The 144,179-nt window shown below is 37.6% G+C and overlaps 2 protein-coding genes and 1 long non-coding RNA gene across 7 annotated transcripts; 1 reads left to right on the forward strand and 2 right to left on the reverse strand.

The window, feature by feature from the left end:
- Positions 1-7,092: 7,092 nt before the first annotated feature.
- LOC131651899 (uncharacterized) lies at positions 7,093-11,556 on the reverse strand. 3 transcript variants are annotated; one of them, XR_009298510.1, is made up of 10 exons: positions 11,301-11,555; positions 10,925-11,077; positions 10,731-10,817; positions 10,454-10,527; positions 9,842-10,073; positions 9,450-9,686; positions 9,228-9,309; positions 9,087-9,115; positions 8,867-8,988; positions 7,093-7,592 (listed from the first exon to the last, which is right to left on the reverse strand). It is a non-coding gene; the product is annotated as an uncharacterized LOC131651899 (long non-coding RNA). The 3 variants fall into 3 exon arrangements; XR_009298511.1 differs by having other exon boundaries at positions 9,450-9,675; positions 10,731-11,077; positions 11,301-11,556; XR_009298509.1 differs by having other exon boundaries at positions 7,094-7,592; positions 10,731-11,077.
- A 36,270-nt stretch (positions 11,557-47,826) lies between these two features.
- LOC131651900 (uncharacterized) lies at positions 47,827-119,832 on the forward strand. Of its 3 annotated transcripts, none has more exons than XM_058921621.1 (3): positions 47,827-83,650; positions 83,757-88,011; positions 114,164-119,832. In XM_058921621.1, exon 3 carries the CDS (start codon positions 117,259-117,261, stop codon positions 119,176-119,178), a length of 1,920 nt encoding a protein of 639 aa, XP_058777604.1. In that variant the 5' UTR covers positions 47,827-83,650; positions 83,757-88,011; positions 114,164-117,258; the 3' UTR covers positions 119,179-119,832. The 3 variants fall into 3 exon arrangements, with proteins under 3 accessions (XP_058777604.1, XP_058777605.1, XP_058777606.1); XM_058921622.1 differs by having other exon boundaries at positions 47,827-48,456; positions 57,509-88,011; XM_058921623.1 differs by lacking the exons at positions 47,827-83,650; positions 83,757-88,011 and adding an exon at positions 111,664-114,047.
- LOC131649886 (uncharacterized) lies at positions 94,989-96,284 on the reverse strand. Its single transcript, XM_058919630.1, has 2 exons — positions 95,627-96,284; positions 94,989-95,509 (listed from the first exon to the last, which is right to left on the reverse strand). The coding sequence occupies exons 1-2, from the start codon at positions 96,282-96,284 to the stop codon at positions 94,989-94,991; spliced, it is 1,179 nt and encodes a 392-aa protein (XP_058775613.1).
- Positions 119,833-144,179: the final 24,347 nt, after the last annotated feature.

Genomic DNA, 144,179 nt, shown 5'->3' on the forward strand with positions numbered 1-144,179 from the left:
CAAACTTTTCATCACAATTAAAGCACAAACCTTGGGCCCTTCTCTCTTGTAGTTGGGCTTGAGAAAGACATCGAATGGGTAACTTGGGAGTAGGGTTTAGTTGGGGCTTGGAGGGTGTGGTCTGAGTTTGGAAAGGTGTGGGGGCAGGTCTCAAATTGTTAGGAGTTGAAACAGAATTGGCTGGCTTTTGGAATTGGAATGGGGGTTGTTTGAAATGTTTGGGTTTAGAATCCTTAAGCTTGGATTCAATGAGTTTGGCTAGGCCAATAGCTTGGTAAACTGATGTAGGTTTAAGGATAGCCATTTCGTTTCTAATTTCTGCATTAAGGCCAGAAATAAAACAATTTAATATTGCATCTGGTGGCAAACCAAAAACCTGATTTCCCAATTTTTCAAATTGAGTTTGATAGTCCACCACGGAGCCCTCTTGTTTCAATTTAAATAATTCTGCTTGGTGGTTTTCATAAGAGGAAGGACCAAAACGTAATTCAAGAGCCTTAGTAAAAGAAAACCAGTCACTTAACAAATTTGTTTGGTGCATCCACTTAAACCAAGACAAAGCATCTCCCTTCATATAAAATGAAATCAATGACAGCCTATGTTCCGGTGGCAGATTATAAAAACTAAAATATTGATTAGCTTGAAACAACCAATCTAAGGGGTTGGAACCATCAAACATGGGTAGTTCAAGTTTAGGGCTACGGATGGGTGGAAGAGGGGGAATGTTTGGGTAGAGTGGTGTAGAATTAAAGGGAGGTGGAAGATTCTGGTTTGTGGGTGAAAGGTGGGGTGGAAAAGGAAGAGGAGGGGTTCAACAGCAAAACGAGGGGGTGCAGTCACGGTGGGGTGGGTAGAAAAAGTAGCAGATTGGTTAAAAGGAGTGTGAGGTGGTGTGAGGATATGAGCAAAAGGGGCTGTAACAGTAGAGAATGAAGGAGAGTGGTGGGTAATACCTGAAGTAGCTGCTGCAGAAAATGCAGAAACAGTAGCAGGCTGTTCTATTTGAGAGGTAAGCTTAGTGAGAATGGACATGATGGACTCATGCCTAGAGTCAGAAATCTGTCTCTCTTTTTGAAATCTGTTCTCCAAATCAGCAGCAACCATTCCAAACCTTTCATCCAATTGTTGTTGAGTATCTTGCATTGCATTGTCCAAATGAAGATGAGCTAATTGCACTGCTTCTTCTACAATTTCTTTGGAAGAGGGGTTGTTAGGTTTAGGGGGAGCCATGAGTTTTGGGGAAAGAAAGCACCAATGATAGACTATGCTAAGCTAAATTCTAGATCTATGTTGCATAAGAGATAAAAATGATAAAAAAAAATTTCTTTCATAACTTCCAACAGCACATACAGCAGCTATATATAGCTAGGGTTTTAGAGATACTAAAAGGGCCATGGGCCTCGTACAAATAAAACAAAGAAAACACAAACATTTATTTTAAATTGTGCTAACAGCACCCCTACTCCATAATAAAATCCTTCAATAAAATAGACTTCCTTTTAATTCTGCTGGGCCTAATTGATTTCTTAACACTATGCATCAACAAAATTTTATTTGTCGGAAGACAACCATATTTGGTTAGCATGCATAGTCGACGAAGAAAGGGATATCAACATAAAAATGTTGCAAGAATTAGCTCATAATCAATCACCATCTTTGCATGATCTTATTTCATAGTTTCAACACCCTCTTAGCAATTAGCCCCAACATTTTTTGCAACATAAAAAGTAGGTAAGAGGTGGATTGAGGTTAGAAAAACAACTTCAATAACATTTATCAAGGAAAGCTCTCGATCAATCACCATAATCTTGGAAAATAACTTCTCGAATTTGAACAACTCCTTCAAGTTTTGTAGTGTCCATGTGAAATTAACTTCTCTTTCATGTTCAAGTAAGCAAACCCAACTGAGAATGTAAACTTAGTTGACGTAACACCAAAAATATCAAATAGTGGTAATATATATATATATATATATATATATATATATATATATATATATATATATATATATATATATATATATATATATATATATATATATATATATTACATGGAGTCAAATATCACAACCAAATGAAACATATTCATAAGCTTCATTGAATTGGGACGTGTTCGGAATATATCACCAACAACGTGTGATTCCACCCTATTTTTTTGTCCAACATAAATACCTCATATCATGAATTAAACTTATCAAGTGTTGCATTTCTGTGAATGAACCTCTCATAGTATTCAGGTAAGTTTCTCTTGTTTTGTACATTTGTTTGACGTCATATTTGTAAGAATCTAATATTTCAATGCACTCATTATAGATCATGGCGCCATGTGGTACTTTGTCATATCATCCAAAATTTATCTTACATCGGTTTTTAAACAGCCAAGTATGTTATGATTGGGTAAATCCTCAGCTTGATCCTGATTGAGATTACCACATCTAACCTTTAATTTCCACCCACAATTTCATGGTACAAATCTCAACCAAAAAGGTATGTGACCCTTTTGAAACAAGTAACAGTTATTTTTCCTTTGCTCATGTAATTTTCTTCCCTCTCACAACCAAGAATTAATTTGTCGCGTCTGCCTCTTACACTATTTATTGTATCATAGGAAATAGTAATTACAATAATATCGAATTGTAGGTCAATACTTTGTGTTCATGATAATACTTTAAGTCAGAACAAAAATATATATCAATTGTAATATAAAATAAATTAATGATAGACCTACACCAGTTTTTTAAATGTCAAATGAGCAGAGATAATACTATATTGTCGGTCAATAGATGTGTAGTAGTGAAAAACGATGTAAAATCATTAGAAACTGCACCCATCTCATGTTCATCCATTTAAAACAGTTGAAATGAAAAGAAAAAATAATTTACCAAATTTTCAAGGGTTGCGAAAAAATCTACTACAACGAATATTACATAAATTCGGTGTCAATGGAAATACAGACGGAAGTTTCAAAAAATCTGATATAAACATGTACCAAATATTACATTTACAACAAAAAATTGATGAAATCGCAATCATTTCGCCAAAAAAGATGTTCTAATTTCCCTCAAATTCATAATTTTTTTTACAGATTCATAAAGAGTAGTTTTTTTTTTTCAAATTTGTGAAAGATAAATTATAAAAGGATTACAATTTACATTTTCAAAATATGTGGGGAGGGGGTGTCATGTGCAACTTTGGAAATGTCAAGGTAAATTGTTCAAATTAGAGGCATATAACGTAAAAAAAGGGGGAATATCTCAATCCACCCCTTGATACTCTTAGACACCTAGCGAAATTTCATTTATGTCTCATGCGTCTGGAGATACACATTAGGAAGCACCTTTTTTGCCCAAAATTTAGTCTTTTCCGGAAGTGCATCTACGGAAGTATTTTAAACTGGTAAACGTTGGGAAAAACTTCAAATCAACTCAGTTTAAGGGTTTTTGTGTAGCCACATCTACGGGACGTCTAAGCGCCAGAATATTCCGTAGATAGTATGAAGAGGAGCGTGTCATACCCCAAAAATTTCCCAATCAAATCTACGCCTATTAATTCTCCAGAACTATCTAGTATACTTTGAACCAGCATGATCACTCCCCCATTGTTATTTTTCTTCTTCAACGAATTTGATTTAGCCGATGAATTCGAAAGATTGAACAACATCGAAAAGGAATCGAATGCGAAAAAGTCAAAGATGGAACCACCAATAGATTTAGCCGAAGACAATTCTTTTGATTTGTTTTGAATTTTGGAAGTGTAATATAGTCACCATTTAATATTAGAATGTAATCATATTTTTGTCATTTCAATATGCTAATGTTATTTATTATTCTATTCTGCTGAAAAAAGTAACAGGGAAACTTTCATAGATGTATCGACGAAAGTTTCTTAATTTGCAACATGTGGGTATTTTCCGTAGATATAGCTAAGGAAAATTTTGTGACAGAACATGAGTGGTCCATATTCACCTAGGTTTTCTATAAATTTGGAGTTTCTTATGTTGAATTTCACACAAACACAAAAATGTCTCAATATGATATCAAACATCTGTTGATATGTCGCAAGTGTCTCCTACTCCGACGGTACAAAGAACGGTCGAGCAAATCTTAGAAATGTGCAAGCGTCCACCGGGCTATTGAATTGTAATATTTAAATTTCTGTTGAAATTATTAATGTAATGCCGATTTTAATCTACGAATGTTGTTTTTATCGTTGCAATGTTGATTTTCTTATTTTCTGTTTATGGGTTTATTCCGTAAATATACATACAGACAAGTTCTGTAGATGGATCTACGGAACGTTTTTACGCTAAATAAAAAAAATGACGCGTTTGAGAATACACCTCCAAAAACAGAGGGATAAATTTGAAAGCACACATGATAGCTAAGAACCCCAAGTGGTGGTATAAGAGTTTCTGAAAAAATATGAATATGAACTATTTTGGGCTTTACATTTTGCAAAACGATGTCCATTAGCCTCACTAATCTTGGACGTGATATTGGTATCTTAAGTAAAATGTCCTTGTTATCTTCACTACACTATTTTATTATTCTCACCCCCTCTCCTGCTCTATTCCTCCTAATTAAAACCTCTAGTCACAATAGTTCACACACACCACACTGTTGCGACAACCACCATATTGTGCTCATACCCCCGTTTTCAATCTATCGTTACTAAGATAATGTTAGTGTTAACAATGTCATCCATCAGCTTATTAAAAAAAAATGTCATCCATCAATCTATCATTCATCCATTTACTAATTTATTTGTTAAACACTAAACTAATAAATCAATTGAGTATAATTCATTTTTATTTTAAAATATAAAATTTTCAATCCACTATTTATATGCTTAAAACTACTTTACTACGAAGTACACTAGTAAATGAATCTTTGCAACTATAAACCTTTGCATCTTAGCAAGTAAATTTAGAAACTTCTTTAAAAATATAAATGTATCCAATTTATTTTAACATCCAATAGATTATTTCAAATAATAATGCGAATCCATTTTAATAAAATTTAATTGTTTAATTTATAAAATTAACTTTTAATAAATAATAATTAGAAAAATAAAATCAATTTCATACATAAAAAATGGTAAACAAATATTTAAACTAAATCATCTACTGTATACAGATTTTGAAGATTTTTTTTAATTAAAAATGAAAGAAAATTTTTCAAATATTTTGTTGTTTATTCAATCAAAACCTACTTACATTTACTTAAATTGAGAGGTAAGTAGAGTCATGTTTCTTTATCGAAAGACAAGTATTTAGACAGGAAGCTCTACAACAATATCGTACTCGGAGAGGAAGATGAATATGTTCAATCATTCTCTTTTTAGTCCAATAAAGAAGGAACTATATTCGTTTTATTTAAAGTATTTTATTTTGGAAGGGAAATCTCTGGATAGGGAGCTCTACAATATTATCCAAAGTCTCGAGGAAGAAATAGGCATGTGCTCAATCTTTCCTTTTTCATTTCATTTTTATTGCGAAAAAAAGTTTTGAAAACAAGACATGGCGTTGGATCAAGTTGGATCAAGTGTTCGAAGTTTTTGATAATTTGCATGAAAGAGGTACTTGACTTGGATTAAGCACAAATCAATTAAATTTGATTTTGAAAACACTTGACATTGGATCAAGTTTATTTTTATTATTTTGCAAAAGGTTATTTTTATGTTGTTTTTTATTATTTTAAGTTAGAAAATGGATAATTGAAAGCGGTAAAGCGAAACTATTAAAATTAGGATTAAATATATGTTTGTCCCTATAAATATCTCAAATATTATTTTAGTCCCTATTAAAAAATAACATATTTTAGTCCTATAAAATTTTTAAGCATGCAGTTTTAGTCCCTGTTATTTTTTAAAATTTTGAAAACATTATTTTAAAATTTTTTATAATGATATAAACATTAAATATGAATTTTTTAAATTTCAAATGATAAAGATAAAAGTAATGCAAATCTCGACCTAGAAATCAAATTTTGAGTTTTTTTTTCGAGGAACTTTTTATAATGTTATAAACATGTCTGCAAAATAATCATTCAAAAATACACATCGATTTAATATTAGAGACTAAACTATGTGCATAATAATTTTATAGGGGCCAAAATATATAATTTTCTTAATAGGGACTAAAATAGAAATTTAAGATATTTTAAGGAAAAAAACATACTTACACTTGGATTTGATACATTTTACCCACATGGGGATGAGCCACGCATCATACACCATTAAACCATGCAAGCCATATAAGATATAATTATGCACATAAATAAACCATTCATCATACAAAATTTATGCATTAAAACATTCCAAACAAAATATGACAATTCATGAATTAAAATTCGAATCAAGATTTCAAGTAGAGATATGATCTAATTAAGCTAAGATGAATTAAGCCATGCATTTTGAAGAAAAAGGAATCGAAATCAAGATCACAAATAGAAGTGTGAAGAGAGTGAAGGGTTAGGAGCTGTTTACATGGAATCGGTTAGGAGCTGTTTTGAGTTTGTTAGAATTGAGAGCAGTGGGTGAGAAGAGGGTCACTAGTACAAAAAGGTCAATTTACACCCGTTTTTTATTAAATTTACACCCATTATTTTTAATAAAAAACGGGTGTATATCCACCGGGTGAGAAATGTCTAACTAATTTACACCCGTTTAAAACGGGTGTAAATACGTTCTAGTTTACACCCTCTTTTGATAAAAATCGGGTGTAAATACATTCTTAATTACACCCAATTTTAATAAAAATCGGATGTAAATACGTTTTTAATTACACCCTTTTTAATAAAAATCAGGTGTAAATACATTCTATGTTACGCCCTATTTTAATAAAAATCGAGTGTAAATATGTTCTTAATTACACCCTTTTTAATAAAAATCGGGTGTAAATACGTTCTTAATTACACCCTTTTTAATAAAAATCGGGTGTAAATACGTTCTACGTTACACCCTATTTTAATAAAAATCGGGTGTAAATATGTTCTTAATTACACCCTTTTTAATAAAAATCGGGTGTAAATACACCATTTATGAATAAACAAATTATATTATATTTAATTATATTTACACCCTATTTCATATGCTGCATTACACCATATATGCTGCATTACACCATATTTTATTAAAATTTCAATGCATAATACATAAATATTCAATCAACAACCCAGTTCCATTATGGTGGAACTTTATTCCTCAATCTGTATCTCACATACATATATATACCTATACACAATACTTGAATAATACCCTATTTTTTCTACTATATACAACAGCTACTGGTACTTCTATGTATCGTAAAGAATAATCACACAGCTCAATATGCATTCTTCCTTATTTACATATAGAATACACATTCCATCTATATATACACAGATAAGCTATTAAACTCTTGAAGTACTTATGTATATCCAGTGAAGGCTAAGCTATTAAGCTCTTGAGGTTGTATGATTGAACTCCAATAATGATCAAAGTTGCAGAAATTGTGCCCTTTACTTGAATCTTTTTCAGCACAAATGTCGGCACACTTTCGCAACAGACTCCTGAGTGCAGCGCAAATGTCTGCATATAGTTGAGTATCTACAGCTGCACATAGAGCAAAAAGCCACAAGCAATCAAGGTTATATCAAACACCATTACTAGTGGGAAAAGAGGCGGAGGTTATAAGTTAGCAGAATGCACTACTATTCTATAACCAAACCTAGATCATGCTGGCAGCTTCACTTTTTCCTGAACTAAAAAAACAAAACCCAAGTATAACAACTTGGGGTTTGAAGCCAAAATAAAAGTAGAGGGAAAGAGATAGCTTATATCATACTACAGCGTGACAAGGATCTTCAGGAACACCCTTTGTCTAATTTGATTCCTTTACATTTCATTTCATTGTCTAATTTGATTTTAAATTGGTATCTCAGTCAAATTGTAGCATTTTTTATATGAAATGGTTAGATCAAACACCATTACGAAACACCGTGATTATTATTTTTTTAATCATGTCATTTAACTAACATTACATACATTATTTACAAAAGGTTATTAAAGTTAATTTATAAAAAATTGTCAATATTAATTAAATTTGCAACAATCATAAAAGTTTTATGCACTAGTAATATTGTTATTTGTATAAATAAGCCACTAGCAATTAAGGTGTAGTTGGTGATGGTGACACAATGAGAAAGAGAGAGGTTTGTGTGAGTGAAGAAGAGGAAAAGATAGATAGATTAATAGTAACTGTTACAAAGACTTTGCCAAAGACAGCATTCACCCTATTATTTCTCCAGTTCACATAACTCCCCTCTTTGTTCATGAAAGTTGGGCAAATGATAAGGTTTAAAGCAAAATTTTATTGAATTCAACGGAGTACCGAAACACACAGCATATATGGTAGACTATGTTCCCTATTAACCTTAGAGCCAAGGCTCTCCTATGAGGAAACAATTCTTCGGCTGACACGAGAAATCCTCCATTTAATTTATATGGTTGAAAATAACAACAGTATATCAATTAAATAATTACCCAATAACCTTTCTATCATATGTCATCCCTATTGAACATCAAAAAAATACTACAAAACAGTCCAACCATTTGAGTTCTACATTACTAATCCAATCAATTCTATTTTGTTCTTTCTCCAAGAGTATACAAACCACATTTTAGGCTTGTTTTCTGCATGATATAGAACCAAACTTTGGGCTCTAACAGAACCATAAACAATAAAAAAAGAAAACATCAACTAAATGCAATCTTCGATCTAACAACAAAACCTTGAAAAAAATGACAAAGGAAGAAGTTGTGCATGTGTGTCAATGTATGCATACATATGTAAGTAAGAGAGAAAAGAGCATGAAGATAAACCATACACAATAGCAGAGACACCGCGACAGTAACGCTCCCACATTGTTCGAAACCTCCGTTGTCCACCAAGATCCCAAAGCTTTATCGTAACATTTCCCTTGGTCACTTTTCGCATGTTGAACCCAACCTAAAGTTGAATAGAATAATGCATGTTTCAATTACTGAAATTCGCACACAGTCCTTATATATTCCAAATTCAAATTTAAGAAGAAAAAAATTACTGACAGTTGAAATCATGTCCTCACTGTATCCTCCTGTGTGTCAAACAAAACCAACAAGACAAAAATCAAGACCCAAACTATGAAACCATAGCAACCAAAAAAACAATGAATTAAAGTTTTTTTTTCTGCAGTGGCATTAACTCACAGCAATTGAATTGACAAGAGAAGTCTTGCCAGCATTCTGAAGACCTACAAGAGAAAGCTCCATCTCTTGTTTAAAAAACAAACTGCAAAAACACACAACCATTCATTCAGTTAACCTATTCATACAAATCCCAAAATAACTGAAGATTTAACTCAATGATTTTTCAATATACAGTAAAGTAACTGGTAGGAGTATTGGCAAAGAGGGAGAAAGAATATTGACCTTTTTTGTTCACGGTTAGAGTTTGTTTAAGAATGACAGCATCGCATCCAGCAGGGCAGTGCATTCAGTAAAGTAACTCGGTAACCTTTAAAAGCTTGTCTTGCTCAATAACAGCTTCTCTCGCAGTCCAAGCAAACCAATAACAAGCACATAAAATGGTACCAACAGCCATAAGCCATAGAAACACTTCCGCAACATCAACCAATGGACGCAATGGAGAATATAACTGTATGGCCACTTAAATGCAAGAAGTGTACATGCAATAGCACAAAGACTATATATATCAGATATCGAAACGTAAAGTAGATATTTCAATAATTAAATTGTTCCACGTCAAAGAAAAACAGCAACTAACTATAACATAAGCGACACTTCCAAGAAAGTCGACATACCCATCGATTTATTTTGTATGTATCTTTCCAAGTTAAATCCAGCATCTTGTGGAAGCATAACAGCAGGAATTCCAATATCCACATCAGTTTCATTTACCTCACAAACCATCTTGAAAAGTTCTGTACGATTGTTTATAATGATAATGGCTGAAGCACCAGCTTCATCAGCTATATTTGCCTTAGTTGTGATGATGCTTTTTCCTCGATGCACCAAAATGATCTCACTGGTGAGCTAACATTAGTGAAAAAACAAACAAATAAATAACCGATCAATAAATACTTTCACACAATGGAGCTTTCAACGTTGACGATTACGCTTCACAATCAGGTAAAGTTGCATTCAGTAAGTTCTAAGGTTTTAAAGTGAACTCTATAATAAACTAGAACATAAACACCAACAAAAACTCTACTACTCCGGATAATCATTACTTGTGAAGCACTGACACCAAAAACATGACACCGACACTGACGCATCGACACTCGACACCAATAATAATTTAAAAATAATGAATAAAATCACCAATAATAAATTTACTTGTATTGAATTTTAAAAATATATAACATGAATACTTAAGTAAAAAATAGACTTCATATAAATTACTAATCACTAACCTTTCGCATATCCTGCCTGATATACAGCCAGATACCATTGAACTTCACGTACGGATTGGTATTTGTTCGGTGCCCTTAGAAGTGTATTATGTGTCACATGAGAATATAATTAACAAAACCAATGGAGATTAACTTGATGAAATATATTCTCATTTTTTTCTTCCAATCCAAGAAACTTGTGATTTCTATTTTCAGGTAACTATTTAATCACTAAGAAATCACGCTTCAATAGCATCAATGTGAATGAGAACTTGAAACAATATAAAATTATACATACCTCACAGCTAAAATTGGTTTACGATTAAGAACACGTCTTTTCAGAATGTCAGATGGCCAAACAAGTTCTGCAATTGATAACGGAAGCCTGAAGGAAGAAATTCAAGTATTTTCAAACGTAAGATTTGTGAGAGTGGTAATTTATAGTGTAAACTAGTACGAGGAATTAAGAAATTTATGCTGAGTAGCTCCCACAATAGTTAACTATGAGGCCATAGAATGTTGGGTCAAACTCGAAGTGCCGGGAAGCGAATCCTCCGATGATACAGAAGTCTTGTTAAATAACAAATCATGTATACAACAATGAATATCAAGACAACAATTCTCCATCAATTCTCCAACCACAACCTGTTACAACAAAGATTATCAACACAACAACAATTCCGCAGTAGAAATCAAACAAAAGAGAGAAAGAATTCAGTTCAGGCATTTCACCGAACACTTAATGTGCATGTTACGAAATGACGAATTCGTTAATAAACCATAATTGAACAACAATCACACAACAGCAAACGAACAAGAGAGATGAAGAAGATTGAAACTGAAATTCACTGGAAAAAAACGCATGTACCGAATTCCATCATGAATCTGCGTTGGCATCATCTTCGTGTATCTTTCGTTTCTCTTAACTTCATTCTCATTTGCTTGTTCCATTAATCACCATGCGCCACGGATTGGATTTGGTCGAGGAAGAGATTGAAAAGCACGTTAGATAAGCACTTTTAAGAGGGGCAAGAATGCTTTCCGTTTTCACGTTTGTTGAAGCTGCACGGTAACTTATAATTCTCTGTTTCCTTTCCATAATGTATGTTAAGTTACATATTAAATCATATGTATGATAAGTGATAACTATATTTCATATATATTATAACAATACATGTTATACAATAAGAGTGTGTTTGGATGAGGTAATTAGAAATTTTAAAGTAATTTAAAAATCAAAGCAATTCAAATGATTCAATTCAAATCCATTCATTTTTAAATTGTTTTGTTTGGATGGAGTATTAAGATAATTCATTGTTAGATTTTTGGTGTCATTTTGTATAAAATTTAAATTTTTTGGACCAAATTAAAAAATGAAAAAGTAGGGACTAATTTGTAATTTTTAAAAATTTGAAGGACCAAATTGTAAAATTTAAAAATTATTAAGGACTAATTTGCAATTTTTTAAAAAATTTTGGGGTCAATTTTATAATTTTGAAAAATATGAGGACCAATTTGTAAATTTTGAAGAAATAATAATAGCAAATACATTCTATGGAACATGAGAGGAATTTCAAATTCTTTGGTTTTTGGTGTCATTTCAAAATGATTAAATTTAACTTAGGATGAAATACTCCATAAATTTCCATCATTTTAACAATTCTTCATTTTTGTATCCAAACAATGGATTTTGGTCAAATCATTTTAAATTCCCTCAAAACATTACTTTCCCTCATTAAAATGCTCCATCCAAACACACTCTAAGGGTTTCAATGAAATAAATTAATATTTTGAGTTATAAAATAAAATAAATTTTTTAGTCCTATTTATATTTACACCCGTTTTAAATTTAACACGAGTAATTGAGATCGGATTAGAATAATATTTTTAATATACACCTATTTTTAAAAAATAGGTGTAAATTGTCACATGTTTATACTTAAAATAATATTATATTTACACCCGTTTTAAATTTAACGGGAGTAATTGAGATTTGACTACAATAATATTTTTAGTATACACCCGTTTTTAAAAAATAGGGTGTGAATTGTCATGTGCTAATACTTAAAATGATATTTTATTTACAAAATTGCCACCACATTTCTTATTTACACCCATTTTTAGTATATTGGGTGTAAATGTTAAAATTATATTGTTCTTTTTCCACTAGTGGGTGTTTGTGAGGTTTAGTTTGAAGCCATAAATGAAAGGAGATTGATAGGTTTAGGGTAGGTTATTAGTAATGCAGGTCAGCGCGTGTAGGCAGTTAAGTTTTGTTTGAAATTCTGGTAGTTATGAGTTTTTATTTATCCTAGGTTGTTAGGCAGTTATAAGTTAGTTTGAAGGCAATTGGCTTGGTTAGTGATACGACACAAGGAAATCACACTACAGCCCAAGAAATAGAAAAGCCCAATAAAGAGAGTGAAACTGACATGGAAGAGCCAATAGAGGAAAGCCCAATATTAGGAAAGAGGCAATCCAAGAAACCAGGGTATTTGAGGGATTATGTGTGCAAGTAGTTGAAACCTCCCTATTTTTATGTTTCTATTTGATATTCTGTTATTTTCTTTTCCTAAGTTTATGCAAGTAGTTTCCAAGTCTAGTTATAAATAGTGTAACAGTGAACCATTTGGTTATGTGAAATAAAATAAGGATTCTCTTTCTTTCTCAATTTCTCTTCACTTTTCTCTCTCGGAGTCGACACTCACTCGAAGAGTGCCCTTCTTTTCATTCTGATATAATCCAGAGTGTATCATTGGTGCTTTCATTATGGACCCTAATGATATTATGAACGCCCTTCAATCCAAACTCGACGCCCAAGTCACTGCTTTCCGATCCCTGCTTCAGTCGTCTCTCGAATCACACACAGATTCCATCCATTCCACCCTTCACAACCATCTACTCGAAGTCGAGTCAAAGATGGCGTCTCTTCGCACAGGAAATCCACCACCACCTCCTGGAGTTAATGGCCCAGCATCTCGATCTCTCAAGCTCAGTGTCCCTCACTTTGATGGGACAAACGTAACTGATTGGTTATTCAAAATTGAGGCTTTCTTCAACTTTCACGACACGCCGGAAGTCGCCCGTCTTCAAATTATTTCCTTCCACTTAGAGGGACGCGCCGCTGGCTGGTTTTAGTGGGCCATGCGTAATGACCTTCTACCGTCGTGGCCGGTTTTCAAGGAGGTCGTTCGTTTTCGTTTTGGCCCCTCAACCTATGAGGACGTCGAAGGTGATTTGTCCAAGCTCACCCAAACAAGCTCTGTCGCTGAATTTCAGGCACAATTTGAGAATTTGATGAACAAGGTCACTGGAATCTCGGAACCGTTATTAATTAGTTTTTTCATCACGGGACTTAAGAGAAATTTGCGACGGGAGTTACAGTTCCATCGTCCACCGACATTGATGGAAGCGTTTGCTATGGCTCAAGCGTATGAAGCTCGGTTAGATGATAACCCCAGCCATAATAAAAACTGGCCTCGTAGCTCCACTAATACTTCCCACAACACCACAAATGCTACTAACCCGCAAATCTCTCTAACCAATTCAACCAATCTTAAACCGAATACTCTTCCTCCACTCTTACCAACTCCATCGTCCCTACCTATCCGCAACGTTTCACCAGCCGAAATTCGGGATCGTAGGGCCAAAGGCCTGTGTTTCAAATGCGACGAGAAATGGGGACCATCTCACCGTTGCCGCGGTAAAGTACTTCTCCTTTTGGGAATGGACGACAACGAACTACCATCAGAACCAGAGGAACAGACCACAGATGACATCTCTGGTGATATTTCGAGCCTACACGCTCTTTCAAGTCAATTGCAAGGTCGTTCATTACGAGATTCCGGTATCTATAAAAACCACACATTTCAAATTCTTATTGACAGTGGGAGCACCCATAACTTTATCAAACCATCTTTGGTGGAACGCTTAGGTTTAGTGATAACACCCTGTCCTCGCTTTCGAGTTGCGACCGGGTGTGGTACATTCTTGATTTGTGAACATTGTTGCAAAGCTGCACCGTTACTCCTCCAAGGCATTTTATTTTCCGTTGATTTGTTTGTCTTGGCAATTGAAGGACCTGATGTTGTCTTGGGTTTTCCTTGGCTTCAATCCTTAGGAAAAGTGTCTCATGATTACTCAGCTCTCACCATGGAGTTTGTTTGGAATGGTGAACCCGTTACTCTTTGCGGAGACACGACCCTAAATTCCCAACCTGTGTCCCTTCACCAACTTCAAGCTTTGGTCCAACATGATGCCATAGCAAGTATTTTCACCCTCACCACAACCACCCCCGAGCATTCACCACTACCTACATCAAACCACCACCTTATTTTCCTTCACATTTACCCTCTTCTATCACTGATATCCTCCACAAATTTGAAACCATCTTTGCCACCCCAACTGGCCTCCCACCGCACCGAACAGTGGATCACCGCATTCATTTAGTTGAGGGCACTAAACCTATCAATGTCCGGCCATACCGATACCCTCAGTTTCAAAAAGCTGAAATGGAAAAGTTGATTCGTGAAATTCTTGATCAAGGGATAATCATTCCTAGTCATAGTCCTTTTTCTTCACCGGTATTGTTGGTTCGAAAGAAGGATGGTACATGGCGCTTTTGCGTTGATTATCGTGCCTTGAATGTAACGACAGTAAAAGATAAATTTCCAATACCCACCATCGATGAATTATTGGATGAACTAGGTGGGGAAACCGTGTTTACCAAACTAGACCTACGCGCGGGGTACCATCAAATTCAAACTACACTCAAGAGACACATACAAGACAGCATTTCGAACACATGAGGGTCATTTTGAGTTTTTGGTCATGCCATTCAGTTTAACGAATGCCCCATCTACATTCCAAGCAACAATGAACCAGTTATTCTCTCAATATCTTCGGCGGTTTGTGATCGTTTTCTTTGACGACATCCTCATATATAGCTCTTCTATTGACGATCATTTGGTGCATCTGGAACTGGTTTTACAATGCTTATTAACCAATTGTTTCTATGTAAAGCTTTCGAAATGTTCCTTTTGTCAGGAATCAATTGAATATTTGGGGCATATTGTCTCTTCACAAGGAGTCCATGCTGATCCTGCCAAGTTAGATGCTATGGTTCGATGGCCTATTCCAACTAATATTAAACAACTTCGAGGCTTTCTCGGACTCACAAGGTATTACCGTCGTTTTATTTCAAATTATGCGAGCATCGCTGCTCCATTAACTGATTTACTGCGCCATGATTCTTTCTGTTGGTCTCCAGCTGCCTTGTCAGCCTTTACTTCCTTGAAACAAGCTATGACTGCTGCACCGGTCTTGCGTTTACCCGATTTTTCTAAAGAATTTATTATCGAGACAGGTGCTTCTAAAATGGGCATTGGGGCTGTACTGATGCAAGAAGGTCGTCCACTTGCGTACTTCAGCAAGAAGCTAGGCCCTCAAATGCAATCCGCCTCAGTTTACATTAAGGAGTTACATGCTATTACGGAAGCGGTGCTTAAATGGAGACAATACCTTTTGGGTCATTTTTTTGTTATTCGAACTGACCACCAGAGCATTAAAGAGCTGTTACAACAGGTTATACAGACACCGGACCAGCAGAAGTACGTTCGTAAACTATTGGGATTTCAGTTTCGGATTGAATATAAACCCGATGCTTCGAACCGTGTAGCTGATGCATTATCTAGAGTTCCCGCAGAATGGTCTGAGATTGACTCTCCCCCTAATTCAAACTTTATGGCATTAGTCACTACCCCTACATTTGGGATTGTTCAGCAACTTCAAAAGGATAATGCATCGGACCCGCTTCTTATGGCACTTCATCAACAACATGCAGAAGGAACTCTTCCCTTTCCTTACTCTATTGTTAATGGGCTGGTTCTGCATAAAGGGCGATATGTGCTTAATCAGGCTTCCCAATTGTGTTCACTAATTATCAGTGAGTTTCATGACACTCCTTGTGGTGGACACGCAGGGATCAAGCAAACTCTCTCGCGGGTTGCTGCCAATTTCTTTTGGAAAGGGATGCGGAAATCCGTCGAAAAATTTGTCGCTTCTTGCCTCATATGTCAGCAAATCAAGTATTCCACTCAGGTTCCAGCCGGATTGTTGCAACCACTCCCTATTCCGGAGGCGGTATGGGAAGATATTACTATGGACTTCATCACAGGTTTACCTCCATCACATGGTTCCACGGTTATTTTTGTGGTTGTTGATCGGTTATCTAAATCCGCTCACTTTGGTGCTTTTCCTACTACCTTCACGGCCTCAAAAGTTGCTGAATTGTTTGTCTCAATCGTAGTGAAACATCATGGGTTTCCTCGGTCAATTGTGTCTGACCGTGATCCTGTATTTGTGAGCAGTTTTTGGCGAAAACTATTTGAACTAAGTGGCACTAAGTTGTCAATGAGCAGTGCTTACCACCCTCAGACCGATGGTCAATCAGAGGTGCTGAATCGATGCTTGGAACAATACTTACGCGCCTTCACGCAACATAAACCATCTTCTTGGGTGTTTTTTCTACCATGGGCAGAATTTCATTACAACACAAGCCACCATAGTGGTTTGCAAATGTCCCCTTTCCAAGCGTTATACGGCCGTCAACCACCAACTATCCCATATTATACTCGTGGCTCCACTTCGATTCAGACAATGGATACTGCCCTCACCGATCGCAACGAGCTTTTACGCGTCCTTAAGGACAATTTACTAGCTGCTCAGAACCGAATGACTCAAAAGGCTAATGTTCATCACCGTGATCTTAATTTTTCTATTGGGGATTTAGTTTTGGTCCGTCTTCGACCGTACCGTCAAACTTCAGTACGAAAGCATCATTATCACAAACTGTCTAAGCGTTATTATGGCCCCTTTACCATTATTGAACGTATTGGTCCAGTCGCTTATAAGTTACAGTTGCCACCGGAGAGCCGCATCCATCCGGTTTTTCACATTTCAACCCTCAAGCCATTTCGGGGTACTGAAGCTCCGCCTCCTTGTGACCTACCAGTTGATAGCTTCAACAATCAACCCCTTGAACAACCAGCTACAGTTCTAGATCGTCGTACTATATTGATTCAGAGCCTACCACAACAGCAGATTTTGGTTCAATGGAAGGGTGCACCAGCTGATGAAGCTTCATGGGAGGATCTGTCCACTTTCAAGAAATGTTTTCCCACCTTCCACCTTGAGGACAAGGTGGTTTTTGCAGCAGAGGGGAGTGATACGACACAAGGAAATCACACTACAGCCCAAGAAATAGAAAAGCCCAATAAAGAGAGTGAAACTGACATGGAAGAGCCAATAGAGGAAAGCCCAATATTAGGAAAGAGGCAATCCAAGAAACCAGGGTATTTGAGGGATTATGTGTGCAAGTAGTTGAAACCTCCCTATTTTTATGTTTCTATTTGATATTCTGTTATTTTCTTTTCCTAAGTTTATGCAAGTAGTTTCCAAGTCTAGTTATAAATAGTGTAATAGTGAACCATTTGGTTATGTGAAATAAAATAAGGATTCTCTTTCTTTCTCAATTTCTCTTCACTTTTCTCTCTCGGAGTCGACACTCACTCGAAGAGTGCCCTTCTTTTCATTCTGATATAATCCAGAGTGTATCAGTTAGTTAGAAGATGAGATATGTGAGGTTTAATTAGTTATGAGAGTTGTTGTGAAAAATGATTTCATGGTTAAATCTGTCATCATATTTGAAGGCACATAAGTTAGTTTGAAGGCAATTGGCTTGGTTAGTTAGAAGATGAGATATGTGAGGTTTAATTAGTTATGAGAGTTGTTGTGAAAAACGATTTCATGGTTAAACCTGTCATCATATTTGAAGGCACTAAACCTAATTTAACATGCTAACAACTCTAGCATCTTCGACACAAGCATGTGAACAACCTTCGACTTCATGGTTAAACCTGTCGAACCAAGAAGCTACCTTTCGACCATACTAGAGTTCGATCTAATATCTCACAATATTTTTAAATGTTAGTTAAAAGTGGTTTAGAGGTTGTTATATTTGTTAGGTTGGTGGTTTAAAGGTGAAAATAGTTAGTAAGATGGATTGGTTAAATGTGACCAATAGGAAGTGGATTAGGGTTGTAAGATTCTGTTTTGAAATGTAGTTAATTTTGTGTGTTTGAATTATTTTAGTTACTATAGTTAGTTTAGAGTGCATGGTATGGCTTGATGGTTTGAATATTGTTTGAATTGTGAATGTTCATCGGCTAGTATTGTTGCATCATGGTCTGAATTGGATTTTATTGTATGTGGGGTTATGTGTTTGGGTTGGTGTAGGATATGGAAGGGTTTATGTTTGGAATAGCTTGCTAGCTTTCTTCTTCTATTTTAGTTTGCATTTAGATGTATGTTGGATGTTGAGTTTTTTGGAATGATGAATATTTGATAGGTATGTGTTGCACTGTATGATAACATGTCAGTCGTGTTTGCATTTGTTATGAATTTTGAAGCATGGAATCTTTCATGCATAGTTTTCCATGGACTACAAGTGTTTGGCTAGGCTTAAATTTCAAGTTTCCTTTACTGCTTGTGAATTACTTTGAAATCATGCACATATCCTTGCCTTGGACCATGAATTTTGATGAGCTTTTGATCAATGTACTTGTCTTAAAGCATGAATGGATAGTTGTTTATGAACTGATCAGCTGGACCTATGTGATGTATGCAAATGCAATAGCTTCTAAATTGATGTAGTGTTGGGAAATAAGTTAACTGAAGAAAAAAATAAATAAACAGAACACAACCAATAACACAAGAATATAACATGGAAACTCCAAAACCGGAGAAAAACCACGACCGTTGTCTAAATAGACAACCAGAGAATTATTACTATGTGAAAATTTTACAACACATAGACTTCTCTACTCTCACCTCAATCCCCTAGTACACCCACACTCTTACAAAGTAAATATATAAACTAAATCTCACAACACTCTAATACAAGAGCATAAGAGAATAAAGAAAACTAAATATAAGCTTAAAGTGCTTTTTGACTAGTGTATCTAAAACAAAGAACTTAAGTCCAATATATAGCCTTAGTCTCCCCCTTTCTTCACTACACTAAGCAATGTGGGACTTCTCAAATAGCTACTTTTTAACTTCCTTCTTTATTTAAGAATTTAGGCAACATTAGACATACAATCAACCCCAATAATCTCCACCTTGATTGTAATGGTCTTCAATCTTCATTGTCTACACCGACAATCATAATTCTCATTGTCTATATCGACAAATCAAATTATCATACTCCACCATAAAGAGTACATTACACTTGAAACTATCATCCCAAGAATTTTTTCTTCACGTCGAAACCTTGCTGAAAGATTATGGTGCAACTCCCATGTTGGCTTTTAAGAAGTTCTTCAGCCATCGACACATCTCACCACACACCTTGCATCAATGCCAACCAATGCCCATGTGTTGTTCTGAATCCGCTAGCAATGATTTGTCCTTTTGCATGGTATAGCGGAAATACCATAAGGACACACCTTATCTTCTAAAAAGGATCAACACCATCTCACAAAACAAGGGAGACGTTGCTAGCACTTGCCTCAGAGTCTTTTTCAGATACTGCTCCACCTGGACAATTTCTCTGTAAATGCCCAGACTTTCTACACTTCCGGCACACCATATTATTTGCATGGATCTTCTTCCCATTAGCCCCCCTTCTAGTTACCAACGCCGAGTTTGATGAAGTACTTTCATCACTTTTCATCCTCCTTTCTTCAGAAATAATTTTAGTTGCAACTTCTACAAAACTCAACTTTTCTTTCCCATACATCAAAACAGGTTTGAGATGAATATAAGAAGCTGGAAGGGACAAAATAAGCCTTAATGCTTTATCTTCATCATCAATCTCAACTTTAATAGATTCAAGCTCAGAAACAATATTATTCAAAGTACTAAGATGACCAGAGATTTTGTACCCTCATCCATGCGTAAAGTGTGGAATTGCTCCTTTAGCAACAAACGATTTGAGATGTCCTTTGTCTGATATAACCCTTCGAGCCTTTCTCAGAGTTCCTTGGCTGATGACAAATTTTGCACATTTGCGAGAACATTCTTTTCCAAACACAAACGAATTGCACTCGCAGCTCTCAAATCTAGTTCCTCCCACTTGTCAGCCTCCATGTTGGAAGTGTTTCCTTTTAGCGCCTTGTGTAATCCTGATTGTATCATCACATCCTTGACTTGTACTTTCCACAGGCCAAAGTTGATTCTTCCATCAAACTTCTCTATGTCAAACTTCATAGCACTTAAATAAGACATAGTAGTTGTGCGCAGACTGCAAACCGTGCACCAGGTAGGTTCCCAGGAAAGAGAGGTGGGTCACAACAGACACACTTAAATACCAAGTCTTTCCTTAGCCAGAACCTCCCTAAACAACACTTTCACAGTACCACCCCTTCTTCAGCACCTTCACAACATCACAATTCTTTTCTTATGAGGAAGATCAGACTGTGCTGCAACCACAGAGAATACTAAGAATTGTGATATCTCATCGAGCCGAAGCTCTGATACCACTGTTGGAAAATAAGTCAACTGAAGAAAAAAATAAATAAACAGAACACAAGAATATAACGTGGAAACTCCAAAACCGGAGAAAAACCACGACCGTTGTCTAAATAGACAACCAGAGAATTATTACTATGTGAAAATTTTACAACACATAGACTTCTCTACTCTCAACCCAATCCCCTAGTACACCCACACTCTTACAAAGCAAATATTTAAACTAAATCTCACAACACTCTAGTACAAGAGCATAAGAGAATAAAGAAAACCAAATATAAGCTTAAAGTGTTTTTTGACCAGTGTATCTAAAACAAAGAACTTAAGTCCAATATATAGCCTTAGTCTCCCCCTTGCTTCACTACACTAAGCAATGTGGGACTTCTCAAATAGCTACTTTTTAACTTCCTTCTTTATTTAAGAATTTAGGCAACATTAGACATACAATCAACCCCAACATGTAGATGGTCTTGAATTGTGTGGTGCATATTGATGTGGACATGTTCATCACCTAATCTTTTTTTGAATGCCCTGTTTGCTTTCATATGGAAGTATTTTTTTTAGATTTTGATGGAGTGTGCATGAATTGATATGGTTCTTTTTCCTACAAGTTGGGCATAGTTTGATGTGGTTTGTACATGGCATTTGAAGTCAACATACATGGTGCACATGATGAATGACAAGGAATTCGGTGATGGCAAGAGGAGATGGCATGAATATTTGAGGAAAATAGGTTTAGGAATGATATAGGGTCATTGTCTAGTCTTGGTCAACTGTTTGACCAAAAGTCAACAGTTGACCAAAAAATCAATTGTAACAAAAATGCTTATGTTTTTATGTAATTTGCAATTTCCTTATATTGTACACTTGAATTTTGAAATTAATCTTGACTTTAACCTTGTATGTTGACCTTTGTAACTTGCTTTGAAACTTTCCTTTCCATTTTGTTAATTTGAAATTGAATCTTCATGTTTTGCCAAGTCAATCAAATGATTCACTTGAAAATGTTGATCCAATATCTAATGTAGCAATAATTGTCAGAGGTGCAAGTCAAAAGTGACTTGGTCAAAAAGTCAACCTTTCATGGTTGATTTTAACCAAAAGTTAATATTTAACCCAACTATTATAGCTTTGAACAAATAAAAGTAGCCATGGAATGTAGTTGGAATTGATGAAATTGTCATGACTTTGTCAAAAAGTCAACCTTCATAGTTGACTTTGAGTAAAAGTCAAATGAAGGATGTTCTTTCTTCTTTTCCAAGTAATAGTTCAAAATGGCTTGTTCTACAATAAAAACCCTAATCCATGAGGATTATCATATAGTGAGATCTTGATCCAGTAACATTCAATTGAGAGGACATCTACCATATGTAGTAACAAAAGGACCAACCCAGAAGAATCATTTGATCAAACCATTAATAGCCTAAGTGTTGAGACAAGTTACACAGATAAATTCCAAACATCATGAATCCTTTGAACCAATAATGTTACACGTAGATGCAAATGAATTAATGTTCTTGAATAAAATGAATGAGAGGTAGGAATGCATGCAGATGAATCCAAAGCAATAAGCAATTACGTATAAATATTTAATATATTTTATTACCTAGCTAGACAAACAATTACGTATAAATAATTATAACGAATTTAAATTAATTAAAATCTATATATGTTTTTAATTATAATTAAAATTTAATTCTTTTATAATTAAAAAAATTTAAAATATGTTTAACAAGCTTCCGCCAAAGTACTGGGCGGAGCCTCTTAAATTTAACACTCTTTCACTAATTGAAAGGGCGGAACCTCTTAAATTTGTCTTCTTCCTCCAATTGAAAGGACGGAGCCTCTTAAATTTGCCTTCATCCTCTGCCAATTGTAAGGGCAGTTTCTTAATGTCAATAATAATTTTTTTCAAAAGTATGGTACATATATAACTTTTAAAAGAAGGTAGTTTGGTACTTTTTACATAAAAAAAAAGTAGTAGGGCAGTAACAAAATTTTTAACTATACTTTTCCTTATTTTCATGTATATCCAAAAATACTAGTAATATTTTTTAATATGCGTGTTCCTACTATATTCACTTTTAATACATCTATGATTAGGAACTTTTCCTCAGCTTTCTGTCACATTTGTCATTTGTTCAACTTTTTTTTAACCAAAAGAGAATAGATTAAAATAAAAAGAGAAGATTACAAAATAAGAGGGGGACAGAAGCCAAAAAAACTCTTAAAGAAGAATTCTAGTTCTAGGGAAGCCTTGCTTATCTAACAAGAAATCATGCCTAATTTTGTTATGAACATGGTGGAACCAAGTAATAGTATTGCAATTTAAACCGATGCTAGCGAGAATATCCGCACAAAAATTGGCCTCTCGATAGATGTGGGTGATTCTAAAATCGATATTCATCATGTGAGCCCAACACTTAAGCCAACGAGATCGGAGATTCCACGGGACTAAAGCCTGATTGTAGAAAGCATGAGCAACAAGGGTGCAGTCAGTTTCCAACCAAAAATTTTGCAGCTTCATATCAACAGCTTTTTCCATAGCCACCATAGCTGCAATTAACTCAGCACTAGCAGGCGGTTCACATCCGAGAAAAATGGAGAAACTAGTAACATGATTGGCGTAACAATCTCTGAAAATTCCCCCGCCGGCAGCAACCCAAGGAGAACCACTGTCCTCACCATCCACATTGCATTTAATCCAGGAAGACAATGGAGGAGACCAAAGAACATCAACAGAACCAAAGGCCTTGGAAGGATTCAGGTTGACATCGAATCTTTTGAGCAAAGCAAAGTTTGAAATGCTGTTATTGGATTTTCTATTAGTCAAATTGTCGGCCAACTTAACATGAGCCACGACAGAAGCAACACAAGAGTGCCAAGAAGTTTTGGAATTCTCTTGTCTTATCTTGTTGCGAGCCCTCCAAACATGGTAGAATATGCTAATAACACTGGTTTTAATGACAGTTCTAGCCTGGGCAAACCAATCCTTATCTATAAGTTTCAGGCAGTCTTCAAAGTTCCTGACTTTAAAATGCATATCACAAGTATCAGTAAGCCACTTCCAGATTTTAGAGGCAAAGGGGCAATCAAAGAATAGATGATCCATGGTTTCAGACTTAGATAAACACAGAGAGCACATGGAAGGAAGGCTGAATCCTCTAGTGACATAGTTTTCATCAGTAGGCAACTTGTGATGCATAAATCTCCAAACTACCATGGAGTAGGAAGGAGGATGTCGCTACCGCGAAAATTAACAGAGTCGCCACTAACATATTTATCCTGAAAAGAAAGAGAATGTCAGCAAACCACAAAACAAAACAACGGTCTCACGACCAGAGAAAAGGGTAAGGGAGTCGGTTACACGAGGGGAAGGTATTAGCACCCCTCGCGCCCATCGTACTCGATGGTATCCACGCTAGTGTCTAAATCTATGGGTGTGTAACAAATCTACACTAATCTGGACTAAAATGAATGTAGAATGTAGGGAAAAGAAAAGATTGTGCTCGCACGGGCCCTACCCCGCTGCCTACGTATCTGTTTTGCAGAATCAGAGCTATCGTAGCTCGGCTAACTAGTTTCTGTTTGTTTTGTGATTTTTAGGTGAACATGTTACATTCACACTCCGCTGCTCGACCTTTGGAGAACCTCAGCTAAGGGGGAAAGCTTGCTACCTAATGTTATCATACAAAGGGTACAAGTCTAAACTAAACTAACAACCTACGAGGGAAAAGGGAAGCAAACAATAATATCACACAAACGAGCTCCGCTCGTAAAGCAAACAAAACCAACGGTACTGACCAAATGGTAGAAAAGCGGTCCCGCCATAGCCAAGGGGAGCAACTCGACCCAAGTCAACCAAGCATTAGACCTCGCGAAAATGATCAGGCCATAGACAAGAGGAGCGGATCCCTCTCAACAACCAAACCGTCACGGATTGTAACGGAAAACGGTGCGTGCGTACACCGAGCATCAACGTCGAACAACGCGAGCTATAGGAAAGGCGGGGGTCCGACTGCATGAACCCTTTTCCTGACATACTAGATAACAAGATCTTGTGCAGGTTCAAAAGTGAGCCATGCGTAGCATGCGCATACTGAACGGACTCGATGAGACTAGGAGGGGGTTTATTGCTAACCCTTTCCGCATGCCTTCCAAAAGGACTTAACGGAGTGCCATATAGGACTTATTACACCGTGACTCTCTGCCGCAAAGCACAAATATAAACACACCAACAAAAACAGAGCCTCTTTTGAGGGCTTGGCCAGATGCATGTCTAGGTCCTACTTCTCATGTTAAAGGATGATGCGAGAAAGCAATAAAAGGGACAAGGAGACAATACCGAACGGATAGCAAATCCGTAATGAGCTAGCAAGCGTAAGCAGAGAAGTCCGAAATACTTCGCGTAAGCCATCATCAAGCAAAGCGAGTCAGAAAGCGTCGTCGTGAAAATAAATCACGAGTCGCATGTGGTACACGTCGAGCATAACAACACAAGCAACCTGCAAGAGAACACAAGCCAGACAATGCAGGAATATACATCTCAATGAATGAGAGATCAGATAAATCGTTTCGGAAATAAGTTCGTGTCTCACAAATAAAGTGGAACACGACTCAAATCAAGTCGCACCGGGAGCGAATTTGTGTCCCACAAATAAAGTGAAACACGAGACAAGTCGAATTGTAATCGAAGGCTCTCTCAAAATACCTCGCACATCTCAGCAAATAAATCAGTAGTAACAAGGAAGCACGCTATAGAAAATACTAGCAATCAAGTTCTAATTAAATTCTAAACAAAAATCTAACAAGATTAAAATTGTTTTTATGGCATTTTTATCTAAAAAAGCAACGGAACAAAACTATGTAACAAAACAACTAAATTTTAATCAGAAAAAGATTACATGTTTTTATTCATTTTTATCAACGCGAGAAATCTAATCAAACATAATATTTTTTCATGATATTTTATCAAAGAATTAAAACTAAACAATATAACAAAACAATTAAATTCTAACAAGAGAATATGTTACATGTTTTTTTATTATTCTTTTTTATCATGCAAAAAATCTATCAAATGTAATCGTTTTCATGTCATTTTATTACCTAAAAAAAATATGAAAAGAAACTAAATCTAACTAGGAAAACAATGAACACAGGGGGTTTAATCTTGAAAATATGGTGCAGCAAGCAAGCAAAGGCGCTGATGCCCAAGGGACTGGCCCAACCAGAGTGTTTTTTGTCAGTTTCTGCGTACCAAAAAAAACGCATGGGCTCACATGGGAGTGAGGATAGCAATTCGTGGTCCATGGAGCTATGGATTGATCCAAATGACTAATCACATTTTTGTTTCAGATTTCTTGTGGCTAAAAAACGTGACACGGGCCTAACATAGGGTGAGGCACTAGAGTTTGTGACAGGCCCAAGGACTATGTGTCCAACAATCTTCAGACTTTGAATCAATCCCAACAGATTTCAATTTTCAATTGTTTTCAGATTTTTTGATTCAATTATGGTCCATTGATTTGGATTATGCTCAATTAATCACTAAATTTCTACACTCAAAATTTCAATTCACTCTAAGTAATTACAATAACATAAAAAGGAAGTAGGTTTACGCTGAAATGTGTGAAATGTGGCTATTGGAGTCTTCTTCTCCCTCCTCACGAACAGCGGCGGCGTCGGGAGTCCTCTCTGATTCTCCTCTCCGGAGCGACGCCTCGAACAAGAACGGAATGAAGAATCTCCTATTCCCGGCCAAGCTCTCATCTCCACTCTCTCACTGATCTCCTCGCGAACAGCGGCAGCGTCGTTCTCAGCTCTTTCGATCAAAATCCTCCATAGCTCCGCCGTGAAAATACGGCCTTCTAGATTCAAATCCAGGTAAATGCTTTGCCTCTCCTCTGCAATTGATTCTTGTTTACTGTGATCGCGCACTTGGATTCTCTTCGTTTTTGATGATGACAGAGCGTCGTTGTTGTTGAAACGGTGTGCACATTGTTGACGAAGGTGCGTTGCGAAGTGTGTCGCGCGAATGATGGGGCTTCCTGAAGCGTGTTGTGATAGAGGTTGTTGATGATTGAAGATGGAGATAGTGTGAAGATTGAATCGATGATGATGGTTGAATTTTCTGAGTTGTGATTCTTGATCTTTCTTCTGTAGATTGAAAGTTCGTTGAGATGTGAAGAGTATTTTTCTGGTTTTTGTGATCGAAGGTTATGAATGGTTCGATGATCGAGATCGGTAGAGGTTGAAGATTGTTCTGTTATGGTGATTGAGAGTGAAGAGGAACGATGGAGTTTTTTTGAAGATGACGAAGAACAGAGATGATGATGAAGATGATGAAGATCAGAATTGGTGGAGAAGTTTGTTATGCTTTTCTGTTACTAATTTTCTCGTGAATTTTCTGTTTGCCTTTTGCATAATCCATGGAGAAAGAGAGAGAAAGAGTTCGAGATTGTCGAAAGATGCGTAGAGAAAGTTCTGAATATTATCCAGTTTTTGAGATGATGAATGAAGCATCCATGGAGGAGAGGAAGGTTGGAGAGTGAAGAAAAGTCTGTTACGTTTCTGTTGTGAGTTTTTTTTTCTTCCTTTCCTGTTTTTGTTATGGATTTGGTTCTAATGCTCAATTCCATTAAGGTTCGAACCGGTTTTTCCTTGTTAATGTTCTTCAGTTAATTTTTGGCCTTTTTTGTGTATGCAGCGGCCTCACTTATTGCAGCTTGTAATACGATGAACTGACTTTTATATCGAAATGTCGCGGTTAAGCATGAGTCGCCACCGACTTTTATTTTATCCAAATATCAAAAAGGCTAAAAGAACAGGAAAACCTTTTAAATAAAATAGGGTTCGGGGGGTAATTATGCAAAGGGAAGGTGTAAGGCACCCTTTGCATCCATGGTTTTCCATGGGCTCTTAATTGCTTTGCTCTTTGTTTTTTAGAAATGTAGAAGAAAAAGAATAGGGACTTTAGCTCGTAAATGAGCGTAGCCCTTTTGAAGGTTTATGAGAAAGAATATGAAAAATATTTTTAGAGCAAGGCAAAGCAATTAAGGGCAATTACCTTATAGTTTGAAAAAGGAGTTCTTTTAGCCTTTCAGGGTGAAAGGGTATATCCTTGCCATAAGTGGGCAGGAAGCCTTTCATTTGGAGGTTGAAGGGTCATCGAGAGTTCGTTCGCCATAAGACTACCCCATGCCATAGGGAGGCAGGTAGTCTAAGGGAAGAACCAGAATAGCCTTTTCGTAGGCAGCCAGAGGATACCTCAGCCTTTTCGTAGGCAACTTCCGAGGGTCGAGATCATGTGTATCGAAGGCAGCATCATTAGGGACCATGATCTTAAATCGAGGCAACATGACTGAGGTATCCTCGTATTCGAGGGACTGGCTATTCTGCAAAAACACAAGGCAACAGGCAACAAGGCAATAGGCAACAAGGCAACAGAGAGGTTACCCAAAAGTGTGTGTGTGTGCACCAATCACGTGATCAGTTTCGGATATTTATCTTATAGTTAAGTGATTCTAGATTCGATTCAAAGTTATCACTCCCTAAAATTACTAACCACAGCAATTAATAATTAAAGCAATAACGGGAGAGGGAAATTGAAACCAGCGGAGGGAGAGGGAAATTGAAACCAGCGGAATAATAAACAATTAAGTCTAACATAAGTAATAATTAGGGTTTAGGGTTACCGACTATGCGAAGCTTTGGCACTTGGCAAACCCTGCAAGGCGGGAAAAAATGGCAAAAAACAGGGTGAGTGCATTATCGGTTCGGAGGCGAACATTGCTAACCCTAATAAAAAAATAAAAAGATAAAGATATTAAGAATAAAAAAGGCACATAGCTTTGCATTTGATCTGATATGGTTGGCGGTCGGAGGAAGCCTCGGGGTTAACCCTGAAAAATGGCAACGCAAAGGCAGAAGAAGGAGTGAGTGTATGCACAGTTCAAAGAGGGTTAAAGGGTAAACCCTAAAAATAAAAGGAAACAAAATAGACTTAAAATTAAGTTGAATACTTAGCTTCGTATCCGGACGTGGCGCATAGTCGGAGTGTATTTGAAGAGTCAACCCTGAAAAGGCACAGAAAAAGAAATATTCAGTGTATGGAATGATCTTCGTAAACCCTGATTAGGGTACGAATTCAATAAGAAAATACGAACGATTTAATTAATTATTGGTCTCGCAACCTAATTAATTAAATCGGGATAAGAAAATAAAATCGAGTGTAAAAATAATTTTTATGAATTTTTTGGAGTTAAAATAACATAAATATGAATTTTTGAATATATATATATATATATAAGTAATTAAATATGAATTAAATAAAAGAAAATAAATAAATATATAATTAAAATGTTTTAAATGAAATAAATATAATATATAAATAAATAGATATAATGTAATAATAAATATTAATTATAAAAAAAGAAAGATAATAAGTATATATGAATTTAATAAATAAAATAAATAAATTATTAATTATATAAAAAGATTTTAGAAAATAATATATATAATAGTTTATCATAATTAGGAAAAAAAATAATTAAAACAAATATATATGTTAAAGAATAATATAAAGCTATGTAATTAAAAAGAAAAAAAAAATGGGAAACTTAGCTTATGATCCAGTGTGGCTGGCGTGTGAGGTCCACCATGCACCTGCGTGATCTGGCGCATTGGATCAGAGGAGTATGAGATCTGATGGTTGATGAAAGGAGGAGCACCACGCTGGTGTACGTCTTAAAGCATGGGATCCATCTATTTCAAACCAAAAGCGCGCGCCTGAACCAACCAATAGGAGACCGCCACGCAATCGTCTCCTACCTCCGGCCGTCGTTTTAGGCCCTGCAAATACTTGTACCAACGGTTTTTTCCGTAGCCAAAGACTATTCTCTAAGAATACAAGAAAACGTGCACATAAATTTTTCGCGAGATCATGGATGATCTCGTCTAAGTCTCACGAATTCAACCATGACCTTAATTTGGCATGAACGTCCCTGTACAAAGAAACCCTAAAACAAAACCCTAACATTTGATAATGGCATAACTCGATACAAGCAGGTAAATAATGAATTATTCATCCAGAAACGTTCAGTGCACTATAACAAACAATATGATGCCATCGAAACATGTTTATATGCCATGAATTGGAGGAATCGAGTTTGAAAATTTCATGACATACCTTTGCTTACAGGAGGTAACTCTGGGGGTGTTGATTGCGTGTGAGGGTTCCAACTACTTCAGAGACCTTCAGAGAATGTGTTGGAAGCCTTGGATGGGATTGAATCTTTCTCTAACTCAAAATCCGAATGTCACTTTTTCTTGAAACTTTGAGAGCTCAATTAGGTTTCTTGGAGGCAGAAATTCGTCCCCTGGTGATTTGGTTAGGTTATGCTCTTATAGGAGATGGATTTTAGGTCAGAGTTTGGATCAAATATCTTCTAAATCATGAGATTGGATTCTTGAGAAATTTGATTGAAAAAGTGCATTGAATCTTTCTATTTTTGGCCAACTTCAATCTTTTTCTTCACCAATTTGGTTTACACGAATTTGTAATGAATATTATGTTTAAATGGTGATTGAATTGATTAAAAATAGAATCAAATCAAATTTCTTGCAATTATATGATTTATTTTGATTTTTAATTACTTTTAATATTAATAAAAATTCATAATAAATCACATAATTCAAAGAAATTCGTGGAAATTGATTTATGGGCTCTTGGATACTTGAGGACCAATATTGGATTGAAAGAACTTGGGCCCATTTGCAAAAATGTTCAAATTCTTTCACATTTTTCCCTCCAAAATAGTCCAACTTTGACAAGGTCTATCTCTCTCAATTTTTGAGATATGGAAGTGTTCTAGGACTTTTTAGAAACCTTAGAGAGTCCTCTAACCAGTGTCTCTGGTCTCATATCAAAATCATTTTCCATGCTCCTTACATATCCTTTTGAAAAAAATGACTTTTTGTTGACTTTTGAAAAGGACCTATAATGTTTTAGTCCATATCTCTCAAATGAAGCAATTCTAGACTTGGCATGTGAGAGACAAATTTGTAGAGAATTCAATTTCCTTCAAAATGAGCTTTGGATGGAAAATTTTGGATGTTCCATGTGAGAGTTATGGTTGGTCAAAGTTCAGTTGACTTTTCCTATACAAACCCTAATTTTAGAAACCTTTTGATTTGTTGACTTTTGATCTTTCTTTGATGAACCATGATCAATTCTTGATCAAATGGTGAATGAAACTTCAATATGAGGATCTTGACAAAAAATCAGGAGTTTTGACTTTACATTGACCACAGTTGACTTCTAGGTTAACTTAGTCGACTGTTGACTTTCTGAACAATTGAGTGACCAATCTTTTGAGATAAGACTTGATATTTATCATGGAGATGATGTGAGGTATATTGAACCATATGAGATGCCTTGGAGCCATTGATTTACTGATTTTCCTTTGAATAAGCCAAACCCTAGTTTCAGAGCCTTGTATAGGAGAGTGTGTCTTGGAGCTTTATGCATTGACTTGGATTTGTGTAGAAGAAAATGTATGGGCAAATTTTGGGGTATGACACAGCTGCATCGGTTTTCTTACTGGGTTTATTTTGAACTGATTTTCCTGCACTGATTCAATGGTGGCGTTGGATAATAGGATGCAAGGATCTTAGAAGAAGCATATGGCTCTCAAAACGTGAGGTAGAATTAGGAACAAATGAGCCTAAATTATTTTTGTGTAATTTTTTGTAATGGGCTTTTGTAATGGATATGGGATAGAAATTTGAAAAGGGCTTTGTCAAATGAATTTTTATCTTTTATTGAACATACTTGAAACTCGGGTCTTGAAACTTGTGTATCGAAAACATATGAATAAATCTTCCACTTTAGCAAGCTCAAATTAATTCTTGGTAAATCATATGCTTGAAAATTAAGATCTAATCAATTAATCTCGAACACACTCTGAATTCATGGAATCACTTGACTCAACTTCAAATCCGAATTAATTTGCATTCTTAATGAACCTTTAAATTCAATCAATAGTCCAAGTCTACTCGAATTATAAGCCACATGTAATTGAGAGAATAAACATGCCTTGAACAAAATGAAGCCACAAGTTCATCACTCACACCATGACACGCATTGTACCTCAAACTGCCGTAAGAATAATGTCTTGAGGAATTCTTGAGGAAAATAAGCATTGAAGCACACAATAACATCTCGACACTGAAATCCAATGAATCTCGGGTGAATTAACGATTGCAGCCACCATGCATAAGAAACCCTTTATTATTTTTTCTTCAATTTTTGGGAGGCGAAATAAACGTCTACCGTAACTTATAGCATATAAAAGAGGGCAAATTTTGGGGTGCAACAGCTGCCCCTATTCAAACTTCTTGAACCTGACGAGTGAGAAACAAAAGTTTCGAACCGTTGAGGTGGAAGGAGATTGAATACCAGAATGAACTCGAAAATTTGTGCTCTTGATCGATTGAAGATTCCATCTTGTAATAAGAAGGAATGTACCACCCCGCAGGCAGGGAGAAAAAACTTCAATTGACCTGGATAATTAAATAAGTTCCAACTTGCGATAAGAAGGAACGGGCATCCACAGGAAGGGGAAACACTTCAATTGATCTGGGCATCAAGAGAAGGAACATCTCGACTGATCTGAGCATCAGACGTAGCAGATGTCTTCGAACTTGCATCGGGACAGATGTCTTAGGTCGATTTTGGAATCGAAGGAGATACATCGGTTGATCTGGGCATTAACAGGTAAAAAGTATCTCTGATCTGGGAATCATGATCTGGGAATCTGGGCAGACATCTCTTCTGATGCAATTAAATCATCAGGCAGATATTCCAACTAATCTGGGAATTAGCGGCTAGCTCCTTCGTAAGACCACGGGGATTCGGAGGTGGTTCCTTCAAAACTGAACAAGTAATCAGGATAGGAACAATATCTCTTCCGAACTGTGTACGCCGGGGGAAAGAATGCCTTTAAACTGATCTGGACATGATGCCAGAAAATAAGTAGGACAATCTTCATCTGAAAGACAAAGTCGATCAGGCAGACATCTCCATCTGATCTAATGATATCAGTGGCTTGCTCCTTCGGAAGATCGACAGAGATCCGGAGGCGGTTCCTTCAACTAATCTGAATATGAATATTAGGATAGGAACAGATATCTCTTCCGAACTGTGTACGCCGGGTAAAGAAAGCGTCTTCAACTGATGGTTAGGCATCAGGACTGGGCAGGCGAATTTCTTCTTCTGAACGAACTAAATCGTCAGGGAGTAAATATTTCCAACTGAACTGATGTATCGGAGGGCTTGCTCCTTCGAAAGATCTATAGAGATCCGGAGGCGGTTCCTTCAATTGAGCTGGATCTCAGGATAGGAACAAATATCTTCTACCGATATGGGGGCATCGGGAATAGGAATGTCTTTGAACTGATCTAAGCTGCGTCAGAATATAAGTAGAACAATCCTCTTCTGATTCAAAAAATCAGGATAAGCGCCTGTATTGACTAGGCGAATATTGCTCTCTGGGGAGCATTTGAATCTGGATAACTTTCCTGCAGAAACAGACAGATATGATATGATTAATGTATGATGCATGTATGAATGTATATGGAATAACGCTCCCGATAAGGAAGACGGTATACGCTTAGAGAATGTAATGCGAATAATGCATGATTCGAACGTTGCTTAGGGAGACAACGGATGAGCACTGAATTGCTGAAGAAGTCCTGGAGAGAGTATGGAACTCTGCGGGGAGGACAAGATGAGTGACCACAAGTCACAACTACGAGCTGGCAAAGATGGATCAGAAATATGCTGGAGACGATCAAATCTAGACGCGAGCTCTGGTTGGGGGAATAAATCCTGCTTGGGGATAAGAACATCCCACTTAACTGCTTGGGGAATACCCTGGCAAATTCATTTGGAGAAGAAAATTCTCGATACACTGGGGATGTGAAGATAAGGGCAAGTCATGAAGACAACTCTGATGAGGAGTAACCAAATTGCTTGCGTAGAACACATTCCGCTGAGGAAATCCTTGAAGGACACAAATTTCCCTGAGGATGCATGTGAACCTCTGCTGACGAGAGACTCAGTGGAGAAGATGGATACTTCTGTATAACGATCCACTGAGGAGATAAGAAATCCGCTGGGAATAAGGAACTTGACATAAGAACCTCTTGTTAAGACAACTCCACTGGGGAATAAGATGACTCTCCTGGGGATAACAGGTCAATCTGTTGGGGAGAGAAAAGCTCTACTGGGGAAAATGAGGAACTCGGGCATGGAACCTCATTTAGAGCTTGCTGGGGAATCAGATACCATTCAATCATGATTCAACTAGGGAGAAAGCATTCTAGTAGGGAACAAGGCTTCTGAAGCACGGAGATTGCATTGAGATGTGCTTTGCTGAGGAGATGAGAATCTTGGAACAAAAGAAAACCTCATCTAGATAACCTCAGCCGGGGAATGAAGATCCACTTGGCTAGATCCGCCAATGCACCGACATGATGCACTCAAAAGGATGTACCTGCGAGATAAACAGATGATAATGCCCCAGGATATAGCATGACATATTTGGGATTTCCTCACACCGCAGAGGATAGTGATGCTCACCCACAATAAGAAAATGCAAGAGCAAACAGATTTTCAGACATCTTGGCTTTGAAACTTTCCGTACAAGCAATGGATTCAATGAGCTGATATGCAAGCAGTGAATAGAATACCAAACAAGTATCGGCCAAAGCATCAAACAGTCATTGGTTCTCCAAGAGAATGCCACCAGGAAGTGGGCTTAAGGGTCAAGCAAGTGTTGACTTCATAGATACTAGACAGAAGTTGGCTTTCAAAGGGTTCTGCGGATTCTCATTGATTGTAAGGATGCCAACAAGTATTGGACTTTCGGCTTCTCACTGCTGAGGATGACGACCCTGACGGTTCTCAAGTTCATAATTTGCTTAGCTCACACCTGAACTTTAAACTGGACACCTCCTGATGAGGAAAGAATGCCACTGTATATTGATTTGCCCCAGCCTGTAAGGACTTTGAAGAAATTCGTCTCGTAAGGACTTCTTGAGATTTGTGCTATCATAGCCAATTTTCCCCAGTATCATGAACTTTGAAACCGTACCCCTGCCTGACCTGTATTGGAGGTAGCTTCAACTATGCTTGGGTGAATGCCCCTGATTGCTTAGCACTTTGAGAGATTCTTCGAATCTTGACCTGATTGCCTCAGATTGATTGAAAACTTACTCGACAAAGTATTCAACTACGTTTATGCCCCTGAGGGTGATTAGACTTTGAAATATTGCTGCTTCAACTCAAAGGAGTTCTGAAGACAACCTGCCCTTCGAGAGGAATAAACTTTTCATCTGAAGTTCATGATGGAAACTTTCTTGATGTTAAGCACTTGTTCATATGCAAAGAATGTTTATTATGAGAAATATAATTCTAATGCAAAGAGTATGTTTGTCTCGAAGTTTAAAGAAACTTTATGAAAGGATGTCATAACATCGATTTTTTTTGAAACAAAGATGGTGTGATACCAACTCAAGCGCTTAGCGGATCTCCTAGGAGTCAGTTTACCGTATTCTCGTTACAATATGCCTTTGAATTGATCCATGCTTTAGTTAGGACTTTTAAGGGTTGTAACGTGGCCAGGTTCACAGTTTTTAGAAAAAAGGATTTTTAGGCTCAAATTATTTGGTGCCCACCCCTTTGTGATGTTCTCCAGTCCTAAGTTCAGTTAACTTGATGCAAGCATATATCCTTCAAGAAGAGTTTGAGATGATTGAGGAATCAATGAGGCGTTCGAACATGGCAGTCACTTTACCTTTTGTTTCTGGTGTCTGATCACACGACTTCGTTCTTTTGATGAGGATTCTTTATTTCGTAATCCTTGTTTTTTTTGCTTTTGCTTTTTTTTTGTTTCCCTAACTTTTGCCTGGACAAATTCTTTTGAATTTTGATTTGGATGTCCGGCGGGATGCCCTAACTTTTGCCTAAGTCACATGTTTTTCAAGTTGTTGACTAGCGGGCTCTTTTATTTTTTTTCATTCTTTTCTTTTTGAATAAGAAATGTGATCCTGGATCTCTGAATTGTTGGAAATGATTGTGACTGCCTGATTCCTTGATTGATGAAGAATTACCATTGTGGTATTGTCATCTTTTGACCTCCTGATGTGAGGGATAAATCACATCGGCTTTGATGTTGGTCTCGACCTCCTGAGGTGAGAAATAACCATTGTGGATTTGACTTTCCTCAATATATTGAAGGATAGCCATTGTTGTATCCTTAGATGTGTGCTCCTGATGAATTTTGAATGCTTGATCAGGCTAACTGAACACTACCCACCCCTGGGTTAAGAATAAGGGTTTTTTCTGAATAGAAACGAAACTCCTACTTCGAAGGCTCAGAGGGGTTAACGAGGGTTTCACTCCCTTATATCTCCAGTGTTTGGGAATTTGAAACAATGCCTGTACATCATCAACAGTGTTCTACTCGAAAGCATACCATTTGTGGTTCTTGGTATTATGTTCATCATTCTCCCTTTGGAGTTGTCATGCATTGTTAACAAGAGTTAAGTATCACAAAAAGTACAGAAAAACATATAAGAGCAAAAGCGAATGGATTTTTTCAAGACAAACATATCCAATGCATTATTATTATTATAGGTTAAAAACAAACAAGTTTTGCATACAAACAGTATTGAACAAAACAAGAAAGCTTAAACATGAACATGCATGATGAATTAGGAATTGCCAATGTTGAGGAGATTCTCTCTGTATGGACTTATTGCTTCAAAAGATCCATTGAGTCAAAGGAGAACTTCAATTATGGCCTTCAAGTGCGAATGTGATAGTCTCGGTGTCAATCAGGTCTGAAACCTTGTCTTTGAATGGCTGACATCCTTCAATCAAATAACCAAGTGCCCCTAGAGTGGAAAACACACTCAGCACTACGTCAGAACACTTTAGATCACTTCCTGGAAGAAGATTTTGGCGAGGCCATAGAGAAGTTGCAAATGTCCAGCTTATAGGGATTTGAGCCATGCAAGTGGTGCACAAACTCAAGATACAAGGCGTCTTGCTTATCCCTCGGTCGGGAGCCCTAAACACAGCGACTGGAGTTTGTGAATGCTTTAGGGGTTTGAGCTGCCAATGATGCGAACTCAAGAACACGGAGTCTTGCTTATCCCTCGGTCGGGAGCCCTAAACATAGCTGCTGAAACAGAAAACACCATCATGAATGGAGAAACATTGTATTTCTATTGGCGACAACAATAACCTCTAACACTTAGCCATCAAAGTCCTGACTTGGAACACAGAATGGTTGTTGGAAAGGAAGCCTCTGGAAGTACAAGTTGCAAATGATTCTCATGAGTTACTCCTCGAGGAAGAACAAACATTCTACTTGCAGCAGATGAAATGGGATTGACCAGTAGAAACCATCATGAATAAACCAAAACATCTCTGTATCGAGCAAGTCCTATAATCTTTGTACCAAAATACCCTGTAAGGCTTGACATTATGATCAGGTTCCCCAGCGTGGAACACACCTAGTATTGTCATCAAAATCAGGAGAGCTATCTGTAGTGAGAAACACTCAAAGCACGAATCTTAACCAACTGAAATTTCAACAAGCAAGGAAGCAATTGGACCCAAAGCATTAGGATTACATCGGCTTGCTTCTTATATTCTTTCTGTCTCTGTTGACAAGCGACGTCTAGTGAACATGAAACTCCAGGAAGAGGTAATTCGGGATGTGAAGCAGATCCTTGAGAATGAGAGGTGTGCCCTGCAGAACACTTGATTATTGTCTGGCAGAAGATTCTGGCGAAGTCACATAGAATTTGTAAGTGCTTTAGGGATTCGAGCAATGCAAATGGTGCAATGCTCAAGATAGACAATGTCTTGCTTATCCCTCGTGCGGGAGCCCCAAGCAACTTCAAAGACTTGCAAATCTCAATATCACGACCAGGTGCTCCAAGATAGAATTCACACCTAGTGTCATAATCATCTAGCAGAGAATTTGTAGACATCCACATAATACGGAGCTTAACCAGTTGCAAATAAAGCAAGCATGGAAGCAAATGAGCATAAGACATGAAAATCAGATAGACTTGTCTTCCAAACCTCTTTTGTCGTTGCTAAGAACATGCCCCTTGACTTCGTGAGAGAAAAGGAGATTATCTGCTGACGAGGAACTTCAGAAACCGCAAAATTGTGGAAGAAATCCATGAAGTGCTCCCTGAGTCTTTCTTATTAAGAATCCTTGAGCACGGGTCACAACTTGCATGTCTTCATAAACAACCCCAACTGAGCTTTCATCTTGGTCAAATCCCCACAAAGTTGTTCCATAACTGATCTTTGAACACTCAATAAGAACAAGTCAAGTCTCTGTGTCTGGTGAGAGTACCAAGTCTGAATGAGATCCTCGATCCTGGACACCTGTTATACATGAAATGTATGAGATGCATGGTATGAATGCAATGCCATGTTCATTCAATTTCCAAGGAATCCTCGTGTTTTGATTTATTTTTAGCAAGCAAGAGATATAAAAGCTCGACGCGAGGCTTAAAGATATGATTCCTTTGAAATGGAAGGAACACGTATGCTAGTATGCTAGTTATTTTTTGTACATCTTTTTTTGGAAAGTAAATATGAAATGATGCAAAGTGGTGAGAACCACAATACTGGATATATCTGGGATGCCGAGAGATCACACGACACAAGTTCAAAGGTTCGGCGCAGCTTCAGACCACCATACAAACCACAAGTCACCAATGGAACAAGTTACCATCGGAACGAGAACATGTAGTCACCAACACACTAGAATAGAACATAGATTACCACTCGGACAAGAACCATAGTACCCCACAAACAGGAACCAATAGTACACTCGAACAAGATCAACGGTAACCCACGAACAAGGCCCATGGTAACAACCCTCGAACGAGAACAACGGTAACCCGCGAACGAGGATAGCGGTAACCCACGAACGAGAACAGCGGTAACCCACGAACGAGAATAGCGGTCACCAACAATGTACCTGTTATATAATCATTGATTCCCGCCCCACTCACGGGTAAATCTAGGCCAGGGTAGGTCAAAAAGCCAACAGAGGATCGAATGTAGGCGTTATCATACGATATTGCCTCATTCCACTAAGCTCTGCCCGTGGATACGTGATCAGATCAATCAGGCATACGCCTTCTGTCCGTCACGGCCACTCTAGTCCTAGTTCCTATGGTATCACTCATAGCCTGGGTATTGGGCCTTTTACCTCTTGAAACACCCACCCAACAGACAGAAATCCAGACAGTCCAGAATATGATGCAGAAAAGTAAAAGCGCACATAGAATGCAATGCAAACAGGTAAATATGTAAAACAGTAAAACACCCAAAGATAAACACACAAGCGATAGGATCGACTCGCTAAGTCCGGACCCGCAATAGGTCGAGACGTCCCCAGCAGAGTCGCCAGCTGTCGCTACCCCGCGAAAATTAACAGAGTCGCCACTAACATATTTATCCTGAAAAGGAAGGGAATGCCAGTAAACCACAAAACAAAACAACGGTCTCACAACCAGAGAAAAGGGTAAGGGAGTCGGTTACGCGAGGGGAAGGTATTAGCACCCCTCGCGCCCATCGTACTCGATGGTATCCACGCTAGTGTCTAAATCTATGGGTGTGTAACAAATCTACACTAATCTGGACTAAAATGAATGCAGAATGTAGGGAAAAGAAAAGATTATGCTCGCACGGGCCCTACCCCGCTGCCTACGTATCTGTTTTGCAGAATCAGAGCTACCGTAGCTCGGCTAACTAGTTTCTGTCTGTTTTGTGTTTTTTAGGTGAACAAGTTACATTCACACTTCGCTGCTCGACCTTTGGAGACTTATGCTCGGGAATGGAGCGGAAATAACAAGCTCTTAAGAAAAGAAAATCAAAGAGTGTGGTTTGTGTTTTAAAGAATTCATGAGGAGAACCTAAGCTAAGGGAGAAAGCTTGCTACCTAATGTTATCATACAAAGGGTACAAGTCTAAACTAAACTAACAACCTACGAGGGAAAAGGGAAGCAAACAATAAAATCACACAAACGAGCTTCGCTCGTAAAGCAAACAAAACCAACGGTACTGACCGAATGGTAGAAAAGTGGTCCCGCCATAGCCAAGGGGAGCAACTCGACCCAAGTCAAACAAGCATTAGACCTCGCGAAAATGATCGGGCCATAGACAAGAGGAGCGGATCCCTCTAAGCAACCAAGCCGTCACGGATTGTAAAGGAAAACGGTGCGTGCGTACACCGAGCATAAACGTCGAACAACGCGAGCTATAGGAAAGACGGGGGTCCGGCTACATGAACCCTTTTCCTGACATACTCGATAACAAGATCTTTGCAGGTTCAAAAGCGAGCCACGCGTAGCGTGCGCATACTGAACGGACTCGATGAGACTAGGCGGGGGTTGATTGCTAACCCTTTCCGCATGCCTTCCAAAAGGACTTAACGGAGTGCCATATAGGACTTATTACACCGTGACTCCCTGCCGCAAAGCACAAATATAAACAATCCAACAAAAATAGAGCCTCTTTCGAGGGCTTGGCCAGATGCATGTCTAGGTCCTACTTCTCATGTTAAAGGATGATGCGAGAAAGCGATAAAAGGGACAAGAAGACAATACCGAACGGATAGCAAATCCGCAATGAGCTAGCAAGCGTAAGCAGAGAAGTCCGAAATACTTCACGTAAGCCATCATCAAGCAAAGCGAGTCAGAAAGCGTCGTCGTGAAAATAAATCACGAGTCACATGTGGTACACGTCGAGCATAACCACACAAGCAACCTGCAAGAGAACACAAGCCAGACAATGCAGGAATATACATCTCAATGAATGAGAGATCAGATAAATCGTATCGGAAATAAGTTCGTGTCTCACAAATAAAGTGGAACACGACTCAAATCAAGTCGCACCGGGAGCGAATTTGTGTCCCACAAATAAAGTGGAACACGAGACAAGTCAAATTGTAATCGAAGGCTCTCTCGAAATACCTCGCACATCTCAGCAAAGAAATCAGTAGTAACAAGGAAGCACGCTATAGAAAATACTAGCAATCAAGTTCTAATTAAATTCTAAACAAAAATCTAACAAGATTAAAATTGTTTTTATGGCATTTTTATCTAAAAAAGCAACGGAACAAAACTATGTAACAAAATAACTAAATTTTAATAAGAAAAAGATTACATGTTTTTATTCATTTTTATCAACGCGAGAAATCTAATCAAACATAATATTTTTTTCATGATATTTTATCAAAGAATTAAAACTAAACAATATAACAAAACAATTAAATTCTAACAAGAAAATATGTTACATGTTTTTTTATTATTCTTTTTTATCATGCAAAAAATCTAACAAATGTAATCGTTTTCATGTCATTTTATTACCTAAAAAAAATATGAAAAGAAACTAAATCTAACTAGGAAAACAATGAACACAGGGGGTTTAATCTTGAAAATATGGTGCAGCAAGCAAGCAAAGGCGCTGAGGCCCAAGGGACTGGCCCAACCAGAGTGTTTTTTGTCAGTTTCTGCGTACCAAAAAAAACGTATGGGCTCACATGGGAGTGAGGATAGCAATTCGTGGCCCATGGAGCTATGGATTGATCCAAATGACTAATCACATTTTTGTTTCAAATTTCTTCTGGCCAAAAAACGTGACACGGGCCTAACGTAGGGTGAGGCGCAAGAGTTTGTGACAGGCCCAGGACTATGTGTCCAACAATCTTCAGACTTTGAATCAATCCCAACAGATTTCAATTTTCAATTGTTTTCAGATTTTTTGATTCAATTATGGTCCATTGATTTGGATTATCCTCAATTAATCACTAAATTTCTACACTCAAAATTTCAATTAACTCTAAGTAATTACAATAACATAAAAAGGAATTAGGTTTACGCTGAAATGTGTGAAATGTGGCTATTGGAGTCTTCTTCTCCCTCCTCACGAACAGCGGTGGCGTCGGGAGTCCTCTCCGATTCTCCTCTCCGGCACGACGCCACGAACGAGAACGGAATGAAGAATCTCCTATTCCCGGCCAAGCTCTCATCTCCACTCTCTCACTGATCTCCTCGCGAACAGCGGCGGCGTCGTTCTCAGCTCTTTCGATCAAAATCCTTCATAGCTCCGCCGTAAAAATACGGCCTTCTAGATTCAAATCCATGTAAATGCTTTTCCTCTCCTCTGCTATTGATTCTTGTTTATTGTGATCGCGCACTTGGATTCTCTTCGTTTTTTATGATGACGGAGCGTCGTCGTTGTTGAAACGGTGTGCAGATTGTTGACGAAGGTGCGTTGCGAAGTGTGTTGCGCGGATGATGGGGCTTCCTGAAGCGTGTTGTGATAGAGGTTGTTGATGATTGAAGATGGAGATAGTGTGAAGATTGAATCTATGATGATGGTTGAATTTTCTGAGTTGTGATTCTTGATCTTTCTTCTGCAGATTGAAAGTTGGTTGAGATGTGAAGAGTATTTTTCTGGTTTTTGTGATCGAAGGTTATGAATGGTTCAATGATCGAGATCGGGAGAGGTTGAAGATTGTTCTGTTATGGTGATTGAGAGTGAAGAGGAACGATGGAGTTTTCTTGAAGATGACGAAGAACAGAGATGATGAAGATGATGAAGATCAGAATTGGTGGAGAAGTTTGTTATGCTTTTCTGTTACTAATTTTCTCGTGAATTTTCTGTTTGCCTTTTGCATAATTTATGGAGAAAGAGAGAGAAAGAGTTCGAGATTGTCGGAAGATGCGTAGAGAAGGTTCTGAATATTATCCAGTTTTTGAGATGATGAATGAAGCATCCATGGAGGAGAGGAAGGTTGGAGAGTGAAGAAAAGTCTGTTACGCTTCTGTTGTGAGTTTTTTCTCTTCCTTTCCCGTTTTTGTTATGGATTTGGTTCTAATGCTCAATTCCATTACGGTTCGAACCGGTTTTTCCTTGTTAATGTTCTTCAGTTAATTTTTGGCCTTTTTTGTGTATGAAGCGGCCTCACTTATTGCAGCTGCATCGGTTTTCTTATTGGGTTTATTTTGAACTGATTTTCCTGCACTGATTCAATGGTGGCGTTGGATAATAGGATGCAAGGATCTTAGAAGAAGCATATGGCTCTCAGAACGTGAGGTAGAATTAGGAATAAATGGGCCTAAATTATTTTTGTGTAATTTTTTGTAATGGGCTTTTGTAATGGATATGGGATAGAAATTTGAAAAGGGCTTTGTCTAATGAATTTTTATCTTTTATTGAACATACTTGAAACTCGAGTCTTGAAACTTGTGTATCGAAAACATATGAATAAATCTTCCACTTTAGCAAGCTCAAATTAATTCTAGGTAAATCATATGCTTGAAAATTAAGATCTAATCAATTAATCTTGAACACACTCTGAATTCATGGAATCACTTGACTCAACTTCAAATCCGAATTAATTTGCATTCTTAATGAACCTTTAAATTCAAAAGTCAACTCGAATTATAAGCCACATGCAATTGAGAGAATAAACATGCCTTGAACAAAATGAAGCCACAAGTTCATCACTCACACCATGACACGCATTGTACCTCAAACTGCCGTAACAATAATGTCTTGAGGAATTCTTGAGGAAAATAAGCATTGAAGCACACAAGAACATCTCGACACTGAAATCCAATGAATCTCGGGTGAATTAACGATTGCAGCCACCATGCATAAGAAACCCTTTATTATTTTTCCTTCGATTTTTGGGAGACGAAATAAACGTCTATCGTAACTTATAGCATATAAAATATGACAAATTTTGGGGTGCAACAGAGGAGAATCTTAATTATTTTTCCATCTGAACAAATTTTTTGCAAAGTTAGTAAATAATACATAATCGCACTAACTACTATAAAACTTTGCAAAGTTGGTAAACAAAACTTTACACAATTTTTTTACAAAGTTGGTAATAAATGAATCTTATATATAAAAAAGTTGTTAAGTTGTTTAGCGCCAAATATAAAGACAACATTGTAATTTTTTATATTTATTTATTTAATTATTTAATATTATTTATTCCACTAACTATTATATTTATTTATTTACTACTATTTATCTCACTATTTATCTTTCATACATACAAACTTTTCTTCGTACATGTTAAATGAATTGACTAAAATTGAACTAGATATCATATCATATTGGAGGGAGCAACTACCTATCATGCAAACATAAATTTTGTCCAAATATAAGAATCAAACTCACACTATACAATTTTTTCCTTCATACATAATGTTACATAAAGTGACTCAAAACAACTAGATATCATATCATATGGGAGGGAGCAACTACCTATCATCTATCATGCAAACAAAAATTATGTCCAAATATAAGAATCAAACTCACTATCCATGATCATCATAGTTTTTACAAAGAAGAAATCAAATTCATGACTAAAATTTTGTAGAGGTATAAATATGTCATAGAATTCAATTATGTATAATTCATTTTCCTTTGCATATCAAATTAAAATATTCTTCAAATTTTTTATTTTAGCAATTTATTATATTACTTTTTTTCTTATTTTATTTTGTTTTATTTTTTATTTCTATTTTATTTTATTAGTTAGTGAAAAGTTTTACATCACAAAATTCAATCTCACATTATTTACAAGCACACTACATTTTACACTTAATAATTTTGTTGATTTTTTCTTATAACCTCTACTACAAATATTTTATGAATTTATTGTCTATACCAATATATACAAGCACACTCCTTTTTACATTTTATAAATTTTAGTTACATTTTTTCCCCTCATTATGTTGAAAATTGTCGTTAATTTTTTATTAAAAGATACACTCGATAAAAAACACATTCAAACAAATATATTTTATATTAAAAAATCAATACTTGTAAATAACAATTTAATATAATTTCTCGTGCATCGCACATGCATGCCAAATAGGCTAGCTCATTCACTTTCTTATTCTCCTATAAAATCAAATTAAGGATGCTTGTTTTAGCTTTAAAAAGTGGATTTTTCTTTGTATTTTTAAAAATGAATTTTATAAAACCAGTTTTCAAAATATTTTAAGTTTTTTATTTTTGTTTTTCTAAGTTAAAAGACTAATTTTGACATTCTATAACATAAATAAATAAATAAATATATATATATATATATATAAAAATATATATATATATATATATATATATATATATATATATATATATATATATATATATATATATATATATATATAAATTATTGAAGATCACAATTTTTTAAAAAAGTTGTATTTCAGAAATAATTTTTATGAAAAACTATTTGAAATAGCTTTAAAATTAAGTGAATTTAAGAACAAATATTAAAACTAAATTTTTATTTGAACTTTTATAAAAAAAAATTATTTATAATTTTTTCACACAATTATATTACACAATAAAAATCCTTTTCTTAAACCAAAATAAATAGACCCTAAAAATCTAAGAAAAATGAAAATCGTGTTGCATAAAATATCAATTAAACATTTAACCTTGGAAGAAAAATCTCCAGCCTTGCTTCTTCACTCCCATATTCAAAATCAATCTTCAAAATCAAAAAATTAACATTGAGAAAAAAGACTTAAATATAAAAGTAAATACTACCTTAAAAATAAGACAGATGGAAGCATGGCGAAACGAGACTACCAAACTCTGGGTATAGATACAAAATTAACATTTCACCATTATGAAGTTCTTGGAATCGTAGACAAAATTGTGGAATAGCACAATTTCTTCAAATTAAATCAAAGAAAAATTTGATAAAAATATGAAAATATAACCATAATTAAAAATTTTAAACACCCACCTGCTTAACCACCAACTCATATAATATTATATTTCTAAAATTCTTTTTATGGCTTTTCGTAAATTAAGTATCAAGACCTTTATATTCAGGTTTCACAATACTACGAAAATCAACGCCAAAACAATAGGTAAACGGAAAACACCAAAAAAATTAATAATTAAAGTTCTTAATCAAGTGTGTCAATAAAAATCGTGTTAGTGTAAGCCTTAGAGGTCAATATGTTTAGAGCCCAATATTTTTGATAATTATATATTAATACTATGAGAAAATTGTTTATTATACAAACTACCATTTAATTTCTTATTTTTAATTTAATGATTAATTTGGCCATTTAACCCTAAAATTAAATAAGTAAGTTAAAATTAAAACAAAATATTCATTTGAGTTCCTTAACTATTCTCTTGGGTTCAATTGATCCCTTAATAATATTTTTTGTCATTTTAATCCTTAATTTTTAAAATATTTCATTTTAGAACTTTTGTATCACTAGCATTGAACAAACTTTAAAATTGGTCGCTAAATTCGTCACTAATTAGACAAAAAGACTAAAATAAAACATTTTAGAAGTTAAAGAATCAAAATGACAAAAAAATGAAGAGACCAATATATGAATATAAAAATATAATCAGAGCCGACCTTGAACCAGGACCTCAAAATCTGGAGAATAGATAAACAAAATTTATAAATGAAAAAATGAAAACTTATACGTCTAGCCCATCGGTAGCATGAAAGGTACTGGAATGTCATATATATATATATATATATATATATATATATATATATATATATATATATATATATATATATATATATATATATATATATATATATATATATGAGGAGGGATATATTTACTCCAGGAGTAAGTGTTGAAGACTTACTCCAAATCTTAACCATTGATTATCATTAATCTAACGGTTTTAATTAATTTTTTAATCTAATTATTTTAGGAAATATTTTTCTAAATAAAAAATTAATTAAAACCGTTAGATTAATGATAATCAATGGTTAAGATTTGGAGTAAGTCTTCAACACTTACTCCTGGAGTAAATATATCCCTCCTCTATATATATATATATATATATATATATATATATATATATATATATATATATATATATATATATATATATATATATATATATATATATATATATATATATATATATATATATATATAAAAGAATGAATCTGAATCAATAGATTTTAAAATAAATTGTGGAGATTATGTGTCAAATTTTTTTCTCTCTCCTCTATCATTTATTTTAATAATGGAGGAGAGAAAAAAAAAGATTGACATATAATTTCCACCATTTATTTTAAAATCTAGTTTATTTTATAAAAAATTTAAGAAATTCAGTATTGTCCTGGGCCTCCAAAATGTGAGGATCAACCCTGAATTTTCTTTTTAAAAGCAAGATACTATTAAAAAAGAGAACCCAAGTTCTCGGAGCATAATACACAACAGAACGAGCAAAAAACTCGAAACGAAAAAAATTACACGCCAATTATGACTTAAGATAGGTAAAGTAGAGGATTTCTACTAAACTCATAGAAATTACAATTGGGTTGTGCAATTTTTTCTATAAACGCCCACCTCCAAGCAAGCGCCTTCACTTTCCAAACGATATCGGAGATGTTCCAAGAGTCGCCTCTGAAGACAATCCCGTTCCTAACCAACCCTGTATTTAATCCCTATTAATCAAAATAAAAACTAAAATGAAACCAGACCATTCTAAAATCTAATCAAGAATTTGTTCTACAAATTCATAATAAATAAAAAATTAATTAAATAAAAATATCATAATAAATAATTTTAAAAAAAATAATCAACCATACTTAAGTTTTTATTAACTTCTCAACAATCAAACCTCAGAATTTTATATGCATTGTTTTTATTTATTAATTAGTTAACTTTATATTTATTAATTAATACATTATAAAATTTACTCATAGAAAAACCACCTCACCCATGTACCCACCTTCCAAATAACTCGAGAATTTTGTGATATCAATAATCGATCATGGAAACGAAATCATGAGCGGCGAAAAAACATAGCTTTTTCCCTAGTTTTGATTTTTAGATCCACCATGGATTACCTTGATTTATTTCCAGAATATATTGAAGAACCCAAGTTTGACCATGTTCCTCAACTCAATCAACCTTCTTCATGTTCGGTGATGCTGAAACAAACACTGAAATCCTTCGCTCAAGCACCCAAAGGAGTTTGCGACATCCCTATTTCACAGCTTCATCAACCTATAATCAAAGGATATCATCCCTTCATCACCATTATAGAAGAGGAATACAAATATGGACTCGTCGAATGCAAGAACAATCTCCACGATAGAATTTTATGGCCAAAAGGATCCACATCATGCACAGTTGTTGCTCTAAAGGAGAAGCTTACTCTGTTTTGTCCGGATGTGAAGAACTGGGGAGTTTTATCGTTGGGGAAAGGCTACTACGAATTCATTTTTTCTTCTACGAAGGAGATGAGAAGAGTTTGTGCTTTGGGCTCCGTCCGTTTGAACCCAGTATATTTGAAGTTGTTCACTTGGACGAAGGAATTCAACCCTTCTTTGCAAAACAACACCTCATTTCAGGTATGGATTTGTTTTTCGGGATTTCTTAGGAGTATGTGAGACCGCAAATTCTTTTTGCAATATCTATTTATGTCGGCACCCTAATCTTTATTGATGTTGCCTCCTCCAAATCAAGGGTCAATAGGATTTTTGGTTAATTCTTTAGGGTCCATATTGATGTGGATTTATTTCAACCTCTAAATCACAATGTCTTGGTCGAAAGAGAAGGATTTGCCTTCTTTGTGGATACTGAATACAAAAATCTCTTAGAGTTTTGTAACCATTGTTGAAAAACAAATCACGTGTTGCAAGATTGCAAGGTTTTTAGGAAACATGTTTCCCTCTAAACGCTAAATCCAAAGCTTTAATTTTTAAGAAAGTCCCAACGAATCATGTTGAAGCAGTGGTCGAGAATTCTAATGATAGTGAAAATAACGAACAAGAGTTGGATGTTCCTATTGGTCCATGTTTTTGTGCCTCAAACACCTCATGACAATTCAACCCTCTTAATAGTCCAATTTTAGTCCCTACTACAATACCTCAAGTGACACAAGCAAACCCTATTTTGGTTCTTAATCCGCTTAATTTTATAACACAACCACTTGAGGGTTCTGGTTCTCAATTGTCTCTTTTTATGGATGCAACTCAAGACATTGGAAACCATGGTAAAAAGGTGGTTAATTCTTGGGCAAATCTTGAGAACTTGAAGAGGGGCGGGCCTATTAATGATGAATGAGCTTTCTCTAATGCAACGTCTATCCTCAAAAAGAAAAAAAAATCTTGGATTAAACAAAAATACTCCACTAAGTTTCAAGCATTACCCGCTAAATCTTCCTCATGAAGTGCCTATTTTAGAACATTAGAGGTGTGACTAATGCTCCTTCTAGATTATCCTTGAAGAGAATGCTCAAACTTCACAAACCGGACTTACTTTATATTGTTGAACAGGAAATGGTATTTTCTAAATTCCCCTATAATTGGTTTTCCAAATTAGGTCTCAAACCTTTCTCCTTCAATAATTTGGAGCAACCATCTCTTTGATGCTTCTGCAGTACAGATCTTTCTCCTTACATTATCTCCATTTTTTACCAGTTCATTGCTTTCTCCTTACTCGTGCGTAATGTTTTGGTTGTTGTATATGCTATTTATGCTTCTACTAAGCTTATTAAAATAAGGGAGATTTGGAAGGATCTTAATGATCTTAAATCTAATTATCCTCCTTCTTGGTTGTTTTTAGAGATTTTAATGCGATCATAGGAGCTCATGAACACAGAGGCTGAAACAGTCCTACAAAGAGGCCTATCGCGAATTTCCTCAATTGAACGGATTGCAATAATATCATTCATTTCCCCACTACTGAAGCTAAGTTAACTTGGTCCAACAAGAGAGACCCTACTCTTTTCTTAGAAAGAAGGCTAGACCGTTGCATTGGTAATCAACTTTGGTTTGATTCTTGCAACCACATCTCAGTTTCTACGCTTACCAAAGTCTGTTCTGATCATTATCCTCTCATGTTGGAATTTCATATCAACACCATTTGAGTTATATCTCAATTCAAATTCCTCAATTCATGGACGCTTCATGAAAATTGTACATCTTTGATTGAGGTTGTTTGGTCCCAAAATATTGTTGGTAGTCTCATGTTCGTTCTTAGCAAAATAACTCCAAATTCTAAAGAGAAATCTAAAATTGTGGAACAAGAATGTTTTTGGGAATGTTACCTATAATGTTAGAAGCGCTAAAGTCAATCTCATAATTATTCAAGATCAAAGTCAGCATGTTGGCATAAATGACAATCTTAAGAAATGTAAGTTGGAAGCCTATAATATGCTTTCGAAAGCTCTTGCCATGGAGGAGAGTTTTTGGAGAGATAAATCCATAGTGAAATGACACCTTGATGGAGATCGAAACCCAGCTTTTTTCCTTGTATCACCAAGATCAAACAAAAATTTAGGCTTATTACTATGCTTATGAATGGTGATAAATTACTTGTAACACTCTTCTAAACCCCCACGGAATATTAAATAACTTTAGAGTAAAAACATGTACAAGGGTATTACAACTCCAAAAGAATTAAAACATTCAATCATGTCATGCCTTTTCGAGGAACATTAAGAATATTATTCAGTAAACATGTTTAACACAGCAGAATAGTTCATAATCTGAATAACATAAAACATCGGTATTCAACACCAAGAAATCACCGACTCATAATCCAACCAAAATTTATTCAAACAATTGAAATAAGAGTTCATTAAATAACTCTAAAATAATTAAACATTCCCCAGTATTACAAGACCAGGGCATGACACCGACACTACGTACCTAAACGAACTACTCTACAAGCATTCCTCACCAAGACAAATACTGCTACTCCTCAATCTGAAAATTGTCAACAGTAAGGGCGATACATATCACAATTAAACTATATTATAAGTTCATAATGATAAAATATCATAAGCAGATCATTCACCCAATTGCAATATATTTAGATTTCAGAAATCATTCACCAAGAGTCACCAACAAGAAATCAACATAATTACAACAATACGCTATAACATTGGAAGCCTTCCAATCATGTTATAACAACACATATGCAAATGCAACGACTCTTATGCATGTGGTACCAATCATGGGATTAACCCATCTCACCGATCCAAACACCACCAGGATACGGCTACCGTTGATCCAAAAACCACCAAGATACAGCCACAAATGATTATGAATGCATGCACCACCTACAGCATGCTAATCATCAACACCGATTAAAATGATCATTATCATAATCCAATCCACCGAAACAACATCGAATAATGCATTCATATTTCAACAACAATCAGAAATCATATCATGCATAAATAGAACCAAACACAACATCAACAGAGCAAATACATTGCCACATCTCCACCATATTATTACATTTATCACTTATACATACAATGTGCAACTCACCATCATAAATTTTAAAAAAATTGGGTTTTTAAAAATAAAATCAAGCTACTGCCCGACACACCATTTAATTATATAAAATATTTAATTATCTACACAACGCTCAAAACAACGCTTAAAACGGATATACGGTTTAAAAGATATGAATTTTTTTAAAATAATTTTTCAAAATGCATCAGGTGTAACCAGTTACAGCATGGAGGGTACCCGGTTACACCTTTATGTAACTCTATTCGCTATTTTCCACAACGCGCCTGTCATCGGTTACACCATGGAAGGTAACCAGTTACAGTACCTAAAAATGCCTATATTCCTTATTCTTCAACACGGTAACTGGTTACATCCCCGCTGTTACCCTGTTACAGCGTACCTAGTAGCAGAATTTCATATTTTTGACAGCACTCTTCCATTCCAATTCCAAACCAATTCGTCCCAACATTAGTATAACACCAAAGTAGCACTAATTCACACATTTTAACATACTTCTAACACACTTAGGGATTCATTATCATCAAGCATAATCCCAATTCACTCAATTTCACCAAAATCCATCAATTTTTCTAAATCTCCCAAAACCCCAAGCCTAACATACATTCAATTGAACTAAACAACCAACAAAATCAATTCTATCACTATTAAACCGATAATATAGAGTAAATGGATTTAGTCACCCCTTACCTTAGCAAAAGCTCTTGAAATTCCTCTTCTCCTCTTCTTCAGCTTTTTCACATTCTTCTCTTCTCCTCTTTTTGCTTCTAACTTCTTTTCTTTCTCAATTCCTTCTATTTTATGAAAATAAAATCCAACTTTAGTAAGGCCTAACACTTAGAACCTCCCTTTTACTAAACACAATTCTGACCCAATAACATTATTTCTCAATTTCTCCAATTAATCCAATTAAAATAGCAAATAATTAATTTAAATTCTAATTAAATTAAATAACGGAAAATATGGGGTGTTACAACTCTCCCCCACTAAAAGAGTTTTTGTCCTCGAAAACATACCTCAAGTAAAAAGCTCAGGATAAGAGTCCTTCATCTGAGTCTCCAGCTCCCAAGTAACATTATCATTTGTCGGTCTTTCCCAAGCTACTCTAACTAATGTTATCTCCTTACCACGCAGTTGTTTCAACTTCCGGTCTTCAATCCTCACAAGCAACACCTCAATTGTCAGATTGTCTTTCACCTGTACATCATCCGCTTGGATCGCATGAGATGGATCCACAATGTATTTCCTTAACTGAGACACATGAAATACATCGTGCAAAATTCGTAAGAATTGGCGGTAGAGCAATACGATAAGCTACTTCTCCCACTTTTTTCGTAATCTGAAACGGACCAATAAACCACGGCGTCAACTTCTTTGACTTCAATGCTCGACCAAAACCAATCATAGGAGTAACTCTTAGAAACACATGATCTCCCTCTTGGAACTCAAGTGTTCTCCGCCTCTCATCATGGTAGCTCTTCTAATGATTTTGAGAATTTCATCTTCTCCTGAATCATCTTGATCTTTTCCGTAGTCTATTGAACAATTTTCGATCCAATCACCGCACTCTCACCAGATTCATACCAGCACAAAGGCGTCTTACACCTCCTACCATATAAAGCTTCAAACGGACCATACCAATGCTCGAATGATAAATATTATTGTAGGTAAACTCAATCAAAGGTAGATAATTATCCCAAGTACCACATTTTTCTAACACACAAGCACGCAACAAATCTTTCAACGATTGAGTCGTCCTCTGTGTCTGACCATCAGTCTGCGGATGATAAGCATAACTCAGTCTCAGTGTAGTGCCCAAAGCCTTCTGCAAATCTTCCCAAAATCTTGATGTAAATCTAGGATCTCTATCAGACACAATACTAGAAGGAATACCATGTAAACTCACTATCTTCTCAATATACAACTGGGTTAACGTCTCCATAGGATAATCCATTCTCATCGGTATAAAGTGAGTCGACTTCGTCAACCTGTCCACAATCACCCAAATAGCTTCACAATTCTTAACCGTCCTCGGAAAACCATAAACAAAATCCATAGATATTCTATTTCACTTCCGTTCCGGAATAAACAACGGTTGCATAACTCCATACTGCTTCTGATGCTCAACCTTCGACTTCTGGCAAGTCAAACAAGAATAAACGAATTCAGCAATTTCTTTCTTCATTCCAGGCCACCAAAACAACTTTTTCAAATCATGATACATCTTGGTAGAACAGGATGAATACTCAATCCACTATGACGTCCTTCTTCAGGAATACTCTTCCTAAGATAAGCAACATCAGGAACACAGACTCGATCACCAAACCTCGTTATATCATTCTCGTCAATTCGGAAATCACCTCCTTTTCCTTGGTTAATCAAAGTCAATCTATCGACCAAATCAACATCTTCTTTCTGACCCGCTCTAATCTCATCAAGAATACCACTTGTTAGCTTCAACATACCCAATTTAACACTATTAGGAGTACCTTCACATACCAAACTCAATTCTCTGAATAGTTCAATTAAATCCAATTCTCGCACCATTAACATAGACATATGTAAGGACCTCCTACTCAATGCATCAGCGACGATGTTTGCCTTGCCCTGATGGTAATTCAGCCCAAAATCATAATCTTTAAGGAATTCAAACCATCTTCTTTGTCTCATATTAAGCTCTTTTTGATCAAAGAGATACTTCGAACTCTTTTGATCACTGAATACCTCAAATCTTGAACCATACAGATAATGTCTTCATAATTTCAACACAAATACCACAACCGCCAACTCTAAATCATGAGTCGGATAATTCTTTTCATGAATTTTGAGTTGTCTCGACCATAAGCCACTACCTATTGATTCTGCATCAATACACCACCTAATCCCATTAATGAAACATCACAATATACTACAAAATATCCTGTCGGATGTGGCAAAATCAGAATAGGATCACTAGTTAACCTTCTCTTTAACTCTTGGAATCCTTCTTCACATTTCGAATCCCAAATGAACATTTGACGCTTTCTAGTCAACTTAGTTAACAGCAAAGCTAACTTCAAAAATCCTTCTTTAAACTTTTTGTAGTAACCTGCGAGACCAAGAAAACTACGAATCTCAGAAACAGACTTCGGCGCTTCCCACTGAGATATCGCCTCTACCTTCGTAGGATCTATCGCAATACCATTCTTGGAAATCACATGACAAAGAAAGCTTACCTCACTTAACCAGAATTCACACTTCGACAACTTTGCATAAAGTTTCTTCTCTTTCAGCAATTCCAATACAACTCTGAGATGTTCCGCATGCTCTTCTTCGCTCTTGGAGTATATCAGAATATCGCCGATAACGACCACTACAAACTTATCAAGATACGGATGAAAGATCCTATTCATATACTCCATTAAAACTCCAGGTGCATTAGTTACCCCAAACGACATCACTGTATACTCGTAATGACCATACCTTGTTATAAAGGAAGTCTTCTGAATATCATCCGCTTTTACACGAATTTGATGATACCCAGACTTCAGACTAATTTTACTAAACACACTTGCTCCAACCAGTTGATCCATTAAATCATCAATCCTCGGCAACAAGTACCGATTCTTGATAGTAACTTTATTCAGTTGTCTATAATCCACACACAATATCATAGAACCCTCTTTCTTCTTTACTAACAACACCGGCGCACCCTACGGCGAAACACTAGGAAGAATAAATTCCTTCTCAAGCAACTCTTCTAATTGGCTCTTCAATTCAGCTAACTCATATGCCGACATACAATAAGGCGCCATCGACACAGGACTAGTTCCAGGAATCAAATCATAACAAATTTCACTTTCTCTCTCAGGTGGTAACTCTCTAACATCTTCTAGAAAAACTTTCGAAAAGTCACGTACCACCGGTAATTCACTACTCACCGCCTTTCCTTTCACTTCCATTGATGTAAACAACATAAACATATCATCTTCGTCTTTAATTGCCTCGTCCACCTGTCTAGCTGTCATCGTCAAGTCTTCAACACTAAGAGCTCCAGGAAAGATAATCGTCTTCATAAAACAGTTGATATGAACTCGATTGAATTCCAACCTATTCATTCCCAAGATGATATCAAGTTGTTCTAGCAGAAGACACACTAAGTCCATTCTGTATTCCCTACCAAAAATATCAATCAGATAGTTGAAGCAAGCAAACAAAGTAGTCATTGAACCCGACGCAGGAGTGTCATTGTGTCAATAACCATACTTCCATTTATGTTAGATATTTCCAAATTCAATATTTTAGCACAATCCAAATAAATAAACGAATGAGTCGCTCTAGTATCTATAATTGCAATTAAAGGTGTGCCATGTGTAATACAATGGGAGAACTGACTTTTTTATTTTGCAAACAAATGTTGCGGTGAGCAAGAGTCGCCACCGACTTTTATTTTATCCAATTAGGAAAGGCAAAAAGAACAAGAAATATCTTTGAAATAGATTTAGTTCAGGGGGTGGGTTATACAAAGGGAAGGTGTAAGCACCCATTGTATCCATGGTTATCCATGGGCTCTTAATTGCTTAGCTCACTTTGTTTGTTTGAAAATGTGTCACGTGTGTTTAGAAAAAAGGTTTGAAGAACTTGACTTTGTAATGATTCATCATTCAAATATATACAAAGTACTTGTCTTGAAAAACGTGGTGTGAAAAGCATTTGTTTGAATTTGTTGTGAGCAAGCAGTTAAGATCTACCTACCCTAAGTTTGTAAGGTCTATCTTGTTCTTAAAGAGTTTCGTCGAGGGAAAGAGACTATCCATACCATTAGTTAGTGGGAAGTCCTTTCATTGGATGTGATCGGGACATCGAGGGTCATCGTGTAGTCATAGGGCTATCCATACCATAAAAGGGTAAGAAGTCATATGCATTGGATGTGAATAGTCATAAAGGTAACAAGTATGGACACCTTAGAAATCCGAAGGGACTATCATCATTAATCGTAGGCAACTCGAGGGACGAGATCATTTTATCGTAGGGAACTCGAAGGGACTATGATCTTTATTCCGAAGGGACTATGATGATTTTGAATCGTAGGAAGTATATGCTAAGGCATCCTCACGTTCGAGGGTCTTGACTATTATTCAAAAGGCAACACAAGAGAAGGTTACCCTAAAGGTGGGTGTGTGCGAAGTGGGTTAGATTCGGGTATTTAATCTTGAGTTAAGGTTAGCTAGCGATTGATTTTAAATATCTTGCCATAAAATCCTAAGCATACATCTAAACAGATATATGAGTGCGGAAAGTAAAGGCAGAAAATAAATCCTACACTATTACAGGGCTTAGGGGATTAGGGATACATAACCAAAATGGGGGAGTGCGGAAATTAAAATGCGGAGAAATAAACCTACGCTAATACAATTTTTTTTGCAACATATACATCGATTTCTAGAATTTAAATGACAATTAAATAAAATGATTAAATAATTAAATAACAGAATTTGAAACAAGCGCGCAACAATTATGAAATATGAGATGAGAAGAGAAATCAGGAGAAACTACGAGAAATCAAGTTTTTGGAAGTTTATGTGAAAAAACTAAGTTAAATAAACCTATTTTCTAAACCTAATTTTAATTAATTAGTTAATGACAATTAGACCTAAACTAATTCTAATTATTAATCCTAATATTTAAATCCTAATTAAGTTGGTAAGAAAAAACTATATCAAATTTTGTTTAATTAAAACCTAAAAAGGAAAAAAATTTAATAAATTAAAATCCTAATTAAAATAGAATTAGTTAATTAGAACTAAATTTAAAAAAATTATTTAAAAACCTAATTCAATTCATGATTAAGCCATTTAATTAAAGTAATAAACTAAAACTCAAAAGAAGAAGAAAAAGTAAAACAAATAAGAAAAAGAAGTGAAAAAAAACAAGAAAAAGGGTTGAGGGGCGCTGGGATGGAACCCAGGTCCTCAAAGTTATTGGTCTCCATCATCTGCCACTTGTCAAAATAAATGAGAAACCCATATGTCTATCGTGAAGTAATGTATGCAATGTATGAATATGTATGTGATGTATGACTGATGCTGTTTGGAGTGTTTTGAGAAGATAAATCTCTGTATTGTTTGTGATTTTGATGCCTGATCTTGTTTTGAAGATATAGGTTGGGGGTTTATGATCCCTTCTTGGGGATAGCCATTTGAATGATTAATCCAGACGTACCCTGACCGGGGTTTAGAGATATGAATAAATTTTGTTGGAGAGAACAGTAGTATCGCTGAACCGGCAGTGTCGGAGATGTAAAACCTTGTTGGGGAACTGAATCTCTGTTGGGAAGGGAGCTTTTTTAATGATTACTCTGTGGGGATCCCTCCAGACTATTGACTCTAAGGGGGAACTTCTGGACTACTTAGACATTGTCTAATTGCCTTTCCTGTATTTTACATACAAATATTTTGCGAAGGAAAAGATAAATGTCAATCATGTTCATATGCATATGTTCATCCAATATTATCATTGGACGTTTGCACATTCGAAAGAAAGAAATACTCAGGAAAATGGAAAGGAAGGTAACTTGTTATTAAGATAGAGCCATGAATAGGCAAAATAATAGGAAAACATTTGTGTGTTTTTGGAAAGATACAAAAGTAAAACAAAAGAAAAATAGCTATGTGGTAACAATCCTATTGAGTTTCAACTCTGCTATTGCCATTATATCTTCGAGCATCTCATCCCTTGCTTGTTGGAGAAAGATGATTGAACTGGTCTGTGCCCTTTGATCTTGATGTTGCCAATAAAACTGAGTGATCTGACCGAGACATAGTCGTACGCTTTAATCCTTAACTTTTGCCTAGGCCGCCTTTTCAGGTTTTCAGCCTACCAGGATACCCTTTTTTGCCCAAGTCGCCCTTTCAGGTTTTCAATTTGCCGGGTGTACATTTTTATATATATATATATCCCTAATTTTTGCCCGAACCCTTTTGGTTCGCCGGGATGCCCTTACTTTTGTCTAGGTACGTCGACCTAGCGGGTCTTATTTATGCATCGTATTTTTTGACTATGTCTGCATTCACAGGGTGTGGAAAGTCTTCACCATCCATAATAGTGAGTATCATTGCTCCTCCGGAGAATATCTTCTTGATTACGAATGGTCCTTCATATGTGGGAGTCCACTTGCCCCTAGGATCACCTTGCGGTAGAATAATTCTCTTTATAACCAAGTCACCAGTCTGATATGCTTGTTGCTTGACTCTTTTATTGAATGCCTTGATCATACGCTTCTGATATAACTGCCCATGACAAACAGCCGCAAGCCTCTTCTCATCAATTAGGTTTATCTGGTCTAGTCGAGTCTGGATCCATTCATCTTCATCTAACTCTGCATCCTTCATGATTCTTAGAGATGGAATCTGAACTTCAATTGGTAATACTGCTTCCATGCCATAGACTAGTGAGAATGGGGTTGCCCCAATTGAAGTACGTGCTGAGGTGCGGTAACCATGAAGAGAAAGCGGTAACATCTCATGCCAATCCTTGTAAGTAACAGTCATTTTCTGTACAATCTTCTTTATGTTCTTGTTGGCGGCTTCCACTGCGCCATTCATCTTTGGTCTATAAGGAGAAGAATTGTGATGCTTTATCTTGAACTGCGTGTAGAGTTCAGTAATCATCTTATTGTTCAGGTTGGTACCATTATCTGTGATAATCCTTTCGGGGATGCCATACCGACATATGAGGTTATGCTTAATGAATCGGGCTACCACATTCTTGGTAACGGAAGCAAATGAAGCAGCTTCTACCCATTTGGTGAAGTAATCAATGGCTACAAGGATGAAACGATGTCCATTAGAAGCAGTAGGTTTGATTTCCCCGATCATATCAATGCCCCACATTGCAAAAGGCCAAGGAGCAGTCAGAACATTCAGTGGAACTGGAGGTACGTGTACTTTGTCAGCATAGATCTGGCACCTGTGACAAGTTCTGGAATGTTGATGGCAGTCAGTTTCCATAGTGGACCAGTAGTAACCCGCTCTCAAGATCTTTTTAGCTATAATATGTCCACTAGAGTGAGTTCCAAAGATACCGTCATGCATATCTTCCATAATCTCTTCTGCTTCCTTCTTGTTCACACAACGAAGCAGGGTTGAATCATGATTGCGCTTATATAGGGTACCATTACTCAAGAAAAATTTGGAAGCAAATCTTCTCAAGAACTTCTTGTCGTTGATAGATGCCCCTTCAGGGTATTCCTGAGCTTCGAGATATCTTTTTACTTCATGAAACCATGGCTTTTCTTCAACCTCGTCAGTAGCTATCTCGTAACAGTATGCCGGTTCGTCATGTATTTCAATAATAACTGTAGGAGCCTCGTTGTCCCATCTGACCTTGAACATGGATGATATAGTGGCTAATGCGTCTGCCAATTGATTCTCCTCTCGGGGAATGTGTTCAAACGTAATCTCTTCGAAGTGAGGAATCAAAGATAACACCAAATCCTTGTAAGGCATGAGATTAGGATGCTTCGTGTCCCATTCTCCCTTGATCTGACAGATTACTAGGGCTGAATCCCCATATACTTCCAAGAACTTGATTCTTAAGTCAATAGCAGCTCTGAGTCCTAATATACATGCTTCATACTCATCTAAATTGTTAGTACAGTCGAAACATAATCTTGATGTAAACGGGGTGTGTCCACCTGTCGGAGAGTTAATCACAGCGCCAATACCATTACCAAGTGCATTCGAAGCTCTGTCAAAAACCATGGTCCATCGGGATCCTGGTTCAGGTCCTTCATCCAGACCAGGTTGTTCATAATCTGTAACAAGTGTAGCGGGGAAAATCTGATATCGAAACCATGAGATTGACTCGAATCAATATTTTGTTTGAAATCGCCACCGCGCTTTATTGTTTCCAAAGGAAAAGGGAAAAGAACGTAAAACCCAAAGTTTTGTTTTTAAAACAAGAAAGAGATCTCAGGTACGGGTGTTGATTATATGAGGGGAAGGTTTTAAGCACCCCTCATATCTGTGGTATTCCACAGGAACCTTTTTGAAAATCTGTGTTGTGTGTGCTAAAAAAACGGTTTGTTTTATTTTTAAAATAAGCTCGGCAAAGCGTTTAAGCTTTGGGCCTACATACCTCCTCGGTGCAATGGAGAAGTCAGAGCTAATGTAGTTCCGCTTAAAGGGAAAACATTTTAAAAAAAAACGAATAAACACTTTATCGTCGTCGGAGAGAAATACTCAGCCATTGATCTTGAGCATGAGAACAAACGAGTTCTTTGCATCGCAAATGAAAGAAGGACTCCAACTCGGATAAAATCAACGAGTATGCCACTAGCTCTCTCACGCGGAAAAGATCTCATTTTATCAATCAATTTCAAAATCGTGGGGTATAACCACTCGTTTCGACAATTAACAGTGTCTAAACTTTTGAAGAAAAGCCACTAAGAGCAAAAGATATTTTTAAAGAAAGAAGGTTTTGAAAAGGTTTTACAAACATAAGAATATTTTGGAAAAAGGGAGAAGATTTTGAAAATCTAAGAAGTGGGAGGAGATGAAGAGGCTAACCTATTGCGTAAAATAAAAGCTAAGGAAAGAAACGGTCTAACCGAAATAAGAAGCCAATACTTGACATTAAGAGTCAAGGTAGATTTCCCATCCTTTGGACTTATCAATACCAACATATTAACACTTGGGGATCCAGATGAATTTATTATCTTAGCACCACTTCGCATTAAGCGCATTAAGATTCTGACGAAAATCGGGCAGAGTAACGGCTGTTTTCGGGTAAAATCCTTATATCAATGCCTTGGAATTAACCATCAAGGGCTTTCAAGGAAATACCTGCACACATAAACAGACAACAATCCAATGCCAGACAGCCAGAATAACAACAGAGTAATAACGGAATAAGAGTCCAGAGGTACTAAGTCCATTAGTCCGAATCTCCAAAATGCTAGGGATATTAACCAATAGTCCAAAAGAGAGCCTTAAGTGTTTTTTTAGATTTTTGTTGTTTATTAGTGTTTTAGCATAAAAGTAAAGTATGGTCCAAGTGGACAAAGAGAAAATGGCGGAAACATAAACATCTGTCCAAATGGACAAAGAGAAAATAGCGGAATGTAAATATGATGAAATGATAAAATAAAGCGATAAAGCGAGAAATATAAAGAGCAATATAATAAAGTGCGGAAATTAAAGTCAATTGTTAGATGTTAAAGATAACCATCTTGAAACTTGTCAAGTATGTTATCAAAGTTAGTAATGAAGATCGATGGTGAGTGAAGGATGTTCTCGGATTTAAATCAACCGCATACAATTCTCTTCCATATTTGATCTTTTTATTCGGGACACGAAATATTGCGCTATGTTAAGCAGATCGCCAAGTGATTTATGTAGAAATCACCCTACAACGAGGCCGGTCAAAACTTTATGTGCTAATGCATGTGAGAGAAATGATATGTAGATCATTCTCCGAAAGCAATACCGCACGAAAAGAAAATAGGTAACGATCTAGTCTTTACTAAGAATCCATAAGAATTCTCAAAGTATTAAGACTTTCATCGATCAAAAGAAAAAAAAGGAGAAGAAGAACATAAAATGCATAAAGATAATCAACTCACACTATCATTAATATCATTCATCTAATATTATGGATTTGGTTCTTTCAAACCTATCAACATCCTAGATCCAATGATATTAATGAAGTGGAGGAAGTAGGAAACCAAAACAAGCATAAAAAAGGCAAAAAAAACACATTCTGCCAGTAGGAAATCGATTTCATGCAGGGGGAAATCGATTTCCATAGTGCAGTTTTCAAAAAAAACAAGTTACGTTCAGCAGGAAATTGATTTCAGCCTTAAGGAAATCGATTTCATCAGTGTAAATTTCAGCAAAAACAGCATTTAAAGGCATGAAACTTGATTTGAACAAATATACAAACACCTTATGATCACACATCAACTTGAGCACGAAATTTCCATCATAAAACCAGCAAATATCATCAATATAGCATCAAAGATGCATTGAACACAAGCAATAAAGATCTACATCATGGATCTAGCAAATTACCACTTCATGAACAAAAGTCTTGGAGTAGCTTCAAGAGCAAGCACAAAGTGTATAGATCTTTCAAATTTGGAGATGAAAAACCAAGGAAAAGAGAGAAATGTAGGAGGTTTAGTTCAAAATTAGCAAGATTCAATGTGAATCTCACTAATCTTATGAAAATGAACTTTGGGTGAGGGTTTTGGAAAGGGTGAGAAATGAATTTGCAAGCAATTATTTGGCTCTCCAAGCTTGAGAAATGAGAGAGTAGAGGTCTCTATTTATAGAATTGGAGCAAGAGTAGTGGTAGTTTGGTCTTTTTGCATTTGGTGATTAGCTTATGTTTAATTGGTGTTTAAATGGTATTTAAATGGTAAAATGAGGTTTAAGTGGGTTTAATGAAAGGGTTAATTTTGATGAGGTGGAAAATTGGTAACATGATCAAATAAAAAGGTGCCAAAATGATGTCAAGCTTCCCTCCTTATATTTTTTGAATTTCGCCTTAAGGAAATCGATTTCCCCAAGAGTGAAATCGATTTCACTCTGTTCCAGAAGAGGATTTGGCGCAAAATACACTAGGGAAATCGATTTACCCAAGAGGGAAATCGATTTCATGCTGTCCAGAATGTGATTTTGTTGACAATTGCTGCAGGGAAATCGATTTACCCAGTACGGAAATCGATTTCATCAGTCCAAAATATGAAAAATGCCTTGTTTATTGCATGTCTTGGCTTGGTACCTACAAAACAAAAGCCTACAAAGAAACAAAGCAATGTTTTTGGTATTTGGGTTAGTATAATATGCATACAAGATAAACAATCATTGGTGCTTGATGGTCCCTCTTATTGATGAGGTGAGTGCAACACCAAAAACAAAACTTCCAAATGAAACTCTTGATTAATGATTGGGATATGAATGATATAGGATCTTAGGGTCAAAAATTGGGGTATGACAGATGCCCCTATTTAAGTTTCTTCGATTTGGAGATACGATGATTGGAAATCTTCGTTTTGACGAAATCGAAGAGACTTAAATATATAAAACACAATTTTTGAACCTAAGATGCTATGCAATGTTAATGAATGCATATGGTGAGGATAAAACATGGCCACACTGGGGAGAAAAAGGAACTCCACTAGGGAAAGCAAATGTCTTGCTGGCATAACTCCGCTGGGGAAGGCAAGACTTTGTTGGAGAGACGAAACTTTGGTGGGGAAAGAAACTTCTCTGGTGAAAACACTTCACGCCACAGAGGTTATAGCATCCTCTTTCACTGGGGATGAGAAAAGGGGACATCCTCTTTCACTGGGGATGAGAAAGTATGCATCCTGAATCAGAATGCCAATCTTCCGTTAACAGAAACCACACCATCGTACCACTGATGATATGAAGAGATATACCACCGTGCCATTGACGATAACACATACCAACGTTCCACTGAGGGTATGAAGAGATATACCACCGTATCACTGATGATATAAAGAGATAATTCATCGACGTACCACTGACGATGAAAGAGATGTACCGCCGTACCATTGACGATAACACATACCAACGTTCCACTGAAGGTATGAAGAGATATACCACCGTACCACTAATGATATAAAAAGAGATAATTCATCGACGTGCCACTGACGATGAAAGAGAAGTACCGCCGTACCACTGACGATAATACATACCAACGTTCCACTGAAGGCATGAAGAGATATACCACCGTACCACTGATGATATAAAAAGAGATAATTCATCGACGTCCCACTGATGATGAAAGAGATGTACCGCCGTACCACTGACGATAACACATACCAACGTTCCACTGAAGGCATGAAGAGATATACCACCGTACCATTGATGATATAAAAAGAGATAATTCATCGACGTACCACTGACGATGAAAGAGATGTACCACCGTACCACTGACGATAAAAGAGATGTACCGCCGTACCACTGACGATAACACATACCAACGTTCCACTGAAGGCATGAAGAGATATACCATCGTACCACTGATGATATAAGAAGAGATAATTCATCGACGTACCACTGACGATGAAAGAGATGTACTGCCGTACCACTGACGATAACACATACCAACGTTCCACTGAAGGTATGAAAGAGATATACCACCGTACCACTGATGATATAAGAAGAGATAATTCACCGACGTACCACTGACGATGAAAAAGATGTACCACCGTACCACTGACGATAACACATACCAACGTTCCACTGAAGGCATGAAGAAATATACCACCGTACCACTGATGATATAAAAAGAGATAATTCATCGACGTACCACTGACGATGAAAGAGATGTACCGCCGTACCACTGACAATAAAAGAGATGTACCGCCGTACCACTGACGATAACACATACCAACGTTCCATTGAAGGCATGAAGAGATATACCACCGTACCACTGATGATATAAGAAGAGATAATTCATCGACGTACCACTGATGATGAAAGAGATGTACCGCCGTACCACTGACGATAACACATACCAGGGTTCCACTGAAGGTATGAAAGAGATATACCACCGTACCACTGATGATATAAGAAGAGATAATTCATCGACGTACCACTGACGATGAAAGAGATGTACCGCCGTACCACTGACGATAAAAGAGATGTACCGCCGTACCACTGACGATAACACATACCAACGTTCCACTGAAGGCATGAAGAGATATACCATCGTACCACTGATGATATAAGAAGAGATAATTCATCGACGTACCATTGACGATGAAAGTGACGTACCGCCGTACCACTGACGATAACACATACCAACGTTCCACTGAAGGTATGAAAGAGATATACCACCGTACCACTGATGATATAAGAAGAGATGATTCATCGACGTACCACTGACGATGAAAGAGATGTACCGCCGTACCACTGACGATAACACATACCAACGTTCCACTGAAGGCATGAAGAGATATACCACCGTACCACTGATGATATAAAAAGAGATAATTCATCGACGTACCACTGACGATGAAAGAGATGTACCGCCGTACCACTGACAATAAAAGAGATGTACCGCCGTACCACTGACGATAACACATACCAACGTTCCACTGAAGGCATGAAGAGATATACCATCGTATCACTAATGATATAAGAAGAGATAATTCATCGACGTACCACTGACGATGAAAGAGATGTACCGCCGTACCACTGACGATAACACATACCAAGGTTCCACTGAAGGTATGAAAGAGATATACCACCGTACCACTGATGATATAAGAAGAGATAATTCATCGACGTACCACTGACGATGAAAGAGATGTACCGCCGTACCATTGACGATAACACATACCAACGTTCCACTGAAGGTATGAAAGAGATATACCACCGTACCACTGATGATATAAGAAGAGATAATTCATCGACGTGCCACTGACTATGAAAGAGATGTACCGCCGTATCTCTGACAAAACACATACCGGCGTTCCACTAAAGGCACGAAGAGATATACCATCGTATCACTGATGATATAAAAAGAGATAATTTATCGACGTACCACTGACGATGAAAGAGATGTACCGTCGTACCACTGACGATAACACATACCAACGTTCCACTGAAGGCATGAAGAGATATACCACCGTACCACTGATGATATAAAAAGAGGTAATTCATCGACGTACCACTGACGATGAAAGAGATGTACCGCCGTACCACTGACGATAACACATACCAACGTTCCACTGGAGGTATGAAGAGATGCCCCTTTGTACAAATGACGGTGAAGAGCAATCAATAATACTTTTTCAAAGATTTGAGGATGCAAACATAAATGCATAATCTCAATATTCATCGTCCAGCAACGAAAATTCAATCCATGACCAAATGGAAAGAAGCTGCCAAAAAGACTGGACTAAGTGAAGGAGAAACTCACTAGTCTTCTGTTCGTAGACATCTGAACAGAATAACTGGAACATATTATCCACCTAGAAACAAATTCAGTGGGGATTTTCAAGGAAAGTGAGCTTTTTCTGCTTAAGACACTCTAAATGAAAGAGCAATATGTTTGACAGTAAACTTCATGATAGCAAATGTGAATGTATGACTGTTTTTGATGCATGTTAATGATGCATATGCTGCCAAAACTTAGTACAAGAATTAACTCAAGAGATGGAGTGCGAAAATAGAATAATCAAGCATGTCTCAAGCTGAACACCAGAGCAGAAACTGCTATAACAATCTTTTGATGGCTTCAGAATAAATGCTGCCCAACACTAGGGAACATTGGAGCTGAGAGAACAAAATAACCGAGTTCTACATCATCTTCGAACCAGGCCAAAGGTGCATTGAGTGGAACACATTCTTCTTTTTTTGCATATGAATACATCAACATATCCATTCCTTGTAATGCACTCATGAATCAAAACAAAACTTCTTTTATATTTTTCAAAAGGATTTTGTTGAAATCAGTTTTCTCTTTGTTTCAAAAAATTACTATCAACAATAAATGACATTTTGAGAGATACGAAAGAAAAAGATTGCCAATAAAGGGTAAAGGCTCAAACTTTTTTAATAGAATGGTAGCCTGCAAAAGGCAAGACCCCATGGATTATTACAAAGTTTGGAAAGTGGTAATTTTGTGGAAAAAGGTACATTGAAATGTAATGACCCTATCCTCTCTCTCAACTTGGAATTCCTGAGCAAAGGCTTCCGTTGAAATGTGTTGAACTTCTTCATGATAAACAAATGACTACTGATGATCAAGTCTTGTCTGATGTAGTTACTTGTCATGAATCCCTAACTTTTGCCTGGACCGCCCTTTCGGGTTTTCAGTCCACCGGGTATTTTATTCTGTTTATGTCTCTAATTTTTGCCTGGACCGCCCTTTCGGGTTTTCAATCCACCGAGACGCTCTTTTTTTCCTAAGCCGCCCTTTCGGGTTTTCAACTTAGCGAGCTGTTCTTTTATTATTTTTAGGCGAAGTATTTCTTGACTACATCAGCATTCACGGGACGTGGGAGCTCTTCTCCATCCATAGTTGCAAGAATTAATGCACCGCCAGAGAAGGCTTTCTTAACAACATATGGTCCTTCAAAATTAGGAGTCCACTTGCCCCTTGAATCGGAGGTGAAAGACAAGATCCTTTTGAGCACGAGGTCGCCTTCTCTGAATACACGAGGTCGAACCTTATTATCAAAAGCTTTCTTCATTCTTTTCTGGTACAACTGACCATGGCATAAAGCCGTCATTCTTTTTTCCTCTATCAAATTCAATTTATCAAACCTGCTCTGACACCACTCAGCCTCAGATAACTTGGTTTCCATTAAAACTCTCAATGATGGAATCTCAACCTCAATAGGGAGCACTGCTTCCATACCATAAACCAAAGAAAAGGGGGTTGCCCCGGTTGAAGTACGAACAGATGTACGGTACCCATGCAAAGCAAATGGGAGCATCTCATGCCAGTCCTTGTACGTAACAACCATCTTTTGCACAATCTTCTTAATATTCTTATTTGTTGCTTCAACAGCTCCGTTCATCTTTGGCCTATAAGGCGAAGAGTTGTGATGTTCAATTTTGAAACTTTCACACAGTTCTCTCATCATATTGTTATTCAGATTCGAGCCATTATCAGTGATGATCTTGCTCGGTACACCATATCTGCAGATGATGTTGTTCTTGATAAATCTGACCACAACTTGCTTTGTTACATTAGCATATGAAGCAGCTTCTACCCACTTGGTAAAATAATCGATTGCTACCAGGATGAATCGATGTCCATTCGAAGCCTTGGGTTCAATCATACCAATCATATCGATACCCCACATAGAGAAAGGCCATGGGGAAGAAATAACATTGAGAAGTGTCGGGGGCACATGAATTTTGTCAGCATATACCTGACACTTGTGACACTTCTTTACAAACTTGTAGCAATCAGATTCCATTGTCAGCCAATAGTAACCTGCTCTAAGCATCTTTTTAGCCATCGAATGTCCATTGGCATGAGTACCAAAAGAACCTTCATGGATTTCATGCATCAACATGTCTGCTTCGTGTCTATCCACGCATCTGAGCAAAACCATGTCATAATTCCTTTTATACAAAACATCAGCATTGATGAAGAAACTGCCAGCCAATCTCCTCAAAGTTTTCTTATCCTTATTTGATGCCCCGAGTGGGTACTCTTGAGTCTGAAGGAAGTGCTTAATATCGAAATACCAAGGCTTTTCATCTGTTACTTCCTCAACTGCAAATACATGAGCAGGTCTATCAAGACGCCTGATTGTAATCTGAGGCTCCTCATTATGGAAATTCACTTTGTACATGGAAGACAATGTGGCTAAAGCATCAGCCATCTGATTCTCATCTCGAGGGATGTGGTGGAATTCAACTTTGTTGAAGAATGTCAATAACCTCCTGGCGTAATCTTTGTAAGGGATTAAACCAGGATGACGAGTTTCCCATTCTCCTTTAATCTGATTAATCACAAGCGCAGAATCTCCATAAACATCAAGAATCTTAATTCTTAGATTAATGGCCTCTTCAAGTCCCATGATGCAAGCTTCATATTCAGCAATATTGTTTGTACAATCAAAACATATCCTTGCAGTAAAAGGAACATGTGAACCCTGCGGAGTGACAATAATGGCACCAATCCCATGGCCATGAACGTTAGAAGCTCCATCAAAAATTAAACCCCACTTGGATTCAGGATCCGGCCCTTCTTCTGGCAACGGTTCATCCCAATCTTGAGCTCTCAAATACATTATATCTTCATCTGGGAAGTCCATTCTGATAGATTGACGATCATCAATTGGTTAGTGAGCGAGGTACTCTGCCAACACACTTCCTTTCACAGCTTTCTGAGCTCGATATTCAATATCATATTCTGATAACAACATTTGCCAGCGAGCAATCCTTCCGGTTAATGCAGGTTTCTCAAATACATACTTAATTGGATCCATTTTGGAAATCAATAGGGTGGTATGGTTCAACATATACTGTCTCAGTCGGCGAGCAGCCCACACCATAGCACAACAAGTTTTCTCAAGCAGCGAGTATCTTGTTTCGCACTAGGTAAACTTTTTGCTAAGGTAGTATATTACATACTCTTTTCGACCAGACTCGTCATGCTGACCCAAAACACATCCCATTGAATTTTCAAGCACTGTGAGGTACATAATCAGAGGTCTTCCCTCAGCTGGAGGGAGCAAAATTGGAGGTTCAAGCAGATATTCTTTGATGTTGTCAAAAGCTTTTTGACAATCTTCATTCCACACACATCCCTGATTTTTCTTTAACAACTTGAAGATTGGCTCACAGGTAGCAGTCATATTGGAGATGAACCTGGAGATATAATTCAAACGTCCGAGGAAACCTCTCACTTGTTTCTCAGTCTTTGGTGCTGGCATTTCCTGAATTGCTTTAACTTTATCAGGATCCACTTCAATTCCTCTCCGACTGACGACAAAACCCAATAATTTTCCGGAACGGACACCAAAAGTGCATTTGTTTGGATTTAAGCGGAGACGATACTTTCTCAAACGCTGAAACAACTTTAAAAGATCTTCCATGTGCCCTTCCTCTGACTGGGACTTGGCAATCATATCATCCACATAAACCTCAATTTCTTTGTGCATCATATCATGGAAAAGAGTGGTCATGGCCCTCTGATATGTCGCGCCAGCATTCTTCAACCCAAAAGGCATCACTTTGTAGCAGAATGTCCCCCATGGCGTGATAAAGGTTGTCTTTTCCATGTCTTCAGGTGCCATCTTAATCTGGTTGTATCCTGAAAAACCATCCATAAAGGAGAAAACCTCAAACTTTGTCGTGTTATCTACCAACATATAAATGTGAGGTAGAGGAAAATCATCTTTCGGAATGGCTTTGTTCAAATCTCTATAATCAACACACATGCGAACTTTTCCGTCTTTCTTCGGAACAGGCACAATATTGGCAATCCATTGAGGATATACAGAAGTGACAAGGAAACCTGCGCCTATCTGCTTCAAGACCTCATTCTTAATCTTCTCCGCCATATCAGGATGACTTCTTCTTAGCTTTTGCTTGACAGGAGGGCATTCAGGTTTCAACGGAAAACGATGCTCCACAATATCTGTGTCCAACCCAGGCATGTCTTGGTAGGACCATGCAAAAATGTCAACATACTCTTTAAGAAGCTCTACCATCCCTTTCTTAACATCTTGACCAAGCAGTGCCCCAATCTTGACTTCCTTTTTATCCTCTTCAGAACCCAAGTTGATGACTTCTAACGGCTCTTTATATGGCTGAATGGTGTCTTCCTCGTGCTCAAGCAGTCGGGAAATCTCATCAGGAATACATTCATCACTCTCTTCTTCCGCCTCATACACAGGACACTCGAAGTTAGGAGAGGGTGCAGGGTCATTACTTTCAACGGTTTTATTGATTAATCTGCACAAATGATTATTATTTCAGGAAAAGGAAAGATATATGCAAACATGTAATAGTGCAGATTATGGCAAATGAAAACATTTTTAAGGTTTTTTGTGTTACCACTTTCCAGAAAAAGAAAAAAGATAAAAAGCATTTATATGCAGAAACAAAATGACTTTTATTGATGATTTTAATGTTTAAAACATACAGAAAACAGCCCCAACAACTTCACTTTCATCTTGGGCAGAATGAAAGGATTTTGAAAAACATAAAAGCAAATTACTTTGAAGCATGAGTACACTCAGGAATGTCAATGGTGATCTAGTTCTTAATCATCTTTCCATGGGTCACAAAGTTTGGCACCTCTGGCTCTGATTCGTCTTCAATAATAGCGTTCACTTCTGGAGGAGTCGGATGTAGAAACCCAGCACTATGGAACATCTCTTGATAAGGACGAAAAGCAAATTCAGGCTTCATCACAGACTTGTCTGAGGCAGAAAATCCCAGACCAGCTCTATTCTTGTTCTCTTGAAGACTCACCACTTGTCCCCAGACTCTTGAATGTCCATTCTGAACTACCAGTTGAGCATCTTTGAAGGAGGCAATGGAAGCTTCATCTTTTTTGAACTCATCATTAACAGACAGGGCTTGGAATGCAGTTCCAATGGCCACTTCATCGACTTCTATGGTACGGAACGAAGAGAGATGACTAATCAGCAAAGCTTGTTCTCCATTCACAACAACCATCTTTCCATCTTTCACGAATTTCAATTTTTGGTGGAGAGTCGAAGTGACTGCCCCAACCTCATGGATCCATGGGCGTCCCAATAAGCAACTGTATGCAGGGAAAATGTCCATTACTTGAAAAGTAATCTTGAAGACAAACGGTCCGATACCAATAGGCAAATCAACCTCTCCAACCACTGATTTCTTCGATCCATCAAAAGCCTTGACAATCACATTACTAAATTTCATTGGTGTGCCACCATAAGACAGCTTAGCAAGAGTGGATTTTGGCATGACATTCAGAGATGATCCAGTATCGATCAACACATTAGACATTGAGTCCTCTTTGCAACTGACAGAGATGTGCAAAGCCAAATTATGATTTCTTCCTTCCTCAGGCAAATCTTCATCACTGAAACTCAGATTGTTACATGCAGTGATATTACTCACAACCCCATTAAACTGATCCAGCGTCACATCATGATCCACAAAGTCTTGATCAAGTATCTTCATCAAAGAATCTCTATGAGCAGGAGAGCTCGTCAGCAGCTCCATTATAGAGATCTTGTACGGAGTGCGATGCAACTGATCCTCAATCTTATAATCACTCATCTTGATAAGCTTCAAAATCTCATCCATCTCCTTTCCTGAAGACGACCCTTCATTAACTTTTGTCGCATCATTCACAGGCACTTGAGTAGGATTCCTCTGGACATCCACAACTGTTTGGGGCTGAGTAAAAACTCGTCCACTTCTAGTCACTCTACTAACATCTGCTATATTCTCAACAGAAGACAGAGGCTTAATCTCGATTTCTTTCCCAGCTTCCAGCATGGTGGCATTGTATTTGTAAGGTATAGCTTTATCAGAACTATAAGGTACAGATCCAGGCAAACATATCACAAGAGGTTCTACAGCAGCTTTGCCATAATAACCAATCTCTACACATTCCGGGATTTCAAAGCATGGTTCAATCACATTGACATCATCTTCATCTCTGTCCCTCAGAATCTCAATGAGCCTTTGATCTATCATCTCTTGTAAGTCTCTCCTCACAATATAACATCCTCGAGGATTAACTGAACAAATCCTACAAGCAGCATGATTATGCTCATAATGACTGTATTCACACAGAGTGGCATGCATCTCTACCAATGATCCTCTGATGTGTTCCACACGATAAATCTTATACTTCCCAGGGCATTCATACACCATATTCACAGCAGACACTTCATGAGTCGACAATGGATTGTTCTGCACATTTGGGCCAATATCACGGAAGGAAAGCATACCAGAATGAACCAATCTCTGAACTTCATTCTTCAGGGACCAACAGTTTTCCAAATCATGCCCAGGAGCATTCTGATGAAAAGCACAAGTGGCATCAGCTTTGTACCACCAAGGGAGTTTCTCCAGAACAGGGGGTGGTGACCTTGGTTGAACCAACTTCTTATGAATTAATGCGGGATACAGTTCAGTGTACGTCATGGGGATAGGATCAATATTAACCCGAGGATACGGATTCCGCATTGCTGGTTGTTGATTAACAGGATCTACATGCACTGAATTCACAACAGGAGTTACTGACGCCACTTGTTGAGATTGATTTCTAAACCAACTATTCCTCCCATGAGAAATAGCATTAGCATCTGATTCCTTCTTCTTCTGGAATGAAGAACCAAACTTCTTCGCACCACCAGACGAATTGTCATTCCGAACCAGACGGCCTTCTCGCACAGCTTCCTCTAACCTGACACCCATACCCACCATTTCGGTGAAGTCTACAGAAGCACTTGCAATCATTTTCTCATAGTAAAACGGACCAAGAGTCTTCAGAAAAATCTTAGTCATCTCTTTCTCTTCCATCGGAGGAATCACTTGGGCGGCAACTTCACGCCATCTCTGAGCATATTCCTTGAAGGATTCCTTCTCTTTCTGCATCATAGCTCGCAATTGATCTCTATCAGGAGCCATGTCCACATTATACTTGTATTGCTTCACAAACGCTTCAGCCAAGTCATTAAAAGTGCGAATATGGGTGCTATCAAGGCCCATATACCACTTAGAAGCGGCTCCAATCAAACTGTCTTGGAAATAATGGATCAACAGACGTTGATCATCAGTGTGAGTGGACATCTTCCTTACATACATCACCAGATGTGCCTGAGGACAGGAATTTCCTTTATACTTCTCAAATTCAGGTAGCTTGAACTTAGCAGGTACCTTCACATTGGGAACAAGGCAAAGATCATGCACATTCTTTCCAAACAGTTCTTTCCCACGCAGGGCTTTCATTTCTTTCTGCAGTTCTTCAAACTGATCTTGGAAACCATCCATTCTGTCATGAATTTCACTTGGAGCAGCATCATAAATGGGCTCTGGGACAAAAGGACCAGTATGAACAATAGGAGATGTGTTGACCATAACAGGAGTCAACGGACGAGTCATCTCAGGAACAGACAAATAACCTTCAGGCATGCCCCAGGGATATCTGTTGCACCCCAAAATTTGCCCTCTTTATTTGAGCTATAAGTTAATAATGACGTTTATTTCATCATTCAAAAATTGAAGAAAAATAATAAAGAGTTTTCATGGGTTTAAGAAGAAAGGCGTGAAAAATGGTTTAAACAGTGGAAATACGAGAAGATTCGCAAGTCATATTTGGAAGGTGATATGAGCTAAGTTCCCGCATTGTCCTGACTGTTTCGACGATATCTACAACTTTCGTGTTCGTCTCAGAAGTCAATTCTTTGAGGAATGTTGCCAAATTCGCAAATTACTTGAGATTTCGCAGTGAAAAACAGTGCTGAATGTAGGGTTTCGTCCCTCGGAAAATTCATATCTCCTAATCCGCTTGTCGGATTCGCTTGAAAATTTAACTGGAGCTCCGTGTCATCATTACCAAGATTTCATATGTTCGGACCGAAGAACAATTATGCATTGAAAACTCCCAGCATTTTGAAGAACATTGTAATCTTTCGGTAAAAAGTGTATTTCCGGGTATGTCGCGCCGAGTTTGAAAATTCATAACTTCTTCGATTTTTATCGTATGAAGTCCATTCCGGCGGCATTTTCTCAGAAATTTCGTTAGCTTCGATTCTTCGTCACACATGCTTGTTCAGATTTTGAGCCGAAGATGGAGTTTTATCGAGTTCTTTGAGCGGTACTCACAAAATTCTGCACAGTCGCACCAGATGAATCGGCGTTTCTCGTCGTTCAAACGGGCGTATTTTCTTCATCGCTTATCGGATTGAGGTGATTCTCGCGGCGATGAGTCACGAATTTGGTCATCTTCACAGTGGCATTGGTTTCGTTTCGGAATTCAGAGCCGAACCGAGTTTCCTTAAAAACGAGCCAAAATAAGACGCACCGAGGGCAATTTGGACATTTCGCGTTGACAATATATAAACATTTTGCTCTTCACAAATCAAAGGGGGACTCTCATAATTTGAATTCACCAATTCTCTTCACAAACACTTTCTCTCAATTCTCTCTCAATTTTCATAGATCAAAACCACAAATTACATAAAACTTCCATCAAGATTCATCAATCTTCATCAAGATCAAGAACATGGATTGAAGAGTCAAGATCGAAGTTCGAATTTCTCTTCCTCTTCTCCTTGCATCTCGCGCGCCCTCACTCTCTCTCCTTCCGGATTTCGTTCGAGTTCGTGTCGCGTTCGTGTCGTGTTCGCGTTTGCATCGTGTTCGGGTTCGTGCTTCAGTTAGATCTTCATTCGGTAAGCTTTCGGATCTCAAATTAAGTGCTTAATTGTTGATTATTATGTGAATTCGGATCTAGATCTACCTCTTGTTCTTGATTAATTGATAATTGATGATGATTGATCGGTGAATTTGTTTATACTTTGTTCGAATTTGTCGTGTTCATGTGAATTGTGTTTGGATTTTATGTTGATTGCATATAATTGTTGCTCGTTGATGATGGATTGTGATATTCGTGTTCGAATCCGTGATTATTGGATGATTTTGTGTGCTTAATTGTTGATGTTCATGTATGTTACTTGTGTCGCACTCAAAGTGTTTGCACAGATGCATGTGTAGTGCTTTTGCTTAATATTTGCCTTGCTTGACGCGTCGCACTTAGCATGTTTATTGATATGTGACTCACTTGATTCGCGAATTTACGTATAGCATGAATTTTCAATGTTTGTTTGCTCTAATTTCAAGTTGGAACGGTTTCCCCCTGTGTTTTTGTACTAGGAACCGGGTTGTCCCTAGGTGGGAACCGGTTCCCAGTTTTCTGTCTCTGGTTTTTAGTACCAGGAACCGGGTTGTCCCTAGGTGGGAACCGGTTCCCAGTTTTCTGCCTCTGGTTTTTAGTACTAGGAACCGGGTTGTCCTATGCAGGAACCGGTTCCTGTGTGCAAATTTTGTGTTTTCTTTTATAACTTCAATCTTGCATAACTTTTTACTCGTAACTCCGATTTGCACGTTCTTTATATCGTCGGAAAGCTTATGAGATGTACTATCTTACTAGATGCTTTGTTTTCATTAATTTGTAGATCATCCATGTTTGATTTCTCTTTGATTTTTCATTGTCCATTTCATGTTTACCTTACTTGTCGATTTCCTTTCGTTTTATGGTAATAACGCAATTCCGATTGCGATGTTTGTTATCTCTAACTTGTGTGCTAGTGTGCAAGGCTCTTGGATAGACACCGATCGGCACTTGTTACTTGTGTGTTCCATTTCATTTGCGGGACACAATCCTATTCACTCGTAACGTGTTCTCATCCGGGAGACACGATCCCTTTTGCTTTATATCTGCTTGTTTGGTTTGCTTGTTCCTCTTGCAGGTGTATTGCGATCATGCTTGATGCATACGTCGACCTTTGTGTGCTTTCATGGCTAATCGGTGTGCTGACCATTTGCTTTTGCTTTGCTAGCTCGCTTGCGGGATTCTACTTTCTTCGCTTTGCTTCGCTTTAGTTTACGGATCATCATCCGTTTGGTATTGATCCCGTTTCATTTTACTTTTCTCGCACTTTATCGCTTTACCGCATCATCCAATAACATGAGAAGTAGGACCTAGACATGCATCTGGCCAAGTCCTCGAAAGAGGCTCTGTTTTTGTTGGTGTGTTTATATTTGTGCTTTGCGGCAGGGAGTCACGGTGTAATAAGTCCTATATGGCACTCCGTTAAGTCCTCATTGAAGGCACGCGGGAAGGGTTAGCAATCAACCCCCGCCTAGTCTCATCGAGTCTGTTCAGTATGCGCACGCTTCGCGTTGCTCGCTTCCGAACCTGCACAAGATCTTGTTATCGAGTATGTCAGGAAAAGGGTTCATGTAGCCGGACCCCCGCCTTTCCTATAGCTTGCGTCGCTCGACGTTGATGCTCGGTGTACGCACGCACCGTTTTCCTTTATGATCCGTGACGGCTTGGTTGCTGAGAGGGGTCCGCCCTCTTGTCTATGGCCCGATCATTTTCGCGAGGTATAATGCTTGGTTGACTTGGGTTGAGCTGCTCCCCTTGGCTATGGCGGGACCGCTTTTCTACCACTCGGTCAGTACCGTTGGTTTTGTTTGCTTTACGAGCGGATTCTCGTTTGTGTGCTATACTTGTGTGCTTTCCCTTTTCCCTCGTAGGTTGTTAGTTTAGTTTAGACTTGTACCCTTTGTATGATAACATTAGGTAGCGAGCTTCCCCCCCTTAACTTAGGTCTTCCTCATGCATTCTTTAAAACACAAACCACACTCTTTGATTTTCTTTTCTTAAGAGCTTGTTATTTCCGCTCCATTCCCAAGCATAAGTCTCCAAAGGTCGAGCAGCGGAGTGTGAATGTAACTTGTTCACCTAAAAAACACAAAACAAACAAAAATTAGTTAGCCGAGCTACGGTAGCTCTGATTCTGCAAAACAGATACGTAGGCAGCGGGGTAGGGCCCGTGCGAGCATAATCCTTTCTTTTCCCTACATTCTGCATTCATTTTAGTCCAGATTAGCGTAGATTTGTTACACACCCATAGTTTTAGACACAGACGTGGATACCATCGAGAACGATGGGCGCGAGGGGTGCTAATACCTTCTCCTCGCGTAACCGACTCCCTTACCCTTTTTCTCTGGTCGTGAGACCGTTGTTTTGTTTTGTGGTTTGCTGGCATTCCCTTCCTTTTCAGGATAAATATGTTAGTGGCGACTCTGTTAATTTTCGCGGTAGCGACAATATCCATTAGGCATACGTTGCTTAGTAGCACCAGCAGGAACAGCAGGAATGGTTGTAGCAGCAATTTCAGAAATCACAGTGGTCTGACCCTGAGCTTGGGCATTGGGAGTAGGAACTTGATTCTGATTCTGAGCAGCCATCAATGTCTCAACCAGAGCAGTGAGACGATCCACACCAGATCTCAAAGTAACAACCTCTTCACGTAGCTCACGATTTTCTTGTTCAAGACCTTCCATCTTCTTCTTGCAGTTAGCTCGAGTGTTATACTGGTGAGACAGCTTGATTCTGTATGAAGAACACTGAATAAGACCTCGGGAATACTCTCGGAAGCAAGACCAAAATGCAGAATGATGCATGAAATGCAATGCGAATGATTTTTATTTTGGTTTTCAAGGAACTTTAAGACATTAATTGTAAACATTAGCAAAAACAACATAATAAAATTCTTCATTAATAATAGAAAAGCTTACAAAAGGATTCAAAGATCCAAAATTACAAAACAAAGGAAAAGCTAAAAACTAGAAGGGAACACTTCTGACGAAGATCCAATTCCTCTCTGCAGCTTCCTACGGAGCTTCTCCAACTCATCTTCATAAAAGGCCTTCAAATGAGCATTCTCGACCATCAACTTATCAGCAACTTCCTTCCATGCAACTGAATCTTCTTGTGGTCTCTTTCGCTTTTCTCCATGTTGTTGAAGCAACTCTTCTTGATGACGAATCTGATCATCCTTTTCCATCAACCAACCATCTTGGATATCAAGCATTTCATCTTTTTCTTTCAAGTGTATCTTCAACTCTTTGTTCTCCAGTTCCGAAGCATGAAACTTCTTCTCCCAAGCATCTCTTTCCAACCTCATCTTAGCCACGAGCTCTAGATGCTCCTCACCACTTTCAACAGGAATAGTGGAAGACAAAGGTGGAGTAATGAGTAGAGAAGGCTCCTCGAGTAAATAAGGCATCTGAAAAGTATGAGCTCTAGCCTGAACCCAATCAATATAGTCTTTGAGAGCAACACATTGTTTCGTCCCCAAATGTCTCTTCCTATCAACATGGTGCCAAGCACGCACAAACCGATTTCTCATATCCGAATTTCCATCTTGATTAAGATAGAAGATTCCTGACACAAGAATACTAGCGGGTCGCTCCTTCATGGGGTAACAAAATTGACGCCTTGCAAGAATGGGGTTGTAGGTAATTCCTCCTTGTATACCAAGAAGAGGTACATTAGGGAATTCTCCACAACTATCAATAATCTCACCAATGTCATAAGCGGGATTATACCAATGGATATTCCCATTAGTAAGAGGCATGGTCTTCTGAGACCATGAGAGACCATCAGGATTGTTCAAGAAACTCTTAGCTTGAGGTAAGTGCGAAATAAACCACTTATAGAGCAAAGGAGTGCAGCAGTTGATAAGTCCACCTTTCTTATCATTCCTATGGTGAATGGAATGATAAGTATCCCCAAGCAAAGTAGGAACGGGATTCCCAATCATGAAAATCCGAATAGCATTAACATCGACAAAGTTGTCAATGTTGGGAAAGAGTATCAAACCATAGATGAGCAAGGCCATAAATGTCTCAAAAGCAATCATACTTCCTTTACTAGCCAAGATAGAAGCCTTTCCAATCAAGAACTTAGAAGTCAACCCCCAAATTCCTCCTTTTTTGGTCATGTTTGCTTTCACATCTGATATCTTTAAATGAAGAAGCTCTGCTATTTCATCAACCTGAGGCTCTTTCTCTAGACCACTAAACGGTATGTCATTCGTAACCGGCAAACCAATCCAATAAGAATACTCCTCCAAAGTGGGCATAAGCTGGTAATCAGGAAAGGTGAAACAATGATAAACCGGGTCATAAAACTGCACAAGAGTCTCAAGAATCCCCTTTTCCACTTTGGTCTTCAAGATAGAGATCAATTTCCCATAACGGTTTTTGAAGTTGTCAAGATTAGGAACCAAAGTTGCTAGTTCTTTCAATTCTTTTGCACTTGAATTCCTGAAAGTGTACTTTTTGATGCTTCTCTTTTGATCCATGGTGCCTGTGATATTTACAAAGAAAGTCTCTAAGTTCCTTGAAAACCATTTGTAAAGGACATTTTTATGAATGCATGAATGCATGGTTTATGCATCAACCACAATCAAGAGCACACAAGATCACATCAAATCACACAAAATCACACAATCCAGGCTCTTAGGTTCGACGTCACGAGCATGGAGCCATGGGTCTACCCATCCCACAAGGTGTGATCTAGGGAGTTTTGTACCTGCCAATCGGGTTCTACAAAGGTTCCCAGAGTTTTCAATCTTTTTATCGGATATTACCGGCACGCACAATTGCTAATGGGCGCCAATAATATGCCTAAAAAGACCTTGTCTGAGCGTAGTATCGCATGACAACAAGCTCAAATTGGTACTTGATCTTGTTTCTGCACTACATCCTAAAAAGGCTTAGATTGGTTAAAAGGGTTCTAGGTCATTCAGCTTCTACGGGCACTCACTATTGAAAGTAATAGCGTTATCATGATGGTTCGTAACAACCTCTACTACCTTCCATGAGGCCTCCACTGATTGGGGTTCCACCATATGACGCTCATGGTAAGGATTGCTCCTGACATGCGACTATTGGTCTTACCACCTCCTATCTCAAGTTACTCACCAAAGTTCGGGTTAGAACTTTGTCTCATCACAGAGGAACCATCGAGCACCAAAAAGAAAAAAAAACAAACAAAGCACACAACAATATATACAGATAAAACACACAGATAAACAAAAATAGGCTTAACACACTTAAAAAACTGGATCCCCATGAAGTCGCCATTTTTCTGTAGCGGGGAAAATCTGATATCGAAACCATGAGATTGACTCGAATCAATATTTCGTTTGAAATCGCCACCGCGCTTTATTGTTTCCAAAGGAAAGGGGAAAAGAACGTAAAACCCAAAGTTTTGTTTTTAAAACAAGAAAGAGATCTCAGGTACGGGTGTTGATTATATGAGGGGAAGGTTTTAAGCACCCCTCATATCTGTGGTATTCCACAAGAACCTTTTTGAAAATCTGTGTTGTGTGTGCTAAAAAAACGGTTTGTTTTATTTTTAAAATAAGCTCGGCAAAGCGTTTAAGCTTTGGGCCTACATACCTCCTCGGTGCAATGGAGAAGTCAGAGCTAATGTAGTTCCGCTTAAAGGGAAAACATTTAAAAAAAACGAATAAACACTTTGTCGTCGTCGGAGAGAAATACTCAGCCATTGATCTTGAGCATGAGAACAAACGAGTTCTTTGCATCGCAAATGAAAGAAAGGCTCCAACTCGGATAAAATCAACGAGTATGCCACTAGCTCTCTCACGCGGAAAAGATCTCATTTTATCAATCAATTTCAAAATCATGGGGTATAACCACTCGTTTCGACAATTAACAGTGTCTAAACTTTTGAAGAAAAGCCACTAAGGGCAAAAGATATTTTTAAAGAAAGAAGGTTTTGAAAAGGTTTTACAAACATAAGAATATTTTGGAAAAAGGGAGAAGATTTTGAAAATCTAAGAAGTGGGAGGAGATGAAGAGGCTAACCTATTGCGTAAAATAAAAGCTAAGGAAAGAAACGGTCTAACCGAAATAAGAAGCCAACACTTGACATTAAGAGTCAAGGTAGATTTCCCATCCTTTGGACTTATCAATACCAACATATTAACACTTGGGGATCCAGGTGAATTTATTATCTTAGCACCACTTCGCATTAAGCACATTAAGATTGTGACGAAAATCGGGCAGAGTAACGGCTGTTTTCGGGTAAAATCCTTATATCAATGCCTTGGAATTAACCATCAAGGGCTTTCAAGGAAATACCTGCACACATAAACAGACAACAATCCAATGCCAGACAAACAGAATAACAACAGAATAATAACGGAATGAGAGTCCAGAGGTACTAAGTCCATAAGTCCGAATCTCCAAAATGCTAGGGATAGTAACCAATAGTCCAAAAGAGAGCCTTAAGTGTTTTTTTAGATTTTTGTTGTTTATTAGTGTTTTAGCATAAAAGTAAAGTATGGTCCAAGTGGACAAAGAGAAAATGGCGGAAACATAAACATCTGTCCAAATGGACAAAGAGAAAATAGCGGAATGTAAATATGATGAAATGATAAAATAAAGCGATAAAGCGAGAAATATAAAGAGCAATATAATAAAGTGCGGAAATTAAAGTCAATTGTTAGATGTTAAAGATAACCATCTTGAAACTTGTCAAGTATGTTATCAAAGTTAGTAATGAAGATCGATGGTGAGTGAAGGATGTTCTCGGATTTAAAGTCAATGGAAACTTATCAGAAGCTTGATAAAATCATAGCGACTACACGATAAATTTCCATAAGTCTTAAATCAACCGCATACAATTCTCTTCCATATTTGATCTTTTTATTTGGGACACGAAATATTGCGCTATGTTAAGCAGATCGCCAAGTGATTTATGTAGAAATCACCCTACAACGAGGCCGGTCAAAACTTTATGTGCTAATGCATGCGAGAGAAATGATATGTAGATCATTCTCCGAAAGCAATACCGCACGAAAAGAAAATAGGTAATGATCTAGTCTTTACTAAGAATCCATAAGAATTCTCAAAGTATTAAGACTTTCATCGATCAAAAGAAAAAAAGGAGAAGAAGAAGATAAAATGCATAAAGATAATCAACTCACACTATCATTAATATCATTCATCTAATATTATGGATTTGGTTCTTTCAAACCTATCAACATCCTAGATCCAATGATATTAATGAAGTGGAGGAAGTAGGAAACCAAAACAAGCATAAAAAAGAAAAAAAAACACATTCTGCCAGTAGGAAATCGATTTCATGCAGGGGGAAATCGATTTCCATAGTGCAGTTTTCAAAAAAAACAAGTTACGTTCAGCAGGAAATCGATTTCAGCCTTAAGGAAATCGATTTCATCACTGTAAATTTCAGCAAAAACAGCATTTAAAGGCATGAAACTTGATTTGAACAAATATACAAACACCTTATGATCACAGATCAACTTGAGCACGAAATTTCCATCACAAAACCAGCAAATATCATCAATATAGCATCAAAGATGCATTGAACACAAGCAATAAAGATCTACATCATGGATCTAGCAAATTACCACTTCTTGAACAAAAGTCTTGGAGTAGCTTCAAGAGCAAGCACAAAGTGTATAGATCCTTCAAATTTGGATATGAACAACCAAAGAAAAGAGAGAAATGTAGGAGGTTTAGTTAAAAATTAGCAAGATTCATTGTGAATCTCACTAATCTTATGAAATAATGGAGATATAAGGATGTTAATCCCTCGTCAACCCCTTTGAGCCTAAAGAAGCAGGAGTTTTCCTTCATATAAAATAAAACCCTTAATACATAACCTGGGGTAGGGTAGCTGCTCAGTTAACTTAATTACTCCAAAACTGTTCCTTTGAACATAATCACCGAGGGTTCCTCGTCATCATTAAGTCCGGCAGTCAATAGCCGCCAAGAAAAAGAAAGCAATGCAAAGGCCTGCTAAGTCAAAACCTATTAAGGATACTTAGGCAAAATTGGGGCATCCCGCTGACTGTAGTTTTAAAACGAACAGTTCAGGCAAAAGTTAGGGATAACAAAGTCGAAAAAGAGGTTACTATATACCCTCAACAAAAGGAAAATATTACAAGAAAGGAAGACGGCTGCCTTTGCAAATAAATCTTTGGTTTTTAAACCATCATGAATATCAGTATTCCCAAAGTCTTTTGGAACTTAAACGCGCAGTTAACTGAGCGTATGACTGGAGAACATCATGAAGATGGGGATGGGTACAAATAAACTTTGAGCCACTATCCTTTGTTTCTTAAAACCGTGAACCAGGCCACGTTACAACCTTTAAAAGCCCTAACTGAAACATGGTTATTTTGAAAGCATACCGTTACCAAAAGGTATCCCGACTCCTTAAGGTCTACTACAACTCTTGAGTTGATATCACTTTCTTACAAAAAAAAAACAACTTCGTTTTACTAAAAAAAAATGTTTTTAAACTTTCAGGACAGACATATGCATTCGCATCTTATGAATTTCAATATAAAGTACACTTGTCTATGTGGATTCAAATGTTTAAACATCAGGGAGAAGTTGCACGGGGCATGGCTAATGGCTGAAAATCCTACTGACTGACGAAGTAGCTTTAAAAGCTTGTCAAAAGAAGAAACATCTCTTACGCATGACTGGGATGGCTAATGTGTACACATGGCATAACTCGTCATTATACCATTTACATGGGGCAAATCTAATCAAGATCCATAGAACCTCTCAAAGGCTCTGAATAGCCCATGGGGCAAGCCCCATTACCTGGGGGCACGTTGCAAAGGTCACTTAGTATCAGATGGTGTCAATTTCACTCTCACACCCTTTCCGCAAGCCTCTCTAGGTAGTCGTTCGTTAAATACGTCTCTTAAACTCTTGAAATAGTCTTCTTCAAGACAGGTTCAAAAATCTCTTATCCTTTCTAGGAGCTGTGTTCAGAAAGTCTAAGACGCATCTTCTCGTCCTTTCTATTTTTCGAATCTTTTCAAATAGTCTTCTCTAAGACATATCCCTTTCTAAGAACCTTTTCTAGGTAGTCTTCTGTAAGACATCTCTTAACTTTTTCAGTTAGTCTCTCTTAAAAACACGTTCGAATTTCTCTTATGCTTCCAAGAACCTTGTCAAACTTTGTTCAAAGTACAGAGTCTTCTCTAAGACGGCCTCCTATCCTTTCTAGGTTAATCTTTTTCAAGATGTCTTCTCCTAAGTTTCGTTTAAAACGCCACATCCCATAAAACAGTCTTTATCCTTTATAGGAATCTTTTGACCCTCTTCACAAATATGTCGCCTTGAGTTTTGTTTAAAACACAGTCTTATTTGAGACAATTTCCCATTCTTTCCAAGGACCTCTATAGGTAATCTTATAGAAAACATCATCTCATTCTGAGTACTCAGCAAACCACTGTCCGTCGGATGCGACCGAAACGCATGACTCGCTCTGAAAAGCATCTACTTCACATTCAAATCAATACTTAGCATCAAGGGTACCTCGAGATTGATCTAACCAAAGGCGATCATTTCAGATAAAGACTCTTGAATGGGGAATCCATGTTCAGAGGGTTTTCCTAAAAACAGGGGCATACAATCAAGGCTCCTATTGACTAGGGGCATATCTTTCAAGAATTCAAACACTGGGGCAATGCATATCAGGCAAGACATGGTGAAACTCGAGTTCTCTCTAAAGGTCCTTCCTTCAGATTAAGGGGCACGTCTCTCAAAATTTCTGATATTGGGGAAATCACACTAGAAGCATTGTTGCATAATTGGTCTTCCCACGCCTGTATTATCTACGACCTGCAATGTGGGATCGTCATACATACATAATTCTCATTTATTTTGAGAATCTCATTACATGACACATGTGTCATGACATTGCATAAAACTAACGCTGCCTTTTCAGGTCACTTCATAATCAAAAGGATGTTATCATCCAATTACAGTGCGAATACGATCGTATCGACGATTCAATCTTAACAGACACAATTCTAATACCTCATTCCAAGTCTTTCTTCAAAGACAATCCAGAAGCAATCAAATAATTTCTTACCTTTCCAGGTAGCCTTGTCCAAAACGATTATCAACCTTTCCAAGCAGTCTTGTTTAAGACGTATCCTATCCTTTCTAGGTAGTTTTGTTTAAAACGTATCGTGCCCTTTATAGGAACCTTTCTAGGTAGTTTTGTTTAAAACGTATCGCGCCCTTTATAGGAACCTTTCTAGGTAGTTTTGTTTAAAACGTATCGTTCCCTCTATAGGAACCTTTCTAGCTAGTTTTGTTTAAAACGTATCGTGCCCTTTATAGGAACCTTTCTAGGTAGTTTTGTTTAAAACGTATCGTGCCCTTTATAGGAACCTTTCTAGGTAGTTTTGTTTAAAACGTATCGTGTCCTTTATAGGAACCTTTCTAGGTAGTTTTGTTTAAAACGTATCGTGCTCTTTATAGGAACCTTTCTAGGTAGTTTTGTTTAAAACGTATCGTGCCCTTTATAGGAACCTTTCTAGGTAGTTTTGTTTAAAAAAGTATTATATCCTGTCTAGGAGCATTTCTAGGTAAGTCTTGTTTAAGGTATCCCGTATCCTGTCTAAGAGCCTTTCCAGGTGAGTCTTGTGTAAGACGTATCACATCCTTTCCAAAAACTTTTCTAGGTTAGTTTTGTTTAGGACATATCTTACCTTTCTAGGTAATCTTCTTCAAACATATAGGCGTATCGTATCGTTCCTGGGAACCTTTCTAGGTTAGTCTTGTGTAAGACGTATTTTAATCTCTCTAGACACTCTTGTTAAGACGGTTCATATCCTTTATAGGAACCTGTGTAGGTAGTCCTGTTCAAGACGTTTCATATCTTTTTAGGAGCCTTTCTAGGTGAGTCTTATTTAAGACATATCATGCCTTTCTAGGTAGCCTTCTTAAAATGTTCATCCAATCTTCTATAAGACATACCTAGTTCTTTTAAAGAATTCCTTAGTTAGTCTTCTCCAAGACATTCTTCCTAAGCATTGTTCAAAGCATAAGCTTTTTCGCATCAACCTTTGGTATACCCTATTCAGGAACCTCTTCAGGTAGTCTTATGTAAAAGATTACTTCACATCTCTTCAGATGCAATCAAATGATCCATGTCTGAAAAGCATATGCTTTAGACAAAGTATCTTGTCAAGCAAATGGATGGCATCTTTAAGCCCATCTCAAAAAACAGTTTCCTACACCGGCAGTCGCAAATTTCTGTGTATTCTAGTGTTCAATCCTCTTCCACCACCAGATCACAATAGGCGAACAAGCCAATCTACCTCTTCAGGTTTAAGAAGATTGAACAGGGGCAGCTGTCATACCCCAAAATTTTCCTTCCATATTCTATTCACAATGAATCAAAGTTTAAGAGATTCATCCAGTCATTCTCCTGAGCAAGAGTCTTCTAAATCTAGGGTTTGGTATTCTCCTGAGGGAACTAGCAAAACAAGGTCTCTAATGAAGTTCTCCATGGCCCATCATGATCTAAGATACCTCTATGATAAAAGTCAAGGCCCAATTCCAAAGGTCACTTGTTCAAACCGCTCAAAAGATTCACAGTCAACTGGTTTGACCTAAAAGTCAAACATAATCAAAGCACAGTCAAAATATCCCAAGTTTGGCCAACATCAAGTGTGTGAGAGTATATCCATCATTTGATCAAAGGTTGATCATGATCCATCAATAGAAACTCATAGATGAACAAATACAAAAAGGTTCAAATTAGGGTTTCTTTAGGAGAAAGTCAACCCAACTTTGACTGGGAATAACTTTCACATGGAACATCAAAAATGCCCCACTCAAAGCCTATTTTGAAGGAAATTGTATTTTCTACAACTTTGTCTATCACAAGCCAAGGCCAGAAATGGTTCATTTGAGAGGTATGATGCAAAAGATTACAGGTCATTTTCAGGCATCCTTCAAAAGCAGTTTTTTGTCAGAGAAGATATGATCAAGATAAAAGCTCCAAATGAAAAATATGTTCCAAAGTGGCTTATAGAGGACATCTTGAGGTTTCTAAAAAGTCCTAGAACTCTCTCATAGCTTAAAAATTGAGTGAGATATGCTTGGTCAAAGTTGGGCAAAATTTGGAGGCAAAATGTGAATGAAAGGGGGTTCAAAGTGGAATTTTTTGCAAATGGGCCTATGGTATTATGATTAAACCTTGGTCCACAAGTTATCCAAGATGCTAAAATGACTTTCCACGAATTTTTATAGTTTTATTTGATTTTATATGATTTTTATTCATTTAAATGGTGATTAAAAGTCAAATAAGTCAAGAGGAAATCCAAGATATGATTTAATGGCTTATTCCAATCAAATCTAATTAGCAATTACACCATATTTCCTATACAAATTCGTTCATAATTAAATTGGAAAGAATTGGAGCAAATTTGATCAAAAATAGAAAGATATAAATCAATTTTTCACAAAATTGCAAGGAGGGATTCAAGGATCTTTTTGGGCCTTTCACTTGACCTAATTCATTCTCCTATTAGTAGTAAATACAAGGTAAGGGACTAGGGGAGGAAATTCTGGGCAAAGAGGCATATTCAAGAACACCAAAATTCATCAAGAAACTTGGATTCGGTTTCATAGGATCAAGAGGTTTTAAAGGATTCTGAGCATAACCACACGTTCCTTGGAGTATTCTGAGTCTATCTGGATCATCACACGGCTTCAGCACCCCCAGATTATTCTCCATTGAGCCAAGGTATGTTGTTTTAAAATTTTGATCGGTTAGAGTAATTCAGGCATATCCATTGCAAATTGATTGTATATTCTGATTGTTCTCAATGATGTGATTGTTTCTGGGCAAGAAATTTATTGTTTATGTGGTTTTATCGTGAATCACCATTGGATACCGATTTAGGGTTTATAGGTTTGAATTTGGGGTTTTACGTTTTAGGTGAAATTAGGGATAATTAAAGGCACTGTTAGAATCGGGGGGTCTGGACGAAGAGATCCCCATGGTCGCGAAAGATTTATATTGCTTGCAGGTGATTCGTGTCTCGCAGGGTCAAATTGCTACAAAGCGAATTGGTAGAAATTTCGTAGCAAATGTTATCAGGAAAATTGCAGGTCTCGCAACGAAGATGATGGTGTGTCATCATCTTGTTGGCCGATTTGAAAATTGGCGCCTGTTTACATTGAGTTTTATGATTTTCATATATTATGCATCAAACGCGTGTGTCAAACGACTAAAGCGTTTGGTTGAGTTGGTAAGAGTGAGTACTGGCGAGGGAGAGAGTGTGGGTTCGAACCCCACCTCCCACATTCTTTTTATTGAAAAGCCTGATTCCTTGTTCCTATGCGCCTGCGACCAGATAGACCACTATACATCCTCAGATCTGAACCCTAGGATCACCACTAGCTCCAATCAAACGCCTCAGATTTATTCCTCATATCATACACCCTCAAAGCAACCACGTTAAATCAAAACCTATAATTACTATATAATTTTAATTATTCTAATATTTATTTAATTACATTTTTAATATTTATTTATATAATAATAATTCCAAATTATTTTTGATATGTGATTATAAATATTCAATTTCCAATTTATTGTTCGTTCCGACTAAATCAATTAATCGCGATGGGCAATAATCGATTTTATTTAAAATACTTGTTTAATTAAAATAATAAGTTTTATTTGGCTAAAGGGTTTCAACCATTTTCATTGGTTGCGATGATTAGCCTATTTCCCTTATTCTAATTCATTATCATTTTTAATCGAATCAATCGATTACGAAGGGTAATGATACAAATTAAATCATTTAAATTTCTAAAAAACACTTTCATTCGTTATTGGTGATAATTGAATCAATCAATTAAAATTGGTAACGATACAACTACTAATCTTTTAACTATGGTGATCGAATCTATTGATCATCGCGGTTAATAGTACATACTAAAATCAGGGTTGTACGCCCAAATCCTAAAACACTTCCCAAATCTAAAACATTCCAAACACTTCAAATCAAACTACGGATTTTCATCCTTATTCAAAACTACGATAGGCCATTCAAAAAGCCTTCAAACCATCTCAAATCAAATTCTAATCCTAAGGGCGTACAACCCTTCCCCAAACTAAGTTGACTCTGATTCTCCCTAAGGAGATACGTAGGCACTTGGCAACAAGGCGAGTCCCCTTCCTCTAAATTCTAATCATGTCAATATAATTAGCCTTATTATTACTCTCTGTCACCTTTCTTTATAAACCTTGTCATGAACCTTTATCTTTGAAATGTTAGCCTTTAGGAAAGGGTTGAGGGTGCCTAACACCTTCCCTCGACCTGAATATAGTATCTTACCGTGACCTCTTAAGTGCGTAGGTTTCCTATTCGCCTTGGTAGAATAGGTGGCGACTCTAAACATTAAATTTTTAGGCACGTTGCTACACCTTGATCGCTTTCTGTGTTATGCATTGAATGTCGTATTCTGTTAGTATCATTTTCCATCTTGCTATTCGTCCAAAGAGAGCGGTTTTCTCAAACACATACTTGATAGGATCCATTCTAGAGATCAATAAAGTGGTATGGTTCAACATATACTATCTCAGTCGGCGAGCAGCCCATGCCAAAGCACAACAAGTTTTCTCGAGCAGTGAGTATCTCGTTTCACAGTCGGTAAACGTTTTTCTAAGGTAGTATATTGCATGCTCTTTTCGACCAGACTCGCCGTGTTGCCCCAGTACACACCCCATTGAGTTCTCCAATACTGTTAAGCACATAATTAGAGGTCTTCCTTCAACGGGTGGTACCATAATCGGAGGTTATTGAAGATACTTCTTGATTTTGTCAAAAGCTTCTTGGCATTGGTCATTCCATTTCACTGCTTGATCTTTCCTCAGTAACTTGAAGATCGGCTCACAAGTAGCGGTCAGATGGGAAATAAACCTGGCAATGTAATTCAAACGTCCCAAGAATCCTCTAACCTCTTTCTCATTCCGTGGAACCGACATCTCTTGTATGGATTTCACTTTTGCAGGGTCGACTTCAATACCTTTACTGCTAACAACGAACCCTAGTAGCTTACTAGACCTCACACCAAAAGTACACTTGTTCGGATTCAGTCTCAACTTATATTTCTTCAACCTATCAAACAAATTCTGCAGGTGGACCAGATGTTCTTCTTCAGTGTTAGACTTTGCAATCGTATCATCAACATAGACCTCTATCTCTTTGTGAATCATATCATGGAACAGAGCTATCATTGCGCACTGATACATTGCCCCTGCGTTCTTCAACCCAAACGGCGTGACTTTGTAACAGAAGGTTCCCCAGGGAGTAGTGAAAGTTGTTTTTTCCATACCTTCGGGTGCCATCCTAATCTGGTTATAACCTGAGAAACCATCCATGAAATAAAACACTTTGCATTGTGCGGTGTTGTCAACTAGGATATCAATATGTGGTAGGGGAAAATCATCCTTGGGACTCGCTCGATTCAAATCTCTGTAGTCTACACACATTCTGACCTTTCCATCTTTCTTAGGTACCAGGACTATATTAGCGATCCATGGTGGATAGCTCACTACCTTCAGGAAACCGGCATTGAATTGTTTCTCAACCTCTTCTTTGATCTTCTGAGCCATGTCAGGTCTGCTTCTTCGTAACTTCTGCTTAACCGAAGGATTGTTTTCTTTGATAGGTAGACGGTGAACCACAATGTCTGTATCGAGCCCAGGCATGTCTTCGTAAGACCAAGCGAATATCTCAACATTGTCTCGTAGCATTTGGATCAATCTTTGTTTGACACCATCCTCTAGTTCATCCCCTATCTTGGTTTCTTTCTTTTCTTCGTCGGTGCCTATATTCACAACCTCAATTGGCTCTTCGTGCGGCTGTATAGTTTTTTCTTCTTGCTCTAGCAATCTGGTAAGCTCTCTAGGCACTTCACAATCTTCCTCACCTTCATCCTCAGCTTGGTAGATCGGATTTTCAAAGTCATATTTAGCAATAGCAGAGTCGTTATCAATGGGATCCAGAGTGGATATGGATCTGCAGTGCATTATGTGGGTGTGTGTAAGAACACATAGCTATAGAAAAGTAAAGAAAAATAAAAAAGCAAACACACAATTCGAATACAAAACGTCCAATGCTTTTATTGAATGAAAATATGCTTATGAAATGACAAGACCTAACAAATGGACCGTTGTGCCTCGGACAAGACACACGGCTTTAAAGTTTATTGTTTATTGAAGTAAAGAAAATAAGACTGAGAAACATAAAAACAAAACAAAACTAGAAATGGCAATTACTGCTGACTATAGGAGATAGAGACAATATCTTCAGTGTTCCAGTTGTCCAGCCCTTCGTCAGGTGTAGGAAAGATCCACTTGTCCAGGCTGCAATCATCTTCATCTTCTCCTATGGCGTTGACCCCTTTGCTGATGAAACGATACTTCAAACCTTCTGGGCGAGAGTGTTGTTCTTCATTCTGATCTTTAGCAGTGCAGCCTAAACCCCATTTGTTGGATTTGTAAGGAATATTAGGGAGCTGTCCCCAGATAGTACAACCACCTTCTTCAACCACAGCCCTAGCATCTTTTTCGAGAAGCCATTGTAGGAGGAATTATGGTGACTTTAGGAGCAGTGTAGGCAGGTTTAGCCTCAGGGGCCACTTGAGGGACCAATTCAAACGCTTGTCGGGGAGATTCAAAGACTTCTCCAGTAAACTCAACATACTTGGTTGCATCTATAAAGCTTACCACGTATTCTTCTTCACCATACACAGTGACGATCTTGCCTTTCTCCGGGTATTTCAGTTTTTGATGCAGAGTCGAAGTCACAGCATTTGCCCCATGTATCCAAGGGCGTCCAAGTAGACAAGAATAAACGGGGTGAATTTCCATCACATAGAACACAGTGTTGAAAGTCTGAGAACCTACTATGATTGGGAGCTCCACTTCACCATATACTGTACTCATTGAACCATCGAAAGCTTTCACTATCACATCACTGGAATTCAGCACGAGTCCTTCAGGGTTGAGTTTGTCCAATACCATCTTGGGAAGAACATTCAGAGACGAACCATTGTTAACTAGTACGTGGGCCAGAGTGGTGCCCCCACATTTAATGGAGATGTGCAGAGCCTTGTTATGATTCTTTCCACTAGGACTCAGATCAGCATCAGAAAACCCAAGGTAATTGTCTGTTGTCAGATTTGCAATACAATTCTCAAGTTGAGTGACAGAAATTTCTTGTGGCACATGGGCAGCCTCTAGAAACTTCATCATAGCTTTGGCGTGAGTCTTGGAGCAGCTTAGGAGTGATAACATAGAGATCTTGGAAGGAGTGTGCCCCATCTGTTCAACAATGTCATAATCACTCTTACGGATGATCTTCAAGAACTCATTTGTTTCTTCAGGAGATGGACTTTCAGCAGCAATCTCAGCTGGTGTCTGGATGGGTTCATGCAACGGTCTTTTGCCTCGAGTATCAGCATTTTGATTAGGAATAGGGGTACTAGCAGGTGCAGCAGTGTTTGGAGAGATTTCTAGAGAAAACACTCTTCCGCTTCTTGTTACTTTACTAGTTCCGACAATGTTACCTACATCAGGATTAGCGTCTTCAACAACCTTATCAGTTACAAGCTCTTGTTTCACTCCCTGAATATAGACCTCGGCACCATAGTTCCAAGGGATAGCCTTGTCAGAAGAATATGGAATTGGACCAGGCTCAGTAATGATCATAGGAGCTACACGGGGTTCAGCAGAAATCTTGAGTGGAGCCTTAGTTGGGATCTTCAGTGGAACTTTGGAAATTACTGATATGTCTTCAATCTTCAAGCCATGGGAGAAACCTTCGCACAAGTTCTCTATAGAAGGAATCTTTTCGAACCTGATAGTACGACGATCCATCCAGCCTTGAATTCCCCTTTTCAGATTCTCACAACCATTGGGCGGGGATGCACAATAATAACAGCTTGGGTCGCACCCCGGAAATAAATCGGCTTGTAGAAGCTTTCTCTTGATATCCGGGAGGGGAGTTGACAGATCTCTCACATCATAGACATGGACCGTGTCCATGATAACTTTAACAGTTTTGTCGTGTTTTGGCATAGGAGCAATGATGACATTAGGGGTTTCTGGAGCGTCGAACTCGATTTCACCAGCTTTTATCATGTCTTGGACTTTATTTCTCAGGGCCCAACAATTGTCTGCATGGTGCCCAGGAGCATTGGAATGATACGCACATGTGGCTTTAGGATCATAAGTCGGATTCGCAGTGTTCACAATCTTCAGAGGATCCTTCGTGGTGATCAAGCTAGCCTTCAGTAGATGTTGCAGGACTTGAGACAAAGGCATGTTGATCGGGGTAAACTATCTTCTAGGTTTGTCTGTTCTGCGTTGATACCCTTGTTTGGGAGCCTATTGAGGTGTTGGTGCAGAGGTTAGGACGGCCCCTACAGATTGATTCTGATCATTCTTATTATGATCCTTCTGACTGTGCACAACATCAGATTCATTCTTTTCATGATATGGCTTCTTTGTAGTACCAGAGGTAGCGCCTACCTGAATCTTCCCACTTCGAATACCACTCTCAACACGTTCTCCAGTCAATATGAGCTCCGTAAAACTAGAGGATGAACTACCCAATAGGTGACTATAGAACGGACCAGTCAGCGTACCTATGAACATGTCAACCAACTCTCTATCAGCCAAAGGGGGTGGAACTCTTCCGGCCAAGTCTCTCCACTTATGAGCATACTCCTTGAAACTCTCTTTCGGACCCATAGCCATGCTTTGCAATTGAGTACGTGTAGGTGCGAGATTAGCATTTTATTGGTATTGCTTATAGAAAGCAACAACTAAGTCTTCCCATGTATGAATATGGCGCTATCCAGTTGATAGTACCATTCGAGTTGGGTTCCAGATAAGCTTTCTTGGAAAAAGTGGATCCACAACATTTTGTCAGTAGTGTGAGGCTGAATCTTCCTCACATAGGATTTCAGATGCATCTTGGGACAAGAGACTCCGTCATACTTAGCGAAAGTCGGGGTCTTGAACTTTGGAGGGATAACGACTCCAGAGATGAGCCCTAATTCCTCAAAATCCATCCCAGGTACCTTCTGGATTTCCATGGCCTTCATACGTTCTTCCAATTGCTTGTACCTCTCTTCAGGATATTCCTCCTCATAATAGTAGTCTCCTTCTTCATCATCTTGCTTAGCAGAAGCGGCGTTACTCTTTGCATCAGTCTTGATGCTAGCATCATCATCTTCTTCTTCATTGTCTTTGGGAATTTCTGCTTCTTTGACCTTTTTGAGAGGGCCCTTGAATCTTCTTCCCATGTTGAGGATGCTTACTGGTTTCCTTGTCTTCTTCTCCTTCTTAGTTAGAAGGGATTTCAGCTCATCTTACCCCTTGGACAAGTTCAGGATCAAAGCTTGGAACTCAGCATTTTGAGCCTAGAGATTCTTGACAGATTGTTCGAGATCCATTTCCTTACTGAAATAAACAGCGGAAAAATGAGAGACCTGCTTATAAAATCCTGTGATGTAATGTTTATGAATGATATGTTTATGCTTATGCAATGTTTCCAAGGAATTAAAGGATTTTTAACACATATTAAAATAAAAGTAAAAATATTAATTCTCTTGTAAAAATATAGTGCTATGAAATTAATAGTTACATCAAAAAGTGCTGAAAATATAAAATAAAATATAACATAAAAACAATAGAAATCAGTTTTCGCGTCGGCGCTTTCTCTTTAAACTTATGATCTCTTCTTTGTGAGCTTTAATCATCTTGTTTCTTTCTTGGAGGAGTCTATCAATCTCTTGTTCCCATGATTGTATCTGATCTGGAGAGACGAAATCCTCAATCTTCCATTTACGGGAGAAATAGTCAAGCATACTATCACGCTCTTTAGCATCAGCCACTAACACTGCTTTTTCAGCCTCAACCTCACGTAAGCGCTTTTCAAGATCAGCATTTTCTCTTCTTAAAGAAGCAATAGTAGCAGCAAGGTCTTCATTTGGAGCGGGAACATAAGGCTCCAAAACCACAGGAATGGCCGGAGGGGTAACCCTTGGCACAACAGGGATATCATATGGATATGGTATACCATACTCAACAACTCGATCATAAATCCACCTAAAATAAAGATCTGAAGGGATGTAGTTCCTTGGTCCCAATTCTCTCGTACCTTCTTTCTTGACCTTGGACCAAGCTCTAATGAACAACTTCTTCCTCCCGGTTGTATCTGAATCGTAATCAAATTTCTCCGTACTAAGGTATATGGAGCGAGGTTTGTCTTTCAAAGCGAAACCAAACTGATGTCGAGCTAATATGGGATTATAAGTTATTCCTCCTCGGGTACCAAGAAGAGGTACATTTTGGAAATCTCCGCAACTATCAAACAAATGGGTTCCGTCAAACTCTTTTTGGTTCCAAACGATATCATCGTACGAAAGCCTCATGACTCTTTGAACCCAAGTCCAACCTTCTTCGTTCTTTATTACGGAACGGGGTAAGTGAGAAATAAACCACTTATGTAGAAGAGGTGCACATCCAAGAACGCAACCTTTTCCTTTAGATGACCGATGGTGGATAGAATGCAACAAGTCACCCGATAAGGTAGGAACGGGATTATTGCTGATGAAGATCTTGATGGCTATCACGTCAACAATTTTATCGTAACGAGGGAATAAGACTTGCCCATAGATCAGGAAAGCGAGGACTTTTTCAAGAGCGTCCATACTTGCAGCATTAATCAAGATCTCGGCCTGATTATACAAGAAGTCAATATGCAAACCATTATATTCTCCTTTATTCACCCAAGCCTTTTTTATTTCTGACCGAGGCAAATGCAATGCAGCAGCAACATCTTCCAACTTAGGAATCTCTTCTTCACCAGTGTAGGGCATCTGATCAAGTACCGGTAATCCTAGTATGGATGAAAATTCCTCCAATGTGGGGACCAGCTGAAAGTCTCTATAAGTAAAGCAATGAAGGAGGGGATCATAAAACTGGATCATTGTGTTGAGGAGCGTTTCATCCACTTTGGTTCGTACCAGGCTGATTAATCTGTTAAGAGACTCGGAAAGCACAAAAGCACCAAAAACATTATCACAAAGAATCTTTAGAGATGTAGGCACTCCCTTGAAGCTGAGGCAGAAAGGCTTACGAACTTTGATTTCCATGACCTACAAAACAAAATATGGTTAACAATCCTTTAACTCTTTGGAATGAGTTAGTCATGATATGTATGAATGATTCATGGATGCATGAGTCACAAGCACAGATAAGTCCACATAAATCACAGAATTTCCTTAGGCTCGGCTTGCATGGAGTTTGACTAGGTGAGATACCCTTCCCAAAGGTACTTCTATGGATAAAGAGATTTCAGCAACGGGTTCTACCAGTGACCCAGAATTGTCATCCCCTTCTAAAGCACCCTCAAACATGGTACATGCATACCACGCAATGATACTTTAGGAAGAAACCTATCTGAGTTGTAGCATCGGGTCGCGACCATAACTTGGCATGCACCAAGAATAGCCCTCCCACTACGTTCCTAAAAGTTAAGGTGGGTTAAAGGTGACTAAAGGTCCTTGAGCTCCGACGCACCCAAAGATACATGCATAAACCTCTCTCATGCAAAAGAGGTACACAATAACCAGTGGAGGCCTAACTCAAGTGAGAACTTCATATTGACCAATCCCAAGCATGCACAAGGGAGGTCTCCATGACTATGCCGCTCTTATCTTAAGTGTTCTTGAATCCGGGTGTAGGATTCGTCCTTCATTTTTTTCCCAAAACAGCCCTGAAAAATAAAGCAAGCAAAGCAAACAATAGAAAACATTTAAGTGATCCTAAACTTTTAAGGTAACCCCTCTTTTATTTGAATGTCCCCAGCAGAGTCGCCAGTTCTGTAATACGGTGGGAGAACTGACTTTTTTGAAATGTTGTGGATAGCAAGAGTCGCCACCGACTTTTATTTTATCCAATATATAGAAAGGCTAAAAGAACAGAAAAAAAAACCTTTTTAAAAGACTTTGAGTTCGGGGGGTAGGTTATACAAAGGGAAGGTGTAAGGCACCCTTTGCATCCATGGTTTTCCATGGGCTCTTAATTGCTTAGTTCACTTTGAAATGTTTGAAAATGTTTATAAATGAAATAAGACTTTAGCTTGTAAGTAAGCGCAGCCTTTTGAAGGTTTTTTGAGAAAAGAGTAGAAAAGGATTTAAACCAGAGCAAGCAATTAAGAGTTAATTACCTTAATGTAATACGGTGAACTGACTTTTTTTTGAAATGTCGCGGTAAGCAAGAGTCGCCACCGACTTTTATTTTATCCAATATATAGAAAGGCTAAAAGAACAGAAAAAAAAACCTTTTTAAAAGACTTTGAGTTCGGGGGGTAGGTTATACAAAGGGAAGGTGTAAGGCACCCTTTGCATCCATGGTTTTCCATGGGCTCTTAATTGCTTAGTTCACTTTGAAATGTTTGAAAATGTTTAGAAATGAAATAAGACTTTAGCTTGTAAGTAAGCGCAGCCTTTTGAAGGTTTTTTGAGAAAAGAGTAGAAAAGGATTTAAACCAGAGCAAGCAATTAGGAGTTAATTACCTTAATGTAATACGGTGAACTGACTTTTTTTTGAAATGTCGCGGTAAGCAAGAGTCGCCACCGACTTTTATTTTATCCAATTTATAGAAAGGCTAAAAGAACAGAAAAACCCTTTTGAAAAGACTTTGAGTTCGGGGGGTAGGTTATACAAAGGGAAGGTTTAAGGCACCCTTTGTATCCATGGTTATTCATGGGCTCTTAATTGCTTAGCTCACTTTTAAATCGTTTGAAATGTTTGAAGCACTACGCCGTACAAGGGCTTTCACAGCGCTTTTTTTGGCCTTTAACAGCGCTTTAAAGCGCTGCCAAAGCCAGCGCTGGCGTAGGCTACGAAAGCGCTTTTAAAAGCGCTCTGGTAGACCCCCCCTTTAAGAGCGCTTTCCTGGAAAAAGCGCTCTGGTAGGACCCCCTATAAGAGCGCTTTCCTGGAAAAAGCGCTCTGGTAGACCCCCCTTTAAGAGCGCTTCTTAGTAAAAGCGCTGGCAAAGACCAGTAAAAAAGCAAAAAAAATTAAAAAATTACGCAGCATACAAAAGCGCTTTTGGAAAAGCGCTCTGGTAGGCCCCCCTATGAGAGCGCTTTTTCCAGACAAAGCGCTCTCATAGGGGGGCCTACCAGAGCGCTTTTCCCAAAGCGCTTTTGTATGCTGCGTAATTTTTTAGTTTTTTTTGCTTTTTTACTGGTCTTTGCCAGCGCTTTTACTAAGAAGCGCTCTAGTATGTGGACCTTTAAGAGCGCTTTTTAGAAGCGCTGTAGTTGCTAAATGAGGTATTTTTATGTGCAGCCTATAATTTAATCCTCCCAGTCGACCTGTAATGTTTTCGACCTGTAATATTTTCGACCTGTAATATATTTTCGACCTGTAATATATTTTCGACTATATTATTTCAGCCATCAGTAAGACAATATATATACTAATATATACCATTATAATATCCAAAATTATATATATACATCATTACAAAATTATATATATACATCATTACAAAATCAACAATATTATAGTTCAAATCTGCATGAAAAATTGCTTAATATAAAATTGACACAATTCCTCTTTGATTTCTTCTAACTTTAGCTTCGAGTACCCAGCAGCACGGAATTCGTCAAGGTACTATAAAACAAAAACATAATATGAATAATATATTTAGGTAAATGTAATAAATTATATGAAATTATCTTAAGTTATAACTTTATACCGTGCGAGGAATCTCTAATTGATTCGCCTGAATGATTTCTTTCATAAACCTCAATACAAAGTATCCGCAGTCTGAACTGTTACGCTGTATCGGACACTACATAGAAAAACAAATAAGATTCTATATAAGTTGTCTTGTTTTACCAAGTAGCATAAATATTATAAGCAAATTTGTGAAAAGTAATGTACCTGCACTTCGATCCAGGTGATGTTGTTTGATTTAGTCCGGGATACCTGTGCGTCCCGTTGACTACGGAATACTTGTATTGATCTAATTAACAAATATATAAAAGCATATGTTTAGATCAATCTCACAAATAAGTAAATATATAAATATACACGAATATATATTTAGAACGATCCCACTTACAAATCAACGATTTCCTTCATGGCCGGATAATTGGTCCATTCACCCTTTACCGAATTCAGATAATACACGACTTCCCTTATCGGGTTGATAGCAAGCAGCAACCAGTGTGCTCTATAAATTAAAACAATAGGTTATATGAAAATATTGCTATACACTAAAGAAACAGAGATTAGATGAATAAAGAATGAGAAACTAACCCTACTGGTCGGGTATTATACGCCCAAAGATGCAGACATTCTGTATTGCCGGTGGACATGAATCTATCGACTAAGCGCTGTCTAACAGATTCCGGATCCGAAACAATTTCCATTCCGCTGCAATGGGCGGAAGACACGAACCGGAATCTGTTAGACAATGCAGTCCCGCGCAACACTCTGTCATACAACAACCTTAAATAAAAACATAATAAACATTAGATTCTTTTTATTGAAAAGTGTAAATAAATTATATTGTGGGACTAATTAAATAATATATCGGATGAGTGAATATTACCGGATGTATGATTGCATATTACTGACGCCTAGTTGATCCTGGTCAAAAATCTCTTGCAAGTCGTCAATTGTAATATGTGACTTGAACTCAATACCGAAGACACTTTCATCCATATCGATTTCCCGTAAAGCACCATCCTTCATATCGGACATATCAACCATTGTTGCGAGTGTCGCCCGGTATCGAGGCACAAAAGCACCGCCTTTTCTTGCCGCTTGCTTCGGAGGACCACTGGGTGGTACGCTACGAACCTGCTGCGTCACTTGTTGTGACTCCCGAGCGGATGCCTAAAAATCATATAAGTTAGGTAAAATATAAAATCATGCATATTTTGATTCAGATTATATATTAACACTTTAAATGTACCTCTTTTAGCGATGCAACAGACTCCTCCTCCTGTAAAATCCCTTTACCCTTAATTGCGGGTTTTATAGGAGCAGTCTAAAAATAAAATGTAAAACATAATTAATAAACGGTTTAGAATTGACATTCGAAAACTAAATGATTCATAATCGTTTTCAATTTACCTCATCACTAATGGTAATGAGCTCCGAGGGCCATGCAACAAACGATCCTATTGCATCTCGCAGCAATGTCGTCTCTGAGACCATGTCAGGTACCGGTAGAATCGCATCACGATCTAATACAACATCCACCGATACTTTCAGGTGTCCATCCGGGAGCGGTCTGTGGTGAAGTAAATCTCCCGAAGTGTTGTGCACTTTTCCCTTGCCAACTAGTCGATAATTCGGTTCCGATAAGTATAGTTGGCAAGATGAAATGCCCTAAACCAAAAGTAAATATAAAGTCATTATCATTAATAAAATAGAACAGTTTGTAAGGAAAAAAACTTATAATTACCTCGGGAAATTTCTTTTGATAGTTGATACTAGCCTTATCACTAGTTTCTCTCACCGATGAAGTGTTGCACTTTTCTCTCATATACATATCTTTATCTCTTTGCAATTCAGAGACCTGTGCTTGCAATTCCTGCAACTTTTGCAACACTTCTTCATTGGTAAGATTTGATCTTCTCCTAGAACTCTTATAAAAAGAGGTTGGAGTCACACCATGACCCTTACCCCTCACCCGACCGGGATACTCGGGAGCATCTAGTACTCTACTAAGTACGCTCTCCTCACCGGTGGATGCCGATTGCGACAAGGTCTCCTGTAATTCATTTACATTTAAATAATTATTAGTGGAGATAAAAAGTCATTTATATATTAAAAAACATTTGATTTAATTAAAGACACAGTATTATACTTACACATTCAGTATAAACTCTCTGAACATCGGGATCGACAGCGTGATTCTTGCCCACACGAGCTTCCTTCCACAACACATGTACAGGAAGTGAAGCTTCCTCACTTTTAGTCTCCTCCAACTATGCATTGACACAAACGATAAAATCGTCAATTAAAACATGCACATGTAGACAATTAATTAAATCGAATTTCTATTTACTTACAATTTTATCCTCTAAGCGTGCATATCCCAAACGCCCTTTTTTGTATGGATACGCGGGTTTGGATGCTCTCTCCCTATTCGTGGCACTCTTTTTCTGAAAAGCTTCATCTCTTTGCTTTACAAACTCAGCCCAATCTGCTTCATCAATGAAGGTCGCATACTTTGTTGGCCGTCCCGGTGCATCTTCAAGAAATTTTCCATCTTTATCCTTAAGATAGGTGTTTGTCAAAAAACTTTTCCACCCTCTATATCTCTTGCCGGCCAAACTAAGTATGTAGCTTTTACGTTCATCTGGTATCTCAAAAGTCCTCTGCAAAAAAACGTACGCATAGTGTGTTAGTATAAATAATTTAAACAATTTATCGTCAAGATAATAACAACAATTAACCATATATGATATATACCTGAAGCTCTTCCCAAATCGCTTGTTTTTTCTCCTCCAATTCTAAATTTTTCGTCTTCGATTTCCAGGTAGCTATGGAGACTGGAATATGCATACGGACAAGTGTACCAATATAACTTGTCAACTTTGCAGAATTAGGACCAATTGGTTGTTTATCAGAATTCCATTCCAATCGGTATACTAATCCTTGGTCTCTATGTCGTATGATATCCCTCATAATAGTGATGCCTCGTGCAACCTCTTTTGCTTCAGTATCAGGTGGAGCATTTGTATCCGAAGCAACTCTTTCTTGTGAGTTTTCTTGTAAGTTTTCAGGTGGGTTTTCAGGTGGAGCATCTCTATCTGAAGCCATTGAACCTGTATCAAACAAACTAAAGCACATTAGTACACTATTAATAAGCTAACAATCTATACAAGTCAAATGGAAGTCAAACCATGCATGTACAAGTAAATCGGAAACGAAATCGGTACAAATCAAAATAAGCGTAAAAAAAGAAAGTTATCGGAATTGAACGAAATTTACATGGCTATGGTAAAACGTCGCCACGGACTCAAAAACAAAGTCGGTTTTCCGAAATTCAGACCCTAAGCCCGACTTTTGATTACGGGCAGAAGCAAAACCGATAAAAAAAATAGTCCCGAAATGTAAAGATAAGTGCATGAGCAGCTCCGGAATCGTCAAAATAGTATAGTTACATGTAAAGAAGTCAACAAGCGGATACATGGTTAGTAAGTACCTCCTATATTAACTCTCTAAACACATAAAAGTACCTCCTATATTAACTCTCTAAACACATAAAACTAATGTGTTTCTGTCAAAACGCAAAGTATAAACGGAATGAATCCGAAGCAATAAAACGTAACATATATAATCACACAATTTCAGACAAATTCATCATAATACCAGTAATTTGAGAAAGAAATTTACCTCGGATGTTACCGAACTCAAGAAAACGCCAAACGTCGAACTAGGCTGGGAAACGATCAAACTTTCACTATACACAAGTTACCCCTATAGCAAATTCACAAAGTTAGTAACCACCAAGACAAAATCGATTGAACAAAGGAAATCAACAATAGTTTGATGTGTGTACATACTCCTAAATATGTAGTACCAGAGTCAATGATACGAGCTCCAAAGAGATCCAAAGTTATCAATCCAGTCAGACCTATACAAGAAATTCAATTCAATGTATGATTATAATAAGAATGGGTGAATAGCTCATGATGCAGTTAATTAAATACACCACTACTAACACTACTAACACAAGACACACGATGCAGTTAATTAAATACACCACTACTAACACGAAGCTATAAAACTTTTTGCTCAAAAGCAAACCTTATGAATCATCCTTGTCTATATACATTAACTCACTCTTGTTTCATTCTTTACCTTCTCTCTTCCTCATTAATTCAACTCTCATAAGGTATATATTATTACTATTATTATATATTATTTATTATTTAATTTCTCTATGTGCTGTCATTCTCATACTTTACAGTACTTGGCATCCTTGAACAAGCCAATTTATTGTATAATATATACCATCACTCTCAATCTCATACACACACAACATATATATCATAGAGTTATTATATATAAATAAAAGTATATAATATATATTTTATCAAATTCCAAAATCTATATAGCTATGTATGTACTAGCTAGGGTTATTGTTGTTGTTATTATATATAAATAAAAGTATATAATATATAATATATATTATATATTATATAGTTTATATATATGCATAATATTGTTTGGTGCAGTACTGTCCATCTCAAACTTCCAGATATGTATTCATCAAATAGTTCCCTCAATGGAAATAACCTAACATTTTCCTCTAATTCAAGAAATACTCAAGTAAAAAACTCTTGTAGCTGCTGCAAGGCTTCATGTTTCTCCATGACAGTGCCCAACAATTGTATTTGTTAAGAAAAGAGGTAATTCAATTAACAAAATGCTGTGTTTTTGAGTGTAATCTAACAGATTGAGAAACACATACACTTGTTTTATATCTATCTTGCAATTTTCTCTCTTAGAATATATTATTAAACACAACAATCTCATAATGAATCTAAGAGGAAAAGAAAACAACAAAGAACAACAATTGATATTCACAAATACTCACAAACATGAAGCCTTCCAGATATGAAAGCTATGAGAAGTGTGATACCTGGGTGGCGCAAAGCAAGTTGCTACCAGAGGAGAAGAGACGGAGACGAAACGATGGTGGTGGACGGAGGAGAAGAAGTTCGCGCGATGGTGGTGGACGGAGGACCGATAAGGTTGACGGAGGACCGATAAGGTTGACGGAGGACCGACGACGGTGAGGGGTGGGGTTTCTGGTTCGCGTGCAGAGAGAAAAAGAAAGAGAGAAAGTGAGAAACAGTAGAAGCGTGTTTTTGGTTTTAATTTTAGTAATAAGGCTACTAAAGCGCTTCTGGAAAGCGCTCTCATAGCCTGGGCTATACCAGCGCTTTTGACAAAAAGCGCTCTCATTAAACACCCCTACCAGAGCGCTTTTGAAAAGCGCTTTCGTTCCCCCCACGTTCCCCCCCACCTACCAGAGCGCTTTTGTAAAGCGCTTTCGTACCCCCCCCTACCAGAGCGCTTTTGAAAAGCGCTCTCATAACCCCCCCCTACCAGAGCGCTTCTTAAAAGCGCTTTCATACCCCCCCACTATTAGAGCGCTTTTTTAGCGTGTTTTTTAATTTTGTCTTTAGCGAAGCCTATGCCAGCGCTTTTCCTAAAAGCGCTTTCGTAGGGGTGCTGCTAAAAGCCAAATTTGGCGTAGTGAAGTGTCGTGCGTGAATAAGAAAATATTTTGAAGAAGAACTTTAGCTTTTAAATAAGCGTAGTCTTTCTGAATTTGATTTTGTAGAAGGGTGGAAAGATTTTTGAATTTAGAGCAAGCAATTAATAGCAACTACCCTAAGTTAGAAAAATTGTTCTTTTAGTCTTTCGAGCGAAAAGGTCTATCCATACCATGAGAGGGAAGGAAGTCTTTCAATTGGATGTTTAAGGGTCATCGAGAATAATCGTTTGCCATAAGATTGTCCCTACCATAAAGAGGGCAGGTAGTCCAAGGGAAGGATATAATAGTCAATTAGGCAACAGTAAGGATACCTTAGCATTCGAAGGGACTATCACCATTTTATCGAGGGACGAGATCATATTTATCGTAGGCAACTCGAAAGGACTATGATCTTTTATCGGAGGGACATAGTGATTTTGAATCGAAGGCAGCAAGCTAAGGTATCCCTATATTCGAGGGACTTGACTATTTAGTATATTTAGAGGCAACAGTAATAAGGCAACAAAGGCAACCAGGGGGATTACCCTAAAGATGTGTGGGTGCACAATCACGTGGTTAACTTCGATTACATTTATCTTATAAAGTTAGTGATTCTATGTTCAATTCATGGTTTGCACTCCCTAGGGTTACGATCCACGCAGTTTAAAATTGCAGAAATTAAAGGCAGAAAAAATATAAAGTCCTACGCTATTACAATAAACACCTGCGGGGAAAGGGAAACTAAAGCAAAAAATAAGAGGGATAAATAATTAATTTAAATATCTTGAATGCCTTGATCTTCCTCGAACTCTGAAAATTAAAAGGAAAATAAATAAAGGGTGAGTGTAGGAGAGATTCATTGACGATTGAAACAAACTCCATTTTAATCTAAAAGTCAAAATAAACCAAAATGATATTTAAACGAAAGAAATTAGAAACTTAGCTTTTTCGATCTGGTATGGCGCGTGGCTGAAGGATCTTGGCTAACCCTGAAAAATGAAGAAGAGAAAGGTAGAAAACTTTTTGTGGCAAATAAAAGGCATTGATAAGAAATCAAAGAGGTTCTGAAAAAAGGCAAAGGTCCTGAAAACATTCAGGGTAAACCCTGATTTTTAGGGAATGAAGGTTTTATGAGAAAACACGATACATTAATTAATGGACAACACCTACCTAAAAATACCTAAGGATACTAGGGTTTATAAATGAAACGAGGTTAACAAACCTAAAAAATTAATTATTGGTTTTCTACCTAATTAATTAATTGATTAAAAGTATATACAAAAATAATAATTTTTAGTATCTAAAAAACAATTATTGATAAAATTGTGGAAACAAACGAGTTCCCGATTAAAAAGCGATGATTATAATTTTACTATATAAAAAAACTTATTAAGATAAGTAAAAAATATAAATAATAATAATTATAATAGAAAAGAAAAATAAGAAAATTAAAATAAAAGTATTCATGTAATTGAAATTAAAAAAATTAGAAAAAAAAGTCAGCTTTGATCCAGTGTGGTTGGTTGGTGAGTGTCCATAATGTGCCTTCGCGTCCTGGGGCGTTGGATCTAGCATTGAGGAGATCTGATGGTTGGTACTTGAGGGTGCCTCATGGTCTCGCATACGGGCGTTGCACTGAATCTGCAACAAAGAAAATTCAAAGAAAAATAAATAGCACGCCTGGGTTCGAACCCAAGACTTGTTAGTGACTAGTCTTCTGTCTTTAACCACTTGCGCTGGGAATCTTTCTAGTTAGTTAATTACCTTAAACAAAATTAATATAAAACAATGCAATGATGGCATAAGTCAAAGAAAGGAATACGCGTGGACCCCATTTGGTTGAGTGGGCAAATCAGAATTGGAGAGAGAGGGAAGAATTGTTGACTGACGAATCCCAATGTCCCACGCGTGGCTGAGAGAGAGAGAGAGAGAGAGAGAGAGAGAGAGAGAGAGAGAGAGAGAGAGAGAGAGAGAGAGAGAGAGAGAGAGAGAGAGAGAGAGGAATCGGACTGGCCAATCATGATGCGTTCCTCTGCCCAGTCAGCTTCGTCTTCTTCATTGTTCATCCACCTGGGAATTAGCTACGAATTCCCTACCAACTGGCTACGGTTTCTGCGATTAAATTCTGTAGCGAATCCTTCCATGTTTCAAAACCTGCAAAAATCATGTGAAACAAAAGTAAATGCAATCCATAACCATGGAAGAGACCTTGGCGATCCTAATGGTGCGCTTTGTTTGGTTTAAAACCGGCTGCAACCCTCAAAATGAAGAGGGAGATTTTCATGCCCTAGCCATGGTGAATGCTTGCCACTGCATCAAAACTCATAAACAATGGTGCGAATCGAACCTAAACATCACCCTAATTGTAAATATATGTATATGAGTCGTTCATGTTGTATGCATTAAAGATTCAAAACTCAAAATATAAAGCAAACTGATGATGTTTGGGTGGGACATTTGGTCGTGCGTGAAGCTTCAAGAATGGCATGGTTTTGCTCCTGGGAACCTCCTGAAGACGAATGAATGCTCAATACTGACAGTGGACGGCTGGTATTTTTACTTTGATCGTGCCCTAGTTTGTGAGGTTTTTTTATATTTTTGAGCGTGTTCTTGGAGGCTGGAATTCGTCCCCTCTTCCTTGTGATGTTGTTAAGAATATATAGGAATCTATTAGGTCTAATTTGTGGGCTTGGATACTTGATAATTGGTGAGATGGAGATTTGTTTTGAAAATTACATCAAATCTTTCTAATTTTGAAGAAACTCCTCATGACCATATTCCAACGAAATTATGGACCTTCAAGGGTGATCCTTGGGCCCTTATATGATCTAAACAAAAGCCATGCAATTTATTTTGCAATTTTTTCTTAATTTATTTGAGTTTTAATTGAATAAAATCCCAATAAATCAAATAAATAGCAAAAAAGTATGAGAATAATTTTATGGGCCTTTATTGGACTCATGATCATGTGTAGAAACTCAAACTTAGGCCCATAAGTCAAAATAAACAATTTTGTTCAAGTTGACTTTTGTGCATTTCTCCAAAATTGTCCAACTTTAGAAAAACCAAAACTCCCTCAATATTTATCATATGAAGGTGTTCTAGGACCTTTTGGAAATCCCAAGATGTCCTCTACAAGCCACTTTGGAACATATTTTGCATTTGGAGGTTTTATCATGATGATATAGCTCCTAACAAAAAACACCTTTTTGCGAGCTTCTAGAAGGACCTGTAATGTTTTGACTTGTATCTCTTAGGCGGAAGCATTTCTTGACATCGGGCCCCACATAAAAGTTGTAAAGAATTGAATTTCCTTGATAATGAGCTTTGGTTGAGGAATTTATGATAAAGTACGAGAGAGATATGATCAGTCAAAGTTGGGTTGACTTTTAGTTCAAAACCCTAAATTAGTAACTTGGACATTTGGTGATTTTGGAGCTTTCCTTGATGAATCATGGTCAATCCTTGATCAAATGATGAATGATACTTCAAAATGAGGACGTTGACCAAAAATCAGGAAATTTGACTGTACTTTGTCCATAGTTGACTTTTAGGTCAAACTAGTCGACTGTTGACCATTTGAACTGTAGACTGAGCAATCTTATGAATCAGAGCTTGAAGCTTGGCATGAGGACCCTTTGAAGCATATGAGAGCCCATGGGATCCATTTGAGGTATTAGAACTTGATTTTACTTTGAGAAATACAAAACCCTAGTTTAGAGGGTTGTTGTTTTAGGAGAGAAATTGCACGCTTCCTTCTTGTGTATCTTCGAGCATTTGAAAGTCAGATGGACTGAAATATGAATAAATATGATGGGCAAATTTTGGGGTATGACATCTGCCCCTGTTCAATCTTCTTATACCTGAGGATGTAGATTGGCTTGTGTGCCTGTCAGAATCTGAAGGTAGAAGAGGATTGAACACTAGAATACCCAGGAATTTGCCCTGGCTGAAGCAGGGACTTTTTCCGGAGACGGGCTTAAAGATGCCATCCAAGTGTTGGAAAAGATGTATGAGACGGGCTTAAAGATGCCGTCTGATTTGGATAAATACGAAAGTCAGAATAAGTCGTACGTTAGACTATATCCGAGCTTGAAGTATTGAAAGGCGTTTGTCGGAGATGGGCTTACAGATGCCATCAGTTGATGTATTGACGTGCGTCAGACTGAGTCGTACATTAGACCGCATCTCTGGTGTCATAATTTGTTGGCTCGATTGCCCTGAGCGTCTGGATCATATGAGTAAATTGATTGTCGTGACTCTATCGTCGCGACTTCATTGTCATGATTGTTTCTGAAATTAATACCGGGATTAGATATGTGACTCTATTTTCGTGACTCCATTGTCGTGATGCCATTACCGTGACTCTGTTATCGTGATTCCATTATCGTGACTCAGTTGTCGTGATTCCATTATCGTGCCTCAGTTGTCGTGATTGCATTATCGTGACTCAGTTGTCGTGATTCCATTATCGTGACTCAGTTGTCGTGATTCCATTATCGTGACTCAGTTGTCGTGATTCAATTATCGTGACTCAATTGTCGTGACTTTGTTGTCGTGACTCAGTTGTCGTGATTCCATTATCGTGACTCTGTTGTCGTGATTCCGTTATCGTGACTCAGTTGTCGTGACTCAGTTGTCGTGATTCCATTATTTGACTCAGTTGTCGTGACTCCATTGTCATGTTCTTTTCTGAATTGAGTGTCATGATTAAGTTTTTGAATGTTGATCGTGTCAGCACCGTTCGTGATGATAGAATTAGATCTTTGAAGGTTGATCGTGTCGGCACTGTTCGTAGTAACTGAATTATATCTTGGAAGGATGATCGTGTCCATACCGTTCGTGATGATAGAATTAGATCTTTGAAGGTTGATCGTGTCAGCACCGTTCGTAGTAACTGAATTAGATCTTAGAAGATGATCGTGTCTACACTGTTCATGATGACAGAATTAGATCTTTTGAATGTTGATCATGTCAGCACCGTTCGTAGTAAATGAATTAGATCTTAGAAGATGATCGTGTCTACACCGTTTGTGATGATAGAATTAGATTTTGGAAAGATGATTGTGTCTACACCATTTGTGATGATAGAATTAGATCTTTGAAGGTTGATCGTGTCAGCACCGTTCGTAGTAACTGAATTAGATCTTGGAAGGATGATTATCTCTGAACTATCTCTGGAGAATACCCGGAACTAAGTATCAGAATTAAATCATTGTCTTGATTATCTCTGAACTATTTCTGGAGAATACCCGGAACTAAGTATCAGAACTAAATCATTGTCTTGATTATCTCTACACTATATCAAGAAGATAATGTTCATTTGTAGGAATAGACTGAAAAAGCAACATTAATTTTTTGCAGTATCGGGATGCATGTAATGAATGAGACGAGGTCCTCAAAATAAATGAAGAAACTTTGTATGTTTTGTATGCGTTTGTTATGAATCTCTATATGTAGTGTATGGATATGTATGCGATGTATATGATGTATGACTACGACTTATGCTATTTGGAATGTTTTGAGAAAATAAGTCTCTGTATTGTTGTGATTTTGATGTTTGATCCTGTCTTGAAGATGCTCAGCTGGGGATTTATGATTTCTGCTTGGGGGTGAAAGCGATTTGAATGATTGATCTTTGATGCAACCTGGCCGAGAATAAGAGAAATGAATAGACCCTGTTGAAGGAGGGATTTAAGATAAATGCTTTGAATATTACTTTGTGGGGATGTAATCCTGTGAAATTGGAGTCGTAGGAAACCATGGATGCCTCGAATATTGCCCCCAGTGATTATGGTACTTGTCATTCTTGAACTCGTATTGATTGGGACCTGCCAATGAGTATTGGTCGAAGTGTCAACTAGACTTGCATAGATTTTCCCTTGCTAGTAGGGATTTTAAAAAGATTTGCCTCGCGAGGACTTTATGAGGTGTGTACTATGGGTGATGCCCCTGGAACTCATAAGCTTAGGGTGATGCCCCTGAATGATCGGGAAGTAGCTTCAGACCCACTTGGGTGCATGCCCCTGGTTGTTTGGAATCTTGAGAGATTCTTGGAATCTTGACCTGATTGCCCCAGATTGATTGACATTCTTTGAGAGATTCTCGGAATCTTGACTTGACTGCCCCAGGTTGATTGGATAAACCATGTCATGCCCCTTGTATACATAAGAGCCATTGCTTCTGAAGTGATTTTGTCTGTTGGGATAACTTTCAGTCATTAGTTACCATGTGCAAATACTTCCTGATGCTAACATTCGAAATTATGTAGCAAAATATGTTTAATAATGAATTCATGAGATGCAGTGCATATGTTTGTCTTGATTTTTTTGAAAAACATTACAACAGAAGATGTAAAAGCGTGATGTTTAAAAACGTGACGTTTGTAAAACAAGATATCAACTCAGCATTTGTGGTAAACCTTAAGGAGTCAGGATACCCTTTTTGGTGACAGTATGCTTTCGAACTAACCATGCTTCAGTTAGAACTTTCAAGGGTTGTAACGTGGCTTGGTTCACGGTTTAAGAAACAAAGAATAATGGCTTGAAAATTTATTTATACCCATCCCAATCTTCGTGATGTTCTTCGATCCTATGCTCAGTTAACTCTAAGTTTAAACCTTAGCAAAGCTTGAAGTTGTAACATTGATATTTGATGATGGTTAAAGTACCGGAGGTTTATTTGGACAGGCAGTCATCCCTTTTTTTTTGTAATACTTTCTTTTTGTCGAGGATTTGTAGTGACCTCTTTTTTGACTTTGATTTTTGTTATCCCTACTTTTGCCTGAACTGCTTATTTTGTGATTACAGTCAGCGGGATGTTCCGACATTTCGATAAGTCTCCTTCATAGGTTTTGACTTAACAACTTTTTCTTTTTGGTAGATGTTATACGGTGAACTGACTTTTTATCAAAATGTCGCGGTTAAGCATGAGTCGCCACCGACTTTTATTTTATCCAAATATTAGAAAGGCTAAAAGAACAGGAAAAAACCTTTAAAAGAAATTTTGAGTTCGGGGGTAATTTATGCAAAGGGAAGGTGTAAGGCACCCTTTGCATCCATGGTTTTCCATGGGCTCTTAATTGCTTTGCTCTTTTGAAGGAAAAAAGTGTAGAAAAGAAATAAGACTTTAGCTTGTAAATAAGCGTAGCTTTTTTTGAAGAATTATGAGAAAGAATATAGAAAAAGGTTTTAGAGCAAGGCAAAGCAATTAGGGGCAATTACCTTATAGTTTGAAAAAGAGGTTCTTTTAGCCTTTCAGGGTGAAAGGTCTATCCTTGCCATAAGAGGGCAGGAAGCCTTTCATTTGGAGATTGAAGGGTCGTCGAGTTATCGTTCGCCTTATGACTGTCCCATGCCATAGAGAGGCAGGTAGTCTCAAGGGAAGGATCAGAATAGCCTTTTTTGTAGGCAACCAGAGGATACCTCAGCCTTTTTCGTAGGCAACTTCCGAGGGTCGGTCATATTCGTGTATCGAAGGCAGCATCATTAGGGACTTATGACCTTTATTTGTATCGAGACAGCATGGCTGAGGTATCCTCGTATTCGAGGGACATGGCTATTCTGCAAACACAAAAGGCAACAGACAACAAGGCAACAGGCAACAAGGCAACATAGAGGTATCACGTGGTTAACTTCGATGACATTTATCTTGTAAAATTAGTGATTCTAGGTTCAATTCAAAGTTATCACTCCCTAAAATTACTAACCACAGCAAGCAATAATGGGAGAGGGAAATTGAAACCAGCGGAATTAAAAGCAGAAAATATAATAGTTTAGGGTTTAGGGTTACTGATACTCGTAGCTTTGGCAATTGACAAACCCTAAAGATTGGAAAAGGAAGAATAAACAGAAAAATGGGTGAGTGCATTATCAGTTCGGAGGCAAACATAGTTAACCCTAAAATGAGAAGGTAAAAAGAAATTAAAATAATAAGATAGGTAAACAATAGATACTTAGCTTTGAATTTGATCTGACATGGTTGGCAGTCGGAGGAAGTCTCGGGGTAACCCTGAAAAATGGCAAAGGCAAAAAAAGTGAATGTAGGCAAGATTTATTTGGAGGCAAACCCTAATTAAAAGGAAACAAAATAGACTTTTCAAAATAAATAGAACGCTTAGCTTTGGATTTTGATCAGGCGCGTAGTCGGGCGAACCCTGGTGATAACCCTGAAAAGATTGCACAAGGAAAAGAAATTTTTAGTGTAGGGCAAATTCTCGTAAACCCTGATTAGGGCACAAGTTAACCATGGTTAATAGAATAAATAAAACTCGAATTAATTAATTATTGGTTTTCAACCTAATTAATTAAATCGGAGAAAATAGGTTTTCGATTAAACTATCTAACCTACTAAGTAATTTGGTTAATTAATAAAATATTAACAATTAAATAACTAAGTTGTTAATCATTTAATTATTTAAATCAAATAATAATCATTATTAAATCCAATTAATTATTATAAAATAAATATTATAAAAAGACTAAAATTGTTGATCTAAAAGATAAAGAGTTTTGTAATTGAAAAGAAAATAAAAAATAGAAAAACAATTAGAATAGAATAAAGAAAAGAATAAAAAATCAATTGGAATAGAATAACAGAAAAATGTAACTTAGCTGGAATCTGGTGCAGGCTCTGAAACGTTGGATTGATTCGCGCATGCATAGCTATGAATGTCTGCAAAGCAGTCCAATACTCGCGATGGTAGTACCTCGCATAAACAAGAAAATATTAGTAAGAAAATACAAAATAATGCGTGAGAAAAATGATAAAATGTGAACAAATATGAATCAAAATTATTTGAAAGAAATTTAACATTTAATATTAATTCCTAAGAAATAAAGTTAAAATATATATTTTTTCTTTAAATTGAAATAATAGTAACTATTAGTAATAAACAATTATTTAAAGAAATCTAAAAGGGTTAGTTTTGTAAGATGACTAAGTAATTATGAGAAAAAAAACTAATCTTTCCATTATCTCTTGCTTTACACGTGAGGAGTCAGTAACAACAATCTATGCTTGTTCAATTTAACTCACATAAACATGGTCCCACAATAGAGACTACCCAATTTCTTTCATGATGAAAAACCATTTCGCCGTTTAACGTCAAAAGCAACAGAGTTCCTCCAACCAACTCTATTCATCTCCCTCAATAATTGAAACATCAATTTGCAGAATAATGAAATAGAATACAATTAATAACTGTATGAGCAAAAGATCGGCGTAACCTGCATTTTGAACGGTGCCGAAAATTCTGCAGGTCGACGGAATTGGTGTACGTCGCGGCTGGAATCCGTGATGGACATCGGCATACAACTGAGCGGTTGAGAGATTTCCGTCAGCGGCGGAGAGTCCTCGTGGAGTAACGATTTGCAGATGGTGGTTGTTGGTGCAATCGTGAGCGGAGGGAGCTTGGCCGGAGATGTCGGCTTCTCGCGTCGGCGTTGGCTTCCAATTTTTCTTCTTATTTTTCTGTTGATGATGAACGAAATTTATTGCTTGTTGAGATTGAATGAAGGTGATGAAGCAGCATTGATGGTGTGTTTCGATTTGTTGCAGGTTATGTGCGATTGTGATGACGGTGGTGGTTCATCAGTCGAAGAAATTAATGATTGTCGGCAAAGTCACGGCTTCGGGCGAGTGAGATCTTTTTTCCTTTTCTGCAAAAAAAATAAATAAAAAGATTTATACCAATTGAATTAATGCTGTTAGATTATAGGGATACTTGAAGTTTTATGACTCTGGAAAATTGGTCATGTGTGGAGTCGGCCTCGGGACAGAATAAGTCTTTGAGAAAATAAGGGTCCTTTGTTTACAAGTTAGAGTCCCTTATTTATAATGAAAAAAAATTAGGTTAGACTAAAAAAGACTAAATCACAACTTGATGATAATTAACCAATAATAGTTGAAATTTAAGATCAAATTTGATTAGATCTCTAAATTATAACTATTTTGATCAATTTCCATAGAAACTTGCCTAAAATAAAATGAAATAAAATCAATTCAAATATTTTTGTATTTTGGATTTTTTGACTAAAAAAGCATGAAATCAAGATTTAAATAAAAATTGATATTTTGAAGATTGGTTAAAAATATAATAATAAAAAAACAATTTTGTGATAAATAAAAATAAAGTTAGTAGCAAAATAAAAGATGGAAAAATGTCAGAAGTGGGATTCGAACACGGGACCCCGCGCTATTGTACCTTTTTGCACTCAAATTCTTACCAATTGTGTTATGTCAATTATTCGAAATAAAATGACATTTGTAATTATATGAGGGCAAATTTTGGGGTATGACAGTAGATACTGACTGCATGACTTCTTGGTTTCGGGAATCCATCATTATTTGGTGTAAACAATAGCTAGCATAATTGGGTTAACTGAGTAACTACCCTGCCCCAGGTTATGATTAAGGGTTTTAAATTGCACAAGAAAGAAACTTCGACTCCTTAGGCTCAAAGGGTTTTACGAGGGATTAACATCCTTATATCTCCACTATTTAGGAATTGAAACAATGCCTGTACATCGTCAGCATAGTCTGTTCAAAAGCATCACTGTATGAGGTTGCGGTATCGTTTTCGTCATCCTCCCTCAAAAGGCATACAACTTTAGAGGGAGTCGAGTATCACAAAACATATGCAAAGTAAAGACGCAATTTAAAATGAGTGATAGCGAAATAAATTAATCAAGACAAACATATGCAATGCATTATTGATGATTATTAAAACATATAATGTTTATCATGAGTCAAATGTTTCAACAAACAAAATAGAAATTGCGCATGAGAATAAGTCTAATGATTAAAAAGTTCATCCTTCTAGACGTTAATATGTCTTGTCGTGATTAGGCATGGGAGCAGTGATCACTACAGGTGTCTTGGGAGGGTTGAATTCGATTTCCCCAGCATCGATCATATCTTGGATCTTGTTCTTCAATGACCAACAATCATTCGTATCATGTCCAGGGCTATTGGAATGATATGCGCACCTCGCATTGGGCTTATAGCTAGGAGCGGAAGTGTTGGGCTTCACGGGAGGATCCTTTATAGTAATCAAGTTTGACTTCAGCAGATGTTGCAGCATCTGAGCCAACGACATATTTATCTTTATGAACTGACACATAGGTGCACCTGGCTTGCTTCGTTGTTGTGGAACTGCTTCAACAGATAGGTTGCATTTATTGCGACCTTTCTGGTTGAACATAGCATTATCCATATGAGGCTTCTCAGGTGAGTTGAAGTCAATGATCTTGTCGTCAATTAAGTCTTGAATCCTATGCTTCAATGGTCCACAATCTTCAGTATCATGACCAGGGCTATTCGAATGATAAGCAAATCTTGCATTATACTTGCACCTGGTGTTAGAACAAGATTTGTTCTGATCAATTATCTTAGTTTTGATGATAACAATAATATGAATTTTGCTTAAGATAATATGGTACTCTAATCCAATGCAATTTCCCTTTCAGGAAATATATAAAGAGTACGCATAATTCAGCGCTCAGAAGCTTTGTCTCAAGGGTTCAGCATGCAACATCAGAACATGGTCTGGCAAGACATCAGAAGATGGTCGAAGCAGAATCAGAACATGGGTCTATGGAAGCATCAGAAGAACATGAGATCAGAAGCATTAAAGCTCAGAAGATGGTATCACGCTCAGAAGCACTTCAAGGTCAGAAGATCAGAAGATGCTATGCACCAAGCTGTTTGACTCTGATGATATTCAAACGTTGTATTCACAAACATCAGATCAGAAGAAAGTACAAGTGGCAAGCTACGCTGACTGACAAAAGGAACGTTAAAAGCTATTAAAGGCTACGTCAGTAGACACAGCGTGAACAAGGCTCGAGGTAGTTGACAAAAGCGTATAACATTAAATGCGATGCTGTACGGAACACGCAAAGCATTAAATGCATTCAACGGTCATCTTCTCAACGCCTATAAATATGAAGTTCTGATGAGAAGCAAGGTTAACGATTCTGCACCAAAACAACTTATATCAAACTTGCTGAAACGCTGTTCAAATCTAAACTCAGAATCTTCATCTTCATCAAAGCTCACTACATTGCTTTTGTAATATATTAGTGAGATTAAGCTTAAACGATTAAGAGAAATATCACAGTTGTGATTATCGCTTTTAAGAAGCATTTGTAAACTCTTGAATTGATTACATTAAGTTGTAAGGAACTAGAGTGATCGTGTTGATCAGAATACTCTAGGAAGTCTTAGGAGTGAACTAAGCAAGTTGTAACTAGAGTGATCGTGTTGATCAGTAGACTCTAGAAAAAGTCTTAGAGGGTATCTAAGCAGTTGTTCCTGGAGTGATCAGTGTGTGATCAGAAGACTCTGGAAGACTTAGTTGCGGACTAAGTGGAAAACCATTGTAATCCGTGCGATTAGTGGATTAAATCCTCAGTTGAGGTAAATCATCTCTGCGGGGGTGGACTGGAGTAGTTTAGTTAACAACGAACCAGGATAAAAATAACTGTGCAATTTATTTTTATCTGTCAAGTTTTTAAAGCTACACTTATTCAAACCCCCCCTTTCTAAGTGTTTTTCTATCCTTCAATTGGTATCAGAGCGCCGGTTCTAAGGTGCAAGCACTTAACCGTGTTTAGAAAAGATTCAGGAAGAGAAAAACGCTTCTGTAAAAGATGGTTGATGAAAGTGAAAGGACTACACCTACACCTGCATCTACATCTGGCTCTGCTGAGCAATACAACGGTAACAATGGTTATACTAGACCACCGGTATTTGATGGTGAAAACTTTGAATACTGGAAAGATAAACTGGAAAGTTACTTTCTGGGTCTAGATGGTGATCTATGGGATCTTCTGATGGATGGTTACAAACATCCTGTAAATGCCAGAGGCGTAAAGCTGACGAGGCAAGAAATGGATGATGATCAGAAAAAGCTTTTCAGGAATCATCATAAATGCAGAACTGTTTTGCTGAATGCTATCTCTCATGCTGAGTATGAGAAGATATCTAACAGGGAAACGGCCTATGACATATATGAGTCCTTGAAAATGACTCGTGAAGGAAATGCTCAAGTCAAGGAGACTAAAGCTCTAGCTTTAATCCAGAAGTATGAAGCCTTCAAGATGGAGGATGATGAAGACATTGAAAAGATGTTTTCAAGATTTCAAACTCTTACTGCTGGATTGAGAGTTCTTGACAAGGGATACACCAAGGCTGATCATGTAAAGAAGATCATCAGAAGCTTACCCAGAAGATGGGGTCCTATGGTGACTGCATTCAAGATTGCGAAGAATCTGAATGAAGTTTCTCTGGAAGAGCTTATCAGTGCCTTGAGAAGTCATGAAATAGAGCTGGACGCAAATGAGCCTCAAAAGAAAGGTAAGTCTATTGCATTAAAATCCAATATCAAGAAATGCACTAACGCTTTTCAGGCTAGAGAAGAAGATCCTGAAGAATCAGAATCTGAAGAAGAAGATGAACTGTCCTTAATCTCCAGAAGGCTAAATCAACTCTGGAAGACCAAGCAAAGGAAGTTCAGAGGCTTCAGAAGCTCAAAGGAATTTGAACGTGGAGAATCTTCTGATGACAGAAGATTTGACAAGAAGAAGGTCATGTGCTATGAATGCAATGAGCCTGGACACTACAAGAATGAATGTCCAAATCTTCAGAAGGAAAATTCCAAGAAGAAGTTTCATAAGAAGAAAAGTCTTATGGCAACCTGGGATGAGTCAGAAGATGATTCTGAAGACGAGCAGGCTAACTGTGCGCTGATGGAGACAGAAGATGAAGGATCAGAATCTACATCAGAATCAGATTCTGAAGAGGTATTTTCTGAACTTACTAGAGATGAGTTAGTTTCCGGTCTAACTGAACTACTGGAACTCAAGTCTCAGATTAGTCTCAAATACAAAAAGCTGAAAAAGCAATTTGAATTTGAAACAAAGAAGCTTGAGTTGGAAAATTCTGAATTAAAAGAAAAACTTTTAAAATTATCCAATAATATTGGATCCCCTTCTGATTCAGAAAAATCCACTCCTAGTCTAAACCATATTCTGAAAGAATATGATTTAAGTTTCAGGAAGTTCTTATCTAGAAGTATTGGCAGAAGTCAGCTAGCTTCTATGATATATGCTGTGTCTGGAAACAAAAGAGTAGGCATTGGTTTTGAGGGTGAAACCCCATACAAACTTGAACCTGTTGATGAAATGAAAATCACATACAAGCCATTGTATGATCAGTTCAAGTATGGCCACTCCCATGATATTAGGCACGCTTCACATGCTCAAAGTTTTCACTTAACACACACCAAAAAGCATGTGACACAACCTAGGAAATATCATGGAACTCACATTAAAAATTATCATGTTGTTCCTTCTTCTGCGTACAATGTTAAACCTAGGTTCAATCAGAACTTGAGGAGAACTAACAAGAAAGGACCCAAGAAAATGTGGGTACCAAAGAAAAAGACTATTTCTTTTGCAGATTCTCTTGGTGACAAAGAAGATAAAAGTCAACATGACATGTCTCCTGGACTCAAGTTGGTCTCAACACTTGAAGGGAAGAAAGATTGTCTTCCAAGTTCTGGTTCTTAAATCTGTTGAAGAAATTATGCTTGTAGGAGATCAGAAAAGAAAGTTGTTAGTCTTGGAACCATCTATTTTGTTTGTGTCTATAGCAATGATGTAAAATGCTACAGAATAGACATCTTTGAAACCTTGACTGTGGACGAATCAATAAATATCTAGTTTGATGATAAACTTGTTTCTGATGAAACAAAGCGGCTTAAGATTTTCTGCAAATACAATTTTGTCGTATCAAAAGCTGCAGAACAAAGAAGTGAATCTCCAGAAGCTGTGTACATCAGAAGTAATGAATCAGAAGATCATTCAGATTTATATCAGCTCACTTCAGAAGAAGTGTTTCCAGAAGAGAAAGTTTATCAGATCAGAAGCAGTGATCTAAATCTGAAGGCGTAAAATCTCTCTGATATTTACAGCTGTCATCTATTATTTGATGATGAACACGTGTCTGTACGGTTTGTACAAAGCGTGCAGTTGAAAAGACGCCGACCTAGGTAACTGTATTAAATCATTTCATTTACTGTGTTCTCTCTCCTAATGTCATTTCTCATTAAATGCATAATGATTTCTTTTTAAATCTTTTAAATAACCCGTTTCATCTTCATTCCCTCTTTTTCTCTCTTTCTCTCTCTTTTGTGCATTCACTTCGTTGCATCTCTCTTCAAACCCTAGTTCTTGATTTGATCTCAAAGCATTATCATAATGAATCCATCTTCTCGTTCATCAATCTCTAAAGATAGAATCACTTCCACACAGAACCGTTTAAGCAAAAATGATGCTTCATTGAAAACATGCTTAATACCCACGAAAGAACTGGAAGTTCTATGTGAATCGGCTGTGGACGTCAACAACCTTAAAGCAAATGGCTTTCAGTGTGATGCAAGAATCTTTGAGCAAGGATGGTCTAAATATCTTGATAGATTGGTTGGTCCAATTTATCCTGAACTTGTAAAGGAGTTTTGGGTACATGCAACAGTTACCCCAACTGCCATCATTTCATTCGTGCTAGGGCATGAAGTGACTATCACTGAGAAACTCATCAGAAAGCTGTACAATCTTGATGATGAAGAAGGTTGGTCTGAGTTTCAACCCCATACAGTTGACTGGACTTTAGTTGAAAAACAAATCTCTACGGTTGTTGGAACTGATTCTCATTTTACGGGCAACTTAAAGCCTTTTTATAAAGTATGGGCTGAGATTATTCTGGGTTCTCTTCACCATAGAAAAAAGATGCGCTGCTCCTCCTACATCAGTCCGACTCACAAGTATACTCTTTTCTGCATTGGCAAAAAGATAGAGATCAACATCTCTCATATTCTATTTGAGAATCTGAAAACCTCTATCTTTGAGTCAAGAGAAGATGAAAGGGCGAAGTACCCTCATATTCCAAGAACAACCATTCCTTTCGGAAGGATGATTTCAGACATTCTGATTGAAAGCAAAGTGGTGGACTCCATCAGAAATCGTAATGCCTCGCATTTTCTTGGAGTAACTCAAGGTCCCATCTTCAATGGTGTTGATCTGTTCGGACTGGAAGTCATTAAGAATGTACCTGTTATGTGCACAAGCTTTCCTGACATTCTGTCAAGAAGAATTGCTGTTGAAGGATTCATATATTTGTATCATAAAGAACTTGATCAAGTTGTCAAGTTTTACTTGGAAGATTGTGTGAGGAAGCAATCAGACGTTGATCCTGCTTGGATCCGTGGCAGAGTACTTCCATCCAAAGATGATATTCTGAAGAAGGATAAAAAGGAACGTCAGGCAAGGCTAAAAAGAAAGGCACAAGAAGATGAGGCTGAGAGAGCCAAGAAGTTGAGGGTCACCTATGATCCTGACAAGGTGGACTCTAAAGAACGAAGAGATAAAAGGATCAGAGATTCCTTTCGCAGAACCAGATCTTCTTCTTCTTCTGTACAAATCTCCAGAAAGGTCTTTACTTCACCTCCTTCTGTCCCTAAACCATCTTTCCAATCACCTCCATCTGAACCAAAAGTAAACTTCACCCTACCAAATCCTTCTCCATCATCCTTCTCCTCTCCCATTCTAAACCCCACACCTTTAAGTATTCTTCCCCCAACTCCTTCTGATAAATCTCTCTCACCAATTCCCTTTATAAACACTCCATCCTCGTCTCAATCCATCATTCCTGATATTCCATCCTCATCAATCATTCTCTCAGATACCCCCTCTTCCTCATCCACCGTACCTCCAACTTCTATATCTCATCCCTTACCTATCGAAAATTCCGAACCTTACTGTCTTCTCTATCCTGACTACAAATTCACCTTCAATCCGCCTGAACCTGAACCCTATACCTACCTGGAACTTTTCAGACTTGAGGTGATTAGCAGTCTAGACCTTCTGAAGGATGCATTCCTAAATGGTCTGGATGATGTTTCTACAAGAAATCTCTGGAGAAGATTTCGCAAGGATTTTCAAGTAGAAGCAATAGCAGTACAGAAAAGACTAGTGGCTGCTGCCCCTGGTTACCCTGGTTACCTTCTGGAGGGAGATAATGGTATATACTACCATCCTCTCAGAAATTGTGTTGCTGCTGAGGAGAAGCCCTTTGTGGATGAATTGGAAGTATTAAGACTGGCTGCTGAAATGGAAGCAAATCCATGCAGGGATATGGTTATCTTTATTCCTGACTATCCTGTTCTGCTAGGAGACTTCAAGACTCTCTTTGACTATCTGAGGGAAAACCCGTCTGAGAAAGATCCAAACTTGGTCATTCCAGAAGTTGTTGACCCACCAGTAGTTGAAGGTCCTTCTGCTCCAAGGAATCTAGCTGCCATTCTTCAGGCACTTGAGAATGGAGACTCGGAAATTCCTGCTGCAGAATATGGAGATGCTTCTATGCAAGAAGCAGATGCTGAAGATCATGTTGCCAAAACTGTTCCTGTTGAGGAAATCCCTGCAAATGATCTATCTATGGAAGCTGCAGATCAACATGCCATTCCTGTGGTTGAAAGCGGTGAAGCTTCTTCTGGTGAATCTTCTCGTCTTGCAAGGACTCTAGAAGAAATTCAGAAGAGACAGGATGAGCAAAGCTCACTCAATGATCAGTATAGTGCTTTCATGGTGAGGCAAGAAGGACACAACAATATGGTTCAAGAGATGCTGACCAAGATCTTGTCAAGACTAGGGCAATCTTAGATTGAGTCTGTGTTGTTTCTTTCTTCTCGTTGCATCTGTCTTTGTGCATCTGATCTTTTCTTTCTTCATGTACTTCTGTACCTGCTGTTTGAAACTTCAATGAAATCAACTTCTTTCTCCGTGTGTTTCATTTTATTTGTCGTTTTATGCATCTGAATCTTTTGAAATATTCTTTTTGATGTTATGACAAAAAGGGGGAGAAGATAAATGATAAATGATTTGATTAAATCTATCAGTTGCTGGGTAAAGCTCCCACACATTCACTAACAAGAACTGCAAGTTCTACATGGTTTAAGTGTTTTGCAGGTATAAAGAAGTGAAGAGAATCTTCAAAGCAAAAAGCAAACACAAGAAGCAAAACCATGGAAACTGAAGCAAGCCGAGTGCTGTCAAGCTTCAGAAATCAGAAGCAAGAAAGAAGAATGAATCAGAAGCACTGATAATAGAATTTGATCTATATTTGTCTATTCATTTTGACAAAATTCTATTTGCTCTGATACATATAATGTTATGGCTCTGATACATTATTTGCTCTGATACATTATTTTAGCCTACATGGCTCTGATTCATATAATGTGTTCAAACATACATTTTATGTTCTAACTCGTTCATGCTGACTTTTGTCGTTTAGTTTTTGTTCTGTAACATTTCAGGATGTAGAGATGCTCAGATGATGCTCTGGTACATTCAACAATGTTCTGATACAAATCTAGCATGAAGTGATGTTGGTAGAAATTCAAAGCTCTGAAGCTATCCGAGGGAAGCAGAAATCAGAAGCTGCGAACGTTCTAAAGATCCAGAAAACTCAAGTTCTGAAGATGTCCTAAATGGAAGCAGAAATCAGAAGCTGTGAATGTTCAGAAGATCAAAGAAATTCAAGTTCTGAAGCTGTCCTGAATGGAAGCAGAAATCAGAAGCTGTGAATGTTCAGAAGATCAAAAGAAATTCAAGTTCTGAAGCTGTCCTAGATGGAAGCAGGAATCAGAAGCTGTGAGTGTTCTAAGGATCTAAGGAAATTCTAGTTCTGAAGCTGTCCTATGGAAGCAGAAGTCAGAAGCTATGAATTCTCTGAAGACAAGAAGCTTATATGATCGTCTCTACCGAAATAATCAGGGAAGTCTTTTATTAAAGTTCTTCGAGTATTTATTTCAGGGGGAGATTATTTATCTCAGGGGGAGATTGTTAATCTCAGGGGGAGACATATTCATATGCTTATGCTATAGCTGTGTAATTTGTCTTTTGCCTACTATTCTTTCTGATCGCAAATTCATATCATTTATATATGTTTTTGTCATCATCAAAAAGGGGGAGATTGTTAGAACAAGATTTGTTCTGATCAATTATCTTAGTTTTGATGATAACAATAATATGAATTTTGCTTAAGATAATATGGTACTCTAATCCAATGCAATTTCCCTTTTAGGAAATATATAAAGAGTACGCATAATTCAGCGCTCAGAAGCTTTGTCTCAAGGGTTCAGCATGCAACATCAGAACATGGTCTGGCAAGACATCAGAAGATGGTCGAGCAGAATCAGAACATGGGTCTATGGAAGCATCAGAAGAACATGAGATCAGAAGCATTAAAGCTCAGAAGATGGTATCACGCTCAGAAGCACTTCAAGGTCAGAAGATCAGAAGATGCTATGCACCAAGCTGTTTGACTCTGATGATATTCAAACGTTGTATTCACAAACATCAGATCAGAAGAAAGTACAAGTGGCAAGCTACGCTGACTGACAAAAGGAACGTTAAAAGCTATTAAAGGCTACGTCAGTAGACACAGCGTGAACAAGGCTCGAGGTAGTTGACAAAAGCGTATAACATTAAATGCGATGCTGTACGGAACACGCAAAGCATTAAATGCATTCAACGGTCATCTTCTCAACGCCTATAAATATGAAGTTCTGATGAGAAGCAAGGTTAACGATTCTGCACCAAAACAACTTATATCAAACTTGCTGAAACGCTGTTCAAATCTAAACTCAGAATCTTCATCTTCATCAAAGCTCACTACATTGCTTTTGTAATATATTAGTGAGATTAAGCTTAAACGATTAAGAGAAATATCATAGTTGTGATTATCGCTTTTAAGAAGCATTTGTAAACTCTTGAATTGATTACATTAAGTTGTAAGGAACTAGAGTGATCGTGTTGATCAGAATACTCTAGGAAGTCTTAGGAGTGAACTAAGCAAGTTGTAACTAGAGTGATCGTGTTGATCAGTAGACTCTAGAAAAAGTCTTAGAGGGTATCTAAGCAGTTGTTCCTGGAGTGATCAGTGTGTGATCAGAAGACTCTGGAAGACTTAGTTGCGGACTAAGTGGAAAACCATTGTAATCCGTGCGATTAGTGGATTAAATCCTCAGTTGAGGTAAATCATCTCTGCGGGGGTGGACTGGAGTAGTTTAGTTAACAACGAACCAGGATAAAAATAACTGTGCAATTTATTTTTATCTGTCAAGTTTTTAAAGCTACACTTATTCAAACCCCCCCTTTCTAAGTGTTTTTCTATCCTTCACCTGGGAGAAGGATTGGTAGGAACTGAATATGGAGGCAATAGAGTTATCAAGTTCTGATTGAGCAGTTGTTGCAAAACTTGAGACAGCGGCATGTGCAATGGAGTAAATGATCGCTTAGGTTTAGATTTCCGATTATCTTTACCACTTTGATGCTTATATTGATTCTTCTTCTCGATTAGAAGTGCCTTCAATTCTTCTTGCCCCTTGGCCAAGTTAATGATCATCTCTTGGAACTGGTTGTTCTGAGCCTGAAGATTTTTGACTGATTGCTCGAGATCCATGATGCTGAAATAAACAGCGAGGAAGGATGAGAGACCTATTGTAAGAAACCTGTTATGCAATGTTATGAATGCAGATGCAATGTTTTCAAGGATCTTTAAGAAATTTAGTCAGCAACATTAGAAAATGATTTGGTCGCATCTTCGTTTGAAGAAATCTGATTCTTGGATGTTCTTCTATGGGAATCAAGCTCACCATATCCAGTGGGTCATAGCCTCTGATTCGAGATACCTTTGAATTTGAAGGTACATGGATAGAGGAAAATAAATCCTCTTGCCCCTTGATAGGTATCGTGTCTCTGAACTAGAAGGCATACGGTCAGAGGAAAATAAATCCTCTTGCCCCTTGATAGGTACGGTGCCTTTGATTTGGAAGACAAATGGCCAGAGGAAAGTAAATCCTCTTTCCCCTAGATAGGAATTCCGTTCTTGATAAGAGCACCTGAAATTGTGCACCCTAAATCCCTAAGATCCTTGAAAGGGTTAGTAAACATGCAATGTTATGATGTCATGATGTTATGAGAATGTAATACAATAGGTAAAGCGTAAGATAGTAAGGACGAGTGAGTCCCACAAGAAAAACCTGCAAGAAAACCAAAGGGTTAGTAGCAAGCACAGACAAGTCACACAAGTGTCCTTAGGTTTAAAGGCTTGCATGAAGTTTGGTAAGTACCCTCCCCACTGAAGTTAAGTTGGCTCAACCTGTCCTATATAAAGATCGGGTTCTAGGGAGCTCATATCATTGACCTTTCTCGAAGGCGCTTATCTCAGTTCGGCAATCGAATCACCAACCGAGAAGGTCCTGAAAGTCCAGTCCATACGAGTGTAGCTTCAAGTATCAACCAACTTCAGTCGGAACCAAAGCCATCCATCTCGCTACTTTCTAATAGGCTACAGTCAAGTTCAACTAGGGTTCTAAGGGCAAATTAGTGCTTAATGACACCACATAGCAGCCAAGTGTTTCCTCAGGTCGGATCCCAAGGAACGCCAGGACAAACCAATGTGTCACACTAACTATGGACATCATATCAACCACATCAGTATACGCTGTGCAGTCTCCTTGATCTCATGCCACTTACCTAAGGTATCTCAGATCCGGGTTAGGTTCTTTCACACAAGTAAACCCAAAATAGGCCCACAAATATAAAGCAAACAATTGAAAACAATTAAGTGAATCCTAAACTTTAAGGTAACCCCTCTTTTAATTCGAAAGATCCCCAGCAGAGTCGCCAGTTCTGTAATACGATGAACTGACTTTGTTTTGAAATGTCGCGGTAAGCAAGAGTCGCCACCGACTTTTATTTTATCCAATTTATAGAAAGACTAAAAGAACAGAAAAAAACCCTTTCGAAAAGACTTTGAGTTCGGGGGGTAGGTTATACAAAGGGAAGGTTTAAGTCACCCTTTGTATCCATGGTTATCCATGGGCTCTTAATTGCTTAGCTCACTTTTAAATTGTTTGAAATGTTTGAAGTGTCGTGTGTGAATAAGAAAAGATTTTGAAGAAGAACTTTAGCTTGTAAATAATCATAGTCTTTCTGAATTTGATTTTGAAGAAGGGTGGAAAGATTTTTGAATTTAGAGCAAGCAATTAATAGCAACTACCCTAAGTTAGAAAAATTGTTCTTTTAGTCTTTCGGGCGAAAGGGTCTATCCATACCATGAGAGGGCAGGAAGTCTTTCAATTGGATGTTTAAGGGTCATCAGGAATAATCGTTCGCCATAAGACTGTCCCTACCATAAAGAGGGCAGGTAGTCCAAGGGAAGGATATAATAGTCATTTAGGCAACAGTAAGGAAACCTTAGCATTCGAAGGGACTATCACCATTTTATCGAGGGACGAGATCATATTTATCATAGGCAACTCGAAGGGACTATGATCTTTTATCGGAGGGACATAGTGATTTTGAATCGAAGGCGGCAAGCTAAGGTATCCCTATATCCGAGGGACTTGACTATTTAGTATATTTAGAGGCAACAGTAATAAGGCAACAAAGGCAACCAGAGGGATTACCCTAAAGGTGTGTGGGTGCACAATCACGTGGTTAACTTCGATTACATTTATCTTGTAAAGTTAGTGATTCTATGTTCAATTCATGGTTTGCACTCCCTAGGGTTACTATCCACGTAAATTAAAATTGCAAAAATTAAAGGCAGAAAAAATATAAAGTCCTACGCTATTACAATAAACACCTGCGGGGAAAGGGAAACAAAAGCAAAAAATAAGAGGGATAAATAATTAATTTAAATATCTTGAATGCCTTGATCTTCCTCGAACTCTGAAAATTAAAAGGAAAATAAATAAAGGGTGAGTGTAGGAGAGATTCATTGACGATTGAAACAAACCCCATTTTAATTCCAAAGGCAGAATAAACCAAAATGATATTTAAACGAAAGAAATTAGAAACTTAGCTTTTTCGATCTGGTATGGCGCGTGGCTGAAGGATCTTGGCTAACCCTGAAAAATGAAGAAGAGAAAGGTAGAAAACTTTTTGTGGCAAATAAAAGGCATTGATAAGAAATCAAAGAGGTTCTGAAAAAAGGCAAAGGTCCTGAAAACATTTAGGGTAAACCCTGATTTTTAGGGAATGAAGGTTTTATGAGAAAACACGATACATTAATTAATGGACAACACCTACCTAAAAATACCTAAGGATACTAGGGTTTATAAATGAATCGAGGTTAACAAACCTAAAAAATTAATTATTGGTTTTCTACCTAATTAATTAATTGATTAAAAGTATATACAAAAATAATAATTTTTAGTATCTAAAAAACAATTATTAATAAAATTGTGGAAAAAATCGAGTTCCCGATTAAAAAGCGATGATTATATTTTTACTATATAAAAAAAACTTATTAAGATAAGTAAAAAATATAAATAATTATAATAGAAAAGAAAAATATGAAAATTAAAATAAAAGTATTCATGTAATTGAAATTAAAAAAATTAGAAAAAAAAGTCAGCTTTGATCCAGTGTGGTTGGTTGGTGAGTGTCCATGATGTGCCTTCGCGTCCTGGGGCGTTGGATCTAGCATTGAGGAGATCTGAAGGCTGGTGCTTGAGGGTGCCTCATGGTCTCACATACGGGCATTGCACTGAATCTGCAACAAAGAAAATTCAAAGAAAAATAAATAGCACGCCTGGGTTCGAACCCAGAACTTGTCAGTGACTAGTCTTCTCTGTTTAACCACCTGCACTGGGAATCTTTCTTGTTAGTTAATTACCTTAAAAAAATTAATATAAAACATTGCAATGATGACATAAGTCAAAGAAAGGAATACGCGTGGACCCCATTTGGTTGAGTGGGCAAATCAAATTGGAGAGAGAGGGAAGAATTATTTACTGACGAATCCCAATGTCCCACGCGTGGCTGAGAGAGAGAGAGAGGAATCGGACTGGCCAATCGTGATGTTTTCCTCTGCCCAGTCAGCTTCGTCTTCTTCATTGTTCATCCACCTGGGAATTAGCTACGAATTCCCTACCAACTGGCTACGGTTTCTGCGATTAAATTCCGTAGCGAATCGTTCCATGTTTCAAAACCTGCAAAAATCATGTGAAACAAAAGTAAATGCAATCCATAACCATGGAAGAGACCTTGGCGATCCTAATGGTTCGCTTTGTTTGGTTTAAAACCGGCTGCAACCCTCAAAACGAAGAGGGAGATTTTCATGCCCTAGCCATGGTGAATGCTTGCCCCTGCATCAAAACTCACAAACAATGGTGCGAATTGAACCTAAACATCACCCTGATTGTAAATATTTGTATATGAGTCGTTCATGTTGTATGCATTAAAGATTCAAAACTCAAAATATAAAGCAAACCGATGATGTTTGGGTGGGACGTTTGGCTGTGCGTGAAGCTTCAAGAATGGCATGGTTTTGCTCCTGGGAACCTCCTGAAGACGAATGAATGCTCAATACTGACAGTGGACGGCTGTAATTTTTACTTTGATCGTGCCCTAGTTTGTGAGGTTTTTTGATATTTTTGAGCGTGTTCTTGGAGGCTGGAATTCGTCCCCTTTTCCTTGTGATGTTGTTATGAATATATAGGAGTCTATTAGGTCTAATCTGTGGGCTTGGGTACTTGATAATTGGTGAGATGGAGATTTGTTTTGAAAATTACATCAAATCTTTCTAATTTTGAAGAAACTCCTCATGACCATATTCCAACGAAATTATGGACCTTCAAGGGTGATCCTTGGGCCCTTATATGATCTAAACAAAAGCCATGCAATTTATTTTATTTATTTTGCAATTTTTACTTAATTTATTTGAGTATTAATTGAATAAAATCCCAATAAATCAAATAAATAGAAAAAAAGTATGAGAATAATTTTATGTTATTGGACTCATGATCATGTGTAGAAACTCAAACTTAGGCCCATAAGTCAAAATAAATAATTTTGTTCAAGTTGACTTTTGTGCATTTCTCCAAAATTGTCCAAATTTAGAAAAACCATAACTCCCTCAATATTTATCATATGAAGGTGTTCTAGGACCTTTTGGAAAGCCTAAGATGTCCTCTACAATCCACTTTGGAACATATTTTGCATTTGGAGGTTTTATCTTGATGATATAGCTCCTGACAAAAAACAGCTTTTTGCGAGCTTCTAGAAGGATCTCTAATGTTTTGACTTGTATCTCTTAGGCGGAAGCATTTCTTGACATGGGGTCCAACATAAAAGTTGTAGAGAATTGAATTTACTTGATAATGAGATTTGGTTGAGGAATTTCTGATAAAGTATGAGAGAGATATGATCAGTCAAAGTTGGGTTGACTTTTAGTTCAAAACCCTAAATTAGTAACTTGGACATTTGGTGATTTTGGAGATTTCCTTGATAAATCATGGTTAATCCTTGATCAAATGATGAATGATACTTCAAAATGAGGATGTTGACCAAAAATCAGGAAATTTGACTGTACTTTGTCCATAGTTGACTTTTAGGTCAAACTAGTCGATTGTTGACCATTTGAACTGTAGACTGAGCAATCTTATGAATCAGAGCTTGAAGCTTGGCATGAGGACCCTTTGAAGCATATGAGAGGCCATGGGATCCATTTTAGGTCTTAGAACTTGATTTTACTTTGAGAAATACAAAACCCTAGTTTAGAGGGTTGTTGTTTTAGGAGAGAGATTGCACGCTTCCTTCTTGTGTATCTTCGAGCATTTGAAAGTCAGATGGACTGAAATATGAATAAATATGATGAGAAAATTTTGGGGTATGACACTTAAAATTGTAAAAGAGTTCTTTTAGCCTTTCAGGGCTATCCATACCATAGGAGGGTAGGGAGTCCTTTTATTTGGAGGTTGAAGGGTCGTCGAAATTATCGTTCGCCACAAGACTGTCCCTGCCCTAGAGAGGGCAGGTGGTCTAATGGAAAGATAAGAATAGTCATTATTAGGCAACCAAAGAGGACGCCTCAGCAATTGAAATGGACTATCACATCATATTATAGGCAACCTTGAGGGACGAGATCATATAACCGAAGGCAACATCGAAGGGACTTATGATCTTTTGATGAGAATGAACTAAGGTTAACATTTGCTGAGGCATCCTCAGAATCCGAAGGACTTGACTATTCTGTAATGAAAAGGCAACAAGGCAACAAGCAATAGGCAATAGGCAACAAGAGGGGTTACCATAAAAGGTGTGTGGGTGCACAATCATGTGATTCAATTCAGATAATTATCTTATAATTAATTATTCTAAATTCAATTTGAGGTTTTCACGCCCTAAATTACTAACCACTGACCGGTAAAATAGAAAGTGTACTACTTTTACCGATGTAGTAATAATAGAGTAAATTCCCAAGTATCGAACTCGCGGACTGCGTGGGATTATATGTTTCAGAACAGTGTAATTGAATAAAAAGTCATCGGGGTATTTGGTTTTTATGTTTACTTTAAATAACAACTTATGCAAAATGAAAGGGATAAATAGTTTGACTAATGACAATATGCGGAGACAAGTTAGGAGAGATGTATGAATCGTTCTGTAATGAAATAATTACCAATTAACAGATTGACTTTAGAAATTCACGACTATCGACACCGAACATTGATTTTCCCTAATTCCTTAGTGAAAAACTTCTTGAGATTGAAACCCTCTTTCAATTCCTTAACAAGATAATTTTATCTCAAGATTCTAAACGACATAGTCCGGATAATTTGATCGCTACGCATCAAACCCTTATTCCTAAGTGATTCTTAATTATAGCGTTATGATTAAAAAAGCATTGAGGTAGTTTTTCCGACAAAACCCCAACCGTAAATCAACACATATATTTTCCAATATATTGAAGCAATAAGAACTTTTAATCATAAACTGAATTTCATAAAGATAATCCGAAAATAACGGTAAAGATTACTCATTACATCACATGATCCAGGGACATCAATCCTAACAAGTAATAGTTTAGCTACTCATGGCAATTATCAAGATAACAATGATTAAAGATGAAGGCGTTACAATTGGTTGAATCGGAGTTGATCTTCAATCGCGGATGCTCTTGAAGATTTCTTTGCTCCAAGCCCTAGTGCTCTCAATCTCTATTTTCACGTTCTCCGACCTTCAAAAAGTGATTTTCTCCTTTCCAAACAGTGACTAAATATCTCTCAGCAATTATTCTCCTCCGAAAAGTCCATAATGCCCTTCCTTAAGTGACTGATTCCAAGAGTTGAAAACAAAACTTTTTTTGCGCGCACGTCTGACACGGCCGTGTCATGGGACACGGGTGGCCGTGTCAGACCTCTGACTTATTGGCCCTTAGCATTTTGAAACATTATCCTCCAGCAAGTGTGACACGGCCGTGTCACAGCTCTGTCTCACCAAAAACTACTTTTTCTTGACTCAAATTGTGCCCTAGTCCTGCAAAACTTAAACACTACCAATACAAGATCAAAAGCAATAGAAAACCAACAAAAACTAGAAAAGATAACACACCAAATTCAAATACAAAGATAAACAAAACTAATCAAGAACTAGACTAAAACGACTTAAAATACCACCGAATGAAGTGCTTTTCCATCGATTCGAACATAGGAACAAGGTGAAATTGGTGGCCGATCACAACCCCAAACTTAGCTCATTAATTGTCCTCAAGTGATGGACGATAAAACAAGAGGACACCCATGAATTTTTCTTATGCTCCACAACACAACTGATGCTTCCACACTTGATATTTACTTCCACGTCAAAGTGTTCGATTCCCCTCTCCGAAGTTTTCCGTTGTACTTCAATGTTGACTCATTCTTTCACCTACAAGTTCAATCACACTCTCACAAATTCTCTCTGGATTAATTGTTTCACTCATTCATCAAGGTATACATATCTACTCTTAAATTTTGTACACATTCTAACACAATTCCACATAATCAATAACACACACTTTTTGAGGACTTACGGGTTGTAACGGGGCTTAGGTTAGGTAGGATAAACAAAGAAATTGGGTACAAGGGTTTATGGTTTAGTATCAACTAATCCGTCCGATATCTTTTTGCACATTACATAGCATTTGGAGTGTTTAGCGATTTTTCTGCTTTCCGGACTCTTAGAACTCTTTACATGATGGCAAGTGTGTAAAACAAAATCAATTTTCTCTCTTCTTTTTTTTTTTTGCACAAACATTTTCTTTCTTGCATGTGTTCATTTTTTTTCTTTTCACAGTTGCCTCCTTCTTTTGCTACCGGACTTGGTTACCCCAAACTTAACTTTTGCTATCGGACTCGGACTTATAGTTAATACCAAATATAGAGGAAACAAGAGGGGTTATGAAATATATATATATATATATATATATATATATATATATTTTAAAAAAAGAACAACATGGATGATGGGTAAAGATTGGTTAACGAGGGATAATAGACAACAAGGTTGGGTAAGAAAGGCTCAGGGTTAAACAAACAAAAGTGCCTCAGTGTGTGTGATCAATTTGTGTACTATATGAAGAACAAATGCAAAATTAGAGTGATGATGCCATACCTGATGCTCTCTCATGATGAAATGATGTGTTTGGCTTTGTATATCCTCACATGTTAGGTATTGCTTACAGGTTCAACAATGGTCTCCATTTTGTACAACTTCATGCCCGGTTCGGGTTGCTCTAAACTCATTCACTTGGCACCATCAAGTTGCGTCTAGCATTTTTCTCCAGTTGTGCCAACTTTCACAGGTGCCCCGGATGCCAATTTAAGATGCGTCTTTCCCCTTTTTCACCTTCATTCCCATGATACTATCTTCTGGAATCACATTCATCCTGGTGCACTGAAGACTCAAAACACACATACTTAATTGAAAATAAGGAAACTGAAATAGAAGGAAATAACAGAAAATAACTTAAATGAAAGAACCTCCCCCACACTTGAACTCAACATTGTCCGCAATGTGTAAGCAAGCATAAGGGAGACTTACTGTGCTCACTGAGGCGGAGGTGGAGGATTGTAGATGGAGAAGATGAAGAAGGAAAAAAAATTAGCGCACCTGCCTGACACGGCCGTGTCACACGACACGGGTGGCCGTGTCAGGACTCTGCCTCCCTTCCAAAATTGAGTTTCACAAAAAAAATTCTCCAGGGTCTGTGACACGACCGTGTCACAGGACACGGGTGCCCGTGTCAGACCTCTGGCTTTTCCCCAAATTGAATTTTCACATCCTCTTCTTCAGGAGTTGTGACACGGCCGTGTCACAGGACACGGGTGCCCGTGTCAGACCCCTGACTTCCTCCAAACTTATTATTTTTTTATGTCCAGACTTATCTGTCCCTTCTCGCCTTTCTCCTTGCAAGAGACACACTATTTGTACCTACGGAATAAAATGCAAAAACACATAAAACTATTAAAAAGAAATCACGTGGGTTGCCTCCCACGAAGCGCTTCGTTTAACGTCGCATGGCTCGACGGTCCATTCCCTTCTATTATGGGGGATACTTCCTCTTCCACACTGTCGCGGGCGAAAAATCGTTTTGTTCCTCTTTTTGTGGGATGAGACACATGATGCCTTCTTTGGGCTCGAGTGCTCAAAAAATGATTTTTCTTTTGTACCGACCAAACTTTTTATTATTTCCAAAGGAGGAAAAGGAAAAAAGCTGCAATAACCTAAAAGTGGGGGGAGAGATCTTGGGTAAGAGGGTTGGTTATACGAAGGGAAGGTATTAGCACCCAACGTATCTATAGTACTCTATAGGTTTCTTTGCTTTGTTTTTCATTCCATGTTATTGAGAGGTTCTTGTGAAATAGGTGGGACCTAAGGTGTTTGTTTGATTATGCTCGCAAAGATCATCGCGATCCTCTGCATACATATCCCTTAGAGGGAATCAGAGCATCTGTAGCTCGGGGTCTACGGGTGCTAAGGTTTGAGTGGTTTGAGAGAGAAGTTTTGCTCGCCAAGGATACGACCTTGTGCCTACGTATTCTCAAAGGGATGTTGAGAAAGTCAGAGCAATCGTAGTTCCCACTTATGCTAGTGGAAGCAAAGGAAAATAGACAAATGTCGTCTAAATGCTAGATGTATCTAATCTATATCATCACATACATCTGTTTGATTTTTGTTTGAAAATCTTTTCATTATAAGCCCTGGGCTGTGCCACTTATGGCGCTTAGAATGATAAAGATGTTTTTGTTTGTTTAACCAGCCTTGTGGCAAAAACTTTCAATGAAGTCAGCCTTGTGACAAAAAGTTTTGATTCATCAGCCAGCCTCGTGGCAAAAGTTTCAATGAAGTCAGCCTTGTGACAAAAACTTTGATTAATCAGCCAGTATGGTGGCAAAACGGTTTGATTGATTAGCCAGCCTTGTGGCAAAAAGAAATTTGATTGATTAGCCAGCCTTGTGGCAAAAAAAAGTTTGATTGATTGATTGTTTGTGATTATATAGAAGAGATACTCCTATCATAGAGATGAAAAATGTCTAATCTCCTAGGGTATTTGATTTGGATATTGGGGATGCTTATAAGAAGCCCGTGGGTCCTTGTACGAAGCCCAAGAGGAGGCTATCCGAGGGTCCTTGCATTGTAAGCCCAAGAGGAGGCTATGGGAGGGACAATCCAGGGTCCTTGCATTGTAAGCCCAAGAGGAGGCTATGGGAGGGTCACTCGTTTGTACAAAGCCCAAGGGGAGGCATGGTATAGTTGGTTTGAGCTCTTAGAGCGATTTCACCGGGAAACCATACTCTATGTCCTAACCTAAACTAAGGGAGATTCTTTGCACGAAGCCCAATAGGAGGCTATGGGGAACCTAGTGTTGTACTAAGTTGAACAAGCACACATATCACACATATGAACAAACATGAACAAGTATGAACAAACATGAACAGGTATGAACAATTATATATATGACAAAGTGTGTGTATATAATGGAGTTTATGAAGGAAATATACCTGTAAGCATGATCCATTTGTATACACGGGGCTCGAGACTTATACTCGGGGAGAGGTCCACTTGAATTTATTCAAAGCTATGTAAACAGGTATTTACAAAGGGGCTTGGGACTTATACCTACATGGAGGCCCATGGTATTTTTGGGAAGATTTAAAGAAAACCTTCATTTTTGATTTGTTATTCGAGGTTAAAAATCAAATTGATCGAGATATGTACAAAAGTGTGTGTGTACAATGAAATACCGAATTTCATGTACAAGAATGGGTATGTACAAAAGGGGCTTGGGACTTATACCTACATGGAGGCCCGTGGTATATTTACAAAACATGGTTGATTGTTTTATTTACAGACGCGTCGTTTGAAAAACTGTTTGAAAGTTTTTGTTTTTGAAAGAGTTTTCTGTATAAAGAAAAACTGTAAAAAAGGAAAAAAGGAGTGGGTCTTATACTCTCTAATATTCGAGAGGCCCCACATCGTTTTGAAAATCAATTGATCAATTAAAAAGATTTAATCAATAGTTTCAAAAAGAAATGGTTTATCGTCTTTGAAAAGAATCGCGATCGCTTGTTTTAAATCGGTTTGAATTTTGAAAGGAGTCAAATTAATCAAGATAAACAAAAATATTATCTTCAATTAACACTTAGATGATCAGGGTTTGCTCAAAAAATATTTACAAGTGATTAAGTTTGAAAATCAAATGAAAAATAATATTTAAAAGTATTAAAAATACTTAAAAATAAGTCATTTTAAACCTATTTAAAAATGTATCAAATAAATATTTTTTGATGATTTTTTTTGATATTCTTAAAATATATGTGTTAAACAAGAAGTGTGTAAAAAATGAATGAAAAATGAATTAATTTGATGTGTTAAATAATTAAATGAAGTTGTAAAAGAAAAATGAAAGAAAAATAGTTGTAAAAAAAATGTTTTGGTCCCTAAGGGTGTTGAACCCGTGACCTTATGCTCACCACTCAAAAACTTAGCCAACTGGACCACGCGCGTGGTCTGTTTAACACTTGCAACGAATTTGTTATATTTTTGAATCAATTTCTAATTTCAGTTTCAAAATCTGGCGCCAAGAACACATGAACAATTTGAATTTGAAAATTCTGAAAACTGGATTGTTTTGATCAAGTGAATAGCCTATCTTGCTCGATTTTCCACAAGGAACATGATGGTACCATTTAATTTCATTTATTTTCACTCTAAGATCATTAATTTTCTGATGAACATGAAGAACCCTAATTCTATGATTCAATCTGAAATCGTGTATGTGCAAGATAAATAGCAATTGATTGAGGGTTAATGATCCTCATGTGTGCAGAAATGAGATGGTATGTTCATATTTCATTCATGATGCATGATTCATAGAGTTTGAAGTTCAAGTAGCTTACCTTCAAAAACGGCAAAAGTGAGAATCGAATTCTGCAGATGGGGAGTTCCAGTTGTTGTTTCTTGATCTGAACACCTTCAGTGGACCTTATGGAACATGTTTGGATGCCTGGAACAATTTGAAAACCTCTTGATCAATCCATGGTACTCGATCTGCAGTATGGTTCAAGTGAGGATCAAGCTTAGTGATTTTGGTGTTTCAGATCATGTATGATGGTTGGAACAGTTCATATGAAGTATATGGATGATGTTTAGAAGGTTAGTTTGGACAGAATTTGCTTGGTATGGATTTTGGCATGATAAGGTTAGTGTTATGCATATTTGGAGGTGAGATGATGATTCTGAGTTTTGGGATGATTTGAGGTGTGTGAATGGTTCCAACACATCATATATGATGTTTATGAGATGTTAGAATCATTACTTTGGCCAGAACTTCAAGGGTTTGGAGGTTGGGATTTCTTCCTCCTTGAAACTTAAGAAACTTGCAATTCAAGAAAGAAAGAGAAAACCTATCTTTTGTGAGGTTTTGGTGTGATTTGAAGAGTGATTTGGACCTCTATTTATAGGCCAAGAGTTCTGAACTCAGAACTTTGCAAGTTGCCCAAAGAATGGTGATTTGGCATTTGGAGATAGAAAGGAATCTTGCCATTAAATGCATATGGTTAAAAGTGACTTAACCATGGTTATTTCTCTAAGCTTCTTATCTATTTCCTATCTGATCCCAAACCAGAAAAATATCTTCAATTATTGCCTCTATGCATCATTATTTGGATCATTTGGCAAATTGGCTCATAACTTAGTGAAAATGGCATGAAATTTCAAGTGAAAAGTTCACTAATGTCAAAATTCAAAACCATAGCTACACTTCAAATTTTTTCATGCTCTTGGACATTTTGGAAAGCTCATATTACACACTTCAAAACCCTAGTTGAAAGTTTCTTCAAGATCTTTAAGGAAGTGGGTGAAAAAGATCCATGAACTTTGAAGAAAATGAAGTTTTAAGTGAAATTTTCCAAAGATGCCAACTTTGAAGTTCCATATCTCTTAAATGGTTGATCTTATGGAAAAAATTTAAATGTGTCAAAGTTGTTTATTGGATCAAAATCTACAACTTTCATGTTGGAAGTTTTTTTCAGTTTGTAGGTGAAATTTTGAGAAATTCCCTTCCAAAGTTTGGAAAAAACCATGAAAAACACTTAGAAATTTTTCTAAGTATGAAAAGTCAAACTTTGACTTTTTGATTCTTGATTGATTTTCTTGATTTTTCTTGATCAAATGACTTCATATATCATATATTGATGATTCAAAACTTCAAAAGTCATGGTTGACCAAAATTCCCAAAAGTCAAAGGTGTTCTTGTACAGTTGACTTTTTCAGACGAATCGCGTTTTTGGAGATTTCAAATGAAACAGGCTATCCTCACCAAATGAATGGTATGAATGGATCATATTGAAGCATTAGAGGTTATTGAGCCATGTTTTGAGTTGTAGCATCATTTCCTGATTAAAAAGTCAGTTGTTCAGTGAATTAGGTCAAAAACCCTAATTGTCGACCAGATGAAATTGATGACTATAGGTCTTGAATTGAGATGTAATTTCCATTGGATTTTGTCATAGGGATTATTTGAGGATGATTGAAACTTTTGATTGACTTCCTGGGGATTTTTAGGGTTTCCCAAATGTGATCCCTGATTTCAGTCCCTGATAGTTCAAAACCCTTATCTGATGATTTGAATTTTCACTGTTGATCAATCCTTGTGTAGGAGATGTTCTGAGTCAATGGATTAGGTCAAAATGATGCATTTGGGGTCTTGAGGTCATGTCCCAAGTCATTAGATCAAATTCTGAGCAAAAGTCAGGAGTATGCTATCTTCAGTCAAAACCCTAATTTGATTAGTTTAGAGCCTTTGAGATTGTTGAAATGAATCTCTGAGGACCAAATGTTGATTATTGATGAAGATAATTCTTTTGAGATGAAGGTAGAACAAAACCCTAATTGATTGTTACTTGTACTAATGAGTGATTTCTTGATTAAACCCTGCTGAGTCACAAGTAGCAAACACAAACTATGCAATTTGTTAGAGATGCAAATGATGCATATGCAGATGATATGAGGTGGTATCTTAGGTCAAAAATTGGGGTATGACAGATGCCCCTATTTAAGTTTCTTCAACCTGAGACATGAAGATTGAAAATCTTCGTTTTGATAGGGTGGAAGAGACTTAAATATCAGAAGACGCAAATTTTGGACCTAAGATACCAAAATTGCGAATGATACAAGGATATCTTTACCGAGGGAATATAAAAACTGACTCCGCTGGGGAAAAGAGGTTGGGAAGGATGTCTCAATCCGTTTTAGGAAGAGAATCCGTTTTTTCTTTTCGGGAAAGCAAGTGTATGCTTCACCGGAGAATGATAGCTTTGTAAGAAAAGCTTACCTATCGACATTACCGACTATCAGCACAGGGATAGACTTGTTTAATAATGCGAAGGTGAAAGGTATGAAACTGTATTACCGACTATCAGCATGGTGATAGACTTGACATGGTAAAAGAGTTTCAAAGGTTCGGTTAATATTACCGACTATCAGCATGGTGATAGACATGTTTAATAATATAACCAGAACAAAAGGTTACCGACTACCAGCCTTGTGATAGTGGTTTTGAAGACATGATCAATTATCAGCCAAGTGATAAAATGATCCTGGAGACTTTGCTAGGGAAATTACTGGTTATTCAGCCTTGTGAACAGTAATAAGGCCCTGATTTGTCAAATGGTCTTCATGATTGATTTCCTAGAGAGGAAATTTTTGAAAGAAACATAAACTGCTCAGATGACGAGGCGATTGTTTATGGTTCTATTTTTCACGACTCTGTTTGAGGAATCGGAATTTGAATCTTTGGTAAAGACAGGGTTCTAACCAAGAATGAATTGGAAAGAGACAGTCAAACAGGACTTTGTACCCATGAGGAATGAACTCGAATGGGTATTTTCTCCTTTGTTTTGAGAGGAGAAACTAAAGAAACCTTCTTCCACGAGGAATGATCTCAGTGGGGAACTGGAGAAAGAACATGTTCTTTTTGCTTATGGGTGACAATCTACTGGAGAGATGACACGCCCGTACCTGTTTATTTTCTTCTTTTTTTCTTTTCTTCTTTTTTTTTCTTTTCCTTTTTTTTTGGGATAGATATATCCTAAACAAGTGATTTTGAGGCAAACATTGAAAAATGCAAGAATGCATAAATGATGCAAATATGTATGAATGATGAATGTCATGAATGTAGCATGCATGCTGACGAAACTGACAGACAATGAAGTATATACTGGAGAAGGACCAACGTCGCAATACAACCAGATACTTGGCAAATGTTCTTCAACACGGTGTAGATAACACAAGTGATGAATGGTGTTGCGTGCTTTAAACTTCTCTGGGGAAGATAATCATTTTTCCTTATTGAGATGGAAGAACCTTTTCACTGGAGATAGAAAATCTTCGTTACTGGGGATAAAAGACCTTCTTCACTGGGGATAGAAGAGCTTCTTCACTGGGGATAGAAGAGCTTCTCCCATCATAATCTTTGATTCATCCTATGGAGATAGCTGTTGATTGTTCCTTCTGTTGTTCACAACTCAAAGGAAAGTTTCGCTTTTATTTTGAAAAAGTGAAGTAAATTCATTTAAAACTTCTTTTTTTTTTTGTTTTTTCAAAAGTGAATAACACAATTAAAGCGTCATTTTGCAAGCTAAAAGAAATTAGAGAATGCAAACAAATGGGCACAAGGCTCAAATTTATTTAATAGGATGGTAATCAGCTAAAGGCGTGATTCCATGGAGTATTTACAAAAGTTGGAAATGGTAATTATGCGGAAAAGGCTACATTGAAAGCAATAACCACTATTTCCCCTAACAACTTTGAGTTCCAACTGTGCTTGTCGCTTCCGATTGGTGATGATTTGATTGAAGATCCTTTGATGAAAAAGACTCCTCAGGTGACGAAGTACGGACTGATGCAGTTACTTTGTCATTAATCCCTAATTTTTGCCTAGATTGCCCTTTCAGGTTTTCAATCTACCAGGATGAATTCTTTTCTGTTTATTGTCTCTAATTTTTGCCTGGACCGCCCTTTCAGGTTTTCAGTCCACCGAGACGCTCATTTTTGCCTAAGTCGCCCTTTGCGGGTTTTCGACTTACCGAGCTGTTCTTTTGTAATTTTTTAGACAAAGTATTTCTTGACTGCATCAGCATTCACAGGATATGGGAGTTCATCACCATCCATGGTTGCAAGAGTCATGGCGCCGCCAGAAAATGTTCTTTTGACAACATACGGGCCTTCGTAATTAGGAGACCATTTGCCCCTAGAATCTGGTTGAAAAGACAAGATCTTTTTAAGCACGAGGTCGCCTTCCTGAAATTCACGAGGTCGAACCTTTTTGTTGAAGGCTTGTTTCATCCTTGCTTGGTATAATTGTCCATGGCATAGAGCAGTCATACGTTTTTCTTCGATTAAGTTCAACTGATCGTATCTGCTTTGACACCATTCAGCCTCTGATAACTTAGTTTCCATGAGGACTCTCATTGACGGGATTTCAACTTCTACGGGGAGCACAGCTTCCATGCCGTATACTAGAGAAAAGGGAGTTTCCCCTGTTGAAGTACGCACTGAAGTACGGTACCCATGTAAAGCAAATGGCAGCATTTCATGCCAGTCTTTGTAAGTGACGACCATTTTCTGGACGATCTTCTTTATGTTCTTGTTGGCGGCTTCGACGGCGCCGTTCATTTTTGGCCTGTAAGGAGAAGAGTTATGATGCTCAATCTTGAATTCCTCACATAATTCTTTCATCATCTTGTTGTTCAAGTTCGAACCATTGTCTGTAATGATCTTGCTGGGAACACCATATCGGCAAATGATGTTATTCTTGATAAACCTCACAACCACTTGTCTTGTAACATTGGCGTAAGATGCTGCTTCGACCCATTTGGTGAAGTAATCAATAGCTACCAAGATGAAACGATGACCGTTTGAAGCTTTCGGTTCGATCATTCCAATCATGTCGATACCCCACATGGAGAAAGGCCACGGAGATGAGAGAACGTTGAGTAGAGTCGGTGGCACATGGATCTTATCTGCGTAGATCTGGCACTTGTGACATCTCTTCACGTGTTTATAACAGTCAGATTCCATTGTCAACCAATAGTATCCAGCTCTTAACATTTTCTTGGACATTGCATGCCCATTTGAATGAGTTCCAAAGGACCCTTCATGCACTTCATGCATTAACATGTCTGCTTCGTGTCTGACCACGCATCTGAGCAAAACCATGTCGAAATTTCTTTTGTATAGCACATCTCCGTTCAGGAAGAAACTGCCAGAAAGTCTCCTTAGAGTTTTCTTATCTTTGTTTGATGCCCCAAGTGGGTACTCTTGAGTTTGAAGGAAGCGTTTGATGTCGTGGAACCACGGTTTATCATCGATGACTGCTTCAGTTGCAAACACATAAGCGGGCCTTTCAAGGCGCGTGATTCTGACTGTAGGCATATCATTCCAATGATTGACTTTGAACATGGAAGATAGAGTAGCCAAAGCGTCTGCCATTCGATTCTGATCTCGAGGTATATGATGCAATTCAACCTTGTTGAAGAAAGTCAACAGACGTCTTGCATAATCTCTGTAAGGAATCAAACCAGGGTGGTAAGTTTCCCACTTGTTTTTGATTTGGTTGATCACAAGGGCTGAATCTCCATATATGTCTAGGATTTTGATCCTTAAGTCAATGGCTTCTTCGAGACCCATGATACAAGCTTCATATTCTGCGATGTTGTTGGTGCAATCAAATAGTAATCTGGCGGAGAACGGGATATGAGTACCCTTGGGAGTGATGATGATTGCCCCAATTCCATTGCCAAAAGCGTTTACTGCTCCATCAAAAATTAGGCCCCATCTTGATCCAGGATCAGGACCTTCTTCAGGTAACGGCTCGTCACAATCTTTCATCTTCAAGTACAAGACATCTTCATCAGGAAAGTCAATCTTGAGAGATTGATATTCATTAATTGGTTGATGCGCCAAATGATCGGCGAGAATGCTTCCTTTGACCGCTTTTTGAGCATGGTATTCAATGTCATACTCAGATAACAGCATTTGCCACCGGGCAATCCTTCCTGTTAAGGCAGGCTTTTCAAAGACATACTTGATCGGATCCATTTTGGAGATTAACCAAGTAGTATTGTTGATCATGTATTGGCGGAGACGTTTTGAAGCCCAAGCCAAAGCACAGCATGTTTTTTCGAGCATGGAGTAACGAGACTCACAATCTGTGAATTTCTTACTCAAGTAATAGATGGCATGCTCCTTCTTACCGGTTTCATCTTGCTGTCCAAGCATACAGCCCATGGATTCTTCTAACACGGTAAGGTACATGATTAGTGGTCTTCCTTCAACTGGAGGAATCAATATTGGTGGTTCTAACAGGTACTCTTTGATACTATCGAACGCTTTCTGGCAATCTTCAGTCCATACAACCCCTTGATCTTTGCGGAGAAGCTTGAAAATTGGCCCACAAGTAGCAGTCATTTGAGAGATAAACCTGGAGATATAGTTCAATCGTCCGAGAAATCCTCTTACTTGTTTTTCAGTGTTTGGTGCAGGCATCTCTTGAATAGCTCTGACTTTGTCGGGATCTACTTCAATACCTCTTTGGCTGACAATGAAACCCAAGAGTTTTCCAGATCTAACCCCAAAAGTACATTTGTTAGGATTCAAGCGAAGCTGATATTTCCTTAGTCGTTGAAACAACTTCAAAAGGTATTCAATATGTTCTTCTTCTGTGTTGGACTTGGCTATCATGTCGTCCACATAAACTTCTATTTCTTTATGCATCATGTCATGAAAGAGAGTAGTCATTGCCCTTTGGTAAGTTGCGCCGGCATTCTTTAATCCAAACGGCATCACTTTGTAGCAAAAGGTACCCCATGGGGTGATGAAAGATGTCTTCTCCATGTCTTCGGGAGCCATCTTGATCTGATTATAACCGGAGAAACCATCCATGAAGGAAAAGACGTTGAATTTAGCAGTGTTATCAACCAGCATGTCGATATGCGGTAATGGAAAGTCATCTTTTGGACTGGCCTTGTTCAGGTCACGGTAGTCAACACACATTCTGACTTTGCCATCTTTCTTCGGAACTGGCACTATGTTAGCCAACCATTGAGGATACTCAGAGGTGACAAGAAAACCTGCGTCGAGTTGCTTTTGAACTTCCACTTTGATCTTGTTAG

This window comes from Vicia villosa, linkage group LG2 (genome assembly GCF_029867415.1).
Source record: "Vicia villosa cultivar HV-30 ecotype Madison, WI linkage group LG2, Vvil1.0, whole genome shotgun sequence".
In the NCBI taxonomy this organism is placed as follows: domain Eukaryota; kingdom Viridiplantae; phylum Streptophyta; class Magnoliopsida; order Fabales; family Fabaceae; genus Vicia; species Vicia villosa.

Bases quoted from the DNA above. Each gene is read 5' to 3' on its own strand.
- LOC131649886 (XM_058919630.1), bottom strand. From the start codon at position 96,284: ATGATCCAGTTTTATGATCCCCTCCTTCATTGCTTTACTTATAGAGAC. The intron at 95,510-95,626 runs GTACCCGAGGAG...ATTACGATTCAG, and splicing joins CCAAAATGTACCTCTTCTTG to ATACAACCGGGAGGAAGAAG.
- LOC131651900 (XM_058921621.1), top strand. From the start codon at position 117,259: ATGGTTGATGAAAGTGAAAGGACTACACCTACACCTGCATCTACATCT.